The 141,837-nt window shown below is 33.1% G+C and overlaps 15 protein-coding genes and 2 pseudogenes across 24 annotated transcripts; 8 read left to right on the top strand and 9 right to left on the bottom strand.

Moving 5' to 3' along the window:
• The first annotated feature begins 8,829 nt into the window (after positions 1 to 8,829).
• Positions 8,830 to 15,327, top strand: LOC128157883 (collagen alpha-1(VIII) chain-like). The gene is made up of 3 exons (XM_052820545.1): positions 8,830 to 8,914; positions 14,627 to 14,775; positions 14,854 to 15,327. Exons 2-3 carry the CDS (start codon positions 14,631 to 14,633, stop codon positions 15,264 to 15,266), a joined length of 558 nt encoding a protein of 185 aa, XP_052676505.1. The 5' UTR covers positions 8,830 to 8,914; positions 14,627 to 14,630; the 3' UTR covers positions 15,267 to 15,327.
• Positions 15,328 to 23,549: 8,222 nt separating this feature from the next.
• On the top strand, positions 23,550 to 26,487 carry LOC128157882 (complement C1q tumor necrosis factor-related protein 3-like). Of its 4 annotated transcripts, none has more exons than XM_052820543.1 (3): positions 23,550 to 23,639; positions 25,718 to 25,866; positions 25,973 to 26,487. In XM_052820543.1, the coding sequence occupies exons 2-3, from the start codon at positions 25,722 to 25,724 to the stop codon at positions 26,383 to 26,385; spliced, it is 558 nt and encodes a 185-aa protein (XP_052676503.1). In that variant the 5' UTR covers positions 23,550 to 23,639; positions 25,718 to 25,721; the 3' UTR covers positions 26,386 to 26,487. The 4 variants fall into 4 exon arrangements, with proteins under 4 accessions (XP_052676503.1, XP_052676501.1, XP_052676502.1 ...); XM_052820541.1 differs by lacking the exon at positions 23,550 to 23,639 and adding an exon at positions 24,865 to 25,139; XM_052820542.1 differs by lacking the exon at positions 23,550 to 23,639 and adding an exon at positions 25,128 to 25,263.
• An 8,077-nt stretch (positions 26,488 to 34,564) lies between these two features.
• LOC128161779 (complement C1q tumor necrosis factor-related protein 3-like) lies at positions 34,565 to 36,313 on the top strand. Its single transcript, XM_052825169.1, has 3 exons — positions 34,565 to 34,708; positions 35,227 to 35,360; positions 35,469 to 36,313. Exons 1-3 carry the CDS (start codon positions 34,698 to 34,700, stop codon positions 35,879 to 35,881), a joined length of 558 nt encoding a protein of 185 aa, XP_052681129.1. The 5' UTR covers positions 34,565 to 34,697; the 3' UTR covers positions 35,882 to 36,313.
• A 3,087-nt stretch (positions 36,314 to 39,400) lies between these two features.
• Positions 39,401 to 41,269, top strand: LOC128161780 (complement C1q tumor necrosis factor-related protein 3-like). Of its 2 annotated transcripts, XM_052825170.1 has the most exons (4): positions 39,401 to 39,556; positions 39,890 to 39,967; positions 40,406 to 40,554; positions 40,655 to 41,264. In XM_052825170.1, exons 3-4 carry the CDS (start codon positions 40,410 to 40,412, stop codon positions 41,065 to 41,067), a joined length of 558 nt encoding a protein of 185 aa, XP_052681130.1. In that variant the 5' UTR covers positions 39,401 to 39,556; positions 39,890 to 39,967; positions 40,406 to 40,409; the 3' UTR covers positions 41,068 to 41,264. The 2 variants fall into 2 exon arrangements, with proteins under 2 accessions (XP_052681130.1, XP_052681131.1); XM_052825171.1 differs by lacking the exons at positions 39,401 to 39,556; positions 39,890 to 39,967 and having other exon boundaries at positions 40,655 to 41,269.
• Positions 41,270 to 43,811: 2,542 nt separating this feature from the next.
• LOC128161805 (short transient receptor potential channel 7-like) lies at positions 43,812 to 51,345 on the bottom strand. 2 transcript variants are annotated; one of them, XM_052825209.1, is made up of 12 exons: positions 50,181 to 51,343; positions 49,355 to 49,525; positions 48,888 to 49,055; positions 47,497 to 47,680; positions 47,122 to 47,409; positions 46,663 to 46,924; positions 46,319 to 46,550; positions 45,736 to 45,918; positions 45,452 to 45,499; positions 45,257 to 45,326; positions 44,999 to 45,174; positions 43,814 to 44,662 (listed from the first exon to the last, which is right to left on the bottom strand). In XM_052825209.1, exons 1-12 carry the CDS (start codon positions 50,952 to 50,954, stop codon positions 44,444 to 44,446), a joined length of 2,775 nt encoding a protein of 924 aa, XP_052681169.1. In that variant the 5' UTR covers positions 50,955 to 51,343; the 3' UTR covers positions 43,814 to 44,443. The 2 variants fall into 2 exon arrangements, with proteins under 2 accessions (XP_052681171.1, XP_052681169.1); XM_052825211.1 differs by lacking the exon at positions 45,452 to 45,499 and having other exon boundaries at positions 43,812 to 44,662; positions 50,181 to 51,345.
• Positions 51,346 to 51,477: 132 nt separating this feature from the next.
• On the bottom strand, positions 51,478 to 54,146 carry LOC128161801 (histone H3.v1-like). Its single transcript, XM_052825204.1, has 8 exons — positions 54,132 to 54,146; positions 53,950 to 54,027; positions 53,795 to 53,836; positions 53,506 to 53,553; positions 53,362 to 53,391; positions 53,191 to 53,256; positions 53,072 to 53,098; positions 51,478 to 52,977 (listed from the first exon to the last, which is right to left on the bottom strand). The coding sequence occupies exons 1-8, from the start codon at positions 54,137 to 54,139 to the stop codon at positions 52,875 to 52,877; spliced, it is 402 nt and encodes a 133-aa protein (XP_052681164.1). The 5' UTR covers positions 54,140 to 54,146; the 3' UTR covers positions 51,478 to 52,874.
• Positions 54,147 to 54,665: 519 nt separating this feature from the next.
• LOC128161800 (uncharacterized) lies at positions 54,666 to 57,798 on the top strand. 4 transcript variants are annotated; one of them, XM_052825200.1, is made up of 5 exons: positions 54,666 to 55,113; positions 55,442 to 55,474; positions 56,098 to 56,361; positions 57,342 to 57,603; positions 57,750 to 57,798. In XM_052825200.1, coding segments are annotated over exons 1-5 (969 nt in total). In that variant the 5' UTR covers positions 54,666 to 54,704; the 3' UTR covers positions 57,751 to 57,798. The 4 variants fall into 4 exon arrangements, 3 of the variants coding, with proteins under 3 accessions (XP_052681160.1, XP_052681161.1, XP_052681163.1); XR_008240414.1 differs by lacking the exon at positions 57,750 to 57,798 and having other exon boundaries at positions 56,098 to 57,215; positions 57,342 to 57,476; XM_052825201.1 differs by lacking the exon at positions 57,750 to 57,798 and having other exon boundaries at positions 57,342 to 57,604.
• Positions 57,799 to 66,580: 8,782 nt separating this feature from the next.
• LOC128160804 (uncharacterized protein F54H12.2-like) lies at positions 66,581 to 67,894 on the bottom strand. The gene has a single exon (XM_052824130.1). The coding sequence runs from the start codon at positions 67,892 to 67,894 to the stop codon at positions 66,581 to 66,583; it is 1,314 nt and encodes a 437-aa protein (XP_052680090.1).
• A 905-nt stretch (positions 67,895 to 68,799) lies between these two features.
• LOC128160803 (uncharacterized) lies at positions 68,800 to 69,933 on the bottom strand. The gene has a single exon (XM_052824129.1). The coding sequence runs from the start codon at positions 69,931 to 69,933 to the stop codon at positions 68,800 to 68,802; it is 1,134 nt and encodes a 377-aa protein (XP_052680089.1).
• Positions 69,934 to 70,128: 195 nt separating this feature from the next.
• Positions 70,129 to 70,771, bottom strand: LOC128158342 (death-associated inhibitor of apoptosis 1-like). Its single transcript, XM_052821131.1, has one exon. The coding sequence runs from the start codon at positions 70,764 to 70,766 to the stop codon at positions 70,293 to 70,295; it is 474 nt and encodes a 157-aa protein (XP_052677091.1). The 5' UTR covers positions 70,767 to 70,771; the 3' UTR covers positions 70,129 to 70,292.
• Positions 70,772 to 75,759: 4,988 nt separating this feature from the next.
• Positions 75,760 to 78,166, top strand: LOC128161225 (perlucin-like protein). The gene is made up of 4 exons (XM_052824450.1): positions 75,760 to 75,992; positions 76,759 to 76,883; positions 77,176 to 77,272; positions 77,769 to 78,166. The coding sequence occupies exons 1-4, from the start codon at positions 75,947 to 75,949 to the stop codon at positions 78,056 to 78,058; spliced, it is 558 nt and encodes a 185-aa protein (XP_052680410.1). The 5' UTR covers positions 75,760 to 75,946; the 3' UTR covers positions 78,059 to 78,166.
• A 4-nt stretch (positions 78,167 to 78,170) lies between these two features.
• Positions 78,171 to 85,927, bottom strand: LOC128160802 (heat shock 70 kDa protein 12A-like). The gene is made up of 5 exons (XM_052824127.1): positions 85,826 to 85,927; positions 80,971 to 81,342; positions 80,417 to 80,638; positions 79,949 to 80,108; positions 78,171 to 79,456 (listed from the first exon to the last, which is right to left on the bottom strand). The coding sequence occupies exons 1-5, from the start codon at positions 85,925 to 85,927 to the stop codon at positions 78,327 to 78,329; spliced, it is 1,986 nt and encodes a 661-aa protein (XP_052680087.1). The 3' UTR covers positions 78,171 to 78,326.
• A 7,581-nt stretch (positions 85,928 to 93,508) lies between these two features.
• On the bottom strand, positions 93,509 to 97,122 carry LOC128160801 (heat shock 70 kDa protein 12B-like; annotated as a pseudogene).
• Positions 97,123 to 104,443: 7,321 nt separating this feature from the next.
• On the top strand, positions 104,444 to 105,571 carry LOC128160150 (uncharacterized). Its single transcript, XM_052823424.1, has 2 exons — positions 104,444 to 104,952; positions 105,462 to 105,571. Exons 1-2 carry the CDS (start codon positions 104,547 to 104,549, stop codon positions 105,479 to 105,481), a joined length of 426 nt encoding a protein of 141 aa, XP_052679384.1. The 5' UTR covers positions 104,444 to 104,546; the 3' UTR covers positions 105,482 to 105,571.
• A 1,353-nt stretch (positions 105,572 to 106,924) lies between these two features.
• On the top strand, positions 106,925 to 115,163 carry LOC128160779 (uncharacterized). 2 transcript variants are annotated; one of them, XM_052824111.1, is made up of 3 exons: positions 106,925 to 107,375; positions 108,918 to 108,974; positions 115,051 to 115,163. In XM_052824111.1, the coding sequence occupies exons 1-2, from the start codon at positions 106,976 to 106,978 to the stop codon at positions 108,935 to 108,937; spliced, it is 420 nt and encodes a 139-aa protein (XP_052680071.1). In that variant the 5' UTR covers positions 106,925 to 106,975; the 3' UTR covers positions 108,938 to 108,974; positions 115,051 to 115,163. The 2 variants fall into 2 exon arrangements, with proteins under 2 accessions (XP_052680071.1, XP_052680070.1); XM_052824110.1 differs by lacking the exon at positions 115,051 to 115,163 and having other exon boundaries at positions 108,918 to 109,003.
• On the bottom strand, positions 114,435 to 119,248 carry LOC128160778 (uncharacterized). The gene is made up of 9 exons (XM_052824108.1): positions 119,110 to 119,248; positions 118,879 to 118,945; positions 118,693 to 118,790; positions 117,161 to 117,379; positions 117,018 to 117,068; positions 116,767 to 116,925; positions 116,258 to 116,393; positions 115,923 to 116,043; positions 114,435 to 115,595 (listed from the first exon to the last, which is right to left on the bottom strand). Exons 1-9 carry the CDS (start codon positions 119,138 to 119,140, stop codon positions 115,053 to 115,055), a joined length of 1,425 nt encoding a protein of 474 aa, XP_052680068.1. The 5' UTR covers positions 119,141 to 119,248; the 3' UTR covers positions 114,435 to 115,052.
• A 13,620-nt stretch (positions 119,249 to 132,868) lies between these two features.
• LOC128160443 (uncharacterized) lies at positions 132,869 to 138,357 on the bottom strand (annotated as a pseudogene).
• Between the last annotated feature and the right edge of the window lie 3,480 nt (positions 138,358 to 141,837).

Below are 141,837 nucleotides of genomic sequence, written 5' to 3'. Positions count from 1 at the left end.
GCATATGAACGTGTTTGAGTTAATATAGCCGTAAAAACGGGAACTCCATCTTGTATTTATTCAATTGAACATTTGAGTGTAAATGAATATTAATGAGCGATATTACTCCAAATCGTACACATCGTAAGACATAAATTAATGGTTAGTTAAATTTGTTTATGTAAAATATTTTAAAAACTGTTCAAATAATGTTTTAAATCACCCCCCCCCCCCCCCCACACACACACAAATAAAGCTTTAAATGGTGATCATCCCTCGCACATGGCTGAGGAGAACCGGCGCGAGTGGACAAGTAATCCGCGGTCGGTTCGTGTTCTTCTACATGTACCTTATCACGCGTTCATGTTTCATATTTTGCACGGACACAACTATATTTTATTATGTTTTCAACTAGTATATTCGTTTAAGATGAAAAGATAAATTCATTAAACTTGTACAGTTGATTAAGCATTGATTTATAGATAGCGTACAAGGTAGTTTAAAATCAAATTATAATCAAAGTTCCATGTAACATGTTTGCGGTAGGTGCTAGCACGATATAAAAAATGTCCTGAATTGAGGCATTCGATGATTTTTTTAAAAAAATTTCACATGAATTTTAAACAACTTTAGATTAGATTTTATCGGTCACATATTAATCACTTCTGTAGTTTTTCTACATGGTCGTTCGTTTCTTTGTAGAAGCGAACTCATTGCAAAAAAAACAAAAACTCACTAATGTAATCTATTGTTATTTTTATAGATGTTACAAAAATGGATCTTTTATACATCCATGGATACAATGTATACATAATATACTCAACTCGTGCGGATTGTCATATATATGGGAAAATCAAACAATATGTAGTTATAACTGGCTTAAGTCAATAGTTAAAGAAATATTACAAATTTAAATCAATTTGTACAAGATTGGAGAAGTATTGTAGATAACTCACCAAAATGTATTAATTATAGAATTTTTAAAACAAATCTCAATTTAGAAAAGTACTTGTTGATTTTACCGACAGATCTACGGATCACGTTTACAAAATTACGAACATGTAATCATCGATTCCCCATTGAAACAGGTAGATGGCATAATATTGAAAAACATTTAAGAAAATGTACAATGTGTGATTCTAATAGTATTGGGGATGAATTTCATTATATTTTAGAATGTACATATTTGATAAACGACAGAAAAATGTTTTTACCCAAGAGATATTATGAAAACCCAAATATTATAAAATTTAACGAGCTCATGAATACTTTTAATGTAGAAAAACTAAAAAACTTGTCAATATTTATTAAGAAAATTTTCAAAGTCTGTTCTTCCAGAAACCAACTTTAACAACTTATTGTATTGTGATTTTAACCTTTTTTTGGTCATTATTACTTCTACTGTACATGTGATCCTTGACTGTATTCGTGTACATTTGTATATACTGATTTTGAACCTCAAATACCAGTGAACTGGTCTTGAGCGAATACAGAATTGAATTGAATGGCGTACAGTGTATAGATTATTATAATCTGTTCGAATTAAATACCATGCGTAAAGATTCCCATAATAATTACTAGTAATTGCATGACTGTGTACATTGTAGGCAAATCCCTGTGTGTTAATTACTTCTAAGACTCTTTGTTTTCCGTTAACAGTGGTTTAAATAATTTTCAGATAATTAATAAAAATTTTGGAATTTAAATTGTATGCTTCATCAAATACTGATTCCGATTACCTTGAAGTCATTTATTTTCCATTGGCTATTGACAAAAAAAAAGAGACGCTTGACCATCCAATGAAAACAAATACACAGAGTTTGATTGACAGGTTCAGCCAGGTGCAGGAGACACCCGATGTCCGAGGTTATGTGTGCTGCTTGTACAAAGTCGAATGGTCTCAGTAAGAGTTATCGATGTAAATAAATAAAAAAAAAAATATATGCTTATCAAAACATGATCGTTTAAGTTACAGCGAAGTACATTGAAGCGTTTATAGGGGTTTACTCGAGAAAAGTTTATACCTAATGTTTTGACTGACCTTTGTCCAATCAGATCGTAGCTGGGCGGAGTTAAGACATTGCCGCTCGTGACTTGAATGAGAGAAAGAAAAGAGAGGGAGAGAGTGAATTGAGTAAATTATAAGTGGTGCCGATAAAGGAATAATCATTAGTTATAAACTTGCAAACACATTAATTAAAGTCTGTATATAAAAATTACATGTATATCCTATATTGTATAACTTTAAAGCGTTTTAAAGAACGATTGTGAAAATTTCTTCGGCCGCGCGCCGTCGACAACATGCACATGGATAAGAATGACGTAGCTTATATCCAACTAAATTTCCTAGCATGGAGTCCGAGAATACGGACATTAAATATTTTGAAATGCGAACGCGAGGTATCCCGATTACTTCCGAATGAAGAAAAGATGTAAACATTTCCCATTATAAATATCCGTAAGAAAATTGTTTTCGTTCCTGTGAAATTTTATGAGTGAAAATTGTTCAATAAAGATATCTTGGATATATTCCCTTTCATCAATTTCAGTTGTGTTTCTTTCACAGGTATGTGTATTTTTATTAAAAATCATCAACAATTGATGGAAGCAATAACTTGGGACATACTATAGACCGTGATTTGTCACTTTATACGATAACTATTGTTGATAGATAGTTCACTCATCTGCGTCATCTATAATTTACTCCATTAACCAGTTAACCTATTCTCTCTCTCTCTCTCTCTCTCTCTCTCTCTCTCTCTCTCTCTCTCTCTCTCTCTCTCTCTCTCTCAAATTAAGTCACGACCAGTATTGTCTCAATTGCGCCTTCTACAATCTGATTGGACAAAAGTCAGTCAAAACACTACGTAACAACTTTTCTGGAGGAAATGCCTATTAAAAGCTTCATCATATCTTGTAGATTTTTTTTCATGAAAATACCTACATGTACAAAAGAGTTTTGCCAATCACTAACAGTTTAAAGTAATGTAAAACACGGGCGCCATTTTGAAACAATTAAATTGTCAGAGAGTTCCGAATGAAATCTGATGAATGTTTCACGCGGTTCTCGCACGCTTTGCCCGAAACAGTAAACGGTTTACACGAAACGCTTCACAATCACACGAAACGCTAAACGGTCTACACGAAACGTTTCTCGCACTTAAGTTGCACGTTTTTGGTGTAGTAGTACGTTTCAGGGTCTGTAAATTTTGTCATCACGCAACAATTCTAAACTTGCACATAGTTTTAAAAAATTTAGAAATATTTTTTAATAAAGAAGTTATCTTAGAGAAAAGGTTACGTGTTTTGTAGGCGGGTTCGGTTTTTAAATCAAAGTACTGATGTACTGACGGGAGTTGATTTTATCGAATATTATTTATTTTAAAATCAACGATATGCTAATTTGCTTGGCAAGTAGTTTATAATCTGCATTTGAATTATGCACATTTTTATAATATGATTTCTCTCACTTTTCCGACAAGAATTTCGAGAAAACCTCTAATGAATCATGTTGTGTTATATTTTGAAATAGAATTGATTTCATCAAACTGTGTTTTGGTATTCCAAATATTTCAAAAAGTGTATGGATCCAACCAATAATGAACTCTAGTCTCGTTCAACTAGATGCTCGGCTGTCTCCGTTAATCTCCGACAAGTAAGAGATACCAGGTCACGTGATAGCTTGATGATGCGACCTCTAAATATAGACTGACTCTCTACTTGCCGGAGATGTAAGGAGACAGCCGATGGTTGAACGAAACTATATATTGAACTCTGGCGTAGGAATACACACGACTACAAAAAACTTCTAATTGTTCGTACCATTAAAAATCTGACTATTTCCAAGGTATTTATAAATAAGTTTCCTTTAAAAAAATGCTTCAGCGTATATAACATCGAATTTATCGATTATTTTCAAGAACGAAGTCTTGTCAGCGGCGATGATTTGTGCTTAGGTGCAAACACAGTTTCAGTTTCGGTTTGCTAGAGTAAGTGCATAGGAGAGATGATTAAAATCAACTCCCCAAAAAACACAATTCCTGACATGAATCATGAGTACATGTAACAATGTTTGCTACCCTCTGAAAATTTAACTCGCCATTAAACATCTCATTTTTAAAAAAAATGTTTGAAACGATTACATAAACTGTGTTCGACAGATAGTTTTCCTAAAACATTTTCTTTCTTTTTCAAAACATGTTTTATATACAGGCTTTCAATCACAACACATTTTTATAACAAAAGCAGAACTGAAAGTTTAGTCATTATAATTTATTGACACCATATCACATACATTTTCAACACGCAGCAACAACGGAAGACCTACTCGTGGCTTTGCCACGAGCTCTGCTCTAGTTTTATTTTCTTTTTCCTTTTAAGGTTGCACATACAGTGTTATTGCTTTTCATGCAAGTCTGAAAAATCATCTCAGAAATGTTCCCGTTAAAACAATAATTAAATTCGAAAAAGTGCATTTGAATAAAGGTAATGGGTATGACCCTTCCACAGGAGTATTCATGGCACCTGAGGACGGTGTGTATTCGTTCGCCTGGTCGTTTTTGTCGAGTACAGGAGGGACAGTGTACATAGCTGCTGTTGTTGACAATCAGGTACAGGCTAATACCTGCATCAATGAGCAAAAACGTACTCACATTCATACATCAGGACACCTTATCTACGAACTGAAAAAGATGAATAAAATATGGATTAGAACTTGGTGGCAAGCAGCCACTTACATGCACGCTGATAACTTTTCGTACTTTTCTGGATACAAAATCAGTTTCATTGATTGGATCGTCTGATTTTTCAATGCATATGCAATCGATCTGAAGTAAAAAAAAATGAATTCCATTTTGTGTTGTTTTTTTTACAAACTAGTAAAACGTGATTAGGTTTCAAAGGCCTAAATGCTTCAGGTCACAAATCAAAGTTGAAAAACATTCAAAAACAGTTCTTTCGTTTCGAAAGTTACACAAAGATGTGAAATCATTGGATGCTTTTCACACGTATAAGATAAATCCTTGCATTAATTGTTTGACAATTAACGTTAAAACAACCTCAAATTTTATTATGATCGTAAATTTAGGTACTTATTAAATGAAATCGCAGTTTGAATAAATGATACGCATTATAAAGTGAAAATAATTTTATGTTTCACAATCATAATCTCAAGGGTGAAAAAATCAAAGATTTTACTAAAAGTCTATTTACACTACAACAAATAAAACTTTTGTTCATGAAAGATGCACATGAAGAATCGGATATGGTTCGTGGACTCTTCAGGAATGAAGTAAACGTCTTTGTTGTCAATATGTAAATAATTCAAATGTATCAATTTTAAGACATTTTGAGTGAATACTGATGGATGCTCCGATTTCTGGTTCAATATTCTTATACATGCATGTGAAACTATTATATTTCATTATAATGACATATTACAAAGACGACTTATCCTCACAATTAAGACTTTTTCTAAAAGTCAGTACAAAGAGATAATTTAACTCAAAGCTCGAAATAACCAAATTCAAACACTAAATATCTCAGATAATTGCTTAATTACATATATGTGACATTAAACTATTAGTAATACTTAAACTGTACAAATATGTGTACGTGTCATATTTTCAATTGGATTGATCAAATATACAAACTTACAGATAATTATCATAATGTTAAAAATCTTCCCTTTTGTGAGATAATTTGTCGGTGAATAATTTTCAAACCTCTATGAAAATTTGTTTTGCCCTTTAGGTGAATACGCAATTTGATACCAAGAAAAATGATTTTTATAAAACAAAATAGTTTCTTACAATTAAAATAATGTTACGCGTTGATGATCATTTCAATTAGACATGGCTGATAAGAAACATGACTTTGTCGTTTAGGTATAGCAAGGAACATTTTAATTTCAGATAAAGTAACATTGCATCATCTGAACATAACGATAGATATTTATAAGACATATCAATATTACCATTAAAACATAACAGCTGCAAGCAAAATAATTGGCGCAATTATTTGTGAATTTAAACGTTAGAGACCTACTTAATCTTTAGTTGAAGAGGGATGGTTAATGAGATAAGGTTCAAAAGCAGATCAAATATGTGGTAATATAGAGTCATGATTTTACATTTTTTTCAGTATGCACTGAAATCGTAAAAGTGGAAGCAAAGACTAAAAAGGGAACGTAATACTCTTGTTATGTTTAACTCTTACAAAGATTGAATGAAAACTACCTCATTTTAGACGTTATACATGGAGTATCATGTTTCAATGTCTTTGAATCAATCAAACATGATTGATGATCGATCCTGTTTCTCTTTAGTGCATCATTTTTAATATTAGAAGAAATACTTTCATTATCCTATTAACATACTTTTGTTGTTGATGATGTCTAAAAGATGAATGGCCTCTGTATATGTACTGTAATTATTGCCTTTGTGTTTATATATTGTTACAATGACACATATTGTATAAAACTAATTGTGTGTCTCTAGTACAATTCCGACCAAAGCAAGAACTAACGGTTGAAATGTGAAAGAGTATGAATTAGAAGCAGCGCTTTTGTAAAAAGTATTAATACATGTATATACAAACTTGGATCCTTTTTACAATATTAAGGGTTAACACTTAAACGTTTTATTATAAGTCCATTAATTTTACGTTGCAAAGAATGCGACTTTTTGTGCAAGCTATAAATGTTTTGTACATGCACACTGAAAGAGAAGATGATTAAGTCGTTTAAAAATTGAAGTTGTATTTTGGGTCAAAGTACAGTATCAATAAATGAAACGTTCGATACTATTGACTACTAGATCAATTTCGTGGTAAATTGCTCGTTTATTTGCATGTGCAATTGAACTGTTACCTTAAAATGTATAAAAATGTTTAATAACTGTAATATTCTTAAACGAACTCAATTAGAGGTCTTACAAACATTTTAAACATATATACGTACATGGATTGTGAAATCCTCTATCATGTAAAAGGATATGATTTTTTTAAAAATTCAAATAAACCAATCTTTGTCCTTTGTGTGATTACCAAATATTCCTTAACTATACTTATACATGTCATAAAACTTTACACACTCTTTGATGAATTAAAAAAAAATCTTCATATTTCCCTTACAACCATGTAATAAATTAATTATTTTACCGAACGACATGTGATAATTTAGAATACATCGATGTATAATCGTTTTTCAATTCGATTATAAGCAATAACGTAGTTAATGTTTTCCGGTTTCTTTCTATGACAGTTTTCTGATATTAAAACGATTTAAAAATTCATTATTTAATTACATCGTATGCTCAACCTCGGGATTTTCACATTTTCACAAGCATCGATTAAAATTCGAGGGGGGGGGGGGGGGGGGGGCATGATGAAAAATAAGGCGAAAGGGAAATATGCAGTTTTATTGCCCTGGCACGTGATTGTCTAGAACCAATCAGATGTTGCGTTATATAGAATAATCACATTGATAAATGTGTTTATCAACAGAAATGCCACTGGTTGACTGTTTTTTTTCTTTTTAAACCTTAAAGAACTTAATTTCTGTTTGGAAATCTCAACTTTGTGAGATGTGACCCCTACATTTTAATTTCAGATAAGACATTAAATGTATTTGTATGTCTATTTGTATGCAAAGTTTTGGAAAAAATGACATTCATTTGTATTTGCCTTTGAAGCCACCAGTAAAGCAAGATTCTTTGAACTTTGACTTAGATTTTACTTTTATAGTCACTACATGTGTTCAACTTCATACTGTATTAAAATCACAGCTAAATAAAAGTTCAAACTATAAATATTTTTGTTTAATTTCTTCAAATTCTAAATTTCTATGTCAAATTTTAGCTAAAATTTCATGAAAATTATCATTTCTGTTTGTTTATCATTCCAATAATTTCCAAAAAAATGGCTTGTGACAAAGGTCACAAATAAAAAAAATGTATATTTTAGGTCCCCATCTTTATATCCAAGTGGTTTTCGGATGATTGACATTACTATTATTTCAGGTGCCAACCTCCTAAATCAAAATATTCAGGAGCTCTTCAGGAGCCTCAGTCTATAAACAATTATAAAATATGACTCTTCGGTGGACGATGTTGCTAAAATAAAATCTGTATTCAATGATTAAGATTTGGAGGTAGTTAAATCACTGAAATATGTGTTCGAACACTCGGAATGCAATTACGCGGATATTCATTGTATTTGTTATGTAAATGTGCAATTTGGAGGTGAAATCGATTTATTACATGCAATGATAATTAAGATGGATAGAAAGATGGTCTACCTCGAACATGAAATAACAGATTTACGTTCTCGTTCAATGCATAGCATTTTGATTCATATCTTCGCGCACACCCCCGGCGAGAACTTATCAGAGAGCATTCCTCAGCTTATTCATGAAAGTTTTAGGGGTGGGAGTCTCGTTTGTACGTATTCACAGGAACAGTGTAAAGGGCACGATGAACTCAAGACCAGTGTCAATAACCGCAAAATTTGTTGACAGATGCATAAAAACCGACATTCAGCAACCACAAAAAGCTAAGAAACTGCAAAGGGCAAAATTACCATTCTTCATAACATCGAAAGACCCACCAGTAGTACTTGAAGAGCACAAAAGGTTATATGCCTACAGATTCTCTTCGGGAGCAAAGGTGGAGCGAGGACGGTTGATCTTACCTTATGGTGAACATTACCAAAACCCTGTTCCAAAGATTGAGACGGCGGATGCCTAGCAGTTAACACCGGACGAGATCGATGCCCTACAACTACCAACAAATTCTACGCAGCCTAATAAACTAAAGGGTTCCGATATTTTTGCAACGGGTGCAAAAGTTAGCTCGGTGGGAGAGGCCCAGGACCTATACAGAAAGGTGTGTGTTGGTCCCGATTCGGCGGAGGCAGATCACCGTGTTCTGATCTATAGGTTTGTATATTCCGCGGGGGAAATTCACAAAAGTTTCTTGGATGACAGAGAGAACGGTGCTGGGCGACGCCTTCTCCAATACATGAAAACAACCCAAATAAACAATATGGGCGTGGTCAATACGCGCTGGTGTGCCCCCAGACACCTTGGTCCAGTCCGTATTATTTATTGTGATCGGCTTCGGCCAATCACAGTTGTGGCCATATGACGCATCCCGCAAATTTAACTATTTTCGCACGCATTGCGCCTTGCACTATTTTATGTACTATGCAAGGACAACCTTAATTTATTTAAATCTTTAATTAGACGTAGATTACTAAAAACGTTACTTCTTATCCGTTTACCTTAAAAATAAAACATTTATAGAGTTACATACAGTCATAATAATTCAAATCACGTTTTTTCACATATGCGTAAGAATATTGGTCGGAAGTATAATTCGCCTACTAAAAGTAAAGCTTATTCATGCCTTGCCATTTCGAAAATCAATAAAACGCATTGGCGTCGGAAGCAAATTGAAAGTGGGGGGGGGGGGGGGGCTAGACTAATCCTCAGAAATATTGAGAAAAAACCCTAAATTCCCAAATCATCAAAATCCTAATCCGGGGGAGGGGGCTAGTGTGTCTATGACTCCAACTTCTTAATCTTTCAAGGTAAATTAAGGAACAATTATATTCCCGGCGAAGAGGCACATAGCAGAATAGAGGATTCAGCGAATATCCGATGTAGTGTCGCTGATTTGTCGCGGTATTTCACTGAATGGTCGTTTGTTCTTTTTCTGCTAAATAATACCCAAAACTGTATGAAATATGCACTCACATCCTCAAAAATTAATCAGTCCTTTCTCTTTTTTCTCTTGCTATCGTTTTTCTTTCACCCTCTTACTCGAGTGAGACTTATCAAGGAAAATTTTGCCCAGACTGGTTTAATTTAGTGTCTACATTTCTTAATGGAACGAAATGTACCAATATACCTGTAATTAATAATGGCTGATATTAAAATTATATCGGTTAATTGTCAAGGATTAAATAATATTAAGAAAAAATATTTTTCAATACTATAGACAACTAAATTGTAATATATCTTTATGTTTAGTAGACACACATTTTACTGAGGAGATGGAACAAGATATTAGAAACGAATGGGGCAAGGAAGCGTGTTTGAATTCGTTTTCCTCAAAGTCAAGAGAGTTGCCATTTTCTTTAATAACAAATTTGATTTCAAAATACATGAGCAAATCAAAGTACATGCAGAGAAAACATGGAATTTATTAACACTGAGTATTTCAATAGAGAATAGAAAGTTAAGCTTAATATTATGTTTGTATGGACCTTATGAGGATACACCAGAATTTTATCAGAATTTGAGCAATATTGACAACTTTCAAAATGATGAGATGATTATTGTTGGAGATTTAAACTTGGTCAAGTCAAGATTATTCTGATTATTTACATGTTAATAATCCAAAAGTGAGGGAAATAGTCTTAGAGCATTTGATTTCTTACAATTTAGTTGATATAATCTATAGAGAATTTCATCAAAATGACAAGAGGTATACTTAAAGAAAACTAACACCTCTGAAACAAGCACACTTAAACTTTTTTCTTATTTCAGCTTCACTTTTAAAAAAGGTTAAAAATAGTGATATCATGATAAGCTTATCTACTTGTCAGATCTTTATGTTGACTTGTCAGAAAATAACCATATTGACTAGAAACTCAATATATTTTGTTGTTAAAGCGTGTTAGTGCCACTAACTGCCATTAAGTTGTCATCATAATATCTGACAAGTCGACATAATGATCTGAAAAGTTAACATAATTATCTGACTTAAGAAAATTATCATTCATATTATAAGTCGACTGGTCAAATAATGATGTTGAATTGTTAGATGTTATGTCGTCTAGTCAAATATTTATGTCGACTTGTCCAATAATTATGTCGACTTAAAAGATGCTAATGTCGACTTGTCAGATCCTTATGTCGACTTGTCAGAAAATATTATTTCAACTTGATGGCACAAATTGGGCGTGGAAGGGTTATAGTGTAAAATTTTTTAACACGTGGATAAGTGACAAGTCGACATAATTATCTGACAAGTCGACATAATTATCTGACAAGTCGACATCAAGATCTGACAAGTCGACATAATTATCTGACAAGTGGTGGCAGATCTATGCCACCATACTTATCAGATCACCCTCCTGTACTTATCTCTTTCAAGTTAAATGATTATAACAATGGCAGTGGCCTTCACGCTTTGGAAAAGTAACAACTTTACTCCCTTTTAAAAGAAATAGAATATGTGCAAAATATTTTTTGAAATATTAGTAGAATTAAAATGCAATATGCAGTTCCAGTCAGTGTACAAAAAAGAGTCTATTCTGGATATTAAAGATTCTGAAATCCAATTTACAATTAATGACCAGTATTTTCTAGAGACATTGTTAATGGAAATTAGATCTAAACTATCTCATATGCAAGTTATTTAAAAAAAGCAAAGGACAAAAAAAAAGGAAAAGGGGTTACTAGGACAGCTTTTAGAATTACAAAAGGAGTTTGAAAAACATAAAGATAAAATAAATGAAAAGAAAAAGGAATTAGAAAATATAAGAAATGATATGGTCATGGGTAGTTTGGTGCGTTCATGTTTTAAATGGATAAACGATGGAGAAAAACCAACTAATTATTTTCTTAATTTAAAAATCATCACTACACTAGTAAAATCATTACAAAGATAATACTATCAGAAAAAAATGAACAGATAGAAAAAAGTTCAGCAAGAGGGTGATTCAAATGAACTGGAGAACTTTTATGTAAAATTATATGCAAATAATTTGATGACAGCAGAAAGTACCAATACAGATATTTCACTTAGTGATATTCCTAAAAAGTATTCTGTCCCTAAATGAACTTTTAAAAAATCAGTTGAAGGATATATAACACATAAGGAAGCTTCTTTAGTTTTAAATAGTATGTCAAACAAAAGTCCAGGCAGTGATGGGTTTACAGTTGAATTTATAAAAATATTCTGGAATAAAATAGGCTACTTTGATTTGTTGTTAGATCTTTAAATCATGAATACAAGGTAGGAGAATTATCATCTACTCAGAAACAAGGAATTATAACTTGTATACATGTACCCAAGGAGCGGAAAGAGCAAATTCTCCCTTGATATTGGTAACTAGAGACTTATCTCATTGCTCAATGTTATATACAAAATTGGGTCAGGATGTATAGCCAGCAGGATAAAAACTGTTCTAAATAAAATTATTAGTAATGATCAAACAGGTTTAATCTCTTGAAGATATATATTCTGGAAAATAATTAGACTGATCTATGATCTGATGACAAAGGTCAGTCAAAACATTACGTAAAATCTTTTCTGGAGTTAATGCCTATTAAACGCTTCTATGTACTTCGCTGTATTTGAACAAGAAATTGAAACGAAATAGTGAAATTAAAGAAAAATTGGAATATCTTAAAATCGAACCGAGCCCGATTGGAAATAAACTGATCCCGGACGAAATCATATTAAGTTAGAATGCATCACAATTTTGCAAAATGTCAGGTTGATTAGCTGTAAAACGGTTTGGTCTTTTACTGACTTTATAATTCATATCAATTACTCAGAATAAACTGCTGTATTTTTGTAAAATTTCTATTTTAAAGTAATTCTGACCGGGATTAGTTTTTTATCGATCGGGATTGGTTCAAATTTGATAAATAGCAATATTTCTAAAATTTTGCATTTTCGTTTCAATTTCTTTGTAAAATATCATTGTTTAGTAAGCACTTTATGTGAATATATGTTATTATTTCAATTTTATCTATAGATGAAAAAGAGATTATTAGAATCATTCATTTTGCCGAGTGTTGGATAGTGAAATTCCACCGAGGGGACAAGATTCGTGCATCTTGGCCCCGAGGTGGAATTTCACTATCTCACAGGAGTATGTAATGAACGATTATTTTTCTCGCATTATTTTGCATGAAAAAGGATGTTCGACAACTTTCTCAATTGACGTTTAAAAGTGTATAATCGGTTTATCCCGCCGCGTACTACAAATAGTGCAAGTGAAGAAGAGATCATACGACACTATTTTCAATGAATTGAAATTGTGTAGTCAACTAAGCAAAATAATTTCATCACTTATTATTTTCTTGGAGCACATGATGTTCGTTTACATTTTACAGCGGCATAGGAATACAGTGTAAGACAGAAATTTTTTACACTGCTCTCTCACTTGACCAACCGATCTCACACCGGTGGTTATGCGAATAAAAAACAATTTTGATTTCAGATATATCTTTTAATTAAAAAAATTAAATACTTGACCAAACGATCTTTGGCATTTGTTTGTTCATAATTATGTTACACTTTAATTGGCACCAAAATAATTTTGATAAGTCGGAAACCAGACACAGCTCCTCCCTTAATCGCGACGAATACTTGGTTACATTTCTTCCGTGTTACGTTGGAAGCTTGTTGCGTTCATATCTGTTCAAACTGAATACGTGTACAAGACGGCAGGAATGACTCGGGCCTCGATAACGGTGGGATTTTTATTATATTAAATGATGCATGCGCTATTTAAGTCATGCGCATAACAGTGGTGAGGATACAAACATATTAATCTCGATAACTTATCAACTATCAGGCCGTAATGACATATAACAAAGTAGAAAGGTTCTACTAATGTTTGCCCTTATTGCTTGGTGCAATTTTGTGTAACATGTTTCACAAAAAATATATAAGATTAATGGTTAATTCAGATGATTGTTAAAATGAAAAATTGTCGGTCATATATTTGGGTTATATCTACAGTTACTGTATATTGCTAGCATTTGCGCCTTATTCAACAACAAGCGAAACATACAACAGAGAGGTTTGTACTGAATGCACGTTTTCTATTCAAGTAAAAAATTATTATTCGAAAAGAATTAATTTTGAGTTTTGTTTTAATTTTATTAAGACGCCACTTAAACAGGTTTACTTTTTATTTATCAACAAACATGTCTTCAAACAACGGAATTATTTTATCACAACGTAAATATTAGACATTTTGTTTTACCTGTAATGATGTCTTCACGAGTAATTAGAATGCTTTACATAATGATAAGCCTTTTTAGACATTTAATTTTTCGTATAATTCATATTTACCTCAGGACAACCTATTTCAAACTCTCTTTTGCAATTTACTCAGACGAACTGCTAATTTTATACATTCTGCATTTAAATTAAGACAAAGTAAATTCTCGTGCATGTATTAAAAATTATTATTTAGTGTTTACAGTGACTTAGAGGTTCAATGGGCCGGGTGTTTGATATATGTAATTGTATAGTACTCGGTTGTAAAAGGTTGTAACACATGTCACTATAATAAATGATTTACTTACTTTAATTACTTATACATATACGTTATAAAACAGACCTAGATGGAAATAGCTTAATAACTTTAAAGAAAAGCGGACTACTTTTAATGGTTTTAATATTTTAATGAAGAATTTGTTTATGTATTTATTTAACTGTCTTCACACGTCATTTACATGTGTTTGTATGTTTTAGGAGGGTTTTTAACTGTGAAAGAAATCCACAATCACAATTCAGACAAAATAATGAAAACCATGATAATCATGTTACATCGGTTTTTTTCTTCTATAAACCCTCTATTTAAAAATCATCAGACTGAATTTTGTTTTTGGTTTCAGAAGAATGTCAGACCTAACGCATTTCATGTTTGGTTTGTGTATTTATGCACTAATGCAAAACATTCAAGCAACATCTCCATCCCAATTTATAGAGGATATTAATGGTTACAGAAGGGCATGCAAATCAATAGGATGGGAACCAAAACAAGGTATGGATACATAAAACTTGATGATATTGATATTTATTCGATTATCTGATTTTATGTGAGTATAATTTTTCATTTTAGACTGTGTTGCTTACAACGTTATTGCGTTCCACGCAAATCTGAAGTCCCATCTGAACAACGTTCCTGTTAACTCAACAATAAAGTTTGAAAATGTCCAGCTGAACAAAGGCAACGGTTACGACCCTATAACAGGGATATTTACTGCACCAGAGGACGGAGTGTACTCATTCGCCTGGTCATTCCTGTCTCAAGCTGGGGGTACGGTGTACATTGCTGGTGTTGTCGACAATGTTGATCACGCGCATACTTGCATAGAAACTCAACAAAGCAAATTCATCAATACCTCAGGTCATCTTCTTTACGAACTAAGAAAGGGAAATAAAGTATGGATAAAAACTTGGCACACTCCTGCCACATTTATTCACGCTGGATTCTACACCTACTTCTCGGGGAGCAAAATAAATTCAATTTAACCTTTATATATTATTTATTAGACTGAAACATGAAATGTCTTTTGTAAATAAAACTAGTGAATGCACATTTTGACTTGAATTTAGAATATTGATTTATATACTTGTTAAAACTCTTTCCGAAAAATGCAATGGTGTTACCTACAAACTAAGACAAGTTATAACCAATTAAAATGTTATATGTTTTAAAATCAGAATTTGGTTTCGTTTTCAAAGCGTAAACTTTTGCTACCTAGCTGTGACAATACCCATTCTTCAAACAGGTGAAGAAAAATGACAATTATGAAAAACTTATATGGTAGAGTGTTAAAATATAACTAGCATGCAATAATGTGAATCGTCTTTGGCACCTGCTGAAAATTGGGTTACTGTAATTAAGAATAAACTTTTTGAAATAGGTCTAGGACATCTATGGTATGAACAGGAGTATATACATTGTGAAACCTATTTTCCTTTAATTAAGCAAAGAATCATTGATCACTTCAGGCACGTAGCATCGTTTTTGAAAGTGGGGGGGGGGGGGGGGCAGACCCATCCAAAAAATCTTGACAAGCAAAACAAAAACAAAACAAAACAAAATCTTCAAAATCCTGATCCGTGTGGGGGGGGGGGGGGGGGGGGGGGTAGACTCAACTATACTTCCAAAAAAAAATTCTTCCCTACCAAAATTTTTTCCCCTCCAAACCATGAAATTCCTAATCCGTGGGGGTGGGGGGGGGGGGGGGTTAACTTCAATATGACTACTCATTTCCTTATTTTCATATCAATTTTTTACTAACTTCCAAAAAAGTGGGGGGGGGGGCCAACTCCATTATAATTCCTTTTTGTATATGTAAATTTTAAAAAATTGGTTGCTGTGAGAAAAAGTGGGGGGGCCAGGCCCCCCCTGACCCCCCCTGATGCTACGTGCCTGCACTTTACTCAACAACTTGTAGAACAGATTAATTCCTCATCTCGGGATATATTTTTACAAGCATATTATTGACCAGTTTTCATTACAATATTATTTAACAAAATCAATACCTTCTAAATATAAGAAACAAATTACAAGAATTAGATTGTCATCTCATAGACTTGCTATTCAAAGTGGACGACACACTAATGTACCAAAAGAAAGACGCTTATGTAAATTTTGTTCAGATATTGAAGATGAATTCCATTTTGTTTTGAAATGTCAGCAGTATAGAGAAATCCGAGTAAAATATATTCAGAAATATTATTGGAAAAAACCTTCTGTATACAAATTTATACAATTATTAAGTGTTCAAAATTTTAAAGAACTGTGTAATTTGGGGAAGTATCTCCATCTAGCTTTCAATATTCATGATAATTAAGAAAAATTTCTCTGGTTTCTTCGCCTGTTAGTAAAATTTTATTTTATATACATTATCAATGAACATCACATGTTCATGTACCATACCATTATTTCAATATTGCTATATTTATATGTAATAACCTATGCCATAAGATGTATGTCTTGTGCAAATAAAGAGTATACTGTAGAATAGCTCAAATGACTATAATTTACTCTTACAAAGACTTTAGGTGCTAGTATTTCCATCCGGTTAAAATTAATATTCAAAATGTTTTTGTCCTTGGTTATACATCATGAAAATCTGACTGAAATCACCTGTCTCTTAAGGCATGTATTTTTCCGTTTATGATTTAGGAAATTTGTCCATTGTCGGAAAGGTGATGTTAACTCCAGGAACGTGTTCAGAACTTCAAACACATTTTAATGGACGTTCTTTCAATGTACATGAAAGATCTGTTTATTAATGCTTTCTTCTTTTGATTGGAGTGAAATGTACATAGTAAAGGATCTGAGCATATATTTTATCGTTGCACATTCGATTTTTTTATCGTTAATTGACCGCTGATTTATAGTTCAAAAGATTATAAAATGTTCCATCAACATATTTTCAATGATTGCGATATTTTGCCTTTTTATTTTGCCAGCAGATGTATAACAGGTGCATGCTAGCCTGAAGACAAACACACATACACAATTTAACGAAACCGAGCACGAGTGAGTGCGCATGCCTTTACGCAGCTTTTTTTTTATTTTAATGCAGTCGGTGGTGCAAAAGGTACACACCTTTTATCTATGGAGTTTTATTCTAAACCAACATGATCTGTCAGGTTTATGAGTTGTGAAATTGTGATTTTTTTAACACAATCGGGTAACATGCTAAATTGGTGTATACAACAGTATCGTTTTCCATATTCAATATTTTGTTAACTATGTATAAGCCCAAGGAAAATACATTGCTTCCATAGGCGTCGGAGCCGGGGGGGGGGGGCTATCGATTTTTTGCAAAGTTAGACCTAACCATTAGACACATAGTAGAATAGAGGTTTCACCCCCCCCCCCCCCCCCCCCCCACACTTTAATTGTTCCGTAATGTACGTTTGAAAGATTGAGAAGTTGGAGTCAACGGATTAGGAATTTCATTATTTTTGAAGAAAATTTGGCAGGTAAGATTTTATTTCCATTATAACTGAAGGTATTAGGATTTTCATGATTTTGGGAATTAGGTTTTTTTCTCTCAATATTTCTGAGGATCAGTCTAGCCCCCCCCCCCCCTCCTTTCAATTTGCTTCCGACGCCAGTGGCTTGCTCATTTATTCGCAGCGCCATGGTTTTGTTAACAGTAAGAATTCAGTTTTATTTTTTTAAAAATCAATCTTTAAAGCCAAAATACCCCAACATGCCAAAATAAGAGATATGAAACATTGAAAAAGTTATCTTTGATATGATTCGTCGACTGAACCTGGTCAATTTTTTTTTTACTTTCACGTTTTAATAACTTTTAACAGTAGTCACTTTCATATATTTAAAATAAAAATCACTCTTAGTGCAGAAATACCAAAATTATGAAAACAAAAACCAAGAACATTTGGACAATTTTCATTAAACTTCCATAGGGTCCAATTGTAATTATTTATAAATTTGACATGACCCCTAAATAAACATGTTTACAATATACAACAAATTTTATACAAGGTGATATTACATATTTGTCCATATTAATATGGATCAAAGTACATTACATAATTAAATTACTTATTATAGCGGTTTAGAATTTTCAAATTTTACAAAATTTAAGAGAAAGTATACAGCTGAAAAAAGTGTGTGTAACTTAAGCTTTACACATTGTATCGTTGAGAAATAAGAAATAACGTTGACAGTGCATAAAAATCCCTTTCTCATACCCAATAAATGTAATTATGAGCTTCTAGAAATTTTAGGAGGGTCGTACAAACCGAACCGGATTAATCTTAAATTGTTTTTTTTGTAACGCATGGATTTTGATCGACAGTAATTTACACGTGCTGAAAACTACAAGATCTTCGCCCGCTGCGGTCATCATGGAAAACGAGTTAAAAGGGACTCATAAACCGAAGACGTCGTCAATTTCTCTATAATTTATTTATAAATGGTTTACCAATTTTAGTTCATTTTACATGAACAGACATAAATATGCCAAATAACCCCTCAAGGGGCCCCATGCCTCATGCACTTACCAGCTGAATATAATTGATAGCAACGCGGTGATAAAACTGCAAAAATATACATGCTTACAAAATAAAAACTCTGGTTAATTTAGAAACTTTGAACAGTTATCATCTGGAGAAGTAGAAAAGACATATTTCTATTTAAAAAAAACCTGTCCAGGAGAATCTTCGCGAGCCCATATCTTTTGTTTATAGTAAATGGAATAAGAGTACCAATGCACCGGATGTTGACATCAGAGAAAAAGTTATAGAACATTGTAACACGCAATAAATGGATAGGCGTCAGGCGATTGGCTGAATTCAGGTATGTAATTATTTTCATTTTAAAGCCAAAATATAAATGTTTGAAAGAAATGATGGGATGAGGGAATATTGCAGAAAATACAGAAATGCCAGAGGAGATTGTAGGAGTGGGGGTTAATTTTTTATGCAGGGTGCCATTTACTGCTGATCGCTGTAAGTTGTAAACAAGTGCGAATTTAACCTATAAACGCCACGGGACCATGTATTTTTTTTGGAAATTTCTGAAAGTGCTTAAAATGAAGTTTCAAATGATACCAAAGATTTGGCTGCTATTGTCATAGTAAAGTACTGAGAGGTCCTAAGGTTTGTATAGAGTTCTATGGGAAAATAATTGGTAGGCTTTTCCCTTTATACGCGTGCGCAAGAATATAGAAGACGGAAACTCGTAACACGTTGCGATGTATATATTCATTTGTTACACGTAATTAATAATTTGAAATGGAATAATTAGATTTATTTCATGGAAAAAATTCTAATTTGTTGAAAGTTCATACATTTATAAGTAGAACAAAAGTACCAAACCCGATAAAGATTTCCAGGTCGGTTTTTTAATAAGATGCGTCGTACTGTCTTTTTATTAAAACATCTATACTTACATGTATAAATTAAGGCATTTTGCAAATAATTTCAAATGGTATTTCAACACATGTTGGATGATGTCCGTAAGGTATAATTGAATTTTAGCTGATAAGTTATAATTATTGTGAAATTAATCAAAAACCTACTTTCATTTTCGATCAACAAGCCCGAAATAGCAAAAATGAGACTAAGGTGGATGACACGCTTTGGCGGATCCAAGTCAGGGAAAGTCTCGATCAAAATATATAATTGCAATGAAATAATATTGAATGATTACGTAAAGAGTGAATATATTTACTGTGAGCCTATTTAGAGAATGCATAGAAGTTAAGATTTGACAAATGTTGAATAAATAAAATGAGTCAATTCGTTTCCTTAGTGGGCGATTTTAGTTTTGATACTCATTTGTTTGCGAAGCACAACCTCTGGTGAGAGAATGGTTCTCATAGAACTTTCCAGAACAGGGGTAACCAAGAACGCAAGTTGACCAATTAACGAAAAGTGTAGGGCGAGTTAATCATGTATCGCGGGCAGATACCTTGAATTGGATATCGATTAATACAAAAAAGTTGATAAATAAAATGGAACAATTAATGCAATTTTAGTATTACTGAAAAAAACCTTTCCAGAACGGTGTGCCTAGATTAACATCATGGCGGAAAGTGCAGGGCGATTTAACTATCGGGCAGATAATTTAAATTTGACACATTAATGAAAAATATGCATGCAAATGGATAATAATTCATAACCTAGCGTCATGCATTTTCATACCACGACAGATTGGTTGTGAACCTTAGACATCAATTTGTAAACATTAATGAACAAATTATTGTATTCTACGTCTACAAGGATAACTAATTTTTGCATAAAAGTTTAATGGGGTAGTTCCTCCCCCCCCCCTGATTGTTTTTCAAAACAGTCTTTTATTTGAAATTCTTATTTGGGACAGGACCAGTAATAGAAATTATATTTAAAATTGACATAAAGGACCAAATTTAGAGAGATATACACTCAATACATGTACCTGTTCACTGGTTTGAAATAAATACAACAAACAAGTTTATTTTTTCTCGGTAAGCTGCAACAAACAGGCCACATACATGTATATATTATCCATTTCAGTTTAGATTTTTCATCCCTGTCCGCTCCTCTAAATATCTAACAATGCAGTTACAAATATGGTTCAACATATCAAGCATTATATCATAACAATGTGTAAAGTGTTAATTCCCGCGCTTGCGCGGGTAATCATCTAGTACGTTTTAAAAAAATTAGGGAAAGTTAAAAAAGATTTAAATCCCCAGCGGAATTCGACCTCATGACTCGCGGATTTATAATGAACCCTCTGACAGCAATACGCTGTTAGGAGAAAATGATGGGAAAGAAACCATTTATAAATTTAAACTTGATTGTATTGTTTATGTCCATAATTAGTAGTTAACAGCATGGAGGTGTCCCACACAACCTTATACACCAAAGGTAGAAATAATTGGATTCGGCCTTGAACATAGTCTTGGTTTTAAAATATCAGCATGTTGATTTAAAAAAAGTACATGTATATTCAATGCAAAGAAATTTGTAAAACATATCAAAAGGTAGTTTACACGCAATTTCGCGAAGATACATCTAAGTTATCTTTTAAGAATAGTTTGTACTTTTACATACGTATATACAATATAAACATTAAAAGTAGAATGCGAATGTGATTTAAAAATACAAACACTTATTAATAACTAACGTATTTGTTTATAGTTTATTTTTATAAATGAGAATGAACAGAACTAAAATGGATGTAAGCTTAACGACAGTAAATGTATCATTTTGTAATCTATTGTGCTTTGATAAAATAAACGTTTTTTCATGTCAAATGCATGACAGATAAGAACTTTTTTGAGAACTGCATGTGTCTATATTTCATCGAGAAAAACGAAGGGTTATAGAGGGGATTTAAATAAAAGTATTAGATATTTTTTTTTGTAAAAAAAAAAATACGTTAGCTTATTTCTGTTCTCAACATTTTTTAAAATAACCCTGGGTTTTGTTGTTCATTTAGGTTTTTGTTAAGGTATGCGGGGGAGTTATGATTATAGTTCTGGGTAATCACTTGATAATATACAGGTATGGTTGTAATATGCATCCGATTTTCTTGACTGAATATATAAAAATACATTAACATCCGAGTTCCTGGTATAACTGAATGCTCATTGCACCATCCGAACATAACATTGAATACTTAATATACAATATACAAACATAATCAGAAACCAAATGATTATGATTTCTGGTATGCATATGTAAGTGTTTTAACATGCGGAGCCATCTCTTAAACTAATAAGAGATAGAAAATTACCTCAATGTAGACCTTGTATCGTCATATTTTAATGTTTCAGTCAACGCGGAATCAAGTAAACATTATTTGGTGTTGTTCATGCATGTAGATAAAGTCTAGTATTTTTTCTGAAATGAACTTTAGACCATTTTTGATATTTGAATATTTACCTTCACTATCGAGGAATATTGGATGTTGTTCAACGAGTATAAGAAATTGTTGCTTCTGTACTTTTTTGTATTGCCCTTAGTCACTGTTGGTTCAGTGACATAAATTGTATAAAACTGAAAGATTGTTTCTGGTAGCATTTAAATATCTTTATCTTTTCTATGTAAAATTACGACAAATGTAAATGTAATTTCATAAAAAAATATCGTTTATCGTGAAATATTCTTAATGTTTTTGCATATTGCAACTAGTCATCGAAAGTACGTTAAATTTCCTTCGTGTTAGGTATTGGAATCCTCGTGTTATCAGAGACACTATATTCAATTTAAGGTCCAGTAACTCTAATCGGTTTATCAGCAACAGATTCTGCATCAGGAATAAATAAAGTTTCCTCCGGTATAATGAAATGCGTATTCATTAACTATTTGGATAAAAGCAATTTTTTGTTCTTCTCGAGAGCAATATTTCCTCTAGCTATTAATTTCTGTTTGACCTGCTCAATAAACTTCCAGTTTCCTATATATTGTAGTTTAGAAAACAAAATTCTAAGAAAATCAAACACATACCTTATTAATTTTACATTTTATATCATTTCAATGTTAGTATTCTGTTATTCTAGATTTCAACTTTGGAGAAATATTGCAATATTGACTTTTGAATTTATAAAAAAAAACCTTGACATCCTGAACTGCATTCTCGTCAACGATTCAACTTAGAGATTTAGATGAAATTGTATATTTCAGCATTAAGTATATTTTTAATAACTTTCGACCTTCAGAATTTTAACTCTGGATATTGAAATGACTAAAATACTGTTATTTGGAAGTCATCTTTCTATCATTTATTTTACTTTGTCTAGCTAAAGTCTTATTCTTATGGTTTATGTTTACGTTTGATAACCATTATGTGACATCATCTAACAGACATTATTTCACCCGTTGATATACATTTAAGAAATAATATAAGGGTAGGTTTTCAAAAATGATTTTTGAGGTTCATCTATAAAACTGCTACATGAATACCTGACATAAGAGAAATACGTGTTACTTGCCCCCTTCCAACATCCATTTAAATGGGGAGAATTTAATTAATTTGAAACGTAAAAGGAACACATTTGCATTAAATATGTTATTTCTAGGTTTGCTTGTCTAATATAATTAAAAAATAACTCAAATTCATTATCAACACTCCCCAGCCTATAATTACAACATTTTTGTGGAAAGGAAACACTCTACATTGACTTCTTAGTAGAGCTCAGATGCTTAAAATGATTGTGGTTTTTATACATGCATAAAGTGTAAGCATTTTAAGTGCAATCGGAAAGTTTTGTAAAATAACATTTCCTTTTACAATGTGCAAGTTTTAGAAGTATTCAGAGAAAGGTTGAATTTGGTTTTAAAAGTACAAGGTTTCTTTTATTAGTGCCTTACTATAGTAAAAAAGACACACGACAATTCACAGTAAAACATCTTTATTCAGTAAGTTATATAAATCAGTTATACTTAAAAAAAATATTTTGCAAGGTGGCACAAATCGTTTTCATTACATTTTATTTGGTTGTAAGGATGATTTCCAAGAACATTTTCATAAAAAAAAAAAAAAAAATTTTAGAACGTTTTAAAAACATTTTATTTTTATTGTAAGGAAGTTTTAAGAAAATCTTTCTAAAATATGTTATAAAAATGGTTTATTTGTAATTAAAGCGCTAAGCATAGCTGCAGCGCTTTTTTGTCGCCAGATTTCTTATCCTACTTCCACTTTCGTTTTCGCATTTCCGAAATACCGCCACCTACTGGCGGATGCTAAAGAAGTCGTACCCTGGAGAAGTCGTACTCGGGAGAACTCAAAATCATGCAGTAGGGAAAACTTAATATCTTCAAGTTATCCTGCATGCAGATACATTTGTTCTAAAATTTTAAAATCAATCATGATCTTTGTAAACATGCTTTAAGGCAGATTATTATAATTTGTAAATTGGAAACTTTGATTTACAGTCAAATTGATAAAACATTTTATGCTTCAAAAATAGAGAAACACTTACATTAATTGCTTACATTAAATGCTGTGGTTATGATTTTTTTTTTAAAGTCATCAGCATTCTGTTTTCACTGTAACACGACAGCATGCATTAATCATTAAAAAGATTTGTGTATTCTATAACTATGGCATATCCAAATTCTATATCATTTTAATCCTGAGTACGTGAAAATTTTGCAATAACGAACAAACCCCGATTCAAATATGATTCTTAACATGTATTTTCATAACATTCGGTATGATTTAACAGCTTCGCTTAGCACTTTCCAGTACTTTCAGTACTTTGATTTTTATAATACTGTCAATTAGAAATGCCTGGCCAAAATTGCTTTCATTTAATTGGTATTTCAAATGTATATTTCTTTATCGTCAGAAAACTGCTTAACATACAGAATGAAAATGTTATAAGACAGCATTATAAAAAACATCACCCTGCATTGTTTGTAGAACGTTTTTTAAAACATCTAAATAATCTTTTTTTTTCTCTTTATAATGCTAAAGATTGGCATACCTCGGTTATTCATGCTACAGACAAAATAAAAGTAAAGCAATGATTACATTTTAAAACATTGTATATTAAATATATTTTATTAAAAAACACCAGATTATTTAATTTTCATATTTGTACTGTTTGTTGTATTTTTTTCAAATTTAAATATTAAAAAGTCAGAGCATGATAAACATGCAGTTTGATAAAACATGCATCTAACTGTGAAAAATATATGAAAATACTTAAGAGTGCAGGGAATTTGGGTCTTTCCCTTTCAATGTGTTTATTGTGAGTTAAATGAATGTCACAGCGGGTTGCCATGGCCAGGTTAAAAGCAGCCGATCCCAGTCATGCAATTTCCGCGCTATTTGTTATCTAATTGGGTCAGACTTTTTGAAAAACCCACGCCAGTATACAAAGAGCAAGGATTTAGAATGGGGGGATATTTCCGGTAAAAAAAATTTTTGTCTTTCTATGCAGAATAACAACTTGGGTATTGTGCACAGTTACATTTAACTGCTTTGCGCTAAGCCATATCATATTAATTTAGAAATACAGAAAATCGATTGAGTGAGGTAAGTGTTTCTGTTTGATAATCAGTTACCTGTGATTTTGTAGAAGTAGCGGTCAACATTCAGGTAAAATAGATAGCTTATTTGATAAGTAATATTAACTAGACATTTATATCGTAGATTTTCAACGTTATTTTGGCTGTCATTGTAGCGGGTAATTTAAGTGAGAAATAAACGATGGAGAATTTCACTTTAGTAAAAACGAAGAAAACACATTGGAAAAAAAATGTGAAATACATCACTTACATGTATTCCTACAAGTATTTTTTTCATTTATGCGATTTTTAAAAATACTTTTTATAACAATTTTGAGTAAAATCAAATATCGATAATTTTATATAAAAAAGGAATAGAACAAATGAATATATTCTAATTCGTCTAAGGGATCGTTTAAATTGCTTTACGGTTAACTTTGTTTTAAATGAAACTGAATTTAAATAAATAAACTAAATTTTAGAATTATGCTTGCCTTTGTTCGACTGTCGTTCCTCTTATGGCTGTATGCCTCCATTTGCTGTGTACAAACAACATCTCCCGCCCAGTTCATGGACGACATCAGTGGGTACAGAAGTGCATGCAAAACAATAGGATGGGAGCCAAAGAAAGGTAGATGACAGTCTCTGGTTGCTTAGATTGAAGTAAACTATATTTTTTTTTGATAATAGAATTAATACATCTGACACAATAAGCATTTTGATTTTAATTTTTGCAGATTGTACTGTTTACAATGTCATTGCCTTCCATGCAAATCTGAATTCTAACCTTAACAACCTTTCCCCAAATACAACGATGAAATTCGAAAATGTCCAGTTGAACAAAGGCAATGGCTATGACCCCGCAACAGGTATGTTCACTGCACCAGAGGATGGAGTATACTCGTTCACGTGGTCATTTTTGACAAATAAACGAGGTACAGTGTACATTGCTGCTGTCGTGGACAATGTTGATCACGTGCATACTTGCATTAACAATCAACAAAGTACCTACATCAATACGTCAGGTCACCTCATTTACGAGCTGAAAAGGGGCAATAAAGTATGGATTAGAACTTGGTACCTTACCGCCACATTTATTCACGGTGGTTACTATACTTACTTTTCTGGAAGCAAGATAAATTCGAGTTGATGTAAAAGCGCTTATACTGACTTCTTGTCATAGAATGATTGAATTTCTTCGGAAATAAAAATTGCACGACAAAGATGAATAAATTGATACATGAACGTTTTCTCTCAAGTGTTATTTGTAGAAACCACAAGTACATATATGAATAATTTGTTTCTGAATGAAACAATAACTTTGAAATTCTGCATATCTTGTATTTTACATTGATTATACACTGAATATGCGGGGTTTTTATTTATGAGGAACGATCAATTCTATGTGTAAAATATCAATAAGATACATGTGTAAATCAAATTAACACTTAATTTACATTTCGAAACAATTTATAAATAGACAAAAGAAAAGAAAATAGTGACCGACTCAAAATATAAAGTGGAAAAACGAATGCTAATATAAAAAGATATTGTGTAATTGATATGAAAATTTGTGTGAAAAAGTGTTTATGTCTTATACCCTTTTTCCTGCATTAAGCAGCACATTGCAGCTCGCTGTGTGAATTAAACGTATTGAAATGAATGCTGATATAAAAACAAAAGTATGTAATTGATATTGAAAATTTGTGTGGAAAAAGAGTTTATGGCTTATACTGTTTTTTTCTGAATTAAGCAACACACCGCAGCTTGCTGTGCGAACAAAAGCGTCAATAAATAAAACGTTTCTAAATAGAGGGGTAAATTAGCAAATTATCAAACAATTTGCGCATCCAACTTTGAGGTACACAGATATGAACACATGGGTTCCGATTTCACCAAAACATAATAAGTCAGAAAAACAATCTTTCGTACCGAGTAGATTAAGTTCAATTAACTTTTATAAAATTTCGCCGTTTTTTAACGAAAGATATAAAATACAGTCCTATTGAAATTGATATATTCTGCTAGGGGAGGCCGCCCAATGTCTGGTCTATATTATAACTCTTCGAACACCGACTAATATCATGCAAATTACCGGCGGCCGACTTCGACAAAAGCGGGGTATTCAAGATATCCCATGTTCGAGATACCGATATTTACCTGTACTTGCAAGCGATTTGGTTGCGGCTGTAAAGTCATATTTATCTTTTTGGTTAAAAAAACCCAATAGATATCTGGCAATTTTTAGCTCAACGTTTGCATCATGCTTTAAATACCATCCATCACCTATTCCTGGTATTTCCAAATAGAACGCACGTAAAAATGTCCACCTACAACTGCTAAACGTATTAGACCCGATGCAACGATTATCCTTGATTATCCTGCAATACATTTTAAACATTGTACTTTCATATTAAATAACCATAAAAAAAAACCGCAATTACGTACAGTTAATTCAGTCTAAAGTAAACGTCCATTCTTTTTTTAACATATGCCTCAAAGTTAAACAAAATTTTTCTCTTAATTATCCTAATCATTTAGTAATATGTGTTACATTTTTTTTTTCATCGAAATGTTCAATTTCAACAGTTACCCTCCCAAACATGCACTATTTTTTTTATTATACTGAATGTCTTAGTTTAAAGACAATTTTACTGCTTTTATATAGAAATGAAGTGAATTCTACGGCGAACCGTACGCGCAAAATTTCCGTGCATGTAACAATTCGTTGTGTTACATGCGTTGCCAAGTGTGTTGCTAACGCTGAGGGTAATAGAACGGATTACCAACTGCGTCTCAACCAATAAGATTTCAGTATTTAACATGAAAATATAATAAAGTAAAATGTTATATAAACATTGTGTGCGTAAAAGTACAGAATATATATATATATATATATATATATATATATATATATATATATAGAGAGAGAGAGAGAGAGAGAGAGAGAGAGAGAGAGAGAGAGAGAGAGAGAGAACAATTGATTTGTGCTTCTCAAAAACCCAATTTATTAACTTTTTAAATACAGTGTAATAGGCTGACGTATTCTAATTAAACAGTTCATGATTTAGGGTATTTAACATTTTTAATTATAGCAAATGTTCACATTTACTATTTTTATTATGTTTATGTTAATAAATGAAACAAAAACAAATGTAACACCTTTTTTGTTTCAAAACAAAAATTGAAATTGTAACAAGAGGCCATAGTTCCAGAAAAAAAGAGATAGGGGTTATTTCTTTTGAAGAATCTCAATTAAATGTCATTAATATGGCCAATAATTTTTTTTGACTGTTATTTAGCACATGCTAATATGTTTATTTAAAATTTGATAGGAAAATGTCATTGAGAAATTTTTATGTGCTATTACATTATTTTAAACTCAGAATAAAAAAAAATGTTTATTTTATCAATATTTTTTGTAAAATAATGATATTGCTATGAATAAAGGATAATATTTTTATTAATTTTAAATTTTTTATTAAGTATCGAATAAAATTTGCAAATTAATTCAGAAAGCCGAAATTGTCAAAAATCATACTGAGAAAGTGGCCATAAAATAACCGATTTCATCTCATTAATCTGATGGAGAGCGTTATTGAAATACAATAAATACGAAATGTAAACATACACGTAGCTGTGTTAAGAATTAGCCTGTCCTGTCCAACGAAATGATAAACTCGGAATACGAAAAACCGCGAATCAAGTCAACATGATTGTTTTATGAAATTGATACTTTACAGTAATTGGATTTATTATGGAGTTTAAAGGCCGGTTCTGGGGTATAAATAGCAGTCAATCGGGGAAATGGAGGAAATTTCAATTTTCTTGCCACTCTTCACTTCAGGGGATATTTTTTCAAATTTATACAAATATCACCAATTACCACTTTAAGATAGTTGTTGTGTATATAAAGTTATGTGTTCTGCATTTGAAAATACATATAATTTACTTAAAATGTATGCAATAAGTGAGAATTAATCAATTAAAATTCTGAAGTGACACTGATTTTCAAATTTGCCCATTTTGATTGACAGCAGAGGTTTGTTTAAATTACACCGGAAGCTCTAATCTCCACAGACGCATTCAAAATGGTTGCTAATAAGATAATGTCTTAATCATCCTACCTCAGTAAAGAGAAAGAGTTAAGTCCAATAAATCCATTTATTTGATAAATAAAGAACACATATACTGCATGTAAGCGTGAATGCCGAGTCGAGTCCGAGCCGAGTCCGGCTGTTATCTCCTGACCACTGCTCTTAGCACAGTTTACACGAACCTTTCAGTGACCAGATAAGAGTCCAGAACAGATGTAATTCTCACAAAAACAAATTCCGATAAAAAGAAATTTTGAACAAAATTTTCTGATTTAAATAAAAATAATGTGTATAATTATATTGTTTTTAATTTAAAAAAAAATAACTGCCAACGGTGTCGCATGTATGGGATATTTTTGGGGTTGGGAAACCAAACTCGCACTAAGTTGACAACACATTCTCAGACTGGTAGAATGTCCCTACGATGGCTTGTAACATTGGTAAACCGAGGGTCTAACTGAAGAACATTTAGTTTTCTCTCTCTTTATCTATCATCAAGAAAAACTCCTTTATGGAAAAGCATTGTCAAGAAAAACTTATACTTTTCCTTACGGAACGAGGTATTTCTTCTGTCAGGTATTGCTGCTTCAGAAGGCCACCACATTTGTCTATTTCTCCCGTCTGTTATGCAGGGTTTGCAAAAACAATGTTTACATTCATTACAGTTTTGACTTTGCGGGATATCGAATGTCCTCTCAAAGTCGTCAGCACTGATTTCCTCATTCCCAGTTGTATTTTCATCACATATCATTTCTTCTAACTCCCATTCATTAAAATTGATGAATTGAATTATTAATTCCCTTTGATCAGAGTTCACCCTCAAAGTAATTATACTTGTGTCCTCATTTTCATCCATTTTGTTACAAGAATGATGGTCTGAATTGGAGGGAAAGTTTTAGGGCATGGGGTACATGTACCAAAGGAGATTTCTCTACCATGGCATCATGTACACTGTATGTGCCCATTTTTATAAGAATTAAATTCTTATTTTCTGTCCATCAAAGTTGTTATTAGATATTTACATGGAAATTTATTACAACATAATAACTATCACCATATTTCCCTGCATCCACAAATATTTTGATCCCCACTGAAGACCCACCCCGGGAGATGGGCTGATTAATAGATTTATTGACATTTGGCGGGATGCAGGGAGTGCCTCCCTACTGTGAAAATATTTCAACTTCACATGTTTCATTGTAACTGGTCCATTCCATTTTATTTCTACAAAAGGGTAAATTGAGATTTTTGATGATTGTTTTATTAAAAAAAAATATATAAACCCTTCGGTCTATACACTTAGCTCTGTAATAATGAAATAACTTGATCATAAAGAGTAAACTTTGAATCATATTTGACTCATAGATATACCTATGGAAATAAAAATATGTATCCTGGTACATCACATGAAAAAAATGATCCAGTCCGTATTATGAAACGTAAAAGTGCAAGCAATATTAAATTTTACAACATAGCAAGTAACCATTGTAAAGATATTAGAAGACTTAAAAAAATGTCAGAAACTAAGAGAAAACTGCCAGGTAATTTCAAGTTTGAGATGCCGATTACCGAGGGAAAAAAGTAGGATATTATGCAAAATCTTCAATATTTGAGGGAAGTTTTGGTCAGCAAGTGAGGGAGACCAGTTAATAACACGGACATCATGGAATCATTGCTGGATACCTGGAGACAATCTCTAAAAACGAATGATGATGATTTTAAATCACCTGCAACTTACTTTAAAGTAAATAAGAGTCAAGTGAAGCAGGATTTTTTGGTGACATCATTGCAATCTGTAAGAAAACTGATCGATGTTTCAGCATCCCACGGGAAGTACTGTATAGGGACTCTTGAAGTTAAAAAGTCACAAAGAGAAGTCATGTGAGTTCATTTCAATTAGTTTGTACCCGGGGCAATAAAGGAAAACATTTCTACATTTTGGCATCATCTCCATACCTACCAAATGGGAAGTATCTTGTTAATGAAAGAATCAACAATGCATTTCTATGCAGTGGAATGTTACAATGTACCTTCTCATTATTGAAGATTCTGTAATGCAGCAGGACTTGGTGTTCTCTCCGTTGAAAAAAGGGACGCATTTTTTAAAAATGTATAAACCAATTGTACAAGAAGAATATGAAGATTCGTGCAACACTGCAATTCTTGAAGAAGTTGGATTATATGAAAACTTGGATGGACTAGACATAAGTACGATGCACGGCATGGATGGCGAAAAAATGCTCCACAAAAAAAAAAACACCAGTGTCGTGTCAATTGGGGAGCGATCACATACAGTTCTTAATTGTGCTCATGTAACAAAGGCAGAGGATCATGTTTCTCAAAGGCATGAAACAACTGGAACACGAAAAATTTATGAAGATTTTGACAACAGGGACATTTCTGTGAATGTGCATACCCACGACAGGAACATGGCCATTAATAAATATGTAAGAAAACGGGAATATAGCTTTACATATAATCAAAATGACCTTTGGCATGGTATCAACAGTATCAAAAAGGCCTTGACTAATATTTCAAGTGGACCAAGATACAAAGAAGGAAAAACTTAGGTCGAAGAACTTGTCGATAAAGTTGAATCTATCGCGACACATTTTAACTGGGCAGTCAAGCATTGTGAGGGAATTCTACTACTTTGAGAACTTTGTTGGACAACATAGTTGACCATTACCAAAATGACCACAAGCGATGCCACCCTAGCTCAAGATGTAAACAAGATCCAAATTATGAACCATCAAAAGTTGTACTTGAAAATCCTGTGGCAATTAAATTACTCAAAAGTGTTATTGTAAATTCCGCAATTTATAAGTATCCAGATCATTTCAATTTAGGAAGAGATACATACCTTGTGGAACGTTCTAGTAACACTTTGAATGTCTATCAAGACAAAAGAATAGCATTTGGAAATGAACAGTATAAAGTGCGTGCTTTCCTTGGAACTCTGCATTGGAATGAAAATGTGAATAGAGAACATACTTCAGTATCAAGGCTGATCCGAAAGCCCCTAGACGCTTAAAGGGCAAAAAAAAAAACTATAAAAAGAAAACATTTAATTTTAGAAATAATATATGGATGCGCTATATAAAACAAGTATACCCAAAAGCAAGAAAAATAAATAGTGAAACCATGTGCTGCTGTCTTTTGTTTCAACACGTGTCTGTGCTATGCATGTATCTATTTATAGCTTCACTCTGTAGTCTTATCAGTTGGGGGTGTGGCCTTCTCCCTAATATGCTTAAAGGGTACCTGCAGTGCTGGTCAATTTTTGATATAATGAAGATCTATGTGTAAAAACATCATCCTGAAAATTTTACAGCGATCACATAAGTAGTTTTCGAAATATTTTGGGAAAACCCGATTTCACACCTGAACGAGTTTTGAATCAAGCCGATTTGGCGCGAGATGAACTGTGACGTCACGGGGTCAACGTGACTGGATTAGAAACAGCAATATCGTATGAAAAATGTTCGTTTTCTTGCATTGTTTTATCGTTTTATGAACATGTTTTTCTGTTGTTTTATTTCCTTATCAACCCTGGATGACTAAATATACTGTTGTTTGAGTTTAAACCCGTTTTTTATCGAACAAAAATGCCGAACTCGGAAAATTGTTTGCTTCATGAATTTAGTCAAATGTATAACACATTTTGCGTATAAATGCACAGCGTATGTATCAAAATGGCAATTAATCAAACTTTTGTTTTAAGAAAGTTAACATATTTTGTTAATATTTCCATTCTTTCGAATGATTTTTCCGTGACATTATTAACTGATTAATAATATTGATAATACATATTTCGTAAAGGCAACGCGGGGTCTATTCCTCGTATAAGGCATAAAATTACAAATGATTTCAATTGATTATTCAATAATAATGATATAGGACTAATAACAATCAAAATAGTATGCATTCTTTAACAAACGAACACGGGATTATAAACGGATCAAGGCGAAAGTCCATGATGGCTGCATGATTAAGTCTTATATTCTTTTAAAAATACGATAATGGAATTTCATTTAACATTTATTTACATCCTTTGTCAAAATGTTCAAGTTTATTCAAATTTCATAATGATTCGCTGTCAGTATAACAATTTAAGTAATGTGGAGTTAAAGCGTTAATTAAATTGCTGACCATAGCGCTCTAAAGAAAGTTGCACTTGATTTAACAAGAAATTAAGACCAACGTAAATGTAATTACTTCTGAAATAATTACTTGATCACATAAAAAGGTTTAAAATTGTTGAAATGTAAAGTTGGTCATGATTTCAGTGATTATATAAGTAACAATAAAGGCATTTACTTTGAACATTAGTTTTACTATTTGATAGCCTTTAATCACTGATTGACGGACTATATACAGGTATTAGCTTACGAATGCTTGATTCACACAGTCTGATTTATTTTTCTTTTTTATTGTTTAACAATTGAGTAGCTAATTATACACAATTCAATTTACCAGTCCAGAGGTGTGAAACCCTATCGTTGTTCACCAGACTCGTGTACCATGTATATACATACCCCAGATACACGTGTGTCTGGAGCAGTGGCTTCGTTAGTTTATCTGTTTACCTAAGTCATTGTCTCGAATCACTCGTGTGTGAAAGGATATTATGTAATCAAAGAATGAATAATTAACATAAATCTGCCCATGCAAGCGTTAAGATATCGTATTCATCGGTAAAAGGGCGACGAGAATAGCAAATATTTTAAAATCCTTTAAAAATAAATCTGACTGTAATAAAATAATTACGGATACACATTTCTAAATCTACAATACTTAAAATAACTAGATACATCAAAACATCAGACCTATATCAATCATTTTGGCTGAAAAATCGAATTGAATTTGTGAAGCTTTGTAAAGAAATGCCCCTCCTGTTGACCTCGTGACGTCACTTCCGCTGAAGCCTTGTTATCGCCTAATTCTGTTTTCTCTTTATTAGATTTCCCAAAGCAAGTAAAAATAGCCACTTTGAAGCGGCGTAACTCCGTTATTTTTGCATCGATTTTGATGCGTTTTTTTGCATTAAATTTTGGTAATTAAACTCTTTGACATATGTTTCACATCGTCTTGACTGCAGGTACCCTTTCATTGCCGTCCGTGTGGATATTCAACTAGGTCAGATCCGGCCTTTAAGTGGATTTAAGTGCAGGCGGACATCGTTTTGATGTTACAAGGATAGTCACATGATAAAAGCTTTATAAACACTAAGGGTCTTTCTTGATTTGTTTAATTCTGCAAGATAGGCATAAAATAACAACGACGAAATCAAAAGGGGACAACATTGTTAATTTTTTCTCCGAATATCGAACGTTGTCTTCGAAGATCTTAGTCAATCATTATCATGCTTTTGAGGTAAGTAGTTACAAGTTTACAGTAATGGCAAGCAAATGAAATAAGTTTTCTTCATAGCTAAGTTTTATTTTATTTCTAATTTATACCTCATGATTTTTATTGCAGTAAATTTTATAATTTAAACTGAAGTGTTCTAAAGGGTCAATGGCCCAAAAGGTCAATAGTTGTACTCACAATTATCATTGCATAAAATTATTGTCTACCCCGATCAATTGAATATATGCTAATATGTTCATAAAATACAAATTGGTTCAAATAGTGCATCGTTTTTGAACGATGTTAATCAATTTGACCTTGAACATGGTTCGTGATCAAATCTTTCTTTTGGCTTCACAGAATTTGTTAATGAGACAACATAATTGTGAGTCACAAAAAACTTTTGCACACTTTTAAAACATTTATTTTTCAGTGACTAAAATTATATATATATATATATATATATATATATATATATATATATATATATATATATATATATATATATATATATATATATATATATATATAATTTAACACAGGGTCATATTGACGTTCACCGTGCTCGTACACCTGCACATAGAAACTGTAGAAACGACTTCTCCCTCTCAGTTTATAGACGACATCAAGGGTTATAGGAGTGCTTGCAAATCGATAGGTTGGGAACCAAAAAAAGGTAGTTGGAGCAATTTCTTTGTAACAATTTTAAAAGTAGATGTTTATCTAAATAAAATAAATCATGTTTACTTTTTATTTTAACGAAGACATGTTATTATATTTTCAGATTGCACCGCATACGATGTTGTTGCTTTTCATGCAAATCTAAAATCCCATCTCACCAATACACCAATAAATACAACAATTAAGTTTGAAAATGTTCGGTTGAACAACGGTGAAGGTTATGACCAAGCCACAGGAATGTTTACTGCGCCAGAAGATGGAGTATATTCATTTGCATGGTCATTTCTGTCGAAGAAAGGGGGTACAGTGTACATTGCTGCTGTTGTGGACAATGTTGATCACGTATATACTTGCATTCACAATCAACAAAGTCAGTATATTAGTACTTCGGGTAATCTTCTTTACGAACTAAACAAGGGCACAAGAGTATGGATTAGGACTTGGTACTCCCCTGCTACCTTTATACATGGCGGATTTTACACGTACTTTTCAGGAAGCAAAATAAGTTCTATTTAAAGGAATTGTACATGAACAAATATTTGTTGCTAAATAAATTTTAAGAGCCCCTTGAAACTTAGGAATGAGGTCTGTAACCTTTTTGTTTATTTCGATCATGATATTTTATCAATTTAACACTCTCAGTGAAAGATTTATGGAGGTAATCCATGCATCTGTTCCCTGACGTAGATACGCCACATTGCTGCTGATGACTAGGTCAGGTTTATACTGAGTTCATAGAACTGTTTATACCTGGTTGATAAAACTTATTCAGAAAAATAATGCAATAAAGCAAAATGTGTACTGTCATGAGAAGACAAGAATTCAGTATATTTATATTACAGAACCCTAGGTAACTATATACAATTTGTGCAAAAAAATGAATTCATAATTTGTTACAAATGAGACTATCAGCAGATGATTGTATGGTGAATAAATTGATACATGAACGTTTTCTTTCAAGTGTTATTTGTAGAAACCACAAGTAAATATATGTATAATTTTTTACAGAATGAAAGAATAACTTTGAAATTTTGTATTTTACATTGATTATACGCTGAATATGCGGGGTTTTTATTTGTGAGGAACGATCAATTCTTTATGTAAAATATCAATAAGATACATGTATAAATCAAATTAACACTTAATTTACATTTCGAAACAATTTATAGATAGACAAAAGAAAAGAAAATAGTGACCGACTCAAAATATAAAGTGGAAAAACGAATGCTAATATAACAAGAGGCCCATGGGCCACATTGCTCACATGAACAACAGTTTCTTGTAACATTCTATTTCATAGCATATGTTATTTCTATTTTAAACTTTGAACCCCTTTCTGGGGCCCGAGTATTGGTCTGGGGTTTATGGTTGGCTTTAACAACTACCCTATTTGAGGATCCTTGCATTGTAATCTCACAAACTGTACCATTGTAGTTCTCAAGAAGAAATTTTTAAACATTTTCCATATATATTATATGTTAAATTTTGAACCCCACTTGGGGCTCAGTATTGATCTGGGGTCTTGTGGCCCAAGAATTAGTCCGGGGGTCACGGTTTTACCAATTTAGAATCTACAATAGCCAATAATGCTTGCAGAGTAATCTCACAAACTGTTGCACTGTAGTTCTTGAGAAGATGATTTTTAAAGATGTTCCCTATATATTTCTATGTTAATTTTGAACCCCTTTTTGGGCCCAAATATTAGTCTGGGGGTCACAGCTTCCACAATTTAGAAACTTTACAATTTGAGAATGCTTGCAATGTAATCTCACAAATTAAAGCATTGTAGTTCTCCTCCATAAGATTTTTTAACATGTTTCCTCCTATCTTTCTATGTGAAACATTGAACACCTTCTCCTGGAGCCCCATTATTAGATCGCTTCTATAATTTAAAGTTTTCACTATTTGAGGATCCAAGTAAAGTAATCTCACAAAGTATGACATTGTAGTTCTCGAAAATAGTTTTTTAAACATGTTTCCTATATATTTCTATGTTCAACTTTGAACCCCTCTTGATGCCCCAGTATTAGTCCGAGGGTCATGATTTTAACACTTTAGAATCTACAATTGCCAAGGATGTATGCGTAGTGATATCCCAAACTGTTGCATTGTAGTTCTTGAGAAGAAGATTTTAAAACATTTTTCTTATATATGTTAACTTTGAGCCCCGCCTGGGGGCCCAGTTTTTGCCCGGGGGTCGCAATTTTAACAATTTAGAATTTTCACTATACATACAAGCTTTTGTATAAATATTGGAATTTCTGGTGCAGTGGTTCTTGATTTGAAGATATTTAAATTTTTCCTACATATTTCTATGTTTAAGTTGTAGCCCGGAATGCCTGGGGCCCCAGTCTTGGTCCGGGGTCACGATTTTTACAATTTAGAATCTTCACTATATATACAAGCTTTTGTGAAAATGTTGGCATTTCTGGTGCAATGGTTCTTAAGAAGAAGATTTAAAGAGACATGCACCCTATTTTCACTGTTTCGTAATTATCTCCCCTTTAAAAGGGGTTGTACCCTTTATTTTAACAATTTAAAATCCTCTTTTCATAAGGATGCTTTGGACCAAGTTTGGTTAAATTTGGCCCAAAGGTTTTTGAGAAGAAGTCTAAAATGTGAAAAGTTTACAGACGGACGGACAGACGGACGGACGGACGACGGACAATGGGTGATCAGAAAAGCTCACTTGAACCTTCGGTTCAGGTGAGCTAAAAAGATATTGTGTAATTGATATGAAAATTTGTGTGAAAAAGTGTTTAATATGTCTTATAATCTTTTTCCTGAATTAGGCAGCACATCGCAGCTCGCTCTGTGAATCAAACGTATTGAAATGAATGCTGATATAAAAACAAAATAATGTAATTGATATTGAAAATTTGTGTGGAAAAAGTGTTTATGGCTTGTACTGTTTTTTCTGAATTAAGCAGCACACCACAGCTTGCTGTTTGAAATAAAGCGTCAATTATCCATAACAGTAAATAAAACATTTCTAAATAGAGGGGGAAATTAGCAAAATATCAAACAATTTGCGCATCCAACTTTGAGGTACACTGATATGAACACATGGGTTCCGATGTCACCAAAACATAATAAGTCAGAAAAACAATCTTTCGTACCAGGTAGATAAAGCACAAACTTTAATGAAATTTCGCCGTTTTTTAAAGAAAGATCTCAAACACAGTCCTATTGAAATTGATATAGTCTGCTAGGGGAGGCCGCCCAATGTCTGGTCTATATTATAACTCTTCGAACACCGACTAATATCATGCAAATTACCGGCGGCCGACTTCCACATAAGCGGGGTATTCGAGATATCCAATGTTCGAGATACCGATATTTACCTGTACTTGCAAGCGAAACAATATCCTTTGCGATTTTTAAAGCGTTGGTTCCGGCTGTAATGTCATATTTATCTTTTTTGGTTTAAAAAACCCAATAGTATCTGGCACTCTTTAGCATCAACATTTGCATCATTCTTTTAATACAACCCATCCCCTTTTTCTCGCATATCCAAATAGAACTCACGTAAAAATGTCCACCTACAACTGCTAAACGTTTATGACCCGATGCAACGATTATCCTTGATTATCCTGCAATACATTTTAAACATTGTACTTTCACATTAAATAATCATCAAAAAGACCACAATTACGTACAGTTTATTAAGTCTGAAGTAAACGTCTATTATTTTTTTAACATATGCCTCAAAATTAAACAAAAATTTTCTCTTAATTATCCTAATCATTTAGTAAAATATGTTACATTTTTTTCATCCAAATGTTGATTCTAAAGTAAAGTAGTCATCCTAAGTGATTTTTTTTCATTACAACAGCCAAAATTATATGTATATAGAACGCAATACCTATAGAAAAATAGGAAAAACCGAAAACGAAAAACTGCAAGTCAAGTCAACATGATTGGTTTGTGAAAATGATACTTTACAGTAATTGGATTTATTATGCAGTTTAAGTGGATTTAAGTGCAGGCGGATATCGTTTTGATGTTAAAAGGATAGTCGCGTGATAAAAGCTTTATAAACACTAGGGTTCTTTCTTGATTTGTTTAGTTCTGCAAGATAAATTTAAAATAACAGCGACGAAATCAAAAGAGGACAAAATTGTTGATTGTTTCTACGAATATCGAACGTTGTCCTCGAAGATCTTAGTCAATCATAATCATGCTTTTGAGGTGAGTAGTTACAAGTTTACATCAATGGCAAGCAAATGAAATAAGTTTTTTTTTCATAGCTAAGTTTTTTTTTCTAATTTATCTATCATGATTTTTTTTCAATTAATTTTAAAATTTAAGCTGAAGTGTTCTAAAGGGTCAATGGCCCAAGAGGTCAATAGTTTTACTCACAATTATCATTGCATAAAATTATTGTCTACCCCGATCAATTTTATATATGCTAATATGTTCATAAAATACAAATTGGTTCAAATAGTGCATCGTTTTTGAACGATGTAAACCAATTTGACCTTGAACATGGTTCGTGATCAAATATTTCTTTTGGGTTCACAGAATGTTCAAATGAGACAAAATAATTGTGAGTCACAATAAACAGAAAAATCGAGAAATACAGAAAATCGATTGAGTGAGGTAAGTGTTTTTGTTTGATAATCAGTTACCTGTGATTTTGTAGAAGTAATGGTCAACATTCAGGTAAAATAAATAGCTTATTTGGTAAGTAATATTAACTATGCATTTATATCGTAGATTTTCAACGTTATTTTGGCTGTCATTGTAGCGGGTAATTTAAGTGAGAAATAAACGATGGAGAATTTCACTTTAGTAAAAACAAAAACAGCACACTGGAAAAAATGTGAAATACATCACTTATTCCTACAAGTAATTTTCTCATTTTATGCGAAATTTAAAAATACTTTTCATAACAATTTTGAGTAAAATCAAATATCGATATATAAAAAGGAATAGAATAAATGAATATTTTCTAATCCGTCTAAGGGATCGTTTAAATTGTTTTAGTAAACTTTGTTTTAAATCTAACTGAATTTAAATAAATAAACTGAATTTTAGAATTATGCTTGCCTGTGTTCGACTGTTGTTCCTCTTATGGCTGTATGCCTCCATTTGCTGTGTACAAACAACATCTCCCGCCCAGTTCATGGACGACATCAGTGGGTACAGAAGTGCATGCAAAACAATAGGATGGGAGCCAAAGAAAGGTAGATGACAGTCTCTGGTTGCTTAGATTGAAGTAAACTATATAGTTTTTAAATAAGAATTAATTCATCACAATAAGCATTTTGATTTTAATTTTTGCAGATTGTACTGCTTATAATGTTATTGCTTTCCATGCAAATCTGAAATCTCACCTCTACAACATTTCCCCAAATACAACGATGAAATTTGAAAATGTTCAGTTAAATAAAGGCAATGGCTATGACCCCGCAACAGGTATGTTCACAGCACCAGAGGACGGAGTATACTCGTTCACCTGGTCTTTTTTGACAAAAAAAGGAGGTACAGTGTACATTGCTGCTGTCGTGGACAATGTTGATCACGTGCATACTTGCATTAACACTCAACAAAGTGCCCACATCAATACGTCAGGTCACCTCATTTACGAGCTGAAAAGGGGCAGTAACGTATGGATACGGACCTGGCATATGCCGGCAGCATTTATTCACGGTGGTTACTATACGTATTTTTCTGGGAGCAAAATAAATTCGATTTGATGTTAAAACGCTTATTCTAGCTTCTTGTCATAGATTAATTTAATAACTTTGGAAATAAAAATTGCACGACAAAGATGAATAAATCGATACATGAACGTCTGTTAAGTGTTGCTTGTAGAAACCAAAAGTACATGTTTGTATAATTTGTTACACAGAATGAAACAATAACTGTGAAACTGTGTTTCTTGTGTTATTTACATTGATTATATACTGAATATGCAGGGCTTTCGTTTTTGAAGAACGATCACTACTACTTGTAAAATATCAAAAGATACATTTATAAATGAAATTAACACACAATTCACATTTGGAAACAATTAATAAATGGACAAAAGAGGGGAAAAGAGTGAAGATAGTGACCGACTCAAACATATAAAGTGAAAAGGTATTGAAATGAGTACTTATATAAAGACATATTATGTAATTGACATTGACAATTTGTATGAAAAAGTGTTCATGTCTTTTTCTGTTCTTCCTGAATTTAGCAGCACATCACATCTCGCTGCCAATTATCCGTAAAGGTAAATAAAACGTTTCTAAATAGAGGGGGACATTAGCAAATCATTTTAGAATTTGCGGATCCAACTTTGAGGTATTTAGATATAAACACATGGGTTCCTATTTCACCTATACATAATAAGGCAGAAAAATAATCTTTCGTCCTGAGTAGATAAAGTACACACTTTATAAAATTTCGGCGTTTTTAACAAAAGATCTCAAACACAGTCCTATTGAAATTGATATGTTCCGCTAGGGGAGGTTGCCCGATGTCTTGTGTATATTATAACTCTTCGAACACCTTCGAGCGAAACAATATCCTTTGCGATTTTTTAAAGGGTGGCTTCCAGCTGTAATATGATGTTTAACTTTTTGTTTAATCAAAAAAACAATAGATATTTGGCTCTTTCTAGCATCAATATTTGCATCATGCTTTAAATACAACCCATCCCCTTTTCTCGGATTTCCACACAGAACGCACGTAAAAATGTCCAACTACAACTATTAAACGTCATAGATCCAATGCAATGATTATCCTTGATTTTCCCGAAATTCATTTTTAACATTGTACTTTCACATTAAATAACCATCAAAAAGACTGCAACTACGTACAGTTAATTAAGTCTAAAATAAACGTCCATTCTTTTTTTAATATATGCTTCAAAGTTAAACAAATTTTTTCTCTCAATCATCCTTATCATTTAGTGTTATGTGTTAGGATTTTTTTATCCAGATGTTGATTCGAAAATAAAGTAGCCAAACTTGGTTGGTTTTTTTCATTACAACAGCCAAAAATATATATATTTATAGAACGCCATACCTATAAAAAAAATCAAGAACTTTAAGTTTATTTAAGGATTCATAATCACAAGACTTTTGTTGATCACATGACACTTACTATGTAGTAAAATGTTATAACATTATGGGCCTAAAATTACATGAGATATATACAGAAAACATCTCCATTTTGATTTGTTCTTCTCTAAAACTCAATTAATCGACTCTTTTTATAATAGGCTGACGTATTCTAAAAAGGACAATGCTATAATTAATTTTAAAATTTTTATTAAGTATAAATTAAGATTTGCAAATTATTTCAGAAAACCGAAATTCTCAAAAATCAAAATGAGAAAGTGGCCGTAAATAACCGACATCATCTCAGTAATCTGATGGAGAGTGCTATTGAAATACAATAAAAACCAAATGTAAACATACACGTATCTGTGTTAAGAATTAGCCGTTCCCGTCCAACGAAATGATAAACTCGGAATACGCAATATCGAAAGTCAAGTCAGCATGATTGTTTTATGAAAATGATACTTTACAGTAATTTGATTTATTATGGAGTTTAAGTGGATTTAAGTGCAGGCGGACATCGTTTTGATGTTACAAGGATAAAAACTTTATAAATACTAGGGGTCTCTCTTGATTTGTTTAATTCTGCAAGATGAATTTAAACTAACAACGACGAAGTCAATAGAGGACAAAATTGTTGATTTTTCCTACGAATATCGAACGTTGTCTTCGAAGATCTTAGTCAATCATAATCATGCTTTTTCAGTTTTCCAAGTTTACAGTAATCGCAAGTAAATGAAATTAGTTTTTTTTATAGCTAAGTTTTATTTTTTTCTAATTTATACCTGATGATTTTATTGCAGTAAATTTCATAATCTAAGCTGAAGTGTTCGAAAGGGTCAATGGCCCAAGAGGTCAATAGTTGTACTCACAATTATTATTGTATAAAATTATTGTCTACCTCGATCAATTTTATATATGCCAATATGTTCATAAAATACAAATTGGTTCAAAAAGTGTATCGTTTTTGAACGATGCTAACAATTTGACCTTTAACATGGTTCGTGATCAAATCTTCACAGAATTTTCTAATGAAACAAAATAAATGTGAGTCACAATAAACTTTTGCACACTTTCAAGATATTTTTTCAGTGAATGAAATTATATATATATATATATATATATATATATATATATATATATATATATATATATATATATATATATATATATAAAGGTGAATTTCTCTGTGCTTTATGTATATCTTAATTATTCACTATGGGCAGGTATATGTCAATTTGAGAGTTATTGCAATGTTTGTGCTTATTATATATATATATATATATATATATATATATATATATATATATATATATATATATATATATATATATAAAATTTTATTTACTGAAAAAATATGTTGAAAGTGTGCAAAAGTTTAAACTTTCATGTACCAAAACAAAAAAAATTGTTCGTTTATAAATATATTTTTAGAAACGGTGTAATTTTACACAGCTGTTTTTTCTTCAGTATTGCAGGTTCCGAAAATTGATTAATCCATCGTTGTAAACTAGTTTGTTCCATCGTCATTCTAATACTCAAGTTGAAAAGCTGGTTTCTTTTTTCTTTTATTTCATTACTTTAAATTATCGCTCCATAACACGACAACGTGTATCCTGACAGCATTTTAAATTGTCATATCTATGATGTTTATTATAAATTATTATAACGATTGTTTTGTACATTTTAAAAAGGAATAATTTAGTATATTATTTGCATGTATAAAAGACAACGTCCACATGTATGTAATAAAATAGTCTTTTTCATGTATTTTTTTTATTAATTCTAAAAAAATAATTAAAGGAAGTGTTATATTTGTGTAATTGGAATATTCTTTGTAATAATTGGGAATTCATTGCTTCTTACATAAAGTATATAAAGTTACATATTCAAAAGAAAAAAAAAGGTTTTTTTACATTATGAAGTGTTGTACATGTATACAATAACTGAAAAAAGTTTTTTTTTTTTTTTTTAAAAAAAAGCTTGTAGAAGAAATAGCTACATATAAGGCTGTTCTCAGCCTTTATGTTAAAGTTGTTCTTGGAATATAATCCGCCTCCTCTAGAGTGTCCGTGATCACCTCTTCTAGTCGATGTGCTTCTTCAAACATATGCTGTTGGAGAAGTCGCTCTCTTTGCGCGCGCATTGACATAACCTCCTGTAATCGCTGTTCTCTGAACCTTTCCCCCTCCTTCCATTTTGACTTCAATAGTTCTATATATTCTTCCTGTGCTTTTATGAGCTTAAAAAATCAACAGCAACCGAAATGATAAAATTTTAAAACAATTTTTTTTCTAAATCAAAATAAATATATCCAAAAATTTGATAGGACAGATCATTTGAAGCAAAACAATCAATATTTTCTTTAAAAGAAATTGATAGAACGATAAATTACAAAATTTTAACCTGATTACGCATTAATGCAATAAACCAGGACATACCTATCCCAATTGTTATATACTTTAAAAGGTATAACAAGTATATATGCAATTGATATTTCCATATCTGCATATCAACATTTACTGTGATGTGAATGCTTTTGATAATTCAAAGTGTTACTTTAAGAAGATCGACGTACAGTGTTAGTTCTTTGCATTTCCTCCTTTTGAAGTTGTTGGATATCCCGTTCACCTTTGTCAACATGAGACACGTGATCATCTACATGTTGCACGTGACCTGTAATTTCATCCAATCGCTTTTCTAGTCGTGACGCTGTTCTTTCTATCAGTCTTCGTAGTCTGTCTTCAGTGACATCTAAAAGCAGACAAATAATCAAATACGTACGAAAGAATACACAAACACAGTCAGCCTAAAGTTGAGTAAGCTATTGTATTACCTTCGTCGTCTTCCTGTTTTGCACGGGATGCATGAACTATATACCTTTGTATTAAGGCGCATATAACACTCTGTGGAATGTAAAACATTTCATGTTTTAATTAAACATTTCCTTTATCAAACGAAACGAAAAACAATATGACTAAAAGTTAAATAAAAAAAAATATGAACAACAACAATGAACTGTAAAACAAACCTGCCGAGGAGTTCTGGCATCTGGTGAGCATCTCATTTCTAAATCGTACTAAAATGTATTTGCAACTTTTCAGTATGAGGTGGTTGTTATGCGGTTGAAAGTTTTTGTATATTTTAAGACAGAAAATACACTTCTTTAAATTTGTTACTTTTTACAGGTTCATTTTCACATCAATTCAAATAATTGTAATACCATTGGACTTTGATATTGTATTATTGTATTGTATTATTTGTAATATTTAGCACAGACATCACCACATTCGGTATGCTTGTACATGTATGTACCTGTTGTTTTTTAACAGTACGACATCTGCTTTTGCTACATAGGCAACACAGTTTTTTCCAGGCTTCACAAATATTCCGAATTGAAGGAATGATGTTGAAGGGCGGGGCTACCGGGCAGCCAGGTTCAATAAAAGTCATCCATAATTCTGTACGTGAAAACTTCCACTCCGTGTCTCTCTCATCCTAACAGAAAGTTAACCGATTTTACATCTATATTGCGATCACTTATATTTGAGGAGTCTGGATGTTCACCAAAATAACGAACCCACATGACCAACATTAAGCTTTGAGATATAATTTTAGCTATAAACTTTCATTTAGTATAAGAAAAAAAATAATTTGCATTTTATTACAGTATATACATATATATTTATGCATAATTCTTCTTCTGTATGAGATCAGTATAGTCTTAAATGACCAATAACTATCTTAACCTTTAATTCAAGCTCTTGTTGTTATTGATCGAAAAAATATATCTACCTTCATTTTTTATTTATGTGAGACTATCTGAAAGATTGCATGTCCCCGAAAAAGGAAATAATTAGTTTTTTTTTGTATTTTAAAGGTTTGTTTTTAAATATACCTGGACCTCTTGGAAAGTATTGCTCATTACAGCTATCAACAAGTTCATCAAAACAACAATAGCAGCAAACACATATAGACCATATATTGCGTATCCAAACCATTCCGTTAATGTGATGCGTGATGAGTTGTTTGTAATGGAACTTAGAGGGGCAGTGCGATTTAAATTAGGGGTATTTCCTTCGCCAAAACCCAGCAGTGACCAAATCAAAACAAAGATCACAGCACTAAATCTGTAAAATATTCAATGTTATCAATGACATGTATTAGATTGATGATAAAGTCAATGTGCAATTCACAATACAAGTTAGTTGACATAAGAAAGAGATGATTTCACTTAATTACCCTTGAAAGTGTGCTGTCTGGCACGCATGCGCAGCATAGAGAGCGGCGAGTCCACACGAAAAACTAAGCAAGATTAGAACAAACATGGCTAACAGTTTCACCAAGTCACCAAAAGTCCTTCTAAATGAAACGAGCATGGTTCCAAATGTTTCGTTGGCAGGCATAATGAAAGATATTCTGGCAATGCTTAGAATTATCCCAGCAGAAAACATGATGTCAGAGATAAGTTCAGGGTCTGGGACCCAACTTGTAGCCCAGTCAACTAAAATAGATATCTAAGATTATCATAACAAATATTGCTTATTCAAACATGTTTACTCCTAAGAAATAGGAAAGAGTAACACTTAAACGAGAAACTTCAATATAGATGGTAATTAAAATATTTTTTTTCAGGAAAACTATTTTGGATATCACTTTTAGAAATTATTCATTATGAACAGTTTTAATTTGAATGTTTACCACCAATCGTAGCCGTAGGGCATTGCCTCTCCGTCGAAAAATAATTATTTTTGTTGTCAACATCATAGCAGAAGAGAAGTTGATTGATGTTGATTTCTTCACCAGATACATTGAAATTAATCTGGTGTTGAGCTAGCGAACTTTGCAACCTAATGGGGACAACGACGTCCAAAGTGAAAGAGGTCAACAAAAACGTAAGCATGAGAGAGTCGATGATATTCCACACAGAGCGGAAGTAATTGCCTGCTCCTTGCTCAAACAACTGTTTCATTTCTTCCCAAATCCACCCTGAAAATCGATTCAAATAATGTGTTTGGTGCCAGCAAAATTTAAATGTGTGTAGATTTTAAACAATACTTTAATGTACAGACATACCTATGATCCACATAAAAATCAGTGTAATAAAAACGTATGTAAATGGGTCGGAATGTTCGCAACCAAGTGACACCCACATGTTACTAAACTGGATTTTCCCCAACACAACCAGACACAGGAAAGTTATGTAGGAACATGTATAGCTCAGGAAACGGGTGGAAGGTGGGTTCAGCAAAAGCGTAACCTAGAAAAATGTTATTTTGTTTAATTACGTTAAATTCAAAATTATTTGTTTTGTTTAATTTTTACATAAAGGGTTTCAATAAAGAATTCTTTTTAGAACCGTATCAAAGAGGGTTTCATGCATAATTAAACATATTGATCCAATACCCTTCCATGAAACTTAGTAATCTTAATGTTTTGGTGTACTAATGCTTAAAACAATGTATTTCTCTGATCCTGATTAAAAAGTTACTTTTTAAAAAATAAATTTAATTTTGTGATCTTGTTAAATTTGAAAGAGAATAAGTCATATATAATTTCGAATTAAGGACGAAACGAAACGTTGATATAAACAAACAAAAACTTAAAAACCCATCAATATACATGTTGTATATGTAACTGAATTTTAAGGAGTACATAATTGGTGCAGTTGTATCATACTACTGAGTATTTGTTGGGTTTTTATGCGTTTTTTGTCTATGTACTGTGTCTCTACATAGCAAAAATGTTTTACGTTAAAAAATCACTGTATTTTCAGTTTGTAGACTAAATTAATGGCAAAAAAATATTCTATAAAAAAATTTAAATGACAAAACATAAATTAACTCCATGATCTAAGCTATGTACAGCTATATGCGGTATTTATTGATGTCTACTTGGGTTAATCAATGTAAAGTTGCACATCTGTGACTTTTAAACTGAGCGTTTTCATGAACACATGTGCAAAGATAATGATTTTCGTAACTATGCAGCTGTGACAATGACTCCTTTTAATAACAGTCTTATGGATCAGAAAAAATTAATATTTCAGGTAAAAAAAATAATGCAATAAACCTATTGTATCTGCCCTGATGAAATATTTATGGTTAGATTTAGTTTTCTACCATCCGGAAAAATAAGTATGAAACTTAATGCTATGTACATTCCTAAAGAAGGAGGGGGGAGGGGGGGGGGGGTGGTCATGCCTATTTTTAGACTCTATCAATCTTCTTTAGAAGAGAGTTGTATATAAGATAAAGTAGACGAGTCAATTTTTTTATTTTAAATATTTGCCCCCCCCCCCCCCCCCCTGAAAATTACTACAAAGCTAAAAATATCATATCAAAAGATTTGAATGTTAGTTTGATTATCACCGAGCCTCCTTATTCAAGGCTGAACAGAATTGTCTGAGAACAGAGTGTAATAATTTATTTATTAAATATATATTACATTTTAAAAGCATCACTTACTTTGCTCCAAGGTACAAATATAAAAACCAGGGATAAAATGGGTAAAAATATCATTCCAAGTGGAATAGACAGCAGCAGGAATTCAAAACGATTCAGGTGACGCATCCCTGTAAGTCCACTAAACCAAAGAGCTGATACCTGAGCCTGGCATTTTGGGTGAGAGACAAACTGAAAACGCATATTATCATAAAAAAGTTACACTTCTTCGAAAGTTAAAATTAAGAGATTTAATATGGTAAGCTTGTTTAAAAAAATGAAAAAAGTATAAGAACCAGTAATTACCATGTAAGATTTTGTTGACACTTTAAGGTATTTGATGACATTAAATATATATTTTAAGCTCAGAATGCATAATTCTATAAATGTCTCTTTAGAAGCAAAACGATTTGTTAAATAAATACACCTTTAACTTTTAGAATAATTAAAACATATTTAAACTGAGACATCTTTGTAAAAAAATTCAATACCTTTTTTTGCTCCATTTGCAATGCAACCTGCAGTAGAGGAAAAGAATTGGTGTTTGCATCGGTCATTTCTGTCGAGTTTAAAAGCGACCTCACCTCATCCGAAGTACGACACTGATTCAACAAGTCAAGAGTGAAGTTTTGTACCTGCAAGTCAAGCTCTTCATACGTGCTCTGTTCAAAATAATAAAGGGTAATTGTACTTTCATTTATATTCATCAAACGTATTCACATGCAAAATGAACAATTCGCTACAGATTTATACATATTCTCTCAAAGTACATGTAACATAGTTAAACACAATCAATTAAGGTCAAGATCTAGTAAATGATTCAAGAATGTTTCTTCGGTGTTAGAACCATTATGACATCATAATTGATTTGAAAAATATTTTTCCCATACTTTACGGCTTTTAAGGAATTATGTAAAATTTTAACAATTTCTTGGCATTTTATGTTAAATCATGGAAAAATTAATCCCGGTACCTATATTCAATTTAACATCGTTTTAAAGAGGAGGTCAAGAGCTTGTTCAATGTCGTTTTGAGAGACTGTAGGCTTTCTATGTATATTTTATTAGTCAAAAATGGACAAAACTCCGAGATTTGTTACTTTTATCCTTCATATTTCATAGAAAATGGTTGTTTATAACATGATTATAAATTTAAGCCCCGGTACTACCACCCTATGGAACAAAGCTATCATAATGAAGCATCATTGAAAAAATTTTATATCTTGAATTTCATAAACCTGTAGGCACCTTTCATTTACTAGATCTTGACCTTAAGTAAGATATTTCAATGTAAATCCGAATCATGTTGTGCACTTGCCTTGTACTCAGTTTCCATGACTTGAAGTTGTTTGAACTTTTTGCTGAGGAAGAAGGAAGACATGACAGGATCTTCATCTGTTAGAGAAATATATGCTGGACTTGCCAGAGCTCGAAAGGTATCAAGTCTTCTGTTACAAAAGACCATGTAATCCCTGTTCTGCTCTTCAATGCATGATGTACAAGAACAGAAATAGTCGTGAGGAATATCTACCAATGCTCCTTTCATCATGATCATTTGAACAATCTGAAAATCATTCCGTATGGCTGCTTTAATCAGCGCCTCTTTGAGCATATTAAAAACTGGCAATTCGGAGAATTTGGAAATATCCGACCTCATTGATAAATCATCATCATCGGGTGCTGTAACCCCATTTGGAGATGTGATGCCTTGTATGGTAGAATATTCGTTGCTTTTCACCCCGTCTTTATCTTTATGTGTGGTTTGGTAAATCGGGTGATTCAACAGAATCTCGCATATCTCTTCCCGATCGTATTCTATAGCACATAGAAGTCCCTGGTGGATAATTTTTGGACTGACTTTGGACAAAAGGTAATCTACCAAGGAAACATGTCCATTTTCTATTGATATATCAAGTCCAGTTCTTCCCTGTGTGTCTTCAATATCTGCAGAGACTCTTCCTGAATTCAACACATTTTTGACAAAATTCTCGTCTCCCAGCTCACATGATTCTAAATACTTTCTTTCGACGTCCTGCAAGCCTGGCCTCAATCTTTCAGACAAAATATGGACAAATTTCTGTTTCTTGGTCATTATTCTTTAGAGATGTAACCAGCGAGCTCAAATGAACATCTTGCATCGTAGCGAGCGGCTAATATACAAATGCACTTTTTGTTGGTTAGTCACACTAGCGTAAAAAATGGTGTATCATTTGCTCTGAAATAACGACTTTATTCAATATGTGATGTCTGGTTGACAGTGATAATTGGATACTTTATTGTCCTAATGTTGACACAGCAGCGGAAAATTGATTTCTACACAATTAGGTGCAATTTTCAGTAACAACGTTTATTTAATATAAAAAACATAACATATGGACATTTAATGATTCGATGCAAACGAGCACTTATAACATTAATAGTATACACTTGATACACATGCTTGCTTTCCGCTAAGTAAATCCCTAAATTGTCCGATATTTGTTAATAAAAACAAATTTGACACTTTTTCTCCAGTTTTGATTCTAGCATAAAGAAAACCACGTTTTATATCTAATATTGTTATATTCAATAGTATATTCTCACTTTATATCTCTATATAGAAGTAGTATATCTGACATATAGGGGGGGTAGACAATGGGCCTCCCTGGGGTCTATTGTATGAGAACAATGGTGAGAACAATAGAGGGATTATCCGGATAATCCCCTTAAGAGCCCTAATTAAGGGGGATTATCCGGATAATCCCCTCTTAAGGGATGGGGTCTATTGTGTAAGATAGATAAGAGGATTATCCGGATAATCCCTCCTTAAGAGTCCTATTGGGGTGAGAACAATGGGAGATTTTCTGGATAATCCCCTCCCTAGGGTGTGTGAACAATACAGTGGGGTCCATAACGGTTGGAGGGTTCATTATGAGAGGGGGCATAGAGGGGTGTAATCCGTATAATCCCCTAAATACGACTTAGTCCTGTAAACAAGGGGAGGATGAGGGAAAATAATGGAGAATAAACATTGTTTTATTATGGAGATAATAAATGAGTTGAACGTGTCTTGATGGAAGGATGTATGATAGGAATTGAGTTTATTGTACAAGTAAACAATAAAAGTCCTTAGGGGGAATAAGATGAAGACAAAGAAAATATCTTATCGAGTGCGGCCCCTTTAACAGTATCAGAGAGAGCAGTGAATCGATATTGGTATGATAGAGGACTATTTGGCCATTGACATAATCGGTGATATGGGATAATCGTTAACTAACAATGAAATGAAAATGATAAACTTCATTTATTTACAGTTGTAATAATAGGAGATAAAATGTTGAAGTAGAATTGATGACACTCTAGTCTAAATCCCGGGATTAGTCATACAATAGTACCTCTTCATAAAAAAAACCCCATGTTCCAAGTAGATGGTATTACCGAATATAATCTCCGTCCGGACACTCATGTCAAAGTTCGGATGTTAAATGACAGATAACGACACCTTATGCATTTTTTAATTTAAGAAAAAATACACACGGTTTATATCAATCACATAACCTCTAAGCATTGACATGATTTTGTTGAGGGAAAAAAATGCATTAGATCCATGCAAAATGTGAATAAACATCACAGTAACTTTTGGTAAATGGTCACATACCGAAGTTCGGACATTAAATGACTGATAATGACATCTTATGTATTTTAATTTTTAAAATACACATGATTTCTATCAATCACATAGCATCCAACCATTGGCATGTTTTAACCTCACGCTTGGAATTACCTTTAAAAATCACAACATTTAAGTTTTTTCTTCATTTTATTTTTACATTGGTTTGTTGTTTTCTTTAATTTTCTTAATTCTCCAATGCTGTAAAAGAGGGTGAAAACAAGTGCATTAATATCAAATGTAATAAACGCATGATATTAATCAATCTGGTAAATCTGAACAAGTCGAATTGTTTTAAATCAGCCAAATATTTTTCATAAGGAAATTAAAAAAAAAAAACAAATACTAACCATTTTCCTCATTCTATTCTTTCTTTTCCTCCTCTTCCTCCTCTTCCTTCTCTTCCTCCGTTTTCTCCTTTTCCTCCTTTTCCTCGTTTTCTTCTTTTTCTTCGTCCTCTTTCGCACTGGAAAAAACGAAACACCTTTATTAGTTGATATTTAATTCTTAAGATTGTTGTCTTTTTGTATTTGAAATATTTCTGCTAGATATATGCTTACATTGTAATAGACGAATCTATTTCGGTACTGAAAAGAGAACCATGTATGATTTTAAAAGATGACACAAGTATAGTACATCTTTAATAGTATTGTGATAAATATATTGAGTTAAAAAATACCTGGTTTCAAACCAGCTCTCGTGAAGGCTGGGAAGGGTGTCGTCACTAATGACGATAACTTGGGGACTGAAATCATACGATAACAATGTAGTTGTATTGAAATAAAATAGTCTAAAAAAAAAAAAAAAATATCTTTTAAGTTATGGTATGCTTTTAAAGAATTATACTAACTTTTTAGCTGGGGCGTTTGGTGGTGCCGCCCTGCAGATAGAGAGAGAGAAATGAAAAATGTGTTTTTCGTTATAAAAGATGTGAATGACTTGTAGGCTAATTTTGATTTGTTTAAAATTTCATCTCACTGAATGATGTACTAACCCAGCACCCCAGACGAAATCTGGGTTTCTTAATGGGGTTGATGTAATTCTAAAGAAAAAAGACACAAAACTATAACAATGCCTACCTAAAAAAAAATATTGACGATATGAATAATGCTTATTCTGATGTTTAAAATAAATATGCATGAAACTTTTATAACATGTATAAAATCTCGAGATAAAATTAGAGATAAAAATGTACGCGTTTATATATATATATTAACCGAGTGTGAGAGCCTTTAAAATAAAAATAAATAAATGCGATTAAAGTCATTATACGAAGTATTTACCTGTCAGGGGACCCCGTTCTTTTCCCATGTATGATGGGAAAACTAAAAAATAGTAAATTAGCATGTTGATAATAACAATTTTTTTAAAAAAAATGTTACTTACTCAAATATGAACTAAGTTCCCGGTAAATCACACAATATCACTTAATACTCACGGGCACGGGAAATTGTCAATGATGAATATACATCGTCTGAGGTCGTTGATGACCTCCCTGATTTCCTCACAAATGCATCTGATAAGGTGAAAAAAAAATTACGAGATTTAAAAAAAAAATTAAGAACAATTAAAAAAAAATAACAAGTTTGAAATTTTTTTTAAATATTTATATTCACCCACCTATCCATGTCTAATATTGTATTTGGGAGTAGAAATGGGAAGATTTATGGCACATTTTCTCTTTTTATATCTGTAAATCATGTGATATCAATTCTTCATTTGAATAATAAAAAATAAGACAGGTTTCCAACTGTACCAATTTAACTAATAATACAGAAATTCAGGGCGTTTTCCCCCTGTTCATATATGGTATAAGTACTTCATTTAAATAATAAAAAATAAAACAGGTTCTGTATTGGGGGGGGGGGGGGGGTGTAAATGTAACTTAAAATTAGAAAACTTGAAAAACAAATGTTACAACACATCGTTTTTGCAAGATAGAGGAGAAAAATACATGATTAATTTTCTGTCAGTTACAATTATTGATAAACCTGTTCGGTGCACGCGACTTAGACAATAGTAAAAATTCCACAGAAATTACCTGAATGACATTTTAATGTTCACCATCTGTTTGGGGGTAATGACAGAATGCAGAAAATTTTACAGAAAATTTTATTATGTCCAGAAAGAGACTGGGGGGGCGAGGGGGGATTTTCCATTAAACTATGCATCTCTGGGTAAATATAAGATAAAATGTGGACAGGGTCAACTTTCACTAATCTCAATTCAATGCACGGTGACTCTGGTCAACTTTCACTAATCTTAATTCAATACACTGTGACTCTAGTCAGCGGAAGTTTATTAATTATTGAAAAAATGAAAGTGTTGATTATTTTTGTTACCCTTGTATATTTTGCATTTAGCTGTGAGGAGTGTGACTATCCTTTCAGTAACTATGCAACCTGCACAGGAGAAACGGTCTGCGTTTATGGGGCCGAAAATGTGCAGGTTGAATGTTGGATGCGAGACATTACAACAGATACAGTTATTAAACAATTATTTGTGAGAGGGGATTGCAATATATTACATTTCAAACAATTTTGCAGTCGAGGAGTTGAAATCATTGAAATGGTGAATTCCAACGACAATCTATCGTGTTCAGGTAACCCCCCCCCCCCCTTTTTTCCGCTTATTTTCTTGTTTCTCGCAAAAGGTTACGTAATTCACTCCGATGTCGAGTTCATCGTTAGGTCTCACCTGCAGTCCCACGGATGCTGATCGTGAGAAAGTTAGACCAAGGTTTGATCTATTTTTATAGTCTGAGTTCCAAAAATGTGTGAAGAGGTCTTCACTAACGGACGGGCCGTACTAGAGTGTGGTATATTTACTTTTCTACTATAAAATAATACACTGGATAAATCCGATGATGCTATGTGTTTTATATTCATGGATTTATGTGATTTATAAAATAATGCGGTTTTTTTTTGCAGAAACGTCCACAGCTAGGAGCATGGAAAACACTAGTAAGTAAAATTCCCATTCCGATTTTGTCAGATCTGTAGATGTTTTACTTTTAAAATAAAAAAAACTAGACATGTTTCTATTTTACCAAAAAAAAAAAATAAAATCTACAGGTCTGATTTTCTTTCTTTCTTATTTTGTTTTCATGTTTTGTGGTTCGTTGTTTAAACTAAAACTTTTTATTGGTCAATTAAGGAAGCTCTAAACACTGCACAGTGATTTAAGGGTATTTTGGGGTAGTTAGCATAATCTTTACTGAAGAGTCAAAATGGATAAATGTTGGATTTGCAGTTTATTTTTCAATTGTTAACGAATTTTAAACTCATGATCGGTTTATTGGACTAAAATTAAATTATCTAGGTCTTGATTTGCAGTCATTCTTTCCAAAGAAATAAATAAATGGGAATTGAACAATTTTATACGCTTTTAATTCAAAAAATTTTCCTGGACTTAAAAGGGTGGATTGCTATGTTGAAAATGTTTAAGACACGTTTGAAAAGAACACTTTTATATAGTACAATTGAAATCAAAATTTAAAAAATCAGTTTAGCCGGTGTTTAGAGCTTCCTTAACACCTTGTTATTTGTTTTTGTGTTTTCTCTTTTATTATTAAATTGTTCTGCAGATGAAATAGCAGATATCACTACGCCGACTAATCATATCCCCCATGGCATCTCAACACAGGGAGGCAAGATTACCTCTGTCACGACCCCGGTATCTTTTAGTAAAACTACATCTAAAAATGCAGAATCATCCACCCTTATTAGTGCGACCTCTACTTTGACCTCCGATGGACCCACGATTTCACACATCACGTCCTCCACAACGCATCTTGCGTCCACGACAATTTTATCCTCGACGAAACCTACTGACGAAAATGATAACAAGGGTATGGGGAGTGAACTTGATTTTTTATTTATCTTAATTGTATTGCCTATACTCTTCATCGCATGTGTGATAGGTTTAAGATTAAGACGTATACGTAAAAGACGTATTAATAACCAATCGCCTGAGATGGAAGAGATGGACGAAATTGAAGAGACGGTATTTGATCGAAATCACTAAGAAATAAAATACAATTGCATGTCAAATTAAGTGTGAAGACTTGTAATGTGTACACGAAGCAATGCGTGAAACCATGCACGGGTTTTGTTTGTCTACTAATATATCAATTTACTACCTTGCATGAAATGAAAATTTGCTAGAATGTATTAGACCAAATCAAAATACTTCTTAATTTTTTTTCAAACTCGCCATTTCACAACCGTACAATACACAGGCTCCGAAAGGATTCACCCGTTATCAACACCCCGGCCGAGCGCTTTGATGCGGACAATGGCGTATAAAACCACGGTGGTCTCTAATAGGGGTGTTTAAAAATGAAATAGATTATTTATTTACCTATATTCTTTTACATGTCTTATTTATAGTGTGTGTATGGGTTTTAAGGTTCACACGGAGAAAAAAATAAAATCGGATTCAACTGATATGAATATTGTAATTACTAAGAAAGAAATATGCAAACCAAAATTGTAAAAATAATGTAAAATCTGTGATCATTATAAGTATCAAAATTTATTTTGAGTGTGTAGTAGCTCCGACTTGAGATAACATTAGATAAGGCCATACAAGTTGCATGTTACTTAATCAACTAATCTCTTTTTTTTATGTATTTGTTGACTAAATCTGTTCTTGCATGAATTGACGAATCCAGGGGGTATGTACTAGTTTCGATAAAGTAAGGTATGTATGCTTTTTAATATATACAAGTGAATTTTTTTTTTCTTTATATAATTTTAAAAAATTCTTGATTATAAGTGTTCATAATACCAATACCATATTTATTTTAATTATTATTATTTTAAATAGTTGACGAAGCGTACGGATTAGCCGTAACCGCTTTTGCGGTTATTGTGACTGCGGCGGTGGTATGGGGAGTGAGGATCCTCTGGCAGAGATTTAAATGCGCCTGGAAACCACCACTCGCCAGGCGAGGAGCCGACCATGCTGGGATAGAGCTAGAGCGTATGGAGAGGGGGCGTCCTCGTCGCCCGCCGGTCGGTGCTATGGAGGAAGACGAGGAAGACGAAGAAGACGTGGAGGAGCCTCGGCGCTACAACCTCCGCAAATAGTGAGTGTTTACTTCTCTTGTATGAAAAATAAAAGTGAATAGTTTAACATTTATATTTCTAAAACTCAATTGCATTTGTAAAGAAATACGTTTTCTTTACACTATTATTATGTATATATCTATATATGTATATCTTTTTTTTTCAGAACGCCAGAAGAAGTCTGTAAATTAATAAATACCCGATCTCAAAATCTTTATTTTGTCTTTTGTTATATATATATATATTTTTTTTTTTTCATTTCCTATCTAAAGATAATAAATTAACAAAAGCATACTCATGTTTGGATGTTCATTGTTTGTTAGGAAACAAGTACGTTTATTTATTTATTTTTTTTTTGGCGTAAAATAAATGTACTTGTTGTCGAAAACAGACATTGAATGACCGAACTTTAGTATGTCAAGTATGGTACATATATAAATCTTATGATTCGTATACACATGCTTAATCCGAGAATCCTCTGACTCTAACCCCCGCTTTTATATTATGACATGTGCGCACATGTCATAATATAAAAGCGGGGGTTAGAGTCAGAGGATTCTCGGATTAACACATGCTTTGAACGTAAAGTATTTAAATCTATGAGCTGTACAACTTTGATTACATAAAAAGGTTGTCGGTATCTGTCATTAATCAATCGACCTTTGGCATGTGTATCCAGCAAAAGGAAAGTGTGATCATGTAATTTCTAAAATGCATAGATACTTGTTAAATCACGTCGATGTCTGGAGAATATTTGACATACTAACTGGATGATAGTAAATGTAATTTTAATACATGAAAGACAGAATCAGAACAGTTAGTTCATTATGTACTCTTTTTTAAATGTTAAAAGTGCATATCTCGTTATCTGTAATGTCCATATCGATATTGTTAAAGGGACCGCTCTCTTGGATACCGTTTGTAAATCGAGGCGATGGTAGCGGTCCCATAGTAAAACTAATTTGTAAATAACATTGTAGAGTTAAACTAAATCAATAGTGTTGAAATAAAATAATACGAGAATGCTTATGAACAACATTTAAGTTTACGGTGATGAATTAAATTACATCAACAGAGTTTTCATTACAGCGAACAAATAAAAATAATAATAATAAAAAAATAACATGAATAAATATACATAAAAACAATTATTAAATGTAACTATGTAAAATAACAATATTTAGAAACGATTTATAATTTTGTAGTGACGGTATATTTGTTTAAGCTTATGTTTAATAGGGGTATTTAAAGGGGCGAAAATAGGTGGTTGTATTTCAGAGGATTTCCTGCATTCGGATTTTCCGTATGGTCACGATGCGTGTAATTTTATATACGCTTGAATTAACGTATCCAACGGGAATCCAAGATTGAATTCAATCACTAAGATAAGGCTCACATTGCTTTAATTCCTCATTCTATCTTCAGTCCGCAAAAGGAGAATGAAGTGTGTTACTACATTTTGAAAATAATAAAGAAAAATGTATCAATGTGGTTATTGTGATTTAATATTTGACAAATATGATAACATGTCCGAACATGAAAAACTTCACGAACGGATAATTAATGATGATATTTCAAACGTTTCAAGGTAAGATGATTTTGTTTTCGTGTCGTTAGGCGTACGTATGTGTAATATACTTGAACATTGAGATCTAGCGATTAGAGGGAGGTAATTCAAACATAATGATGAACTCTAAGATTACGCTATTATCTTTTCCTAAAAAACAAAAAAAAAATTATTACTTTTCATCGAATTGACAGTATGTGTAATATACTTGAACATTGAGATCTAGCGATTAGAGGGAGATAATTCAAACATAATGATGAACTCTAAGACTACGCGATTATCTTTTCCTAAAAACAAAAATGAATTACTTTTCATCCGGAAAGATACTATGGTATCTCATGTCAGACAAAATTCGTTGAAATGAAATAGCGAGTGATTTTGATGGTTTTTCCCAAATCGAAATCATATTTTGAAATGATCGAAATCTTAAATGAAAATTCGATAATCTTAACATTTGTTAGCGAAACATTATATTTAAATTGCAAAACGATTGATCAAATAAAAAAAAAATATTGAAATTAAAATATTGCTCAAAAACGAATGTACGGTAGGTCATAGGTGAGATATTTAATGAAAATTAAAGATATTTTTAAAACCGAATTTCATTTGTTTTAAATATAATTGGATCATTACAGTTCGGGTGTATGTGAGCAGGATCTGTTTCGAGACATTCAATCCATGGAATGGTCACAGGTTATCCCTGATACGGACGACGCGTTACTGAACGAAGTGCTATCTACACTAAGGACACAGAGTGGGGACTTTGATGACATTTCCGATTCTTCCTTCCACGGCGAGGATTCCCTGTTGCTGGAGGAAAACGCACTGTCTGCCACTCACTTTTTTGATGTATTAGACGTCTCAGATGTCTCCTTTCACGAAGGAGATTCTCTCATCCGTAACCTTCCAGTAGATTCGTTGGATGGATCGTCCAGTGGACAAAGTGGCGCCGGACGAAAAAACGAATTTGATATTCGTATCTTGGGTGAAAAACAACTCAAGACAATGGGAGCCGTGCAAGTTCAGTACGAGCTGGAGTTTCGTGACGACTTTTTTAAAGAAAATAAGAAAATGGTTGAAGTCAAAAACATATTGAAGGACGCATTTGAGGAGATGTTGAAAAGAGTCAAGAAAGACCTTCGTCCCGGAGATATCATTAAAGCAGGCATTCAAAATGATCATTTAGATATACCAGTGTTCATTCCTTGTCGCCCCATGGAAGAGATGAATGCCGAGGTTATGCTGGAGAGTCTGATGACCGTCCTCAACAGCAACGAGGACATACCTTTCGATTCCTCCTGTCGAATCGACGTCGGGGCCATCAAATATCCTCGCGGTGGTACGGGGGTTAAGATGTCCACCGTTGCTAAGACAATTGCGGACAAGAGGTCCATCATAAAGATCCGCAATTTTGATAACATGTGTCTCATCCGGGCTGTGCTTGTTAGTTTAGCAAATGCCTGTAAAACCCATAAAACAGAGTTTGACAGAGTTAAAACTCGCCATCCTACTCTGACGTGTGGGGAAATACTTGTACTCTACCAACAATGCCCGCTCTGGTATTACCACGACTTGATTAAAAATCACAAAGGAGCCCAAGACAGTTTGACCAAACAGGTCTGCGAACGGATGAACATCGTGGAAGACGAACCTCTTACCTATGCCTACATTCCTCAAATAGAAGATGATCTTCAAATAAGCATTTACGTCATCAGTATTCGAATGGGAAATGCGTTTTCTTACATAAGTCCACACCACGACGAGGAACAAAAGAAGATATTTCTACTCCACGACGACAGGGAGGGTGATGGTCACTTTCATTCCATTGCATCGCTGGCAGGTTTCTTCTGTCGATCAAGATTCTGTAAGTCATGTTTGAAACCTTACGAAAAACCATACGGACACAAATGCAAAAACCACTGCAATGTCTGTTTTTCGGATAATTGTCCTATTCAACAGAAGAAGATATGTCCAGACTGTCATCAGACCTGTCGCTCTGGATCCTGTTATGAAAGACACAAGAGCCGGAAAGACGGAAAAGACGGAGGATACGTACCATGTGATCTTCTCTACAAATGTCCGTCCTGTAAGAAGACCATATTACGATGCGAGAAGAAACCCGAAGATCACCAGTGCGGATACTACACCTGTAAGTCTTGCAGACAGTATGTAGATACGGATCATTTATGTTTTGCTAGAAAACATACAGTCGATAAGAACCCGAGCGGACGCCGATTCATCTTTGCCGACATCGAGGCATCGCAGAGGGACGAAATGGTCCAATGTGACTGGGGATATGTTCCTCGGCGTCATGCAGACTGCGACCTGTGCACATCAGAGGGAGACCCTTGTATATCTTGTCGTCTCTGTCAAAACTGTCGAAAGTCCCACTGTGGTAAAATGAAACACACGATGATTTTAGCTGTGTGTCAGACAGCCTGTCCAAAATGCGAGAATGACGATCTTACTCCAGACAGTACTTGTAACGATTGCGGAGACAGATGTTCGAGCTGCAAACAAAAGGACAAGAAGACCAAAAAATACATAACACCTCCATGTGCCGATCGTTGTGGTCATCGAGAGCGTGTTTTTCATTCCCTATACGATCTCGGAAGTTGGATCTTTAGCGAACATCACAAAGGATTTACCGTATTGTTTCATAACCTGTCCTACGACGGTCAGTTCCTCATGCAGTATCTACTGTCACAAGCCATTCGTCCTTCCAGCATCATCTACAGAGGAAGTAAAATTCAAATGTTTGGCCTCCAGATTCGTGTCATCGATTCTTTCAATTTCCTACCCATGGCCTTGGCTAAACTCCCCGAAGCTTTTCAGCTAGAATCTCTGGCGAAAGGTTTCTTCCCGCACTTTTTCACGTGTGAGGCAAATCGGAAGTATGTGGGACCTTATCCACCCGCCGAGGCATACGGTCCCAACGCCATGTCGTTGAAGGGTAGGGAGGCGTTTTACCGGTGGTACAAGACCAAAGTAGGAGAGATCTTTGATTTTGAGAAAGAAATTCTCAAGTACTGTCGGAGTGACGTCGACATCCTCAGACGTGCATGTCTGAAATTTAAAAATCTCTTACTGGGGGCTACTGGTGAAGACGGAGGTCACGCAATTGATGCCTTTGATTCCTGCACCATTGCGTCTCTATGCATGGACGTATTTAAGACCAAATTTCTACCCGAAAAGTGGAACTTTCTCATTAATGAGGGCGATCAGGAACGCTGGGTCGAAGGTCAGATACGTGATAATGTGACTTTCGTAAAAGAAGCAGACCGGTGGATTCCGTGGAACGAATACGGCGGAGAAAATGTCATTGTCGTGAAGGAAGAATTTGTCAACTCTCCAATTGCTCGAGCGCCACCCAGGGGGTATCCGTCTCGCCTTAAATACAGTCGCAAGTCCATCTGCTGGTTGGAGTTGCTAAAACATCGCGCGCGAGTCTCTGGAGTCGAGTTGGATATTTGGCATGCGCTAACTGGACGCGGGGAATACCGAGTACCCGGTACCCGATATTTCGTGGATGGATATCAACCCCCTAATGATCTTCAGCCTCGCGGAGTGGCGTACGAGTTTCACGGCTGTTTGTATCACGGATGTAAGGTCTGTTTTAAGAATCGAGATGCCGTTCTGATACCCAACTCTGATCAGACGGCTTCCGAATTGTTTGCTCTGACCAAGCAGAAGGAAAAACGACTCAGAGAGCTAGGACTGAAAGTCGTGAGCATCTGGGAGCACGAGTTTGACGCCTTGCTAGTTACAGATATAGAGGCCAGAGCGTTTATAGAGAATTTAGAAGTAGTGGATCGTCTCGACCCCCGGGAGAGTTTAATGGGTGGACGTACCAACGGGTGTGTATTATACAAACGAACCAGAAGAGACGAAAAAATCAAATACGTGGACTTTACGTCACTGTACCCTTTTGTGAACAAGACCTGTCGATATCCTGTTGGGCACCCAGAGATCATCACATGCGATTTCGACGACATTGACTCGTATTTCGGATTGGCTAAAGTCAAAATCCTTCCTCCTAGACGTCTATTTCATCCTGTTTTAGGATACAGAGAGGGAGGCAAGCTTACGTTTCCCCTCTGTCGCACTTGCGTCGAGCGTCAACAGCAAGAACCCTGTACTTGTTCGGACGCACAGAGGGCCTTGACTGGAACCTACTGCACGCCGGAGCTGATCAAAGCTGTTGAAAAAGGGTACAAGATTCTTAAGATGTACGAGGTATACCACTGGAGAGAGACAACGCAGTACGATCCAGTCACAAAGACTGGAGGTCTCTTTTCCTCCTACATCAACATGTTCCTCAAGATCAAACAAGAGGCCAGTGGACGACCGAAGTGGGTCAAGACAGAATCCGATCTCGAACGGTATATCACGATGTACGAGAAAAAGGAAGGACTCCGGCTCGACCCTGAAAAAATCGAAGTAAATCCCGGACTCAGGAGTTTGGCAAAGCTGTTACTAAACAGCTTTTGGGGGAAATTTGGACAGAACATGAATCTGACTCAGACCCATTTCGTACACGACAGTCAAGCTCACAAGCTCTTTGGTTACATGACCGACCCTACCGTAGACGTCGTCGACTTTAACATCGTGGACGACGAAAACCTCATGTTGTCCACTAGGCGCACCTCAGAAGAGATGTGTTCACCGGGTCACACTAACGTGTTTCTAGCTTCCTTTACCACCTGTTGGGCCCGTCTTCAACTGTATGAGTTGCTCGAGCGTTTACAGACCCGAGTCCTTTATTGGGACACGGATTCCGTGATTTACGTGACGAAGGAAGGAGAGTGGGAACCCCCCATCGGAGACTATCTCGGAGAGCTCACCAACGAACTGGAGGAGGGGGACTGGATCACAGAATTTGTCTGTAACGGTCCAAAGAACTACGCTTACCAGACCCAGAATGGAAAAAGTGTCTGTAAAGTAAAGGGATTTTCTCTCAATTACAACAACTCTAAGATTATTAACCTAGAAAGTATGAGAGATGCCATGTTTAATCGCGAGGACCCGCGAACTGGAAACTACTACACAACGAATCCGAGTAGAATCTGTCGAGAAAAAGTTCACTCGGAACTCTACTGTCAGGATGAACTGAAACAATACTCTGCCGTTTACACCAAAAGAGTCGTTCAGAGTGATCTCTCCACTCTGCCTTACGGATATTAACAAAGAAAAGACATTGACAATAGAATTACAATTTTTTTTTTTATTATTATCATTATTACATGTATTATTATTATTATTATTATTATACAAATTGTACATTTATACATGTTCTTTGTAATACACTACAGAAAAAAATGAATTCGCTCCACATTAAAAAAAAAAAAATTAAAATTTAATCCAAGTCTTTTTGTTCTTTTTGATCGGTTTGCGCATGCCTGGTGGTAACTTCCGTTTCTTGGGTCTGTCGTAAATTAGACCAGATCCGGTCTGGTGATCTTCTGCTGGGTCATCGGGTAGGATTTCGATCTGAGATTGTTGGATCGGTTCGGTGTTTGTTTCTTGGTCTTTAACTTCTTTGCGTTCACTCTGAGACTGTTTCGTCAACCTGTCGTACGTCGTCTTCTTCACCAGAAGGTACTCCTCTGCCATCTTTGAAATGAGGTTTGAGAATAAGGGGTATGACCTCGGTGTTCTTCCTCAACAATTTCTTGATAGCGGTGTTTTTCACAGCCCGGTCGCTTAAAGACTGAAGGATACCCTTGTAAACTTTTAGTTTTGATACGTAATAGCCGGAAATAGTCGGATGACCCACGTACAGATTGAGAGCAATTTCCCTCAAAGCATTGATTTGTTCGTTTGAAGCCATTCCGATCAATTATTTTCTTTGTGTGGGATCCGACACGTAGAGGAACTGGAGAAAAGCCCCGTGACGTCTTGTTCTCGGGGACATGATGAAAAAAAATGACGCTCGAGAATGAAATGCATTTCTTTTTATTGAGGAAGATAAACAACCGTTTCCCCTTCTTTTGGTAAAACGTTAGTGCGTAGGCGTCGATCTTCGGGGCAGTGATTGGTCAAATCAACCAGAATGTAACCGTAAGGACGACGGACGGCCCTGGCATAGGCGTCCATCCAAAATTTAGAGCGACCCGTAAACACCTGACTTCCGAACGTGATGATTTGGCGATTATCTCTCACATTCTTAAACAGAACAACATGTTGGCAATTTAACAGAATACTCTTGGCATAGACTCCGGGAGGGTACAGATTCTGTGACAAAAGAAATGCCGTTATGTTGGCGTGAGACACCATGGTCTGAAACAAGTGCAGGGCGTCGGGACTCTTGGTCACCAGATGAATCATGTCGTCCAAGATCAACACTGTGTGGGTCGAATCCTGAGACCATTCTCGAATCTCTTCGCGGGTAGGTAGACCTCGATAGGTTGTAAATTCAGACAGAGTTGCCTGCATGTCGTTCACCACGGGTTGATCTTCCAGATAACAGTAAACGATCTTATCAGGCGGCACTTCGAAACACTCGGAAGATGCTTTTAACAGATTCCACACCCAGTGGGTCTTACCAGACATGGTACCACCAATAACGGCAAAAGAAGTCGGAGTCTTGAATTTCATTGTGACACTCTCGTTCGGGGGTCAGCCAGCTACTGATTAAGCTTGACAAAATGAACCTCATTAAATAACAGCAACTAATATCGACGTCTTTTTTTTTATTATTTTAAATATGATTATATATACAATGATACAAAAAATAAACACAATTCCCGGTCCCGCCGCCGCCGCCGCCGCCGCCGCGGATCTTTGGGATCCGGAACTCAAGAATCCGGAAACCAGATTCCGGTAAATTTCGGGGATCCGAACGCCGGATTCCGGTGACCTGACACTTACATAGAATGCAATACATGGATACATTTACAAATGAGTAAACAAATATAAAACAAAAGTCATAAACATGAACATAGAATGTACAAATAGAAATGTTTTGAAATCTAAACAAAATCAAAGGATGCGATTTCCTTTTAAAATGACATCTCTTATAAGAGTCTCTGACGTCACACGGATGACACTGGCCATGGAAATGCCTTTCGCTCGACAATACAAATAAAACAAAACGTGAAGACCACAACTAGTGTCCGAGTCTGACTGTACTTGTATGTTGTTGTAGAGACATAGTAGAGCGTTACGATCGATAAACTCTTGCAGGTGGATATCATACTCCCCCGGTTTTCGTCCGAAACTGTCGAAGAATTCACATTCGTTGTCATTGTCAAACCAATAAGCGATCCAATGCGTCCCCTTCTTATGTATGGGATCTGTGTTGCAGATGACGGCTGATGGAAACTGGCGAACACGATCGGGAAGTGTGTCGGAGGCAAATACCCCTCGAAAGTAAAGTTTCAATTCTGGTAAGGTTTCCACGAGAGTAAGTAATTGAGTCGTATTCATGACTACAGTTGCCGTATTTCTCTGGCTTGATCGACGAGGAGCAGTCCTGGAAATTCGCAGAAGGCAAGAGCGCTCACGGTTGCAGTAGTGGGCGAAGCGAATCGAGCGTACACACCGACGTTTGCCTGGTGCGTCAGATTTATATACCCTTCACCCAGATCGTTGGGGTCAAGGTCGAATGCGTAAATGGCGTATCCCTTAGAAAAATGGTCTCGGTCGATGATCAGCCCGTCGTCCTTGTACCATTTGTCGGAGGCCTGGTACAGATTACACAGGGCAGTGACGTAATTGCGATTGTCGTCAAAATCTAGTTTTAGGGGCCGTACAGGTGTGGGCTCCCCGTTGACAGTCACTACGATTTCGGACAGGTTAAAGTGTTGAAAGTTGAACGGGTTCGCGTCGTTGCTTCCGTTGACGGCCGCCTGTTTCACGAAGGCAACGTACATCTTTGAAGGTCGCCTGCCATTCCAAACGTCGTCCCAGTAAACTTCACTAGTGTTGTCCGAAATGGTCATCATCTTCACGTCGGTCTTTAGATAATTGTACCGAGCGGGCGACTTGGTGATGGCGTCTGCATGATTCATCAAAACTCCGCTGTCCAGTCTAATTTTGCATGCTTTAAATACGGCATCGAGAATGGTGACTTTGTAATTCGGGGACGATTCCTTACTCATCAGGACGAATTCGTTTCTCGAACGAAACAACCTCAATTGCAAGTCGACGCCGTTGATGAGGTATTTGTCTAAATAGAAGCAGTCGACGTACAAGGGACCTTCCAGATCAAAGGTTCTAGACTTCTGAGTGAACACGTAGCGCCCTCTAAGACCCTGGTTGCGTCCTGTGGCGGCATCTGCATCGTCCAGGGCTTCCTTGTCCGGGTAATACAACTGAGTCTGTAGTTGCGATTGGCTGGCACTGGGGCCGTTGGATAAGAGGACTTTCAAGTAGGCTTTCCATGGATAGTTGTTGGCATTCTGCGAAACGCACTTTCCATTCATGTAGACGTCGATCTGCGAGAACAACGACTGTAAAGGCAAATTGACGATTCCCGTCTTTTCGGTGGGGGTCAGAGCGGTGCCATCGGCTTTGGTGATTTTGGCTTTCAAGTAGAGTCGACTCCTTCTCAGGTCGATGTATTCGTTTCCCCCTCCCGGAACGGCAAACTCGAGAGGAGCGGTTTCGCCATCAAAGGAGGAAATGGGTCGAATCTCGGAGAAATATATTTTCTGGACGGCCACCTGATTAGGGGGATCGCTAAAGAGAGACAGTTCTGAAGGCTCGGCCACCGATGTGTTGATCTCACTTAAGAACGCCATTGCTCAAAGATGTTTTTCCTGGGAAGACGAGATTTTCTCTGGGTAGCTTTTTTTTTAGTCAGTCTTGAAGGTTTCTTTATGCCTTTGCTCTGTGCACGGGCTTTATTCTTCTTGCGCTGGGCACGTCCTCTCCCTCTGGATGCTGTCACACGACTGTTAGATTTCTTGGTTTTCCTTTTTTTTATAGACTTCTGTACAGGCATGTGAGGCTCGTCGTTACGGATGGTTTCTTTCAGATCGGACAGAGCTCTCTCCCGATCAGCGGCCACAGGCGTCACTAGTTGTATGCTCTGTTGGGGAGTGTGAGATTTTAGGGGAATCATGTACGCTTTTCGTCGGTTTAGGATCCCTCCTCCTTTCTGAGTGTTTCTCCGAATGACAGGGATGAAATTTTCCCCTTCACCCGTGTGACGAAATTGTTCCCATAACGAAGGGTTCGAAATGTAAGTAGGCCCAGACATGATCAATTAGAGACGCCGAAACACGAGTGTTACAGTCGACTCGCCAATTAGTAATGAAACATTGTTGTCGTTTTTATCCCTTATATACACGTGGATGTCTCGCAGATCATTGATGCGTAACGGTACGCGATAAGGTCGAAGAAAAATGACATTTTGATTGTTCTCCAGAACAAGGCGTCTTAAAAGAGGTTTTTGACGCTCTCCTACGAAGCTGTCGTCGCAGGCGGAACAGTACACAAAAATTTCCTTGTCGGGTGTCGATTTAATGTTCGTATTGCAGAATTCCGTCAGTTCAACAGTCCAGTCTCCCGTCAGAGGTAAAGGGCGGGGTAGGCGTACTCTAAAGTCATCCGGTCTATTGTTGTGGTAGACAGAGAGGCTGTCCGTCGACTTGAGTACCATTCGCATTGACATCTTTTCGAATAATGAGGAAATCGGCTCGCTTCATGTCTCTTTTATGTCGGCCTTCGGGATCCAACTGTCAAATTTCTTGGGCCATCCCAGCCATCGTACTAAAACCTCTTCCTTACCACGAACTTTACGTTTTCTAAGAATCTTATCAATCCTCCAGATAGTATTTTCGTCTTTGGACACTTTTTGGAGCTCACTGGCGTAAAAAGTACCTTGAATGGGATCACCTAGCATGTCTTTCAGCTTGTAGATGGGAATGTCTTGAGAAACAAAGCGTTCGCGGATGGTGAATATTTCTTCTGTGTAGGTCTGGTCGTAATCGCGTTGAAATGTTCGTTTTAGATGCGTGATTCGTACTTGATCACCAATTTTAAATGTAAAAGGTTTTCTGCGTCTTCTAGGTTTACTGGATTTTTTTTTTACTCTTGGCACTCGCACATTGTTCTTTTGACGCACTAAATAAGCGTCCAATCGCACTTCTTCTTCGTTTTCTCGGGTGACAGAGGAGGGTGTGCGACCGTTTAATGATCGGTTAGGTGTATCATTGATAGATCGAACCACGTCTTGTAAAATATCCAAGTACTTGTATTTCTGAAGGTGGGTAAAGTAACGATACAGTCTCTTTTTCAAGGTCTGGATGTATCTCTCGGCAAAATTGGCTTTGGTCTCGTTCAAGGCGTAAAATATCTTGATGTCCTGCTCTCTCAAATACTGTTGAAGGTACCTGTTGTAAAATTCTGATCCCTTGTCAGTACGGATGGCTTTGGGTCGTCTCGGGTCTCTCAGTATGTCTTGGAATGCCTCGATGACAGATTTAGCCTTTCTGTCTTTTAAGGGTCGAACCCACATGAAACGAGAGAACACGTCTACGATCACTAACAGGAATTTAATTCCGTTGTTGTACTCGGACAAGTTCTGAACATCAGCGAGATCTGCTTCCCATTGGTAGTCGATACCTTGAACTACCACGCGTCTCCGTTTAAACCCTCGACGCTTCACTTTCTTTTGCAATGAGAAAGCGTCTTGGTTTTGTAAAAACTTTTTAATTTTTCCAAGACCAATGTCATACTTTCCCTCGCGTTTCACCACCTGATATAACTTAGAGGGTCCGGCAAAGGAACCTGGATGTCGAGGATCATACCATATTTTCTTCAGGTACTCCTCCATGATCTGATCACTCGGACAGTTTAATTTGAAATAACTCTTTTTTTTATTCTCCTAAACTATTATACCTCTGTGTTTTACTAATTTCAATACAAAAAAAAAAATCAACAAAAATCAAGGTTTTTTTTCTAAACAGATTTATTGTATTCAAACATGCATGACTGATATTAAAAGTAAAAAAAAAACAACCCACAATTCTAAACATTGTCCCTGTCTCACTACTGCGGTCGATCTTGTCCATACAACTCGGAGCACATTCCCAGTGTCCTAGATCGGTGGGTTCGGATTCTCAACAGGAACAAAACACAAATGTAGGAGTTTTGCTCGAAAGTTTGTAAGAATAATGTTACAAAATACTGAACTCAGTAGTCTTTTCCGTCTGTCACCATGTTAGCATAAACACAATTCTTTGACCAACGGATATGTTCTTTGTAGGAATCATCAAAGGGTTCCCAGTCCTTGACAGACACTCCACACGAAAAACAGGTGACTCTGTCTCCAATTTCGGTGTAGATGAAACCAGCTCTAGCCAAGTCCTTCTTGTTGGGACCTTTGAGGAACTTTGGCCAATCTCTAAAGCTGGCATAACGTTCGGCAAAATTGGCATACTTTGGGTGTTTCCATTCGTTCCAGTTTAGTAAAAAAGGTGAAGAGATGTTCTGGACTGGTCTCCCTGCATTCCTGAATTCGCCCGAGGTTCCTCGTGTGCCAGTTGACAAGACAAAATTTGCTGCTGGAGCCATTCTAGAAGACGCAGGTTCCGACGCAGTAGGCTTGGAAAACACTGCAGAATCTGTCTCCAAGCAATGGGGTATGCAATCTAATTTGGAAGTCATGCTTTCGCGAGGACAGTGTCGGAAATGAATCAGAAATAGGGTTCATCGTATTTTATATAGCTCTCATCACGTGATCGTATTGTTTGATGACCTAGTCTAGGAAATACCTGTGTTGTCACGTGATTTTCCATGACATCACAGGTATTTTTATTGTCATTCTTGTGACGTCATGGAAATTTTTCATAATTTTTCCATGACATATCAAGGATGCGTATTTATATATAAGTGTATGATCTCTCTCGCCATTCGAGAACCAGACGTGATACAGACAACATGTCAAATCCACGTTTATCAGTAGCATTGGAAAACGGTCGATACGCTAAGGTACAGACTTGGCAAAAAGAACCCAGACTGGATTTGAGAGAATGGGAAATAAGTGAAGTGACGGGGAAACATGACATGAAACCTACCAAAAAGGGAATCAGTCTGAAATTGCATCAAATTAAATCCTTGTCGGACAAAATGGATTTTATCGATGAATCCCTAGACAAACATGAAGAAGGAACCTGGCATCTGGGTCACAATGTTTATGTTTCCTTACAAGAAAATAATCCATGTGTGGACATCCGCCAGTATTGGAGACCACCTAACCAAAATGAGATCGTTCCGACAAAGAAAGGACTTTGTTTGCGACCCACAGAATACGGTAATCTCAAGAAATTCTGGAAAGATATTGAGCAGAGTCTACCGGAGTTGGAGACCTTCGTTTTCTGCATTGATCAAGACGATCATCTGAATCAAGAAGGAATGCTCAGATGTCCTGCCTGTAACCCAAACGATTATTTAAATTGGTAGCAGTCCATCTAGGAAAAAGAACATAACAATTTAAAAAAAAACTGACAGTGAAAATATATGTATAAATTCTGTTCAAAACGTGTGAATTATTCACAATGATTGCAAGTATAACAATTTTATATGTGAACCAATTCTTGGTTTTTTTTTTTGGTGATTCCTAAACTAAAAATTTAGCAAATAAAACATATTTCATTTACATCAATGTGTTGTTCGTTTTTTTTTTATTACTGTATCATGTGTTCACAGCAAAAATTACTTCTGAAAAGAAATATCAATTATAAAGATTTGGTCTCTCTCTCTCTCGGATCAACATTATGATAAATCCAAATATCCATACTTACTGTTATTCCCGCGTTCGTATTCAAAAAATCTTTTCGTTTTCTCTTTTATTTTATCAAGGGAGTTTGTTGATTTCCTCAAGGCCAAACCAAGGTCATAGCTGTGTGTATTTTAAATTATACATATGTTATCCTAAGCAAGGAAATATTCGGATAATCCCCGCATTGTCCTCTCCTACTATAGCACCCAATACTTACTCCTCATCCGTATCCCTCAAGGACTTATGGTGATCATCCCTGATGTCCTCTCCAGGTCAAGAGAAGGTCATCAGACCCCATTTTAAGGGATTATAATTCCCTCTTTGTCCTCTCACACAATAGGCCCCACTTCAGGAGGATTATCCGGATAATCCCCTCTTTGACCCCTCACACAATAGGCCCCACTTCAGGAGGATCATCCGGATAATCCCCTCTTTGACCCCACACACAATAATCCCCACTTCAGGAGGATTATCCGGATAATCTCCAATTATCCGGATAATCCCCCCATTGTTCTCTCACACAATAGACCCATTGTTTACCCCCCCTATATGTTGGTTATACTACTTATAGACGAATAGTCAATATTTGTAAAATATGCTCGTCCGAAAGATATGGACCGGTCAATATTTTTTTGATATTGACCGGCTAGGAATAAAATCTAGTTAGCATTCCCTCTATTTCAAATAATCGCCTTTGATTTGTTGATTCGTTAACGATGACGTATATAACTCTTCGCGACTCCAAAACAAGGTGACGTCATATTAGACAGCCAGTCAAGGCAAGTAAACAACGGACGCGCAATGCGACGGTTTGCTATCATAACGGATGTATAAGGATAAGCGAATTACTGTGAAGTAAAATCAGGTAGAACATCTTTATGTTAATTCTTACGGTCGGCGGAATATCACCAGTGACCGTTTGATGCTGAGGATAATTTGGTAATGAACTTTACGCAAAATTGAATTCGTGAATTCTTTGTTGAGCTGAGAAAATAACGGCGATCTACTTTCTTAAATTTTGGTTTGTTTCTTCATATAACAAAACAAATGTTGACTGTGTTTTCGGGCAACATTGATTACATTAGCCCCCTTGGGACAAAAATATTGCCCTCTGCTTCGCGTCGGGCAATATTTCGTCCCTCGGGGGCTAATATAATCAATGTTGCCCTCAACCCCAGTCAATATTTGTATAATATGATTTATCTCACTCCAAAATCCAAAACTTGTGAAGTAACCCCAAAGCCTTTTTTAAGGGTAAAAAGCAGCGTTTAAAGGTGAAATATCATCATCTGCAACGGCACTTTACCTACAAAATTATCAGTCGCATGCTTGCCTTTATTTCTTCATATATATGCGTAAGCAACATTTTTACAGAAGTCGCCGAACAGATATGTCCTTTCACACCAGTCTTTATCATAGCCTTATGTTTAGGACATGTAGCAATTATGTTTATTTTTTAAAAAAAATATCGATCGCATCGAATTGCAGCAACGAAGCTTTCAATAGGGTAAATGTCAGATATAAATATCAATACCAAATATGAATGGCATATCTATTTATAATCTGTTCTGTACATTCTGATATAGCGAATTTTTCTATTTTATTTTTTGTTTTTTAAAATTAACGATTATTCAATCAACCATTTTGCCAGTTGATGTCAAACATAATTATTGAGTTAACAGTCTTCTTTAAATAAGCCCTTCATCTTTACATCCCCTGTTTCGTGTGTATTCGATCCGCGCTATACCAACCAACATCCCTTGCATAAATTAATCTGAGCGGTCAATTAAATGTAATATGGCAGTTTAGTATAGTTATGCTCGCAGGTTGTTTGAAAAGTTTAAAGCTTTCAGAGTCGTTCTCTAATTGCTTTTAGAGGAAAATTGCAAACCTGTTGTTTTATTAGAATATATTCCATTTATTCTCCATTATTTATTTCAAATACTTAGTAAGAAATTGTAGAATACCCTTAGCTAATTTCACGAGTATTTTTAGAACCAACTCTTTTTAGAAATTTTCTAATAGTTTGTTATTTACGACCCCCCCTTTTTTTTTTAAAAAACATTGCCTCAAATACATTTATTTCTACTATAGGTTAATAATTATTCTAAGCAAGTATTTTCTGCCTTTGTGTAATTAAAATGAACGGATGGGAAGTTAATGCATTTAAGAACACGATGCAAGAAATGTGTACCATGAAAATGTGCAAAAAATCAACAAATTTCCATGCTTCTACATGTAAAGAGACATTTATAGAATTGACGTTTTTTGTATTCTAAGCATAAAATATATTTAATGCCATGCATGCAGAGCGAGTTTTGTTAATTCTTGTAAAATTCTATTGAATACTAAAAAATATAGCATATTAGAAAAAACGTGTTTGAGGAAGAGGTAACTTGGTTTGAAATGTTCAGAGATATGATATGGAGGTCAGGATGATGAGCTTTCCTCACTTTTCTGTTTCTCTATTCAAAGCTATAGAAACCGTAGATTATTAAGTACGATTCACTACAAAATACTTAGGAAATGTCAATCTCAAGTAGGTAAAGTGGGTCACTTAATTATTTGTTTTATTTAGAACACATTCTTAAGACACACTTAATCTCACCAAGTTTGTGAATTTTGTTAGTCATCAATATACAGGCATGAGTTTCATAAAGGTCAATGCGTGAATAAAATCGAAAAAAAAATAGCAATACATATCATATATCATATTTTTGGTTTTTTCTCTTTTATTTGAATATTTTATTATGTAGATATATTACAGAAAATGGATCAGGCAGAAAGGAATGCCTATATATAAGCCTTGAACAAGGAACACTTTGATTACACTAAGTCTGTATCTAATAAATGGAAGTAAGATGGCATAATACTACGTATTATGATTGTATAATAGATGAAAAGTATGAATAATGGGTACATATAATAAAGAGGTATATGTATGAGAACAAACCCCCCAAAAAACCAAAACAATGGTAAATGGAAAAAAACCCAATTGTAAATAGGTAAATAGGAAAAAGGAGGTACAAACAGGTTAAATTAAATACTCTTTTCATGCACCACTTTTTTCATTGTAATTCGGTTTGTAGTGTTTAAGTATGCTAGCTTTTTTCCGACTTAATTGTTGTTTTTCTATTGTATTGGAATGATGTGGTTTGGAGACATACTATGTTTTCTTCTTTGTTTTTCTACTCAACTGTTATCATGGGTCTTCTAGCCGCTTCTGATTTTGTTGAATGTTTTGCGTCATTTTTGATAAACACCAATGTTGTAATGTTTTTACAGCTATGAATTACTGACAACCAAGCATCATGGAAACGAACAAGCTTACATGTTGTCTTAAGAGTTTAGGGGTGCTAAAAGGGGGTTTCCGCTAAGCATTGCCTGTGTTACTCTCGCGGTATACGGATTACTGTGGTTTCATCAATATTCGTTGAATACCAATTTTCGTGGATTTCGTTGTTAAGTTTATCCATGAAATTAAGTGTTCATTGAAATGCAATTTCTACTAATAATTTGTATTGAAAGGATCATTGGCCACGAAATTAAGTCTCCTTGAAACCAAGATTTTCACTTTATCCACGAAAATTGAAACCCTTGAATATTAATGAAACCACAGTATGAATAAAGATATTGGGGGTTGAATAGGTGACCTACATTTTTTACCTAAAAAAAGATGGAGACCTTGTGTTATTGTGTTTAGTTAATAGACCTTCTGTATGAAACAAGCGCCTGTGGTCTAACTACGGTGTATATGAATGGAATCAAGTACCTTTCTCAATTGTACGAAGTTTCACTTCTTTTTCTTCGAACAAATTAAACAGCAAGGACGTTTTCTAAAATTAAGTTCAACTTCTTCTACTTGGAGTTTGTATCTTAAAATATTGATGTCAGTGCATATAAATCAACGTAAAATTAAACTAAATCATATGACATACTTATTTAAATTCTAGAAAACTATTTTTAAGAGGAAAATTAACAGCAAACACTTTTCCTGACATAGTTTTTCAATCGTCAAGAGGGTATAAATTCGGTTGGTGGTGGGAAAGCATTGTATGTCTCAACAATGAAGCTTTTCATGGTTGTCGTTTTCTGTCTTGCATATGTTTCCGGTAAGTTGAAATTAAATTAAATTTTGAGTTGAATCGAATATTTTAACTTGTTTTTGTTTTTTAACAATTTGACTTATTTTTGCTTTGCTTGTTTGATAGCTATTTTTCTTTTTTCTTAAAGAAAAAGCCACATTAACGAATGCCTTAAAGACTAATACAACTAATACAACTGTATATAATTTTAAAAATGTAAATATTTATCTCAATTGTTTTAACTAAAAAAAAGACCTTCACCTGTACATGTACATAAATCCTTTTGGAGTATTCTGGTTCAAGGCATTGCGTTAACACTGTAGAATTTCTCCGTATTATTCAACGAATAATATCAAGATGTTCACCAATCAAGATGTAAATACCAACGAATAGAAAGTTCACCAATCAAGATGTAAATACCACTTTTAATCATTAGAAAAAAAATAAATGTACACGTCAACAAATTATACAAATATTCAACTTATCTTTAAACATCTATTTCTCAAACCAGCAATTTATTGTGTGGAATATCATTTTAAAAAACCATCAGCTATCGACATTTTTTTAAAATCTTTACTTTCAAAAAAATATTTTTTTATGTAGATCACTTATAAGTTTTCGGTAGTTTGTAATTTGTTGACAGAGATATGTCAACATAAGTAATTTTTTGGTTTCTTTTAATATATCATCAAAAGTGGTTTAATTTATTGTCATGATATTTGGGGAAACACGATAATAACAACTTTTATATTAGTAAGCATTACGAATAGTTTCTTTTCATTCTTCATTTTAGTTTCACGGGCTTCACCAACGACCTCTCCCGACAAGGGCACTACTAAATGTCCCGACGGATACACGAGATTTAAGGAATCGTGCTACCTCCTCAACAATGAAGTGACGTCATGGATCGAAGCCTACGTACGTGAGTTTTTACATATTTCCCCATATGCAGGTGAAAATCTGGGTTAAGTACATGCACACTTCACTGTAAAAATACAACTATACATATATTGCATGGTTAAACAATATTAACATATAATTATATGTAACGGGGGAAGCCCTTTTTTTTACACGGGAAAGGGTTTGGTTTTTTTTAGTTTGAATATTTTTTAGTGTTTCAGACCGTAAATACTTTCCCCTTTCTTGAACTGAGCATGCGTTTACAAACGATTATAACATATGATGAACCAAACTTAATTTCTATTTATAGCAAATGTGTCTTTTGTTTGGGGGATACTTGATAGAAGTTGATGACACGAACGAATACTCCTTTATACAGGGTTATCTCAACGAACACGGACAAGAAGGTAGTTGTTTTTTTCAAAAGAACATCATTTATACCGTAAATTTAATTGCCGGTTTTAGGCTCTTTATGACATTGTTTAGAAACTGAAGGTAATTTTTAAACGACATCCTCTGATGATAGATTTCATTGCAACACAAAGTTTGTTAACGTTCTGCTGCATCTCATGATAAATATCGATCAAGTATATAAAATACATATAATGGACCATGCACTATACACACCAGAACGAGCGCTCGTGACATTTGCGTTACGAACATAGAGAATATGTTCTACTTAAGAGCTAGATTGCTGAAGTCATTGTTGAACAATACGACAAAATATCCATTATAATAGCATTTAGTTATACATTTGTACAACACTTCATTAAATAAAAACCCACATAGAAATAAACAATTTTAATCACTGTGATTGTCAATCAAATTCATACCTATATATCATTAAAACATTCCCAACCTCCTTTTAACCTTTAGTTAGCATTATTGTTCTCCCTATTCCAGGAATATCACTGGGTACATATCGTTACCGAAGCGGCAGCTACGGCGGGTATGAAACAGAAAATCGACGAAGCTACGCAGGTTATTGGATGGGTGCCAACTCCATTGAACTACCAGGGCACTGGTTTTGGATGAAATCGAGAAAAATTGTGGATTTCGATATTTTCGGTAAAGCGGATATCAATGTTACAGACAGTAGTTGTCTTTGCTTCGATCGTTCCAATATGTCCCAGTCCAGGAATAAGAAATGTCACACTCAAATGTATTCAATCTGCGAGAGGAACACGCAATAAGTGATAGATGCTCAAATTTTCGAAAAAGAAACTAAAGTTTATTCCGTCATTTACAATAGCAATGAACAAATTTGTTCGAAAAGAATATCACAATAAATAAACAAAATAATTGTTTTCAATTTTTTGTTATATTTGTTCTTTCATGAATAGCAAATCTAGGCAGATTTTAACATATAATATGTGAGCTTTATGTAAATACAAAGAAGGTATTAGCATTGGATGCAATAATCAATAGCACAATTGCAAGTCTGAAATTTCAAAAGTGTTGTCACAAGTCATCTTTTCTGAAAGATCGATTTAAAGGGTTTTCTCCAGCTTGTGGTTTCGGTTCAGAAAATCTGATTTCTCCCCCACTTGTAGATTTTGTATTTCTGTCCATGAAGGATACATTGATTCCTGTAACAGTGACCTCAAAAGTTATCTTTCCTTTCATTTTGTCAGGCCATCTTCCGCCAGGTGGCGACACCACTATAATGCCCTGCAGCGTACATCCGGGATCTGATATGAATGTTGGATCTTTTGCCGCCGAAGCGTACATTTCAATTTCTTTGTTTTGAGTTCGCATTTTCTCCGGTTGTCCGGTAAAATCTTCAGCAACGCGCACGATCTTCTGCTGTCCTACTTCTACGATTTCATCTTTTTCAAAAATTTTCTCAAAACAACCTACAGCAAACTGAGTATTCCCAACTTTGCAACTCTTTGATAAATCGTGTTTTTTGGGGTTGAAATACTCGTGCATTGCCATTCCGTAACTTTGTGGACAAACCCGAAAGCGCACCGTATCTGGGTCGTGACCAAATAACACACCTCCTTTCAGAACAGACAGTGATGCATCCTCGGGATTAATAACTCGAATTTCTGGAAACGCCATTTTTATGCTTTCGCGCACAATTTCTGATTCAGAAAATCCGCCAACCATTAGGATATATTCAACTTCACTACACCTTTTACTTTTTAAAACTCTTTTTACTTCGTCTACAATTGACTGAACAGAGGACGAAAAAAACTTTTTGAAATACTCTGAAGCATAATTCAACTTTCCTTCACTATAGTAAACCTTTTCGTGGGTCTCCAGCTCATTAAAAATGTCTCCAATTTTTTTCCCATTGACCTCCTTTGTGATCTTCTTAAGTGACGAAGGTATATGCAAATACACAATCTCCTGATCATTTTTAAAATTCCGTTTTGCCACTTCAAATTGGTTTTTCAAATAAAAATAATCTCCGGAGTTTGTGGTTACGAATTTCTGAAAAACTTTCTGTCCAAGACTTTTGGTTAAATCATCAAAGAAGGAGTTATTAACACAATTTTCACCCCAATTTCCACCGGAAGCTGTGCGTAACTGACTTAGTTTTCCGTCTCTTTCTACCTTCTGGACAGTAATGTCGGTAGTACCACCTACATCAATGAAAAAAACCTCATAATACAAATATTACCGACTAATCAAAAAACTTATAAATCGCCCTTCAGCTCTAGTCACAGTGCCTGTTAAAAATTTACGAGGTGACATGTAGTTGTCTGCTTGTAAAATACAAATGTACGTTTTATAACGTGTATGATAAGTTTATGCAATGTTTGGAATTTATTATATGCAGGTAATAAACATTTATATACAGGTAATAAATTTTAAAGTTAAAATATCGACAAAACTACAACGCATTGTACAATTCAAATATACGTTGTACATGTACAAGTAATGTACATTTATATACAGGTAATAAATTTTAAAGTTAAAATATCGACAAAACTATGACGGATTGTAAAATACGAATGTACGTTGTAACGAGTACGAGGAGTTAATGCAATGTCTGTAATTCATATAAGGTATTATACATTTATACACAGGTAATTCATATCGACAAAAATATAACCCAGTTCTTATATGATTACCACCAAGATCCAAAACAAGGAAAGAACAACCAGGTTTAAACATCAAAGCAATATTGTCTCTAGTCCTCACTGTAACCTGGCTTGCCGGCATGGACACACAATGCAGTGCGGCTACTTCCGGTTCGTAAGCTATCATCAGATTTTCCTTCTGGATTCCTGCCTGCAAAACAATGATTCTAATGAATATAAAGTCTGATAAAAACCAAACTTTCTTTTACATTTTTAGTTGTTGAAATCATTAATGATTCCAACAAAGACTGCTATAAGTCGATAAAAATCCTGCATGTCTGTTTCACGTTAGGAAAAAAATCTGATTGAAAAATAATATTACATTTAAAAAAAGGAAACTTTTACTATTGATGACTTATAAATTGATGCGTACTTTTTCAATGATACTATATACATGTAATTACTGATAGATTTGGAAAATATTCAAAAACACTTGTTGTCAATGCAACCCTTACTGACCATCACGGAGAAGTCTGTCATCGCTTGCTTAGCAGCTTCGCTCCATATCGCGGGAACAGTAACGACAAACTGGATATTGCTCTCGTCCAGGTGATATCCCCTTCTCGTTAATTGTTCCATTAAGTCAGTTTTCAAGTATCTGATAACCCCTGTAAATACAGCACTAGCTGGGACATAGTGGTTTTGGATATCTAGGACATTCAAAACATTCGCATCAAATTTCTGAAATTTAAAATGAAACAGAAATAATATGACTTGCGATAAGGGCTGTAACAAAAATATTTGAAGACTAACATATACAAAATCATTAAGGATTTTAAAATATACCATTGATGTATTTAGTAATCTGTTTGGGTATGCCATGGTGATTAAGCTGATGTTATTACTTTAATTTTGGAGCAGGGGAGGTGGTATATGTATTTTTAAATATTTTAATGTGAAAGTAAAGATTTCAAAGTCTGTATCATTCTTTGATATCAGCACTATTCTATATTTATTCAAGTTCAAATGAATATTATAATTATTGAGTTGGTCATGTTAAAGTAAACAAATACCTTTTTATCATTTAAGACCATTTTGAAACCGTTAACAAAGTTCCACGATTTATGGTCGTTCTTTGCATGCAGATCTGAAAACTTTCTCTCAGCATCGTATCCGAAGGAGTGAAAACTTAGTTCCGGTGTGAGTAGGACGGAAGAGGGCGCTTTTGGCGACAACATGGTTCCTTCTGATGCCCATTTCCGGACCGTTATTTCGTCAGGCTTTTTAATAAAAGAGTACGCGTATCCCGTATATGTTGTGCCTATATCTAAGCAAACGACCAATGGCTTTCTTGAAACACTGTCACTGAAAAAAACAAATATTAGAAAAATTTCGTTTGTGATATATTTCTGTACAATAAGTAATGAAATCGAAGATTGAGTATTCTAGATCAAGTGCTTTCAATAACGTTATATGTTTTTTTGAGGTAATGCATGACACTAGAAGGCCTTGAGAAAGAATTCTAGGAAAAGCATATATATATTTTTTTCAGCTTTTTTCTCATTAAACGACATAACTCACATATACGAAGAAATTGTTACAAAAACGAAGCAAGTTGCTTCCAAGCATTTCGAAGTGATAACTAAACGAAGTAGAATGTCTAATTTGCAGTGTGATATATTAGGTAAACCATCTTTTGATTTATTTAGTTTAGCTGTCATTAAAAAGAGTACTAAGTCATATATTTTACGGTGATATATTAATTTCAATTGTTATAAAACATAGGAGTTGTAAAGTACACCTAGGTAATACGTTTAAGGTTATTTTATTACCCGATTGTGTCGTGTGAAATTGAACTTAAAAGCTGCATTTTAAAGAAGGCTTTATATATGATTAACGGTATATATACATTTGTGATATAAAACAATAAATCAGTGAAGCACCCTCACTCTTTGTCTGTCTCTCTGTCTGTCTGTCTCTCACTCCCTCTCAGTCTGTCTGTTTGTCTCTGCATTTGTCTGTCTGTCTGTCTGTCTATCTCCTCTGTCCTTCCGGCTCTCTCTCTCTCTCTCTCTCTCTCTCTCTCTCTCTCTCTCTCTCTCTCTCTCTCTCTCTCTCTCTCTCTCTCTCTCTCTCTCTCTCTCTCTCACATAATGATTTCGAAACTTCCTTGATAAACACTTCATACTTCATGGACAAAAGAATTTGTTAACAATGACATGTGAAACGGTACTGAATATTGCACCAGTTTACGTGATTGAAATGAACGTTCATGTACATGAATGGTAATAATAAAAAATTGATTAATGATTGCTGACAACACGGGTATTTACATGACACATACAAAATGAATCACCCGGAAGTTTAATTCAGGTCAGCTTCCTGACAACATACGTAAAGGATAGAATTAGGTACACAGAAAAAAATATTGTACATATGTAATTAAATCATTAAGAAATAGGAAGTGCACAAGCTAGTTCATCTTATTGTCTTTTAATTGTGAAAAGTAAACAATATTACTGAAACCGCAGCGTTCTATTTACAATGTTCATAATCATTGTAGCATTTTATTTTATATACTAGACAGTCCTTTAGGCATGTCGAGAATATTGGTCATTTGTCTGTTTGAATACAAACTTTATAAATCAATTTAATTGCAATGAAAAAAAAATTATCCTAGAATGATTAAATTAATTAAAAAGTGCTTTTGTAAAAAGTTTTACACCTGCTTCAAAGCTATTTTGTTTTGCGGTTTTAATAATTAGTACATTGTAGGGATACTTTAGTTTTTACATCTTCACCGATAAGACCTACCTGAAGTCCGTCGCCATTCAGTTGTCTTAAATAAAAATAAATCCGTATTTTTATCAGAATCAGTTGGTATTCGGTTTCTGCAACAATTTTTAACAGCGGCGACTTCCTTGACTTCGTTACTGATAACTATAGTATAAGTCGATTCCAAAAAATCAATACCTTTAAATCTCCATGTTAAGACGTTGTCAATCATTTAAAGATTAACTATTTTGTATGCAAACGATCGATTATCGTTGAATTCATTGAATGACATCGGTATCTCACATCTTTCAATTATATGCCGAATAATGCATGCGTGCCAACATTTAAATTGTTGGAATGAATATAAAAAGTGCTCAGGAACAAACAAACCCCTGGCGTTGGTTCAAACTTTGTTAAAGGAAATTCAAACACATGATACCCTTCAAGAAATATTTTGCCTTGGCATGTTTTTGTTTACATGTGATTTCGTATTTTCTGTCACATTGTTGTTCGGAACCTCACAAATAACATACGCAGAATGATATCCTCGGGGGGGGGGAGGGGGGGGGGTCACTCTGTTTGCTGGGTGAGGGGTAAGGTTCCGTTGTTCATTTTTAATACATATTCTATTTGAATTTTATAAAGAAGATGGGTGAATAAGGCGAGTAGAATGCCCATACAGCGACGGTTGATGTGGTGTTATGAAAATGTCTTCAAATATTAAAAAAAATTCCAATTTTCATTTAGAGAGCTTCCATATTTATCATATTAGCCATCAATTTCTTTTGAATATTAAAAACGTTTTCTACACTTTGACTTGAAATGTCCATGTACCAACAAAACAGATAAAATATATGTAAAAGAAATTTTTAAAAACCCTATTTTTTGGGAAATGAGAGGGCCAACTCTCCATTTTTTCATAACTGAATTAAAATGGTTAATCAAAAAACTTTCATTTTCAAAAGTAAAAACAATGGCGACAAGACCCACTCTATGTGAAAAGTGAATTTTTGTATACAAATTCTAATTCTTTCTCTAAAAATTTCCAAGTCTATTTAAAGTAATAGTAACTATTAATACTGACACTGTATATAACATGACCTGATGTAGCGTAGTGGTGGATAAAGCGATTGGAAATTACTCTGAGGTTATATCGTAGGCGGTTCGAAACTGAAACATAGTCTGGCTGAAATTGTTTTTGGTTAACTTTATTTAATCATTCGACAATGCTTTCTCATAGATTAATGTAGTTCCGTTAACAACTTGAAGATTAATTTTATTTAAAATTGATATTTACAATTAATAAAAGTAAAGAGAAAACACGTCTGTTGTAAAAAGTATATGCAACAAGAATATGTTTCGAATGGGCGGCTTATATGTATACATGTAGTACATGTAAACGTGAGTAAACAATGGGTTCACCGACTCGATACGGCTGCTGTGTGTGTAAAAAGCAAGAAATAGGGAAGATAAAGCGTCTGGTAAGTAAAGGCCTTGTTAAGATTCTACAAGACAGAGGTGAAAATATCGACAAAAACAGTTAAATTTGCAATCCGTGATGACTTAAAGTGTCACACAGAACTGCTAAAGAGGTACAGAACTACTAATTCAGTGTCAATTCCTTTTTGCTCTGCGGGAAAATCACCTAATAAGTGTGCATTTTGTAGCTCTAAGACAAACCTTAAAATGAATCCAACGGAAGCCAGAATTGATTCATTTGTTTTGTTTGGTTTGCTTGTGCCGGTAGGATGTAAATGTTGTCCAAAACATATATTAGGAAAAAGACTGAATCCCAATCAAGAAATTGATATGTCCTCTTTCAGGAATAAGACGTCTCTCCTCACATCAAATGAGGTATCCGACTAACTTTCAAAAATCAAAACAAGAGCATCACAAAACTCGACCAATTTTAAGCTTGATTTTGAACATTTGCATGATGAAAACTATAAAAATTTGATAGGAATTTCTAAGAAAAACTTTTTTGATTTGACATCAAATATAACCTCGCTTCGAAACACAAAATGTAGATCAGTAAAAAATGCGATCGGCATACTTCTGTCCAAACTGAAATCAGGTCTGTCAAATGGTGTTCTTGCTACACTCTGTGGCATGCGTAACAGACGTCAGGTAACTGAAATTGTAAGAACCGCGCGTGTTGCAATGATGGAAGATTTTGTTCCTATGAATCTTGGTTTCAATCACACTTCTCGGGAAAGCATCGTTGACCATCACTACACAGACATTTCTAAACAACTCTTTACCGATCCGATTTCCGACACCGTTACTCTGGTGTTAGATGGGTATTTACAAACAAAAAAGTTCGTCTTACATGTTCCAACTCCTTACATACTCAATGCATAAAAACCGACCCTTAGTCAAGCCTTTCTCGTAGATGTGGTCAAACGGTCGCAATAATGACACCTCCATTCTATTTCATATTGTGAAAACAAACGCCGTCAATTTCATCGTTTTTTTAAAAGAACAAGACGTTTTGATCGTTGACAGAGGTTTAAGGGACTCGGTGCAATTTCTTCAAGAAAGCGGCTTTCAAATAGAAATGCCGCCATTTCTACCTAAAACTAGAAAACAACTTTCAACGAAAGAAGCCAATTCGTTACGGTTGGTGACCAAAATTCGGTGGTTTGTTAAGGCAGCTAACGGAAGGATAAAGAAGTGGCTATATCTTAACAATGTAACAATGTGGTCCATAACAGTCAAATTCCGTACATAGGAGATTTTGTGCGTATAGTGTGCAGTATGGTTAATAAATACAGACCGCCACTTAAAACCAGCGACAATGGTGATCTTGGTCTTGGTTATAAAATGTTAATAAAATCTCGAGAAAACGCAAATGCTCTGAAACAATTGAGTACAACAGACACACATGCATTTAGAGCTAATTCCAAGTCATGGAAAAGAATTGATGCTAATGATGTTGTTGATTTTCCTGTTCTTAGTGAGGATGAAGTGAGAGAGTTAACAGTTGGTGTATATCAAGTCCGGCAAGCAAATTCCTACGTCATAGAGCACTCTGAAAACGGCCAGCACCACATAGACGTGTCTGAAATCGAATCTGGATTAATTCATACAATAATTCAATCTAGACATCGAAACAGTACCCTTTACAACCTGTCGGTAAAATACACTACCAACAGTGTGTGTGGTTGGTACTGTCAGTGTAAATCTGGCGCCCGCGATGTCGGATGTTGCGTCCACATCTGTAGTGTCATTTGGTATCTTGGGTACTCTCGCCATCAGTGCAAATACGCCGTTGGCGCTAATAAACAATTCATTTCAAACATTATTGATGCATACGAATGTCAAACAGATTCTGATGATTTTTCTGACTAATCATAATATTAAAAATAAACCGACTTCTTGTACATTGAAAATTGTGTTTAGTTTTCTATATTCTTGAGCGAGACATGACATAACTTTTGTACCAATCTTTACGAAATCTAAAGCACAGGTAAGTCGGAGTGGAATTGAAATACCCGTTTAATTAAACAAGTTAGAGATAGTTTTGTATTGCCTTTACAAACAAGTAAAAAACAACAACAAAAACATTGAGTTCGAAAAAAGGCTACTTGCAGGAAATCTGAGTGCGATTAAAAACGATTGATCCTGATGCGAAATCTACAAAAGCCGAGAAGGATCATTCGAGATTCAAAATACGAGATTCGAAATACGAGATTCAAGATTCGAAATTCGAGATTCAATATCTAAATTAACCAATCAAATCATGGATCTGAAACCTGTATCCTAGCAACATCAAACTGTTCTAAATAAAGATCATTCGTACATGCTCTTTCCTACAAATAAATGTCTTAATAGCTCTTATGTAATGGTTATAAAATGGTTAAATTAACATTGATGAATTAACCCCACACAATATAAACAATTAGCTTAGTGATAACACTGTTGTCTTTGCGAATATCTGTGATTTTGCACTCTGCTTGATAGTATTGAAGAATGGCAAGAGCTGAAATCAAAATGTCTGCAACAAAGGTGCAGAAATTAAAAAAAAGAGATAATCCTATCATGATATATGTAATAAAAACATGAGCAAGTCTAGTTTCTTAATAAAAAACACTCCGAACCTCTTCGGCATTTATTGGATGACTTCTTGCAAATACCTTTAAATATATCAGCGTATTGATCAATGCATATCTAAATTCTTTTAACTGGAATGTTAACAACTCTACCAGAGCGGCGGGAACGATCTTATCTTACTCTATTTGTAAAAAAACACACCGAAAAACTGTCTTGTACGATAGTTACTCCTTTTTCGAGATATAAAATAACATCCTGTTTGGTGTACCAAAATGGGCAATAGTGAATCTATAGTGTACATGTATCCGTCTGAAATCCGATTTACGCATAACAGCATTGGATCCTATTTCAGCGATGGATATCTTATCACAGAAACTTTTCGTCAACTTCTATGGAATAAAATAACAGCTGAGGATTTGCCATTGATTGAAGTTATGAAATATGAAGGGAGTTGGTTTGTTGTACGTGGAAATAGAAGGCTGTTTCTGTTTCAAGAGTTAGAAAAAAGAGGTAAATTGTCAAATGTCAAAGTGCAAAAAAGAAATTTCGATCAGTATCTCTTTCAAAAACAGTTCACATCTTCGAATAAAGGGAAAACTACACTGATGCGAGATTTTCGCAACCACCCAATTAAGAAAGAACTAGATGCGATATGGTCTGAATACCAACAGGAGACCGGTAAGTTTTTACGTTATACTACACGTCTATTCGAAAAAATATTATACGGCGGCGAGGAATCGCCTACGAAAATTGTTGTAACGAATTAAATATTTGTTCCGACAAATTAGACACTAATTTGTCCGGACGATCTGGCTTATTCATTGGACTAATTATTTAGTTGGAAGGACAAATTAGTTTGTTTGGACAAATTTGATATAATTATGTCTCAGTCTTTTCTCTCTCTCTCTCTCTCTCTCTCTCTCTCTCTCTCTCTCTCTCTCCCTCTCTCTCTCTCTCTCTCTCTCTCTCTCTCTCTCTCTCTCTCTCTCTCTCTCTCTCTCTCTCAACAATTATCTTATTCGTCCGAACAATTTGTCCGAAAAAATTACTTGATCTTTGAATAAATTGCCTATTCGTCCGAAAAAATACATAATTATAAAAATTAATATTAATCTATTATTCATATTTATATATGGCCATGAATACAATCATTAGCTATACACATCTTCATACATCAATACTTAACAATTCAAAACACAGTGTCACAAGATTGCGATTTAATTTTTTTAAGTTTTATTTCAGGTTTTGGTAAAATATCATCATATCTTTACATGAGTTTGAACCAGTTTGGTCCTAATTTTTTGAAAGCCACAATTTTTATCCAAAATTGCGCATTTCGCATATTTCATTTTTCTAATGCATCATGTTATTTATCAAAAACATTCAAGTAGTTTTCTGCTGATAGAAACAAATATTACATGTACAGTAGTAATGAGCCCCTCTAAGATGTGTCTTACAGAGATGAAATGTAGACAATCATTTTTTTTTAATTGATTCAGAATCAATATGGCGAAATTTAAGAAACATTGCTAATAAATGCATTTATGTGACGTGTTACAGGAGTATGTTTGTATTTTGGTGAATTTTGTTTTCAGTTAAATCAATCCTTATCAACACCATTGAAGCGCTGGCTATTCTAGCGTTGGTAGGCCTACTTTATAAATACTGGACTTAAGCTTGAAAGAAAATGCCAGGTAAAAGGTCATACAAGCATATAAAAGATTACATGATAGTGTAGATTCCTAATTTTATGTGATTACTTATATCCGACTGAACCATTAAAGAAATAAGGTATCATTTTTTGATGTCTATCGGGATATAAATTCGGGTTGGTCACGTGATCAGATCCCAAAAAGCCCGAAGGGCTTTATGGTAGATTTGATCACGTACCGGGATTTGATCACGTGATTAACCCGTATTTATATCCCGATAGACATCCAAAAATGAAACCTTATATCTTTTATTTACATTTGTTGCAAATTATGACAATAACAATGCTCCATACTTTCTTTTTTGTGATGACCTAGAAAGCCGCTTCGATTATGATTACGTAATAAAAAATAGTACAACAATGTTGCAAGTATTTAATTATCTTGATTAATAAATATGACTCTTCTTTTGACAAGAAAACCCTTTTTTAATATGATAAAGTGAAACAGAAAAGAAAATTCACTAGTAAATTGTAAAAAACAATTTAAGCTTGGCGGAATAGTACCACTTCTGTCGAAGTCGCAGAGCGGTTGGAAATTTGAAAACAAAGCGATCGAAAGTTGAGTTAGAGTCTACTTAATAGGCATTTTCAGGGGAAATTCTATCGCAGAATCAGATTCAAAAGCAGTATGATTTTCCTCCGACATTAGGCCCTATATAGGAAAGCTATTTTAACTTCTAAGTTCTTTTCACGGAACAAAACAGACAGAGAAGCACAAGGAGTTAGATTTGACCGTGATCCGTGAATGGACTAAACACGAAAGGTCTGTGATATTACGTTTGCGATTTTGGTCAAGGCTTAGAAAAAAGTCAGAAATAGATTTAACTGAATTAACTCCTTTGACAAATTGCGATTGTAATTATCAAGAACATCTCGTTTCGATGTCGATCCATAAACATTATTCTGTTTAACGTTACAGGCCTATCTCACCTGAACCATTTATCCCCCGCAATTAATGTTATATTTTTTAGAAACTGAATGAATAAAACTTCGAACAACAAAATACAGATACGTTTATTTCTTTATGACTAAATTATGTTTCCATTACTATATCTAATAGGTGTGTTTCAGCACAAGTCGGTTAGTTTAAGCACATAGAAAAAGTAGTGACCTAGTTTATTAATGCGCTACTTTGACCTCTTGACCCATAATGATGTTATGCAGAAATAACAGCGGATTGCGCAAACAGTGTTTTAAGTGTAAATATTTTGCATCAAATTGCAAGAATGTTTTGCTAACGTCAAACATCTATAATATTTTCATTCAGTTTACATCTGACCGAGAAATAAAAGCGAGAATTTAAACAAAAGGCGAGATCCGCTAATCGCGATTTCAAGTGGATATTAGTTCCTTTCATTGGGAATCTACTGTTTACATATGTAACCTATGTGCATTGAAATTTCAAATCAATACAAAGTCTAACATAATTATAAAAAAAATATACATGCTTTCATAATACAGATCTTCATTTAAATATCAGAAGGGGATCGAGAAGCTTAAAAACAATTCCTCATCTTGATTATCACTTAAATATCTAAACTTCAATTTGAAAAGTTTAACACATTACCTATAGCACATATCCCGGATAACTTTTCCAGTGCGAAGGTGGGATTTTGCACCCGCTCAAGATACAGTTTCGAAAAAATCCATGGGGAAATAACAAATTCAATAGGAGAAATAATTTTCCTACAGGAAATATTGAAAATCCTATAGGATTTTGAAATCCTACAGTAATTATATTTAACTGTAGGAGAGAAGTATTTTCTGCGGAAATTTGATTCAGACAGGTTATTTTCCAATTGGAAATAAAGATTTCTTACCGGATTTTAAAATCCAATGACATTTTTGTTCAAATCCTATAGGAATTTAAATTCATACAGGAAATTGTTTTATCCATCGGGAAATGCCAAATATCTTGTTAGAAAATTGTTGTTCCAATGGTATTTTTTTTCTAGTAAGAATTTGATTTTTACAGGTAAATATCTCACCTGACAGGTGAGATTAAATAATACACTCTTTAAGCAACGGTCTAACATACAGCATATTGAAAGTTTACGATATTAAGCGGGTGCAAAAATGCCAACTTAACAGTGGCATTCTTTAACCGGCACAGTATTATTATAAGAACACATCTTTATATTATTTACCAAAAAAGACATATGGTTGATTTGAGTGTAAAAAATAATTAGATATTGAATCCGTTAATGATGTTCATTAAATTTTTTTGATACAAGATTTTCAACATCGTTTTTACAATAGAATACGTGGCTGGTATGGGATGGGTCAAATTAACAGCTGGGATATGGTGTTTTTTAACACATAAACTGAATGCCCTGACTTACATGTATTTTATAATACATGTAGAATTGATCTCCATTTACATTTCTAAATCTATAACTTTCAAGTTGGTGTATACTAACTAATGTGACTGGTAATAAAGAATATTACGATTTCAAATTTTGTTGATTATGTTCTGTCGAAACACAAGTTTAAATACACATGTACCAGTGCATTTAATGCTTAACACCGTCAGGTGAACATATAATTTCTTCGCAATCACCATACAACCCTAAATAAAACCCACCACAGATGTATTTATGCAGTTGCTATTTATCATAAACATTATGCTCACATGAGGAACATATTACGACACATATCTCTTCAAATAATTTTTTCAATGACAAGTTTATGGTTGGGACCCACTTGTGCTAATAATCAGTAGTTTGTTGCATAAAATAGAGTAGTTCTATAAGGACTGTTTAGAACCTCCCCAAATATGATATAACAGATGCCATAATTCATGTACTTAGACCATGTCTACAATTATTTTTCCATTGTCTATATTGATATGAATAATACAAAACGATTTAAATGCTATATCATTAATTAATTTGCTATATATCTAATACATTGTAGATCAATTAGTTTGGGCCTTGTAAAATTTGATTTTTTTAATCAGCTTCAGGTGACCTTAACTTAGATTAAAAAACGTTTCCCAAATACCAAAATTATGTGGTTATGTCTCTTGCAAAGGTTTTCCTAGCGCTGTATCAAAGTAATGGAAATGGCAAGGGCATGGGTTATTAGGGACGTATTTTGGTGCATTTCACAAAGGGATGGAACATTCATGTGAAACACAATTTCAAGAGGAACTTGTATTGTTATTCCATGCAAGTATATGCATTTGTCTATCCTGCAATGACCTGGTCTTAAACAATCTGTAAGCGAAATTGAGCGTTAAATTGCTCCAAAGTGGCCTATTTTATGGGTCAAAAGTAGGTTTTCAGTTCTGACATTTGGGTGAACTTTTGTGTTGCCGTTCTTTCGCTGTCTCCATGTCGTTTCGTTCAGTCATCCTTTGCCAATTTTGTGGCCTTTGCTAGCGACGTACATGTATATCGTTGCACCTCAACGCAAATGAGAGATCAAGTGCCCTGAATTCTTTGCTCGCACAACATTCATCTTGTACGATAATTCCGCATATATGAGCGATATCTTGGATATGCTAGCTTATATCTAGTCGTTATATTCATTATTTATTTAATTCCGGAAAAAATTGGTTCATTCACTTTATCCCAAGATTAGTAAAATCCTACAAGTTGGTATCAGAAATAAAATCGTCCGCATCATTCTTTTTAAAGTTTTTCTTTGGATGCTTAGGTCGTAAAATATATATAAATATATATATATATATATATATATATATATATATATATATATATATATATATATATATATATATATATATATATATATATATATTTATATATATAATAAAAGAAAAAAAGCAACACTAACTGCAAAACATAAGCGCTTTCATTGTTAAAAATCTTCAGACGTTTTACAGTCGTTAAAACTATGACGTAATTACGTTACCTAGTGATAACGTCAACAATAATACTATGACGTCATAATGCTTATTGAAGGAAACAACCATAGAATAAAGTTATATAGCGTTATATACAGTAAGACAAAATCAGAGACGATGAAACAGTCTATATCAAACTATTTAACGAAGGTTTTAGTGACTTTATAAAATGTTTTTCTTTTTCCCTTCGTTCAATTGCATTGTCAGTTTGTCAGTATATATATATATATATATATATATATATATATATATATATATATATATATATATATATATATATATATATATATATAATACCTAAAATTTAAATTCAAAAGACTTCCCACCCATATTTGATATTTAAACACTATATTTCTGGTGGCTTTAATTTTATTTTGCAGCCTTCCTCTCCCAATTCAGCCTCTTTGCAGTGATGTCGGTGTTCTGAGTTGGACTTATATCGTCGCACTTTAACACAAACAGATCAGGAGTTCCCTAATTACTTGTTTGTACAACTTACTTGTACATGTGCATATTTAACTAAATATTGATATTACTGGTTTTAAATTACATGCACTTTACAAATTTCTAACAATATGTATAATTACCTCAGTTTCTATTTATGATGTGTACGCATTTGCGTTTAACCAGTGCGTTGTTTGCCGTATTTGGGACGTCATTCATTTGCTATCTGTTATTTTAAATTTGGGGGCAGTTCATCGATAGTCCCCCGTAATTATTATAGCAGCCAAAAGCGCCAAGAAATAAATAATGTGATCAATACTCCATACTTTTTTGCAACAATCTGTAATAAACAAAATTGTGATATTTTTCTTTGTTTTATTTGTTATTTTATGAATACCAAATTTTAGGCAAAATTCAAAATGCAAATGTGAACTAATAAAAAGAAGTTATTGCTATCTAAAACAAAATCTGTTGCACAATTGCAAAACTAGTCCAAAGAACAAGTGTACTTCAGCTATAGAGAATGGACCCTTTTCAGTGCCGATTGTATGTAGAAAATACCAACAAATCGCTTTTCCCAGTAATATTTAAGCACTGATGGTTACATCTAATTAGTATGCATGCTTAACTTCACCAAAATAAGCATACAATTTAAATGATTGAGGATATTTTAATGCTTATTAATAATCTAATTCAGGAAAAATTGTGCCGAACCTATTTGAATTGTATTTTAAATCATAGAGATACATTTTAATTGACATTATTCTGTAAATGGATCAATTATTTGCGTCTGGAAAAAATTGTATAGAGTGATTTGAAAAGTTATCTTTCCTTTCATTTTCTCAGATCCTCCGCCATGTGGCAAAACCACTATAATGCCTATTCGGGATATTGAATGATTTTTGGATCTTTTGCCTCTGAAGCGTACATTTCAATTTCTTCTGTTTTGGGTTTTCATTTCTTCAGGTTGCCCAGTAAACTCTTCAGAAACACGCGCTTTTTCTAGCCTACTTCTACAACGTCACCTTTTCAAATATTTTCTCTAGACAACCAAAACAAATTGATTATTTCCGACTTTGCAACTCTTTGACAAATCATGTATTTAGGGGTTGAGATATTTATATATGGCCATTCCGTATCTTTGTGGACAAACCTGAAAGCGCACCGTATCTGGGTCATGGCCAAATAACACACCTCCTTTCAAAACAGGCAGTGATGCGGGAGTAATAACTCGAATTTTTGGAGACGCCAATTTTATGCTTTCGTGCACAATTTCTGATTCAGAAAATCCGCCAACCTAAAGATAGTAAAACTTCACTACATCTTTTACTTTTTAAAACTTTTTTAACTTTATCTAAACTGAATACAAAAAGACCATTTTGATATAATCTGAAGCATACTTCAACTTTTCATAACTATAGTAAACGTTTTTGCGGGTCTCCAACTCATTAAGAAAGTCTCTCAATTTTTTACCATTGGCATTTTTGTGATCTACTTAATTGACGGAGGTACATGTATATGCAAATACACAATCTCTTGATTATTCTTAAAATTCCGTTTTGCCACTTCAAATTGATCTTACAAATGAAAATAGTCTCAAAGGTTTGTGGTTATGATTTTCTGGAAGACTTTCTGTCCAAGACATTTGGTTAAATCCTGAGAGAACCAGTTATTGACACAATTTCCACCCCAACTTCCTCCTGAAGCTGCGCGTAGCTGACATAGTTTTCCGCCTCCTTCTACCTTCGGACAGTAATCTCAGCAAAACCACCTACGTCAGAGAAAAAAAAGCAACTCAACAAACAAATGATTACGTACTTACTTATCAAAAAGCTTATTAATTAAATAATACTCGTAATTACCACCAAGATCCAAAACAGGGAAATGACAATCGAAGCAATACTCTCTCTTGTCCTCAGTGAAGCCTTGCTGGCCTGTGTTATATAGCAGTGATGGGGTAATTGAAAAAAGTATAAATTTTGTAATTGAGTGTAATTAATTACAATTTTCAAAGTAATTGGAGGTATTTTGTAATTGAGTCTGTCTTTAATTACAAGTAATGGAATGTATTTAATTACATTCCAAAAATATTGTGTATTTTCAATAACTTTTCAATTACATTTCAATTACTTTTTTCCAAGTTAAAAATATTAAAGAAAATTTCTTATAATGATAAATAGTTTGTATGTTTGATTGGCATGGGCTTTTGTTTATACAATAATTAAATGTCTCATAATGTTTAATATGTTTAGACCGCATGACACACTGCCCAGGGCAATAGGTAAAGGTCTGATTTTGTTGAGGTGTGAACTCCTCTAATACCCAAGAACTCCCCTTATTAAGACTCAAAGGTTTCTAAATATCACATTCTTGTGAATTATAGCCATTACTATTTATATACTGATATGATGTACTGCCAAAAGTTCTACTTTCCGAGTAAACATAGTTGTGAATAAAAATTGATTCACTATAGAGAAAATATTGTTCATAACCAAGCATGAACTCAATGGTAATTGTTGAAGTTAATGTTAAAGAAAATGTTTCAGTGAATCAAGAAATTTATAACTGATTATTAAACTGAACTTCAACCTTTAAAAACATTACCGTACATAAAGCTCTGTATATCTTTATGCTGTTTATATATGTATATGGTTTCAAGACTTTACAAAATAAAACTATTAGAATGGAATTAATTACATTTATCAAAATAATTGAGTGTAATTAATTACATCTTAAAAAAGAAATGTAATTGTATTTTCAAGTAATTGATAAAATTGTCAATGTATTTGAAAGTATTTAATTACTTTTCAAAGTAACTGACCCAAACCCTGTTATATGGGGCCTTTTCCCCGTCGACATCTGTCCCCCGGAAACATGGCTATATAGCAGCCCCCCCCCTCCCCGGAAAAATGACTATATAGCTGTCTTCCCCCTACGGAAAGCTGATATAGTGGGTTTTCCCCCTTTTTATAGATAGATTACCCCCACGGGAAACCTGGTATATAGTGGACCCCCCCTCCATTCCGGTCACGTGGCAATGCTTTGCAAAAACTTATATGATATTAATTTTATATTATAAAGGATAATTATGGCATTTATTAATACATAGAAGAAAATATTGTTTTTTTTTAACCCCTTACTTACTTAGCCTGTACTGATGAATGCAGATATATGCAACCTGGTCTATTCAAGGGAGTGTGAACCGTTATTAGGCTGACAAGAAGTTGAACATAAACATCATTACGGATAAGGAGTTCAAACATTCTTGCGATGTCCTTTTGTCAAAACGAAAGTTGCTTAGACAGCTGGGAAAGGGAAATTGTGAAAAACGAGCAGACCCACTAACGTCAGAGGAAACCTTTGTTATGAAAAAGAATCGTCTTGGAACTGGTAATTTATGATTTAGTTCTGACCAACTATAACTTATATATTTGTGATGTAAATTGTCAACAAGAACAAATTACAAACGCATTAATTTGTTAAGAAAAAACTTACAATGTCTTTTTATTAAATAGGCCAACGACTAAAATTGTCTTTGAAATTGTTTTCAGGAGATCCCAAGTCATTGATAAATGTTTTGTACTAGCATCTTGGCAATACAATGCATTTTGGAATGGGAAGCAGAGCTGAACATGTCAGTCTCAGATGGGGTGATATGCAGCAAAAGGTCACCTGGACTGGATAGGAATATTTAGAATATAGAGAGAATAACAAAGACAAGAACTGGGGTCACAAGTGATAGTCGGAGTCTTGCACCAAAGATGTTTTAAAATAGAGGTAAAGATTGCCAAGATTTATGAAAATATTTTCCTGAAACCTGAATAGTTTGAATGTTGAATGAAATAGTATATGGCTCTCTCTACATATACTTTTGTCATTTAAGGTAAATCCGCGGTGCCCTGTTTTAGCGTATAATGAGGTTGCCAGGAGAGGACCAGAACAGATGAACAACCTCAGTCGCCATTTTACATTGGAGTTTCAAGGCACCCTGAGAAAAGCTTGGTACGTCAACCAACCAATGGGAAAGAATGCGATTGGCAACATTGTAAAGGTCATGTGTGAGGCAGGGGGAATCCAAGGAAGAAAAGTTAACCACAGCGCAAGAAAAACAGCAATTAGTTCTCCAGTCAATGATGGTGTCCCTCCAACCATAATTCAGCAGCTGTCCAGCAATAAGAATGTTAACTCTATTCATAATTACAGCACTGCCTCTAATGAACAGCAGAGGCACATGTCTTCTATTCTTACAAACTATTCATCTAGTAGCTCGCAACCACTAGTCACAGAATTAGACAGTTCTTGTTTATCCTTTGATAAATGTAGCTCAGCTCTGCTGTCTGCCAGTGTGGTGCCTTCATCAAACACCGACGACATTATTCATCAAACACTGACTGAAATAAGTTCTTATGAAAATCAACCCATAATGAAAGAGCATGTCATTGGCAATTTTAGATTGTCAAATATTTAAGGCAACGGTATATATTTAACTTCTCTTCCAAACAACCGAAATCCCTCAAGAGATGTAGAGTCATCTACAGTGATTCAGAGTCAGATTAGGGGAAAAGTAACTCGATCTGTGATATCTTGAAAATATTAAAAGTGAAGTTTTGTTAAGGCTATAAATGTGATATTTTCTTTGTTATTTAATTTTGTTACTGTTAAAAAAAACATGAAAAATTATTTGTGTTTAAATTAAGTGTTAAGTTAAATAATGTGTTAAATATTGTCCTTATACGTGTATCATATTGCTAAAAATGAAATATGAGTCATTTATGTCCATAGGAAAAAGGAACTAGTTCTGTCATATATTGTAAATATGTTCAAATATTAAAAGTGATGTTGTGTTATAGAAATAAATTTGTTATTTTCTTTGTTATTAAATTTTGTTATTGTTAAAAAATATGAATGATTATTTGTGTTCAAATTATATTTTAAGTTGTTGTTTGTTATAATTGTGTTAAATTTTGTCTTTATATATTATCATATTGTTAAAAATAAAATATCATTCATGTTCATATTCTCGGTTTAAGTTGTTGTTATTAAACAAAATAAATTGATAAATTGTTTCTGTTTTCTGTATGTAATAAATATAATAACACATACCCTTTCCATATCACACCCTGTATCAGACCTTCATCAATATCAGCTCTAGGGCCGAAGGCCCGAGGGCTGATATTGGAATCTCGGGCTGATACAAGTTGTGATATGGAAAAGGATATATGATATTCTCTATGTATCACATATGCAAAAAACATGTAATTTTACTAAGTATGTAAAAAATAATGAATTATTCTCTCTCACTCTCTCTCTCCAATTGATTTTGTTTAAAACTGTAAATTTTATATACAAAAGAATTCTTGCATGTAGTAATGGCATTTGATGCAGTATTGTATATTTCAGCAGTGTCTCTGTTTAGGTGCATAAATAGTGAACATTAAAAACCCTGATTTATCGATTGCTTACAAGACAGGTACATTTAACACAAGCAAAATAAATCAACCGGAAGTTTATCCCAGGTCAGTTTCATGACAAAACACTTACAATAAAATCAACAAGAAACATTGAAAGTAGAATACGAATGAAGTGTCAAAAATCGAATAGTTCCGGTCGTGATCAGCAAAGTTCTCGAAAAATTAAAAAAAAACACCCAAAACCCCCCAAAAATCAAAACACAAAAAACAACAAAAAAACCCAACAAAAACGCGAGTATGCAGTGGAATTGTGCCGGGTTCTGGTTTGCAAAAAATTTATCTAAAAAATTCAGAGTAACTGATGTTCATGACCTGTCAACCCTCTCCGGGAAAGCCCTGAAGTAAGTTAAAAATAGGTTGCAAACGATATTCAAAATGGCAGACAGTTGAAGGCCTTGTTAATTTTATAGTTTAGAGGGTAAACATATATAAAGAGGTATCGTTCGTCATTTACAACATTAGTTGGGTAGCGCCTATGTTTGTTTCCACGAATTAATACCTTTAAATCTTCAGGTAGGGAAGTTGTCAATCATTTAAAGGTTAACTACATGTGCGTATACGAACGACTGATTGTAGTTACGGTCAATGAATGCCACTGGTATCTCACATTTTAAAAGTTATATGTGAAATAATGCATGCGGGCCAACATTAAATTTTAAAAAAGCCACTGACAAAAGATAACGAGAGCTATGTCACCTAATGATAAAGAATTAAACACAGGCATGATACTATGCACTCCCCAAGCTTAAGGGATTTTTTAAATACTAGGATTAATTGTCAAATTGCTAATAGAGGCACACAATTAAATTGTCATTCTCAATACCGATGGCTCTTATATTCACTTGAAGAGTAATTATTTATAACAACCTTACATAGACAATTAATGCTTAAATACCTGCATGCCAAATTAGAAATAAAAACCATTAAGAACTCTGGCATAAGTTATTCCAAAATGGCATACATTTAATCCTATTGATGGTGTAATCAACGAGAGAGAGAAAGATAGAGATATAGAAAAAAAAAAGAGAGAGAGAGAGAGAGAGAGAGAGAGAGAGAGAGAGAGAGAGAGAGAGAGAGCTATTTTCAGAAACGTTACTCACTTAATGTAAAATTTGACAGATTATAGTGTATTTATTTTACAGATTAAAGTTTAAATGGTACAGATTTAAGTGTGAAGTGTAACTTTTACACCACAAAGTGCAGATTGTGCATATTAAAGTGTAGAAAATAAAATTAAAGATGAAGTGCAGATGTGACACTCATTTGTAAATCGGATGTTACAATTAAAATTACAATATGAACTGCAATTTGAACCTAGTGTGGATAAACCTTTTAAAAATAAATTTTAGCTAGTTCGGAATCAAGCGGCTCTTAGCGTATTGTTATTAGACTTGCTCAAGCATTTCTGGGTACTAATCAGTGCTCTTTGTAATACTTTAAATGATGCAAAACATATGTCACTGTGTTTGATAGTACTCAAAAATGGGAGAGAACAGGAAAATGTTTGCAACATTACAGAAACTTAAGGAGGTTTCGCCTCTTGCTTAATTTCTAATCAATTTTAGTCATATACGCTTTTAAGATAGTACGTGCAGATCAATGCATACAAGTGTTTTGTAACAACTCTAGCGTCAGATAATGAAGCGTTATCTTATCATACTCTATTTTTAAAAAACGACACACTTCCTTATACGCTTATTCCTTATTACTCCCTTTTCCCGACGAACCAAATAACATCCTATTTGAACATTTGAAGTGGAAAAATGGGTAATACTAAATCTATGGAGTACATGTATCCGTTCGAAATCAGATTTACGCATGACAGTATCCAATCCAATTTTAGCGATGGATATTCTATCCCAGAAACTTTTCGTCAAATTCTGTGGAAAAAAATAACTGCTGAGGATTTACCATTAATTGAAGTTATGAAATATGAAGGGAGTTGGTTTGTTGTACAGGGAAATAGAAGGCTATTTCTGTTTCAAGAGTTACAAAGAAGATGTATATTGTCGAAGGTCAAAGTGCAACCGAGAAAATTTGATCTGCTTACCTTTAAAGAACAGTACAAATCTTCGAATGAAGGAAAAAATACTTTGATCCGAGATTTTCGCCATCATTCAATGAAGCAAGAACTAGATGAGATATGGTTTGAATACGAAAAGGACAAGGGTAGGTTTATATATATATATAAAAGATATTAAAAAAAGATATTAAACGGTGCCATGGAAGGGCCAAGAAATAGCATGTGTTCAAAGAATTAAGATATTTGTTCTGGCAATTAGATACTGATTTTGTTCGGACGACATAGTTTGCTCTGACTAATTAGTTATTTGTTAGGAAATTGTTATTTGCTCGGACAAATTTTAAATGATAATTAACGATATATGGCTCATCAGTCTCTCTCTCTCTCTCTCGTAAACCGCAGGTGATAAGTTTGAATCCACATGGGGTTTATTAAATTTTTGAAAATCAGAATATTAATCCAGAATTGCATTTTTCGATATTTTGATACTTATTTTTTTAAATTCCTATGCATCATGTTATTCATTATAAGCAAGCAGTTAATGATAAATGACATGATGCACAAGAAGTAAAATATTCAAACTGTATTAATGAGCCACTTTAAAGTGTTATGTCTTACACAGTTGAAATATAAGACAGTCATTAAAAATATTGAATCGAAATATCAAGTTTTTATAATATATCTAATAAGTGCATGTGCCTGGCATATGTAAAAATAGTATGTTTTGTATTTTGTTTAATTTTTTTTTTTCAGAAGCAGAAATCAATCGCAAAACAGTGGTTGTGACGGCTATTCTAACTTTGGTAGGCCTACTTGTACTCCTTAAAACGCAGACTCAATACTGAATGAAAGTGCAAGGATAATAACCATACAAATATACTAAAGTTGGTATTTACTAACTACCGTAACTAATATTAAAACATATGAAGAATTTGAACATATTTGGTGATGCACTGTTAAATTACAAATTATAATTTACCTGTACGTTGAATGTATAAACCTGTCGGGTGAAAAGACAATTTCACTGCAATCAGCTAGCATGAAATACGGAAAAAGAAACGCAACATTATTGACGTAGTTGCTAATTATCAACAACTAAATGTACATGTACATATATCTTTTCAAACAATACTGTACATGAAAAATATTTAGATAGGACACATTTGTACTAATGATCAGTAGTCTAATCAGAAAAAGAGAGGGTATTAATTTTTTTTTTATAAAACTTAAAACCCAAAATATAAAACAAAGGGTTTAGATGACATAATACACTGACTACATGCATATCTAAAACTTTTTTTTATTGTTTATAGTTGTTTGAATAGTACAAAATGATTTAAATGATGAAACATTCATATGCTATGTATCTTCATTCCGAACTTGCCTAAAGGTAAAATAATTCATCTCGGGTTAAATATAACTGTCATATTACTTTGTGCCTCATCCTTTGCCTATGCATTAATGTTTTACATTATTAATCATAATTTTCTTAAAAGGAATCGATTGATGTAATTTTAACTGTCAAATGTGTACTTAAAGATTTGTTAAGTACCTAATATATACACTTATCATTATGATTTCATTGTATTTGTCATTTTAAGATATTTTTATCATTTAAATATTTAAGGAATGTTTGTCTTAATAGAAACATATGATATATGCATAGATTTGATTTTCATTATAATAGTTTTCCTGTTGGGAACAAATTTATCTGATGTATATTTATGGTTATATTACCAATACCTGTACTTTTGATCATGACTCTCAATGTTATTTTAAAGCTTTTCTTAATAATATCACACATGCATGTAATGATTATTTGGTGATTTTTTTTTTAGTAGAAAACATTCTGTATTACAGTCACTCATGTATTTTATATGCATCTACATTGAAATTATTTAAAGTTTTAAACTGGTATGCACATATTATGATATTTGATAAAATTAAAGTGTGTTATTTGTTAAACAAGACTTGTAATTACATGATTACTAATCCATATGTCTTTCCCACTAAAGAAGCTGTAAAACACCAGGAGGAATTGATATTGAAAACAGTTTAACTAGACAACATTGAGAAGGTGATCGTTTCAAAGGGTCCCGCTTAATTAGTGGAAACAAGGATAAAAAAAAAATTTTGCTTTGACCTTGACCTATAACTTTGAAATTTTCCAGCTGACATAGATCTTCTAATTTAATCTCATTACCTCTTACATATAGTCAAATTGTCTCAATCTGAACAAATTAAAGAAGTGGAAAATAATCTATGGTCTAAAACTGATTATAAAGAGATCTGCTATGACCTCCACATTGACTTGGTTCAAGGTCACTGTACGCCATTTACCACAAAGCGCTGTATAAGTGAAGTATACGCCAAAAGGGTTTTCACGGAGAGTACAGTACCGATCAGACCCAACCTAACAGAAAAGTAAAGCAAGACTAAACCCTAAGTTTACTTTTGGGGTTCACTCTGATTTTACTGGAATGGACCCAGAGTAAACCCCAAGTAAACCCAAATCTAATCCAGAGAGTAAACCCCGATCAAAAGTAGACCCATTAGGCAGACGTTACATGAGCGTTTGGAATATACAAGGAATGGGAATAGAAGACAGTAAGAAAATTAGAAAAAAAGGTAGGTCTACTTCACATTTCAATGTTTAATGAGGACCCCAAAAGCAAACCGCAATTAAACTCAAAGTAAACCCTGAATGGACCCAAAGAAACCCCAACTGTTTATGAGAAGTATGAGCCAAATTGTGCTAAGTGGAAAGTATATATGCTCTAGTAAAAGAATTTTTGCATGATCCGATTTAATATTGACCCTTTACCTACAATCTCCATCCAAGATCACTGAACACCTATTGACTATAGACACTCTGTGAGTGAAGTATGAGCTTGATTGGACTCATGGTATAGAAGATAATTAAAACTAGCGAACATTTCTGTGCGCCGTAAATTGCCGATTTTTAGTATGGGAGGCACTCTAGCTCTCAGGTCGTCCATCCAAATTTTTTCAGACCGGGAGCTACAGACCTGCAGCTAAGCAAAAATATGACACGAGCCTTGTTAACAACGAAATGTATTTTGAGATCTGTATCTTGCCTATGACTCTTCAACGGAAACTCAAATTTCGGTTATACGTTAGAAATACATTAATAAAGCATTGTAAACAATACAGACAGAAAAATGAAATTTGAAAAGATTCGTGTCCATGCCCCTCGAAAGGGGTCAGTACTGTTTAAAATGGCCGCAGCCAAATCTTTTTAGCATGTAAAGTGTGTGTAAAGATACTGCACTATAATAGTTTTAATATGGCGTCACACACGTTGAGCACTGTAAAATGCAAAGTCACAAGCGAGAATCAAAGTTCACGCGTGTGGCTGTTACAGTGATTCTTCCATTAATTGGAACTTGTCCTTGGGATAAAACAGAAATTATGACGTATAAATCATATCTGCAGACAAGGCAATGGAGCGGTGTGTGCATACACATTTTCATAGAGCGTGAACGCGCGTTACTCAATTGATATGCACATACCGCTTTAGTTATGATATTATTATTATATCTTTCATAAAATAATGATCCAATGCTTAAATATTTATAAAAAAAACAACAACAAAAAACTCCTAAAACCGAAACACCCCCCCCCCCAAAAAAAAATTAATTAAAAAAAACCCTCTCATGAAAAAAAACAAAAACAACTTCACCAAATGTTAATCTTTTTTCTAGAAAGAATATATGTGATGACCCCTACGTTCTCTCTTATGCCAATACATTTTTATAAATGTTATGGAGGTACATTGTATATTGATAAGATTACAGTATTTGAATTGACAAAGGAAATATTACATGAGACATGTACATACTGTTTATGGCAATGCATTTATTTACATTGTATATTGTGACTTACATTGCTATTACGCACACGAACACGAATGATTTGAAAAAAATAATTGATTAAATTTGATGTCTTTATTAGCATCAATTTATGTACCCATCTCTCTAACAGCCAATGCCATATTATGTATGTTATGGCCTTCTGTCTGTTTTTAGTTTCATTTTTTCAAATAAATGTTTGGAGGGTTTGGGTGTTATTGAATGACTTCTCGCAAATACCTTCTTTCTGAGTCACTCCATATCACGTATCAGCACGTCTTACGTATTCCGTAAACTGGGATTTTATCCACTCAAGCGTCAAATAGGGCGGCGATATCTAATCTTTTTCTGTTTTCAGAAAACGATAAACTGTCTTAAATGATAGCTACCTATTCCCGACATACTAAAGTACAACCTTTGTGAGGTGGAAAAATGGGTAACGGTGAGTCTGTGGTGAACATGTATCCGTCTAATATTCGATTCACTCACGACAGCATTCAATCCAATTTCAGCGATGGACACTCCATCCCAGAAACATTTCGTCAAATTCTGTGGAAAAAGCTAACTGTTGAGGATTTGCCATTGATTGAAGTTATGAAATATGGAGGAGAGTGGTTCGTTGTACGGGGGAATAGAAGGTTGTTTTTATTTAAAGAGTTAGAGAAAAGAGGTCTGTTATCTCAGGTCAAAGTTCAAACAAGAAATTTTGATCAGTATCTCTTTCAAACACAACACACATCTTCGAATAAAGGAAAAACCGTTTTGATCCGTGGTTATCGCCATCATGCAGTGAAGCAAGAACTAGATGAGATATGGTCTGAATACCAGCGAGAGACCTGTAAGTTTAACTGTTTTACTAATATACAAATAGATACATGTAGTATATGTACGTTGTGCTATGAAATAAATGTGGGATTATATTGATGAATTCGACTTAATCGCACATCCTAAAATTTACAAAATCAGTAAATAGTCAATATACATGAAAATAAAAAAAAGCATACGTACCAAATAAAAAACGTTTAATATAAATCCACTTTGATAAATGAGCAGCATCTTGTATAGATGATTTTTTGTAAACTTCGAGTCTGCATTTTGGTAATGTACACTCAACAGAACTTCTAAGTGTTTACGCAGTATAGTGTACACTCAACAAAGTTCTAAGTTTTCACCCAGTATAATGTATTCACCGCAGACCTCGATTTTTGCTGAATATCACAAAGAGGGGAAACTTTGCTCCGGGGGAAGTTTTTATTGGGATAAATCTCAAACTTAAATGCCGATGATATATGGATGATATTTTTAAATATTTGCGTTCAAAGTCTTTATTTTTTTTAATATTTTCAGCTCGTTGTGCAATCATGTGATAGAAACGACAGCAGAAGTGTTTCAGGAGTACATGCGTACATGTTAAGTGATATAAATTGCATGAAATAAAGATTAGAAGAAATCCACAATTGTCATTAATTTATTATTTTTTATTGTTTATAGGGTGGAGAAACTATATATAAAAAACAAGTATTCCTTGCTCCCAAAAATGTTTTTATTTACAATAAAATTAGTTTGATCAGCTCTGTTAATGTATTTTAAAAGCATGCACCGTTTTGCTGATTTCCGGAATAGCAAGGCATAAATAATCTTTACAGTTATACTCTGTCCCAAGATACATGTCTTCTCGATTCACATTTTGTTAATTATTCGATATTTAATAAATTATTTATAAATACATGCACCTCTTATATCAAGATAAAAATTTTCCAAGATTTCTATCTTGAAACGCGATCTTTAGCTTTTCAGATTTCAATACACGGCTAAAAAAATTGAAATCTACGAAAATTTTGTATTGCAGCAGACCCGGATGATAACGTTGAAAAAATTGCGCGAGGTATTCCGAGTGAATTCCAAATGGGGAAAAGATGTAATAATTCCTCATTATATATCTCCGTAAGACATTTGTTTTCGCTCCTGTGAATTTTTCTGAGTGGAGAATGACAACGTGTCAATGAAGATATCTTGGAAATTTTCCCTTTCATTGATTTCAATTGCACTTATTTCATATAGGTTATGTATATTTTTTTTTATAAATTAAAAATCGGCAAAATGTGCTGGATAAATATCTTGGGACAGACTATAGCTGGCGAATTATACTTCCAATTAACATTCTTACGCATATGAGAAGAAAAACATGATTTGAATCATTATGTATGTAAATGTGTAAATGTTTTACTTTCAAGTCAAACAGATAAAAGAAACGTTTTTAAACTAAAATACTAAATACATGATAATAATTCATTTCTATATTTAAATTAAAGAAAACGTCTGCTGCAAAAAAAAAAAGAAAGAAAAAAGTGTGTAATGGGGGGGGGGGGGGGGGGGGTATTCCTTCCTCTTGATGCTGCATGTACGTACAAGAGGTAAAATTAAAACTGATCTGTGTGCAAATGCTTTTGATCAAAGCTCAAATGAATATTGTAAGATTTTTTCAACATTGATTAAAGCGTATGCAAAGAGGAAAAGGAAATGCATTAGAAGATCCAGAAAATTTTTCCACGGGGGGGGGGGGGGGTCCGAAGGATAATTGTGTTTGGCGGGGGGGGGGGGGGGTCCGGTTCATTTTTGTGATAATTTTACTATGAAAATTTAAATAAATTTTCATTTTCAAGGGGGTCCCCCTGACCCCACCACCTCTAGATCCGCGCATGTGTCACCAGTCAAGCTGGAAAAATAGGGCAACATGATAATTTGCATGTCTTCGTTTTCAAAAATTGGCACACGATCTAAAAAGAAAACGAAAGTAAATTTTTTTCTCCGAATTAAAAAAAAATTAAACGCGCGCGCGCCAGCTGTACACAAACATTAACATGGGTAACGGTGAGTCTGTGGTATACAAGTATCCGTCCGAAATCCGATTCACCCACGACAGCATCCAATCCAATTTCCGCGATGGACACTCCATCCCAGAAACATTTCGACAAATTCTGATGAAAAAGATTGCTGTGGAAAGTTTGCCTTTAATGGAAGTCATGAAACACGAGGGCGAATGGTTCGTTGTACGGGGAAATAGGAGGCTGTTCTTGTTTCAAGAGTTAGAGAGAAAAGGTTATTTGAAACAAGTGAGCGTGCAGACAAGAAATTTTAATTCTGACCTGTTTTACAAGCAATACACCTCTCCAAATAGGGGGAAAAGTGTCAGAATCAGGGGGTACGGTCAGGATTCAGTGAGAACAGAATTGGACAAAATATGGGCGGAGTATCAGAGTTGTAAGTTTTTCTTTATGACGTATTCATCAAAACAATGTGCGCAGATGATTTGCATATGTATAGATATTAGCTGTAAATAAATAAATAAACATTAGCTACAAATATTAAGCGATTTCATGTTAAATACATGTACATGTAGCTAGTAAATAACATGCGCGGATCTATAGTAGAAAATCTATTCATTTTTAAAAACCGAAAACATGCCTAGAACCCCCTCACCGGCAAACTTAGATATCCGTCGTCTAAGTATTTTATAATTTACAGTATGTAATGGGGATTGGTTTAATATATAACTAACCATTTTGTTTTAACATATTTGTAATTTAAAAAAACACCAAAAAAACAACCATTCTGACAGCTTAGTGTACCATACAGACAACGCATAATCTAAGTGGCATGACAATTTTACACTAAGATCATCTGTATCCGTAAGAAACACAAGATCTAGAGCATCTTTGAATGAAGATATTTTTACACCTCGAGTTGAGGCATGTCGAGCCGACATATTTTACTATTATGATATTAAAGACTAACATTGTAAGGTAGAGTTTTAAAAATATATAATTTAATTTTGGTTGTAACGCGCTTTCTGGTTGGCTAAAAAATTATTTTATATCGTATAAAGAATGTTGCCTACGTCATAGTAAGACTAACGTCTAAAACATATCAATACGCCTGACGTTTTTACGTCATTTTAAAGGTCAAATGACCGTTTTTATCTACAATGAAGAGTAAAAAAATTAAATTATAAACAATGAATTCAATATTTTTTTGTTTTATACGATATAAAATGGTTTGGGGCAATTTACGCTTTATAAACCGCGAAGCGGTTTATAAAAAAACGTAAACTGTAAAATATATAAATATTGAATTCATTCCTTAAATAATTATAATCCAAAATTGCACATTTTCCCTATATTTCCCATCTATCGTGCTATTCGTCATGGTGAAGTAATTCTGTGCTGATTTGTTTGAGAAACTTTTTCAAGGTGGAATAATGCATCATCGCAGAATGGCTGGCCTTTGATCGAAACGATTTTTTTTCTTCATTTTATTAAAAGGGTTTTTAATGACAACAACAATTTAGGTAACTTACTTCATAGCCGAGTGAATATAGTGTCGGGCTTGTGATCCGTAAATTATGCATCCCGAGTTCGCATCGCGCAGGGGATTTTTGTTGGTACTTACTGAGATGATTTTAACTATTAGATATTCATTTTTCATCACCAAACTGCACAATTTTTGTTTATTTGGGAAATGTACAGTTTATTCATCATTATATCTTTCATGATCTTATTATATTATATTATAATAGAAATCAAATAATTTACTGTTAATTTGAGTGTACTTTTCCAGGTGTTTTATTCCACCTTAATTAATAAGACAACATGACTCAGCCGTAATTCTAGTATACATTGTGATCTCTCTGTCTTATTTCAATTGATCGTCATATACGTGTACCCCTGACATTTCATCATTAATTTATCACCCATTATCATGTTGATCTTCTAAAGTTAACTTAATTTTCTTTCTTTGTTTCAGCTTATTGTACAATTCTGTGAGAGGAGGAGGAGGAGGAAGCAGAAGCATTGTCTCAAAGTATTTAATAAAGCTGATGATATTCTACAGATGTCGTCCTGTTGTTTGATGTTAATTGTAGTACAGTGCTTATAATAGCCTAGTGAATGTAGTTCATAGCTGAATGCCAAAAGTTTAAACTATTAGAACTCTGATTTACTACATGTATAACTAGTAACTTGATGATTAATTAATAGCTTGGTACATTAATGATATGATATCAGTTGTCAATGAATAGAAATTATATTAAAATCAAGTTTTGCTGAAATTAATCTATCACAATCGAACTTTTGGAAAATAGTTCCCAACTTATTTATATAACCATAAAATAAATTCCTTTATCGACTAATGCGTAGTTATGCATTGCCGCTTATATCTGCAAGGGCATCAAAGAGTTGTCATTATTTAGATACTGCTTGCAAGTACAAAATTGATAATTTTAGTAACTAATGGTCTAGCCTTAAAGGGGTATGGTCACGATTTTGTTCAAAAAATATTTTTCCGATCTAAATGTTTACAATGCTTCAGTAAGACATCTTTAATACCAGGCACATAGCATCGGGACCGCCCCCCCCCACCCCCCCCCCCCCCCACACACACTCTTTTGCGGAGCAAAGATTTTTCTTAAATGTACAAACAAAAAATTGAATTAACATGGAGTTGAGCCCCCATTTTTATGGGACCATGTAAAATATTGAATTGAAAATAATTAAGAAGATAATCAGTGAAATTGAATGAAGTTAAAGGTATACTACCCCCACCCCCACCCCCCCCCCCTCCATAAAAAAAAACAAAAAAAAAAAACAAACGATGCTACGTGCATGAATAGGCAACCAAAATCCTGAGTGTCATTCGTTGAGTTATAAGCAAGTTACAGAGCTTACAATTCTTTGCTATGTAAACAAAGCTTTTGTTTACATTTTGAACGTTGAAGTCAAAACTCCAGTTTAGACCTCAAATGAATGTAGTAAACGTCAGGATCTGTTAATTTATGCTTAAAACGAATAAAAAGATGGAAACATCAGTTTGGAAAAGAACTTGAGTCTTTAGCCGGTAAATTGAACTAATGTAAACAAAAACAGGGCACGAGCCTTGTTTACATAACAAAAATTGTGAGCCCTTATCAGCTTGTGTTTTGCACAATTTGATTTACACAATACTGCAATTGTTTTTATTGATCAAAAGTCGTGAAAGGAGAAAAAACTACAAGACAAAATCGTTTATTAAATCAGCTTTATTTCTAATAAAAGAAAAAAAATAGCAGCCATCTAAACTATATTTCATTTTCAATGCCTGCTCATACACGTACATGTAAATTGCCCGTAAATTAATGTTTAGTTCAGCTGAGAAATAAAACAAAAATTCATAACTCCGTAATGAAGGAGCAGATTTAGTTCCAGTAACTGCCAAGTATGGACAAATCGGGGTACAAGGGCATCTTTATGACATACATATATACGAATACATTATATTATTTATGTACATGTATATGCCATAGAGCAGGCACGTAGCATCTGGGGAGGGAGGGGGGCGGGTTTTTTTTTATGAGTCCCCCCCTCCCCCACTTTCAAAAACGATGCTACGTGTCTGTAGAGAGCAGAGCGGATAAGATGCCCCTGGATAAATTTTTTTTAAAATTTCTAACAGAAATTCAAGTAAAAAATATTGGATATTTACTGTTTACATATGTACGAGGGTTGTCCCAAAATAGCGTAGACAAGTGGCGTTATTCAGTTAATCGATGACAAAGGAAGATAGAATTTGTTCCACGTAGGGTTCAAGATATTTGCATTCAAATAATGTTTTAAAATCAAATACTGTATGAGATTAAATAAGTGAAATGAAAGCATGTTAGATCAGAAATTCGACATGCGGCGCAGTGTAAAAAAAAAGTTAAAATCAACATAATGAAATGAAAATTGCGAAGAAAAGTACTTTTTGAATGAAAAAATTCAAATAAAACATACATTGATATTTGATAATAATTCTATTTGTCACTCAGAAAATGATTTGGCAAAACAAAATTTAAATATTATATAGCGCGTTTTGTGACAAGTTGAAAATTAACTTGTAATAAAATGACGATGTCAGCGTTTAAGGCGGCGCAGCAGTAACTGATACAATTTTGTAAAAACCATGAAATAAATCTAAGCGGCTTTGGAAGTAAATGAAATTAACAAAATCGATTAGAAATGCGTTTTGTGTATAAGTAGTTAAACAACATTGAACATAATTGAACAAGTATGATGAATAAGTGAAAAAAAGAAACCCCGAACGATATCAATGGACATTAAAATGCAGAACGACACATTTCGGTAAGACGAACGTTAGAACACAAGTAATACAGGACAAGTTTGAAGCCGATAGATCGTTTGTACTTAGAAAATATATTAAAAAACAAAACAAAATTAGAAATATATATTGAATGTGCACTCAGGATACATGTTCGAAGATGATATTTTTAAAGACATTTTCGGAAATAAAACGGACATGTTATCGTAAAACGATGTGGAGGGTTTAGCAACAACGTAAAACTGGAGATTTTCGACGTTGCACATTGCGCCGCCTGACAAAACTTGTTGTAAATAATTATTTATTTTCTCGAGAAATAAATAAAGTACAGATTTGAATTTTTCAGTATTGTTTGCCAAAGGGTCATTGAAGAAAACATAGAAGTCTAATGAAATTGCAGTGAACAAATTATAAATTATGTGTCCAGTCTACATTATTTTGGGACAACCCTCGTACATGTATTTTGTCCAAATAAATTTGCCAAGGCCGATTTTATCACAAAAGCTCTTAACCATCCCAATTTAGGCCCCACCCATGAATTGTTTACTCTCGTTAATTTACGTTTTGATTCTTATGTTTACATCGTTGATGCATCTTATTGCCCTACCAAAACACGATTGGAGCTCCTAACACAATTCCTAGTTCGTGTTATGTCAAATAGTGATTCCCTTCCTCATCCCATTACAGTGTATATACAGCCTCCGGTTTGTTTTTCTTTCGGATTTTCTCATTCTCAGAGAATATTCAAGAATAAAAATACAATGTTATGTTTGTGCCTTCTTTATTTTTACGGAAGGCTTAAGTTGATGTAATAATTAAAGATCACGTATTGAGAAAGTGGTGAAGGTCAATTTTCAACAATCCCTATATATATTTTAGGATACTGTTTATATCAATTCTAAAAGACATAGTCACAATATGGCAAGAAAAGATCAATATATTGTGAGATCTACAATGCAGATATGTGTCTCGCTCGTAACTCTAAATAAAATTGATCGACTCCTGTTCGTTTGGATTTGTACCGTATTTATCATCATTTATGTTAAAAACTTTTGTATTTTTATGAGTATCAGCGACAAAAATTGCCCAGGTGATTTTAATAAGAAAGGAATACTAGCCATGTCTACGGAACCTCGTGAGTTTGATAAAATATAAAAAAAAATGTACATAGGAAGTGATACTACATGTAAAGAAAAGTCGCTTCATACATGTATATTTTGACGACTAGTCCTTGTTAACGTCAACCAAGAAATTTATTTCTTTACAAATAAACACAAAAAACATTTTTTTTACTGACAAGTATACAGGTATTTATAACCTTATATGTATATGTACAACAATTTGATTTGATTTGAACATATTTTTATTTTACAAAAATACTATTGGGATTGGGCAAACGTTTCGGGAAGATAAACTCTATCTCGTTTTAAATATTTCCTCGTTTACATTTTATCTTTTTCCTGGTGATCCAAGTATGGTATAATTTTGTGATATGTTAGACCGGTGCCTTAAAGTCGGAAAATCTGTTTATTACTATTTTGATTATTATTTATGTAAACTTAACGGATGCAATTTTATACATGCTCGTTTTAATTGCATTTCCATCCCAGATGTTGGTAATATATACATAGTCGCGATTGGTTTTGTTCATATTAAAAGAGGCGTAAATTCCAATTAAAACTTTTGTTCGTCAATTGGTGTCATATATACTGACATGCATGAAGAGGTGTGGAGTTCTTAAATTTCTTCCGCAAACGCTAAATACGGTGCAATATCCATTATGTTACAAGTGTTTACATGTTTTGGGTGGTCTATTTATTAACTTTGTAAAAATAAACGCGATAGGTTTTGAAAAAAACCCACTCACATTATCATGATAATACAATTTTACTTGGTGTCAAAATTTAGTAGGTTGCATGTCACTGTAAAAATGTACCACAACAGATCAATTAATTTACGTTTAAACAAATAAACAAAACGCGTAAACTTTTTTTGCCTATAAGACTGCCGATTTATTATGCCATTGTATGAGTTAAACAGAAAACAAAACAAATTACGAATCTTGCTCTTCTTTAGCAAGGTTATTATTTGACATCTACCATATGACAGTTAAAGACAAGTTTCAATATTATGTGGTCCTTTTGTGTGGCATTTGGTTTAAGACTATCTGTATCTTTCGTTAATTATAACTATTCGATCTAATTTTTTTATGTTTTAATACTTATTATAGCCCGATTCACCTTTAAATTAAGGTTAACTAGGAACATGTTTTAAGTTAATGAAATTTTGTACTTCACAATCATTGCGTGTGATTTTAAATAATTCTTAGGATTTTTTACACTGGAAGATAAATCTGTCATATATCATGCATAAAACGCCCAGACTTTTGTTGTTAATGCTCCATATTAATACTTTGAAGACGATATTTACATCTGACATTTGTTTATTCACAAATGCATTTAATTTTATTACATGTACAAATAACCATCAAGTAAGAATAAATTATAGAATGACCGAATAAGATTAGTTATGTTGTCTGCTACTCAACAGCAAGTAGTATACTTTTGGTGTAATTAAGTACTAGATAGATCACGGCATGTCTTTAGATATGTCATCATGCATTTTTGAACTTACATAGTCAATGGTACATGCGCAATGTCGCAGTAATTTCTTATATTTACATTTTCAACTGTCTTTGTCTGTGGTAACATTGCGAATCAATTTTGAAGCCTAAAACCCAATAATTTCATAAAAGATGAGCGACACAAAATGGGCGTGTCTAATACATGTAGCATAACCGTAAAACGGTATTGGTTGCACACCATAGTAATGCATGAAAAATTAGTGGTTTTAATTTATGTTGTTTTAAAGTGTACAATTGGTTAAAATATAAATATAAGTAATAAGGAATCATTCTTTTAATATCATGAGGCGATCATTTCGGTCGGAGCGTGGAAAATCTATCACAAAGCCATTCAGGCTTTAATGGTTTGACTATGGCCCGACCACAATTATCATCTCATAATACTCAAAGAATGAATCCTTACATGTATTCCTTAGATATTTATACATTGGAATTGTGATGTAAAACTGTTTCAACAATTCTATAGTAATGATCCGGTTAATTTCATGTAATGATCGTGGCCAGACGACCTTTTACACATTGATCAACTGACAAGTAATAGTCTCCTCGATATGCAGCAACATATTTATTTGAAAGCCATATAAAGAATTTTATTCAAATTGTACATATTAAATTCCATACTCGTAGAATATGATTCAACTATAAAAACTATGCCATTAAAGCATTCATTTGATAAATGCAATCCTCTCATTTATTACAAAATATGTTTCTCTTGAGCAAGAGATAAGTTTGGTTTATTCGTTAAAAAATCTATACGCAAAAATTTCACGAAACCAAAAGAAATTAAATCATATGATTCAATAAAATATGGAAAAAGACAATGTGCATTAAAATAAAAATGCAATGAATGTACCCATATTTCCATTTTCAAAACAAATACATGTAACTATGGTAAACAAAAACAAATACATAATGCACGTTAATCTTGATACCTGGTAATACGTTAACAACCGTTTCTTCATACTTTAAAAACATTATAATTATGCTAAGTAATGTTGTCATTAAATTTGATTTAAAGATGTCCACATGTATATGTTATGAGAAATTTATTAAAAATTCAATTATTTTACTACACGTATAATCTTGTGTTTTTCATGCAATGCCATTACATGTAACTATTATAATAATAATGCCAGATTAGTCTTCTTTTCTTTTATTTAGATTTACATGGTTGATTCTTCAAGTAAAGCCACTGGACTTATACCTTCGCTCCCTTGTAAGACATGATAAACATTAGAGGTAGTTGCTTCCTCACCAGTTAAGGTTTCTCTACTCAACGCTGGATTGTTATCCAACTTTATGCTTTGTGATTCTTTTGATTTTTTGGAACTCGACAGGCTAATAGGCTGTTCATATGAAACACACTGCCCGCCATGTTTCATCGGATTCGTTTCACGTGGTGAATAATTTGCCACATCATAGTCGCTCTTCAACGTTTCTTTCGTGAGAATGTTCTCGTTTTCAGTGTTTGTTGAAGCCGTATTGTAGTCTTTCGACAACGTATGGTACACCTGCGGTCGTTCGTCACATGCTTTTGACCCTTTTGATGAATCGACAACTTTCTTCGATGATAGCTTTGATGATATGCTTTCGTTTTCGTATGTACTGGTGCTGCTTTTGGGGCTTGGGCTGTATCGCTGCTCTGGGGAGTCATCGTGAAGGAAAACATTACTCACACCCTTTATTTTATCGTTCTTGGATGGACCCTTTAATATTACATGTATGTAGAAAAAAGAAAATTAATATGAATAATTTTTCTTTAAGACTACCAGTTATGAGTCATGTATTAAGGTTTTCTATAATATAGTATTACTTTATATTATGGTATCGAATAGCCATATTGACGCATACTGACTGCACTGTAACTTTCTTTAAATAATAAATTTCATTCGTTTAGACAATATAGAAACAAAAATTAATTTCAGCAAAAAGTAAAGGAATGGAAATTTGTTCACATTGAAGAAAACTCCAAATTTCAAGCATTTTTTGAATGATATACATTCATTTACAGAAAATATGATTCTATGACAAACCGGGATGTCGGCGATGTCATGGTACACAGTCTCTCCTCCCTTTGAATGAATGGAGAATTTCCGGTTCGTCTGAGTCATGCGATGTATATTTGAATCGGAAATAAGATCATCATTCATGATTCTGTAAAACAAGGACGTATAAGATAAATCTAAAAAAGTCAATTTTTTAAACAAACAAGAGAGAGAGAGAGAGAGAGAGAGAGAGAGAGAGAGAGAGAGAGAGAGAGAGAGAGAGAGAGTGGGGGGGGCTTAAGGAGATTGTATTACGATTATAAATTATGCTTATTTAATATTTTTCTTTCTTTGATGTATGATAATGATGTTCTTTGACAAACCTGCTTTCTCGATGTCTGTTGATACAAACAAAAACTATTGCTGTAGACAGGATTCCGACGAAAAGTCCTCCGAAACCTACCCCCAAAATCAAATTTTTTTTCATGGGTTTTTCTTCCTCGGGAACTCTCGTGCTGTCTATAACATATTACCAACGTAAAGAAAACAAACAGCAACTGAAACGTCACCCTTTTTGGCAAGTTTAAGAACACCAATCGGTGTGATAACAGCTAAACGCCCCGATTTTGTTATTAATGGGCAAAAGAGACAAGTGTATTTTTGTATATTGTTAAAGCAACAAAATCACTTTGTAAAATGGTAAAAAATGAAACATCTAATGTTACATGCATCTATCATTACTTTCACTGTCATTATTATTGTTGCAGTTTAATTTTATTTACAGTTTTAAACTCTGGATAACAATTAGAAAACAAAGTTTTTAATTTGTTTTTGACTTGGGATTCTTACATATAAGTGCAAGTTTAATTATTGCCCTCTGATGTGTCAATACCTTTAAAAAATGTTTTCGTAGTTTGTCCGTATCCATTTGTTGAACACTCCTTTGGCTTACATTCCTTCATGTTGCAATGAGCCCTTGGAAATTTATAATCTTTTCCTTGTTTACCCCTTATTGGTGTTGGAAATGTTGACATTGTAATAGCTCCCGTTTCTGTAATTAAATAAAAAATGGATGTTTATTGACACCATTTGTAAACATGAGATTGTATCATAATCACTTTTGATATTGAAAAGCTGTTTTACCAGTTGTGTTAGGATCATCGTTGCTCTGCGACGTATTCTTTACCATACACTCTGTAAAATCGTTTTAGGTCGTTAATGTTTTAAGTTAGGCTCTCGAATATAATTATTACAAGAAAATATGTTTCACCATTGCAATATCATACCTTGAAAGTAAATAGAGTCATATTCCTTTGGATGTTGGCAATAGTATTCCAAGTTCAAAATGGTTTTTTCACACTGTTCTCTACTCATTGATACGGTTAATTTAGTTCTACATCGTGGCCTCTGATGATCGTTGTTTATTATGTATTTTCGTATTTCTGTTAATTCAGTATACTCAGAATTGCAAGGCGAGCCTAGGTTGTCGATAAATAATGATATACCTGTCAAGAACATGTACGTTAACATGATATATAAATTATATATATATATATATATATATATTCAGTAGTATATTCGCACTATATAACTCTATTTTGGTAATATTAGCTCGTTCAAAAAAATTGACCCGTCAATTTTTTTTTAATATTGACCGGCTAGAAATAATATCTACAAAGTATTTCCTTCTTTTCAATTAATCGCTTCTGATTTTTAGATTCGTAAACGATGACTTTAATAACTCTTCGCGACTCCAAAGCAAGGTTACGTCATAATAGACGGTCAGTCAATGCAAGTTAACAACAGACGCGCAGTACAACGGTTTGCTATCTATCGGATATAAGGATTTGCGAATTACACTGACGTAAAATCAGATAAGACATTTGTTTGTTAATTCTTACAGAAGGCGGAATAACACAAGTGACCATTTGATGCTGAGGATATTTTGGGTATGAACTTTGCACAAAATATAATTCGTGAATTCTTTTTGTTGACTGGAACAAAACTACGGCGATATGTTTCCAATTACTCAATTCTTAAATTTTCGCGTCAGGCAATATTTTGTCCCCTAGGGGCTAATATAATCAATGTTGTCCTCAATCCAGGTCAATATATATATATATATATATATATATATATATATATATATATATATATATATATATATATATACATGTATGTATATAAATAAATAAATAAATAAAATATATATATATATATATATATATATATATATATATATATATATATATATATATATATATATATATATATATATATATATATATAAATCTATTTCCCTATATCCTTTAAAAGTTGCAGGACGTCAAAATGTATTAGATTTTAAGAGTCTGTTTAGTCTTATCTTTATTGAGACATCTTCAGTTCTAGCAAAACTTTTGTTTTAAACAAAATTCACTTTTTTCAAATATTTTTAACAATAAAGCTTACTGCTCTTGACTGACACTAAGGTTAATTACTGTAGAAGTAGAAATATTCGTTAAGGATTTAATTTCGTTATTTTCGTTGGAAACTACCAATTTTGTTGATTTATACTTATAAATCAACATAATTAAATCCATGACGAATTTTTAACCAAAGTATTAATGAAAACAAAGGGATTACGATTTGACTAAATTAAATGCCAACAGAATTTTATTTGGTTAAAAAACAACGAAATGTTGACCCAACGAAAATATGTGCTTGTACAGTATATCAAAAGATTTTACAAAAATTTTGTTTTTCAATGAGCCAGCTGAAAAATATATATTGATATTCAAATAGACGCAAAGGGTAGGAACATATTTCAAATATTTACCGAAATGCATGATGCTCACAGATTTGTTATCTATGTCGAAACAGGTACCTTCCAAATTTTTCGGACTTTCTTTGTCCGTAAATATGAATGAGATAAAACTGCAAAACAAAACAAAACGAAAGTACAATGTTTATTTATTGACTGAACATGAGTTTTCATTTGTCTCTAAAAGCATAACTTTATTACCTGAGGGTCTTCGCCGCGTGAGTATTTTCTGGTTTATAAAGGAATATAACTGTAAGGCAATACAAACCTAAAACAGAGATATAAATGAATAAAATCGATTACGTCTATTGCAGCAGACGTCAAGGTATCAAAAAATAATATACATCCGCGTTTACAATAATGAAATAGAATAAAAAAAGTTTAAAACCCAAAACTCTTTAAGTTGACAATTATAAAAATACTTAAACGTACTCCGCATGTTAGCTCTCTGCGAAAAAAGCATTGTTCTCTGAAGAATGAATGGTTGTCTTTGTTTAGATTGCTCCACTCAACACACTTCTGAGTGAATTCCACATTTTATAAATAAGGATAAGTACTCTGACTCAGTCTAAGTGAATGATGCATTTCCTGATGAAAATAAAATTCATTCCATAAAAATTAACTAATATGGTTCCAATTATTGTTAATTTCCTTGAAACAATGTTTATTGTTCCAATAAAATCTCATCATTCCATTTTTTTGGGATAATTTTCCATTTAAAATGTTTTTAAGCACTGAAATCAGTTATTTCGAAAGTTTTTTTTTTTTTAGATAAATAAGAATAAAGGAAGTGTTCCAAAACATTACAAGATACGCGTATATCCTATCCTTTTAAATGCATGCATATTAATACATGTATATTAGATAAATACATATAAAAGATGCCAACGACCATTTTATCAAATATTCGACTTTATTATCATATACCGAATTGAAATCTTGGATGATTCTTAACAAATGCACATTATTTATCTTTCACAATCAAATTAATATGCTATCTTTTTTATCTCTTTACAATGTTTTATTTTGGTAAAAAAAATATTGCGAATAGAATATAAACGTCATTCAGACAGAATTCATACGAATACGAATAAACACAGTGAAAAATATTGTACGTGACGAAATTAATGTACAAAGCGTATTGTTTTACTGTGTACATAAAATGCATAAAAAAATGAATATAAAAAATTTAATTAAAGTTTTATTGAAGAATTAATTAAACTGAGGAGTTAATTACATTTTCTACGATAAAGGTTTTGCAGTCTTTAATTAATGGTGCTATAGGAAAAGAACTATTCTGTCAAAAACTTACTTTACCCTACATATAGTCTGTTATGTAAATGAGGCGTAGGCATTTGAAATTTTATGAACGATTACAAGAAAACAAAAAGGGTATTTTTCTTTCAAGATATATACATGTTTCTAGAAATAGCTCTGTTCATGAGCGTTAAATAAAAAGAGCACCTCGTATGCGTAAAACTACAAAACCAATTTTTTTAACAAAATATTTCTGTTTTATCTCACAATCCCTCCCAATTTAAGTTGTCCTACGACGCAAAATATACACAAAAACGGTGTACCTCCTTCAAAGCAGCTTAGATAAAGTAAATCACAAATAAAACATGAGTGATCTTTATAAATACGGTAGAGTTACGAAACGAAATATTAGAGGGTAATCGTTTTGGGCGTAGGAAAAGTAAAAAAATATATAGCATAATAACATTCTGGGCTGCATTTTACAAAAGAACTTACGACAAAGTCGTAAATATTATCCGTATCATGGATTAATCTTAAACGGAAAAAGAAAATGTAAACTTATTTATTTACAACTATCTTGACTGCTATAATCATATTTCACAGCCATTAGAATAAAAAATTGGTTAGTTCGTGATTAAACATCATTCATTAATTTGGTCGTAAGTCGTAAGTTCTTTTGTAAAACGCAGCCCTGGTGCTACATATTATGATTAGTTAAACCACTTCCTTCCTTCCTTGCATTTTATCTTATAAAAGATTGCATGTCTCTTAACCATCATTTGTTTCAGATTGAAAAAAAATTCAATTGCATTGTACATGTATTTATATAAAATTTGTTGATATAAGTACCACACATACTTCTAAAATATTTCACTTTTTTATTAACATTTTGATTGATTGAAAGAACACCAATAATGACGAGTTTATTTAAACGCGTTTTGCAGTTTCTTTTACTCAACAATATTTCATGGTTTCCACTAAAATCCCCATTTATATTAGTACAGGAATTTCGTTTAATCACGGGAAACAAATATCGAATCAGTTACACGGGTAAAACAGGGACTTTATCTGAAAATAGAATAAAAATAGTCCCATTATATTTTATTCACAGCATCAGATGTCGTTCTAATTATCAATATGTGCATGTGCAACTGTTATAGCATCTGTTATGCATTTTAAGTCGTCCGAGTTTTAAATCTTTCATAAACAATTGACATACTTTTGACTATGCTGTACAAACCGATGGTGTAGAGACCTTTAAACCTTTAAAAAAAACATTTTTCATCTATACAAAGTCCTATAAATTATCGGAGTAATACTATCTTTTTAAACAATCTATTTATACACTTGACTGTATTTTTTGCGTGAATAATATAACATGCAACCCTCCACCTCAACTATTTGCTTTATCCAACATCATCTTTATATTATATTTAGGATAATATTTTTACTTTCATATAAACATAAGAATACTTAATGGTGTGTTGGGGTATTTACTATATATGTTTTGTAACGTATCTATATAAATAATAATGTTTTAAAACTTTCATACTGCTATGTATTTTTTTTGCTTCTATTTTTTAGAGAAAGATTGAGAGGCGAATGAAATAAATATAACCTATTATCTAAAGCAAATCTGAATATTTTATCAATAACCTTAATATAAGGACTGGTGTCATACTTTATAATCGTACTCACTCGACATTTAGAGCTTTAACATTTTTGATCCATATGTAAACAAAAATACCGGAATAAAGGAACGTCCACTCGTGTCAAAATTTCAATCATCTAATAATCCGTTTCCATTTTCAACAAAATATTATCCTAACTAAGTTACTCCACTGTTGTGTAAAAGGCTCCGTGTGCTACTTGTTTATCTATATTATAAAAATGTCTCAAATGACATTATTTTGTGCTTATGTTAATTTGAATTTCTTTCATCTTCTTTGATCGGGTCACATACTTCCGTTCGTTAAATAAAGAGTTATTAATATACGTATTGTAAAGTTTGTCGTTATGCAATCAATGTTTCTTTTATTTATTTGATGAATTTCGAATTCATAAGTGCAATTAAAACGTGTACTAAAATCAAATTAATAAATTGCATCCATCATGAACAGAGGTAGGTGTTTGAATACTTGTCAGAGATCATGAAAATAGCAATTTATTAATTTTATAAAATCAAACTTTTTATATAAATCCGTTTGTATTCTAAATTGTACAATATGATTTTCTTTTTTATTCTACTTATAACGGCGTTCTGGTCTACAACCCCCCCCCCCCCCCAAAAAAAAAAAACCAAAAAAACAAAAACAAAGTATACATGTACTGAATAAAGCCAACGCTATAGGTAAATCAACAAAATTAATTACATATCAAATTATATAATTCGTTTACGTTAATATCCGTGTTTAAGATTATTATACACATATATATATTCCATCTCATATTATGACGTATATGGAAGTTGATTATGTAGGCTCTCTGCGAAAACCAACGTTGTATTGGGGGGAGGGGGTTCTAGCACGAAATTCCCCAATATGCAACCATTTCCGATATTTCAATATAAACATTTAAAAAACATTGCAATTAATTTCGTGCTAAGAATAACCTTCGATATGGTTTTAAAGCTATAAATGGCACCATAGCTACTTCGCGGGTATGATAAGGCAACTCTTAGCGTTCGATTGAGTAAAAATTCCTCTGATCGACATGACGTCACAATAGGCACAGCATGATGTCATATTTTACTCAGGAAACCTGTCAATTCTTACTATATCTCTGGTTTAAATTATAAAAACTACAAGCATAAAATGTTACTAGAAACTTTTCAAACTGAGTATATCTTTGATTCCTCTGCATTACGTATCATTAACATTGATGACGTCACAAGCATGTTTAATAGAGATGTTCAATGTTGGGACAAATCTTCGGAATGCAGTGTAAAAAATACCGAAAAAAGACTTATTTAATACAGATACCCAAGATTTTGATGATTGTTAGTCAGGTTATTATCAGGATAATACAGGTATATATATTTTGTTTTACCAGCGAGTGTTATAAGTTAAGCAGATACACATTTATATGGCTTGGCCGGCCTTTCCTCTGTCAATGTGTACAAAAAAGGCAAAAGTGTAACACTACCCTGAATATTTTGAAAGATGAATTTGGCAAATATTAAAACGATATGACCTAAAATTCTTGAAAAGTTCTGCTAGAATAGTTTGCTTCGTTGTTGTAATGAAAAAAAGAACCGTATTATTTTCAATGAAATTGAAGAAGTTGAGTGGGTTTCCGATAAATATTGACAATATTACTTTTATGCGATTAAAGCTGACATTAATTCATAAATACGCATTATTTCCCTGCTATCTCCTTCTACCGCCATATTAGTTGTAGTTTTCTATTGTTCTGCTCATCGCTACACACCCCATATATAAGGCTGATAGTACTATTCATGCTTCACCGCATTCAGGTATTTTATTCACCCGAACACGTTACATTGGACGAAAAAACTTGTAGAAAAGCGTTTTGAACAAAAATAATACAACCACTACACTGGCAAGGAATATCCAATGAACAACGAAACAAGACAGACTGAAATCCAGGCACACATCTTTCGAAAATCTTCGTTAATTGCAGAACATTTTCCTGTGTGTGTGACAACATCGCACCTGCGCAATCCACACACTGTGACAGATCGAGTAATGACAATGACCGCATGGATTCAAGAAACGGAGTGTTTTTTGTAAACACTGATGGAAACGATGTTACGTTGTTATTTGTTTGGATTTATTATCATTTATTTACTGTGTTGGATGTAGTGCCGCGGGGTTTAAAAAAAAGCAGACCTTATGCATTCTGTATGAACGACACACGTGTTCGATGTGCATGCGAAGTAAATAGCCCTATTTGTGCAAAATCATCCGTATACCTTGAACATTCTTTCAAAGAATAAATATAGATATGTTTTATTGATTGTAGTTTCCTTTATTCTTTTTTTTACAAACATTTTACTATGATGTGTAGTTCATGTATTTAGAAGTCCGTTCAACCTGAATGGCCCGATCGGAAAGCAACGGACCGGAACTTTCGCTACCGGTATATATACCCCAGTGGCAGTTGAGGAATGATCAAAACTAATATGGCGACCGAATGCTTTTATGAATTCATGTCAGCTTTAACAATAGGATTCTAGCAGTAATACTAATACTGCAGTAATACTAATAAACATGAACTAATTGCCGATTGAATTATCAATTCATACATACAAATAAACTTGAGGGTAGTGTTTCACTTTTAGATTTATTGTTAAGGTTAAAAAAATAGATGATCTATTTTTAACTGTCACGTGATAACATGGGACGACAGCTGCAAAGATCGACTCGATTCCGAAGTAGAAATATAATATCTTGGTGAACACATTTACTTGATATTAAGGATGACGTTTACTCAGAATAAAAAACAAAATTCCACTGATGATAATGAATAACCAACTATTGTGTGTTATAGACCTTTTATTGTAGTGTTATTTTTCGCTTTTAAAAAAGTAGGTCAAATACCTACTTTTTGAGTTAATGGCCATTGAATATTTTTGGAAAATTAAAGGAAAATCACTTAAAATTTTACACTATGATTGATATTTTCTTAATTGTGAAAATAATACAAATTGGTCATTACAACACTTTTAAAAATGAAAGACAGTTTTTGAATTGCAATGACACTAAATAGATACAAAGCATTAATTTTTCGTTCACAAGTTTTATAAATATTCCAGTCCGAATTTCCCTTATCACTTTTAAAATTCCTACCCATTTTTAATGCAATATTGCAAAAACTTAAATGATGATAATACAAAAACATTTATGTTATTCAACTTCTTATATTGGTTTTCTTCTGTTGGCATATAATTTATATGAGGTCAATGATAAACATTTTGAGATATGGTGTCGTTTATCGTTTTTAAGCATTTTTCAATATTTTTGAAATTCGTGCCATACGATTAATTTAATGAATAAGTGAGGTAAAATTAACAGAAAATATGCAAAATTATGTAGACTAAAATATAAAATCTTAACTTTTATTTGAGAGTACTGCCAAAAATGTTTTTGCGGAAAACAAAATCTGCAAAATTTAGTCCGAATTTTTTCTGTTTGGCTAAAGTCTATTTTTGTTTGAACCTAATTCCATAATATAATAGAAAAATCAAATTTTATATCAATAATAATTCATTTCACAAATACTTTTAATGTTTAGAACAATTTTTTCTTAAGATATTGAACTTTATAACAATCCGAATTCGAGAAGTAAACCCTGAGTAAACAACACCTATAATATTTAGCACTATTTTCATAAACAATATCTAAAATGACCATAATATCGACGATCATTACACCCAAAGTTACCTTAAATTACTTGCGTTCAAAGTCTTGAAAACAAATCACGGAAAAACATTCATTTACATAGGCTAATGCTAAAAATATTACTAATAGATTTACTGAAATCTTCAAATTTAAAAGCAAAAAATTCGTAGACTTAAGCTTAATATTTTTTTCAGAATTGATATGTTTCGTTGTTTTTAAACAAAATGTTATACTATGGTTTAATAAATAATGTCATTATCAATATTTTTTTTCCAAAATAGAATGAAAATTGACGTTCTTTGCTTACATTAAAGAGTAAACAAAGCACATAAAAAAATAATTGTGATCTTGCAAAGCCGAGGTATGTGTTTTAGATATGTTGCGGAATCAGTATTTTGTCTTTATTTATGAGGACAAATTAACATCACTTCAAAATCGATCGCAGTGAAGCTTAATCATGCACTTTTTAGTGTTATTGTTATGAAACAATAATGGATTAATAATCCTCTGAAAAATAACCCCATATTCTGCCAAAATGCAGTGATAATAAGTAATGTATAAAAGTGAGAGACACATCTAGTTTTCTTAAAATTGTTGTCACCTCTTTCAACGTCCTTTTTCAAATGCCTCTGAAGCAAAGGCACTGGTTCCCATAACCATAGATAGATTTTGAAGTTGTTTTGTTTTCAAATGCTATGAATGAACATCTTATCAGTATTTATATTCCTTCGAATTATTACATGTATAGAAGATGAACCTTTATGTTAAACATTTAAATTGCTTTTTCAAGATGTTCAAACGATAAAGCATATGATTAAGGCAATGTAGTGTACGTACGATTAAAAAAAAACAAACCAAAATGCGTTTATGAACTATTTTATTAAACCTCCTTATATATTTTTGATGAAAACTTGAAACGAAAAAAGATCGTGCTTTTGTATCTAACCTTTAAATTTATCACGTGCTACATCCCATGGTAAATAGTCTCGAAACTATTTACCAAAAACAATCCATTTCCTTCATTTTTAAATTCCGAAGCACCTCTCTAACTGTGTTAAGTTCAAAGTCCGATAACTCTAATTTGATAACTATCAATCGACAAAAAGGTTTCTTCTTTATAATGAAATACTAGTACCTTATCATTTACTATTCGGACAATAGCAATGTTAGTGTCCCCATCTACTGCAACTTTTTCCATCGGCTTCGTTTTGGGAAATAGTTACTGTCTCAGGAGACAATTAACTTGCTAAATATATAATTCAATAGTAATTATTTGTTAGTTTTCCATCATTTGTTTAGGTATCCGATCCATACTAGACTATGTTCAATGAATTGGGATGCATGAAATATATTTATGGACTAAATGATCAGTATATTTTCCTTTTAAGCCTTAAAATTCATTTCTAAAAAATTCTCTAATGTATAAAATTTGTTTTAAATAGTTTTCCTAATATTACTAATCATTAAGGGCATTTTTCCATAAGAGCATTTATTGATGCTCTCATTTTTTACTTTTTTATTTCTAAAAATGTGCCTGTACACAAAGACCTTAATGCAGTCTTCATTAATCAATTACTGCTTAATAGTTGATTATATTTTTGAAATTTCTCTCAGTTAATTTTTACTACTCTAAAATGCTTTGAATTAACATAAGGATATTTAATACATGATTGATATTCAAGGTTAGAATAATATTAGAATAATTAGGTCCTAATATGGATCGGACACGTTAACATTGAGTTTCTTAACAAATAATGATGCTAAATGCTTAAAAGTCATAGTAAGTATAACAGCTTAAACACCATGACTGTCTAGAATATTTTTAAGTAATCCTGAACATATGTAAAAGAGGTTGCTGTGCAAAACAAATATACTTGTCTGATATTAGGATTATACATATTTTTGTCAGTTTTAACGATTTTTATCCTATGTGTAATGTATAAATCAGACAGAATTTATCATATTAATTTGATTCTTATAATTATTGTAGATACTCACTTTAGTACACACAATGCAGTGGGATGTTGACAATGATGTAACAGGTATCTTTTTAATTCAGTGGGTTTGTCCTTTCAGTGTACAAAAACGAGAAAATTAAAATGTCAAAAGAACAAATGCACTAAAGCTATAGAGAATGGGCCCCTTTTTAATGCCGTTTTTATGTAGAAAAAAATCAATTAATTGCTTTTTTCCTGTAATAGTTAAGCACTGATGGATAGGTATGATTTATTTGCTCGCTTAAATTTACCAAAATTAGCATACAGTTAAAAAGATTGAGGATTTTTAAATGCCTATAAATAATCTAAATCCGGAAAAATCGAACTGAACCTACTTGAATTGTGTCTATTTATATCAGTGGGACGAGACATTTCTGTTGGAGGATCGATTGGCGCGTTTGCTGGATTATACTGTATGCATTATTTTACGTCTGAAAAAAAATCGATTACAGCTTTGATGTTGCATATTACCATAGTGATCAAACAAACTTTCCTGACCATATAAAGGTGATGGAAAGCGATTTCAAACGTGTCAATGTTTTACAGTGAGCACATTTAACAAGCGTCTACCTGGATAGAACCCACGTGATTGTTTAAAATGATTCATTCCATACTTGGGTTCAAACATGGGTCACACAGATAATAGCTTTCGCTTGCTATAGGAAAAACCTTGAAATTTTCATACGTTTATCATTTTTTAGGTAACAGCCTATTGTAGTACAAACGTCTTATTTTCACAGGAGTTTTTTAAAAATAATGTATAATGCGTATTTTTTTTCTTTTCCACAAGTTTGTACTCGGTTAGGCTGACAGTAAACAAAGGTTTTGAAATGAATGCCCGTCCTCGATTTATTGTACAAAATCACGAATGACGGCTGACCCTTACTATGTTGTAAAGCTTCGTGCAGTTTATGTACAGTAAATTCAGCGCTAAAACTTGTTGATCATTGTGGATAAGATATCAATAGGTGAAGTTAGGTAAACAATCATGCTTTATTTAAATCTTCATTTTTTTTCACTTTTTACCAAAGCCCATAAGTGCACTCGTCCTTTTACAAAAATGTTTAAAAATCAGTTTGAATAAATTCATTATATTTAAAACTGTAAGTTTCCATAAGACATAGAGGGAATTATACTCGGTAGATGTGAATGTAACCATTATGAACGTTTAATGATTTACATTTGCTCTTTGCTATTTTAGTAAAATAAAACCAAATGTAATCTATAACTATAAAGTATGATCCTTCTGTGTAACGTATGTAACTAAATATAATGAACATGCTTGAAATAAATGTTATTTTTTCAAAGCATTAACTATTCTGCTTAATAAAATGTATAGTAAGTAAGTAACCGAAATTTTCTACTGAATGATGATAACGTAAATCTGCTTTCTATAGTTTCTAAATAACTTTTATCACAAAAACTTTGACAGAAGTTTATTATCTACATTGTATAACTGTTTTTGACATGCAATGTTAAAAGACCAGTAAGGTGCCCGTGCTTCCAATTATAAAAGAAATTGTAATCTTTTTAAAAGAACTATGAATATACAGAAAGTTAGCTGGTGCTTCAAAAATAGCTTGTCTGGCAAGTTTACGTAAAATGATTGTTGTCGAGTAGATTTAATAGAATCTGATGACGACTTGTGAGATAAAATATGACAACTGTCTATCTAGATCTATTATTTTGTTAGGCAAATATCCTGACTTCGCAGATTTAAGCACAAGCAGCTGAAGTTAAACATCTTTTTCAAACTTAAAATATATTCAGTTACAGTTTTTACCCCCTTATTAGGTAAAGGGTATATATTCTCATTATGAAAAAAAAAACAACGTCAGGTGCCTGCGGTACCGGTGGAATTAAGCTATTAAGCTATATGTAAGTAACGTTACTGCCCTGTGTTTGTTGGACATATGTATCAGAAAATTAACAAATCTATATGATTAAGGTACGATCATTTTTTTTTATCAAGGGAAGAGAGGGGGTTGATGTCTGTCTTTAAAAAAAAAACAACAATCATTATAGTTTGTATTCTGTTCAAGTTCACACTATTAGTGCAATTTACAAATTTTCTTTATTAATAAGTTACAAAAAATTTTCTGAAGGAATAAACCAATAATTAACCTGTCCTTGATGACCTTTAAACATTTTATCACATAAGGGAATAAAAAATTAATTCGATGTCCAACAAATTGCAAGCCTGATTCGCCCCGTGAAGCAAAATGTCATCATCTTCTATAGCTTTAATTACGTAGTAACACTTATGGATACCAAGTTTTCATCCTTATTATTGAATGGTTGTAATCGGCAATCAACATAAAACAAATCAGTCATGTCAGAATATGTATCGGACAGTATGAAAGAATTAAAACTTTAAACTGAAACCTTTAAGTATGTACACATACATTTAAACCGGTAGAGGGCGTTCTAGTTAAGTTTAAAGTTGGTTGATGCCATTAGAGGTTAGAAAAATCTTTTTTCATGCAGTTGAAAATATAAACCCACTGCAGGTGTAAATTTCACGATATTTTATCTCAATTTTTTACCCGGCCAATATTTTTTGTTAAACCTGCAAGAACAACAGCAGGGATGACCGCACCCCATCATTCCGCTACAACCACCACCAATATAAGCAGGAGTGAATGCACAATTATATTTATGCGACCCTAAGGAGAGATGACTGCACCCTCAGTATCACAAGTTATCATAAAACGATCAATCCCATAGAATGCGTATTATTGTTTAAAAATTTTATAGGTTGTCCCATGATTTCTGATACCATTTACTCTTTGAATAAGTTCATCTAACAAATTTATGAATGTATATGATGTAAAATGCTACTTAACATATTTTGCAAAAATTTTAATATAAGTTTTTGACAAAATGGGCGTTTCTAATAAAACACAGCAAAATAGAAAGTGCTCCAAATGACGTCTTTTTTTTATCAATGACGACGTGAAGTAGATAAGTAAAATTCTTCATAACAGCCACTGTACGGATCCCATTCAAATCCTCTCACAATTTAAATAGGTTCGCTCCTTAGGTTTTTGGTAGCAATTTTGGTCACCTCTAGTCTGAAAATTCTGCATCAGATATTAATTCTTGCAGTATAATTATATTTCACGATGCCAAATAAACGTTATTGAATACAATTGTTTTTATAAAAAGATAACATTATTTCAGAGTTTAGTAAGGGACTATATTTTGTAGCTGAAGGTTTTCAAAAAAGAAATGTACAATTTTTATAACTCACTATCTATAGTTTAAGAGTACTGTTACTTTTGCTTCCTATTTTAAGCGCACACCAAATTTCCAGATAGTTTGTGTATTACAATAAATTTATAATGTTCTGAAAATAAATATAGTAAAACAAAATTTTGATATTTCTATCGATGTATTTTGGCATATTTAACTCCAAAATTGGCCTAAAATTAGCTTATTTCATGCGATATCTCAAATTTTTGAGGTGTGAACCCTACTTATTTACTTATAAATGAGGCCAATAAATGAGACATTAAATGTATGTCTATTTGTATGCAAAGTTTTGGAAATATGACATTACTATTATTTTTTTTTTTTGCGTCATAATTTGATTACAGTAACTCCAAAATATTGTAACTTCTGTTGTTGTATTCATTATGCGCTGGCCTTTGAAGCTATCAGTAAAGCAATAATTTTTAAACTTTGACTTAGATTTTACTTTTATAGTCACTACGTGTGTTCAATTTTATATTATATCATATTCATAACTAAATATTAGTTCAAACTATAAATATGTGTTTGATTTATTCAAATTATCAATTTCCATGTCAAATTTTAGCAAAGATTTCAGGTAAATTATCACTTTTGTTTGAGGCCCTATATTTCCAAAAAATTGCATGTGACATGGGTCACTAATAAAATAAATGAACATTTGAGGTCCCAGTCTTTATACCCAAGTGGTTTTCGGATGATTGACATTACTATTATTTCAGGTGCCAACTTACTTAAAGAAATTGTTGCTTGCTGAGTCCTTTTTTCCCAGAGTATTCTGTTTTTATAATTTGTAAAACTATATCTGGAGTCTCTTGAACAATCTGGACATCTTGTTTGCTTATATAGTTTATAAACGTAAGATTCCTGCTCTCTTGTCCGATTTAACTTGATAAAAATTCAATAAACCAAAGATATGTGATGCAACTTTGTGACATCATAATTTGAATAAAAGACGTTTTTCTCTCAAACGTTTTTGTGAATCTTTACATGTATTTGAATCACAATTTTCAAGTTCTGACCAATTATTTTTCAATTTATTCGAAACTAGAATGGTATCAGATAATGTGGGACACCCTGTATTATAAAACTCATTTTAGGATAAGTAATCATTAATTAGTCGATTAAATAGGAGGTAACTATAACACACAAACTACCATTATATGCTGTCTGCTTCATGTCAGCTTAATGAAGTATTTGATTTTGCTAAAAATGTTTATGCTCATAAAAAGAGATCACACCATGTTTTTAAAACATTACGAAAAGCACACCTTATTAAAATATATCTCCGTTTGTCAAGGTTCTTAGTCAACACATTAACACAACACATTTGTCAGGAATTAGAACGGTCATTTATTGAGGAAATAAATGACAAAGAATAATTAACACAAAGGAATGTAGCAAACAAACAACACTCCTCTTACAAAATACATGTATACATGCAAAATATATACACAAAAGAAATGTAATTATAAGAAATACTACTTCATCAAGCAAAAACATGTATAAACAATACTACTGTTTAAAATGTACATAGTCCAAATGTTAAAATAACAGTAGAAAAGTATATGATCGGAAAGACACAAATGTAAATTTTTGAAAAAAATGTGTCAAAGATAGGGTCATTGCCGCCACAAGGGTCATTGCCGCCAAATATCAAGATCTGTGACAGATGTTGATAAGCCACATCCATCATCCTAGCAGTATTCGATCCATGGTATTATCAGATACAGATTTAAATAAAAAACAAATCATTATCCATAAACAGTTGATGTTCATAAATGTCTTTTAATGATCGAGGAATATATATCAATAGTAATAACAGTCAACCGAGTTGAATGAATGTTATATGTCGTAGAATAGGTTAACACATTTTTAAAAGTATATTTATTGTCATATTAATTAGTTTAATAGTAATCAAAAGCAATGCCACACAATCATGATGAGTTGATACAAGAAATTAAGTTAGCACTTTTATTCCTACAGTTATGCATCCAAAGTGCATATTGGTCTGAGTACTTTCCCAAAATGTTACATGAATGACTTTTAAAAACGTTTTGTGTTTCTATATGAATATCCTGATGGTTAGATATTTTTGTTTTTTAAATACCAAGTCCAAATTGAGTTTTAAAACTAGTGCAACATTTTTTGTTGCATTTTTAATTTGCACAGAATGAATTATGTCTGGTTCAAAATTGTAATCTTGTCTATGCATAAAAATTTAATTTCTTAAGAAAAAAGTGCATAATTACTGTTGAATCATTTTAATTTGTGAAGGTCAATGTTCGTGGTTGACCAAACTATTCCTGGTTTGTTTGGAGGTAATTTTGTTGGAAGTGTAACCGGGATAATTTTAATGAGTATAAAACAAATGATTGTATATAAGTTCGTGAGAATGGAAATTATTGGGCAAGGGTTACCAACGAAAGCCATGAACATTGGTCCTCAACGAACAATGGCGATTTCACAGTACTTAATGGGTAAACATGTAACATACTGAACATCACACATTCACTACGATACTCTTGTAATATGCATCTATGAATACGGAAAACATGTTTAAGGCTTTCTGATTATTTAGATTGAATGGTGAAGCTATAGGTTGTTTTTTTCATCATGTGCGTATCTTCCAATTTACATAAACTTTGAAAAATGAATTGTATTATAACTAACTAAGCCACGTGTATTGATAATTTCTACCTCGAGTTTTGAAAAATATCAATTTAAAAGGGTTACATATATTCACCAGTTTAACCAAAACATATTCAAATATTGTGCTTAAAGGACACGATGTTAATAGTATCTCCTACATTTCTCACTGTGGATTTTCCCATACCCATTCCCACGTTATATTTAGTTTGGAAACCTGCCAGGAAATAACTGGCGTTTTTATTACATCAACACATAGGGTAAAAATTGTGTCCAGGAAACATTTTTATTGCATTTCATATTTAGAGATCGCTTCATCAGATTAACACAAGTGAAGATCACGTGACCTGGTTCACACATTGTTATAGATGTAATGGCATTTTATCCTAACCCTTTTTTCATACCAAGGCCTAAGATACACTGTAATTTTTTTTATTCTGTATCCATGATTATAAGACAGAATTTATTATATTATAAATTAAGCTTATAGATGTTGTGAACTCGGGATTTGTCTTATTTGGATTGTTTATACGTTCAATATAATGATCAAAATATGTTCTAAACTCAATGCACGAAGTTATGAAATACTTCTAAGTAAATCGGTTTTTTTTTCTCCGTTTTAAAAAAAAATTATGAAAAATAAATCTCATTACCACAAAGCCCGAAAAAATGAGATAACACGTACTAGTATTTTGAAAATTTTAAAAGCTACTTTTCAATGTTGTTCATCTCATTTTGAGCAAATAAGCAATATATCATTACATCATGTGTAGTGTGGGGTTATTTTGTTGTAGAAAATGACAACTGCTTATCACAGCAATGATTTATTAGAACTTACCATTTCAAACAAAAGTAACAAAAAATTGATATCACGTCAGTCTTAAAATAAGTAAATGTACATGTTTCACTTAACTAATTATTCTGTTTATCGAAAACAAATTTGTCATTTCAGTTTAGTGCTGACGTTGAATGCAAATTCAAGTCGCCGGATGATTTTCTTTTTCTAACACATGGTAAACGATGGTTATTATGTCTTCATTCCTACCGTTTAAGGCCGACATAGCGCGAGTTTTCGACCCAATGTTTCGAGAGATTTTGGCATTTGAATGACTTACGGGTACTTCATATGCAGCATATTGCTCATGGTGTTCTGATTTTAAGGAACCAACCACCGTCCTACCTGTTGCAGTATTTTCAATGTCTACATATCTACTTTCAAAAGGATCCTCGTTTTCTGTGTCTGTCAAAGGCGAATTGTTCTCTTTTGACAATTTATAGTACATGCCCGATATTTCTTTTCCTAATGTATGTTCTTTTGATGATTTTGTGGTTTTATGCATTGAACATTGGGATATGCTAACTTCGTTCTCAGATGTACTAGTGCTGCTCTTTGGACTTCCACTATATCGCTGCTCTGGAGGGTCATACTGATAGTAAAAGTCGTTCACATTATGCTGTATATCCTTATTATTGTCCAGGTCCTACAACAATGCACATAAACAATTAAGACTAAACTATTTTAATTATTATTCAATATGTATATGGGTGATGCAGCTTCTAACATATGCATATATTGACAAATAATTCAGTTAAATGTTTACTTAACTATTATCATTAGTATTTGATTAATGTTGGGAGAAAATTTATTGAAATGTTGATAGCTAATGGCAATTATTAGAATATACGAAATGAATGAAGACAAAACTAAACCTTGATGTCCATAATATCGTGATATATAAATTCATCTTCTTTTGAATGGATCGAAAATATCCCTTCGGTGTCAGTCATGCGAGGAATGTTTGTTTTTGAAATTTGGCCGTCATTAGATATTCTGAAAAAAATAAATTGAAATCAAAGAATTAATTTGTTGTACAAAAAAATCAATGATATACAAGTAACTACATCGTAGAAAATGCAGCAAAAGGGGGAAAAAAAGAAAGAGAAATATATTTTTTACAGTAACGATCCTACTTATTTGACTTTATTTTGAATTAAAGAACAATAACAAATACCTGCTTTGATTATGCTTGTAAATACGAATGCATACAAATGATGTTTACACCACTCCGAAGATGAGCCCTACACATCCTACCACTATTGCTTGATTTAAAACTATCTGGGCTGATCCTTTGTCTGTGTCCGGGTAAAAAGTATCTGAAAAAATAATTTTTGACTAAAGAAAAATACTCACTGGTCATTGAAAAACCGAGTTTAGTTATTTTTTCTTCTTAACAAGAAGCCCACGTGCCTTCACGTTCACCTGAATACAATAACAAGTAGATGGACCTGCCAGAGAGTCCATTGATTCACTTCTAGCTTTATATCGGTGTCTATATCAAAATCCGAGGTTCCCGCGACAATTAAAACCGGTGTAATTCTTTTTTAATGTTTCATAAATCAGTTCATTAAAGAGGGAGTCAAGAGTCTGAAGAAACTAGGACCATTCATTTTTAGTTTCAGAGGCCAAATATTGTAAACTTTTGATATAAAGAGACCCTTAGGGCTCAATTTGCAATTAGTAAAATGAATGTTTTCACTCGAAAATGTTGAGATATTACATAGTATCGGCACATTTGTGATTGAAGTTACACTCTCTGATCCTCTTCACATACCAAAGTATTGTTAAGGCAAAGGATTTCAATGCATTAACTATGGATTACTGTGAGCAATAACGTACACAATCTTAATTTAAGATGTGGTCATATTTGTCCCACCAAAGAGTCTAAAGCCTTGATTCAGAGTTAATGAATTTACAATTTAGGTAGAGGGCTTCATGAACATCATAACCATATATCAGTTTATATGTGTTTTGAAAGTAGAGATGTTGATTTTCTAAGATTATATACGTTTTTAATATATGGCGATATTTGCCCCTCCCCAGGGCCTGAAAACCTTACCCAAAGGCTACGATTTACAATATAGATTCCTCTGAACATAGAGGTGATACAAGCAAAACGGTAACAATTGGCTTTGTAATTTCAATAAGAAAGGTAAAAATTTTAACAGACGGCGGACGACGCACAATCTTAAACAATTCATCATGTTTTAAAAGGGCACATTAATGTCTTATTTGTTAATGTATATTATTGACAAGCAAGCCGAATACCTTTAGAGGGTAAAATCCCCAATTCTTTCACTTTGTTTGCGTTCCTCAATTCACACTCTTTCATGTTACAATGAGCTGTTGGAATTTTGTATGTATGTCCTAGTTCAGTCATTTTTGGTTTTGGAAACGCCGAAATAATAATTGCTCCAGATTCTGTGAACATTCAAGAGACTTTTAGCATTTCTTTCGAGAACTAAATATAGGTTTTCATATTTTTATTGATTATCTTATCTAATTACCTGTGATTGTTTCATTATTTTCAAGGAAACTTGCAACCATACAATCTGTAAACACATATCCAAGTCGTTAAGTTGTTTTAATACACAAATTATAAATATTGATTCGAGCTAAGCAATTAATTTATCATCATTAGAGAACCTTACCTTGAAAGAAAATCGCTGACATTTTGTTTAGATTATGGCACATAAACTCCAAGTTCTCGATGGCTTTTTCACAATTCCTGCTGTTGATAGACACAGTTAATTTGGTTCTACAAAGTTGTCGCTGGTGCTTGTCATGAATTATATATTTCTGAACCTCTTTTAACCCAATGTTCTCAGGTTCGCATGACGAATTGTTATTGATGAAAATTGATATAGCTGAAATCCACAATTTTTTCACGCATCAAATATGATATTTTTATATTCTTTGGTAATAGACTCTAAATTGAAGATATATTAATAGTAAAAAGACCATTTAGGGTAACCTAAATACATATTGTTTACTGAAGCTTGATCGATGTCAAAACAGGTATCCTCTATTTTCATCGGGCTAGTTTTTCCAGTGTATACAAACGAGACGATACTGCAACACAAAATTATAGATTCGTATTTTATATAAAAAAAAAAGATTTGTAATCCTGTTGATTTCACCATACAGACTTAACTCTGAACCTTTTAGTTTCTTCTGTTCTGACATTATCTGGTTTATCAAGCACCAAAATAAAAAGGATAATGAATTCTGTAAAAAAAAAAAAAAAGAAAACAAATAATTTAAAAAAGGCAGGAAACAAAAAAGTATAAAGCACAAACATAATCAATTTTCTTAAGCATTGAAATATTCGAAAAAACATAGAATCGGGCTATTCAACTCAGCAAGCAACATCATAAAAGTACGGGTTAAAAGTGACCTGAAACAAGAAAACACAAATTCTAACTCAATATTCTTTAAATTTTAAACAGTGCTAACTTACGGAGACAAGACATTGTCATCCAAAAGATCAGAGGTCCTCAGCGTCACAGGAATTTGGTTTTGCTTGAAGGTATTATTTTAGAAGAAAATCTAGTGACTGGTTAAACCTTAAAAAATAAGTAAAAAATTATTATATCTCATTATATTTCATTTGTCTTTGTAATTGTACATCTTATAGTTAATTAATATGAGTTAATTTATCAATCAATACGTACGATAGTAAGATTTAATTTATAGTTCCTGTAAAAAAAAAATTGTCTGTAATGTTATGTTTAAAACATATCGAGCTTCATATGTTTATTTTGAAGATTTTTGTCAAACCAATTTTCATTAGTGATTTTGAGAGAGTATTTAATCTTAAAGTGTGGTCTGTTAATAAGTAAAAACAGAACATATATCGTGTTTTTCTTTCATAGCATATTTATATTGATAATGACTTTTTGAATATTTTATATTGTTATGAACATTTTTTTACCTTGCGTGTTAGAGAGACGGAGAGAGACGGAGAGAGAGAGACAGAGAGAGACAGAGAGACAGAGAGACAGAGAGACAGACAGACAGACACAGAAAAAAGGACAGACAAACAGACAGAGGGAGAAAAAAGCTCAAGCAAGTATAATTATGTCCTTTTAGTTAATCTTAAAATCTCAGAAATTGTCTTGATATTAGATATCGTTTCAGACTTTATTATGTTTACTCACCCTACATTGCAAACTTCTTTAAAATGTTTCCTCCATACGTAAACATAGAGACTGCAACGTTAAATATGAAGAAAAATCCATTCGTGTGAAAATTTCAGCAATTAGATTGTGTATTCGTATTATTTTTTTTTAATCTAAAAATGGTTTCCCAAAAGTTTATTAAGTTCAACAATAGTGCACTTATAAAGGTTCCATAGGCTACGCAGGTTATTTATATGACATTAAAAAAAGTAATCACGTGTTTTGTGCTTTTGGTTCGATAGGTTTCCGCTCAATTGCTTTGTTCGGGTCAAATAATGTCGTCCGTCAAATCCAATTTTATCAATATTCTCACTGTCAATTTCAACGTTAAACAATCTATATTTGTTTTAATTATCTATAAGTTCAATTTTAACATGCACACAATACCATGCATCACTGAGAGTTGTAATCACTTTATTTCTATAAAACAATTATAGATTTAGCGTTTCATCAGGTTGATATTAGCATGTGCTTCTGTTATTTTGGTTCTAAGCAGTGCAGCTCGGTATCATGTATATTGAATTCAGTAATGGCTTGTAAGGATTGAGTGTTTGCCAAAAATCATAAAAGTAACAAATTATAAACAAAATGATTTCCAAAAAGGCGGACATTTCATGTTCCCTCTGTATACTTGTACTTAATATCAAAACAATTGAAATATTAACCGTTTTGATAAAACACGAGTTAAAAAAGATTGAATCATTAAATCTAGAACTGCATTTTTTCTGCAGTTTTTAAGTCATTATAATTATATCATGAAAGAGTAGTTGAAGTTCATGGACGTAGAAAAAAGACAACATATTGTAGATTGAAATACGATATGGGCCAGAAGTCGAGCAAACTGGTCTGTCTTATGTAAAAGTACCTGCGTACTTGAAAAATAATTGATATTTTTAAAATTTATGTTTGACAAGCTATATCAATATTAGTTTTCTGCATAAGATTATTATTCAAACGTTTCATCAATAATAGAGGTGTTAGCATTAGAACAAATACATTGGTATCATACCGGTTAAATATCATTCCAGAAAAAAAATATTGTATTGATCTTATAAGCATACATAAATTGAAGGTTTAGGTAATTTTTTAGTAGTGTAAAATATAGATTTAAGTATCACGTTATCTGAGAATGTTGATATTAAGAATTATATATATTTAAAAAATGGTTACATTTTACACACAATGTATTTGTTTACTTATTCCCATGGTACAGTTTTATTTTTTTAATTTATTGTCACAAGTGGTTCTTATTGTAATATTCTTGAAACATAATTGAAAAGGCTTGCATCGAGGAAAATCAAAGAAATGTATCAAAAGAATTAATATCTAACATCATATTTCAACATCCGTGTTTTAGGTTTCTATATATAAAGTTTTTTGATTTCATTTTATGACGTATACGGAAGTTAATTTTTTTTTAGGCTTTCTATGTAAACCAAATTTGTTTAATGGTTTATGGTACAAAATTCCCCCAATTCTTCCTGTATACACATTGAATTATACCTATATGTAAACAATTAAAACAAAAACAGTTAAATGTTTAAACAATTTAATGTTTGTTAAAGACATTATTAATCACAAGATTTGAGACAAATTTTGCACAATAGCTATATGAACTTCAGTCATAAAAAAATTAGGCCAGAACAAATAATATATGTAATAGAAAAAAGATACATTCAGTTTTTTAAGTGGATTATTTTGTTTTAAAAATTGACTCTTCGGTCATTTTCTAACAAAATGTATAGGTATAAATTAGTGATATCTTCTTCTTATAATTGCATTTGTATCAATCGACTGTCGTTTCTTAGATTAGAGTGTTAGCAAAGTATAAAAAGAATTGCTATGGCCCTGCAAGGCTGAATGGCGTGTTTTATACATTTTTCAGTAAATGTATCATACTTTTCCAGGATTTTCGTTTTCTAATTTAAATAACCAATCTACGGTTTGTTGTGTTACATGTAAATAGATCCCATAAAAGCACATATGAAATGTATATTTGCCTAATCAAATAATTTGTAAATAAACGTTTACTTTTTTAAAGGAAGACACCCTTTTTCTATTGCCGCTGTAGCAAAGGCAACTATTCCCCAATCAAATAGAAGTTGTTTAAGTTACTATGCATGACCTTTAGATTTCCGCTTGATTTTGAAAGAACTTTTGAAAAGCACGTTCTTATAAAACATTTGAAGTAATATTTTTGCTTCTTTAAGGACTTAATATTTTATACACAACGTTGATAGGTCATTAACAGATTATTTGACCAAATTATACATGCAAATCAGTATTTTATTTGATTTTCAAATCACCTTGAATATCAAGTAATGCATTAATATTTATATAATATATATATTACCTATTCACTAAATATGAGTATTATTAGATAAATGGAAGATTGTATATAAGATATATGCGAAGCAACACGGTATGACAAAAAAAATTCCCATTTAAAGTTGTATATTGTTATGTTGTTGATAAAACTTACGTAAACATTTAGTAGAAATTGCAATAACATGAGACGTAAAGATGAAAGAGAAGCAAGTTATTTTAAAATATTTTCGATGCATGTTTTAATTGAAATCATAGTACATATATATCAACATAAGTCTTAAACTTTACAAAACCAAACTCAGACATCACTCTGCTAGTTACACTGCAAATTTTGTACGTTTAATTTCCAGAAAACTCATAATTACACGTACCTAGCTGTTTGCATTACCTTTCAAATGTAAAACTAGTTGTGCTACTAAGCATAAAGGCAATCTGTGGACAAAGCGCATACCATTTTTACAGAAAATCTCTAATAAATATTTGACTGAACACACATATAGGTATCATAGATAAGAATTGTTTTATCAACACAGACATTAGATCAATGTGACGACAATGTGACTATAATGAACAATTAAAATACGCCATACTTTCCTTATTTCAAACTCTATGTCTAGACACATTTCCAAAATTATTGTAAAATTCTATTAAAGTTATTGTCGTTATCAAACAAAAACGCGGATATGATTATATAATGGTAAACCTCGACCGTCATCAATAAATTACCAGATCTGAAAATCTCGAATATGCACTGAACATGATCCATAATTCTAGAACATAAGACTGCCAGAATCTAATGTCGATTATTATTAATTAGTTCTAGCCAGATGTGTACTGCCTGAAACGTTTCCTCTGAAGAGATCGATGCACTTTTCCGAAAACCTTCCTCATCTTTATACATTTTTTGAGAAACAAGTGAAGTATTTTTACAACTGCACGAAACATCTGTCGTCTGCATGTCATTTTGATCAACAACCTGAGAAAGATACACGTGTATTTCTAAGAAACCACTTCTCAGAAATACAAGTATAACTGTTAACAGACATTCAGATATCTTTTTTTTCTTGCAAGAGACATTATTTAAGAACAAAGTAAATATTCGTACCATTGATTGAATCTAGGTACACTCTAAGCATCGATAACTTCAAAAATGAATGTCAAATGTTATATAACCAGATCAGTTCTAAAAGACTTTACAGTGACCGGGCAGCGGTGGTTGGACGGTTGGTGGTTGGTTATTGTGCGTTGGGGACCTAATATTGTTATATTTTAGGAGGAATTATTTCGTGTTTCTT

The sequence above is a fragment of the Crassostrea angulata genome, chromosome 8, assembly GCF_025612915.1.
Source record: "Crassostrea angulata isolate pt1a10 chromosome 8, ASM2561291v2, whole genome shotgun sequence".
Taxonomy (NCBI): Eukaryota; Metazoa; Mollusca; class Bivalvia; order Ostreida; family Ostreidae; genus Magallana; species Magallana angulata.
This window is presented reverse-complemented; position numbering and strand designations above follow the sequence as displayed.

Coding starts and splice junctions, on each gene's coding strand:
- LOC128157883 (XM_052820545.1), top strand. CDS start 14,631: ATGTCAGACCTAACGCATTTCATGTTTGGTTTGTGTATTTATGCACTA. Junction 14,776..14,853: donor AGGATGGGAACCAAAACAAG/GTATGGATACAT, acceptor TTTTCATTTTAG/ACTGTGTTGCTTACAACGTT.
- LOC128157882 (XM_052820541.1), top strand. CDS start 25,039: ATGCAATTTCCGCGCTATTTGTTATCTAATTGGGTCAGACTTTTTGAA. Junction 25,140..25,717: donor AGAATGGGGGGATATTTCCG/GTAAAAAAAATT, acceptor ACTAAATTTTAG/AATTATGCTTGCCTTTGTTC. Junction 25,867..25,972: donor AGGATGGGAGCCAAAGAAAG/GTAGATGACAGT, acceptor TAATTTTTGCAG/ATTGTACTGTTTACAATGTC.
- LOC128161779 (XM_052825169.1), top strand. Junction 35,361..35,468: donor AGGTTGGGAACCAAAAAAAG/GTAGTTGGAGCA, acceptor TTATATTTTCAG/ATTGCACCGCATACGATGTT.
- LOC128161780 (XM_052825171.1), top strand. CDS start 40,410: ATGCTTGCCTGTGTTCGACTGTTGTTCCTCTTATGGCTGTATGCCTCC. Junction 40,555..40,654: donor AGGATGGGAGCCAAAGAAAG/GTAGATGACAGT, acceptor TAATTTTTGCAG/ATTGTACTGCTTATAATGTT.
- LOC128161805 (XM_052825209.1), bottom strand. CDS start 50,954: ATGACCAAGAAACAGAAATTTGTCCATATTTTGTCTGAAAGATTGAGG. Junction 49,526..50,180: donor TCATGGAAACTGAGTACAAG/GCAAGTGCACAA, acceptor TATTTTGAACAG/AGCACGTATGAAGAGCTTGA. Junction 45,500..45,735: donor GTACTGTTAAAAAACAACAG/GTACATACATGT, acceptor AATACATTTTAG/TACGATTTAGAAATGAGATG.
- LOC128161801 (XM_052825204.1), bottom strand. Junction 53,837..53,949: donor ATTGACAATTTCCCGTGCCC/GTGAGTATTAAG, acceptor ACTATTTTTTAG/TTTTCCCATCATACATGGGA. Junction 53,099..53,190: donor GAGAGCTGGTTTGAAACCAG/GTATTTTTTAAC, acceptor TTCTCTTTTCAG/TACCGAAATAGATTCGTCTA.
- LOC128161800 (XM_052825200.1), top strand. CDS start 54,705: ATGTGGACAGGGTCAACTTTCACTAATCTCAATTCAATGCACGGTGAC. Junction 55,114..55,441: donor CGACAATCTATCGTGTTCAG/GTAACCCCCCCC, acceptor TTTTTTTTGCAG/AAACGTCCACAGCTAGGAGC. Junction 55,475..56,097: donor TAGGAGCATGGAAAACACTA/GTAAGTAAAATT, acceptor ATTGTTCTGCAG/ATGAAATAGCAGATATCACT.
- LOC128160804 (XM_052824130.1), bottom strand. CDS start 67,894: ATGGCGTTCTTAAGTGAGATCAACACATCGGTGGCCGAGCCTTCAGAA.
- LOC128160803 (XM_052824129.1), bottom strand. CDS start 69,933: ATGGAGGAGTACCTGAAGAAAATATGGTATGATCCTCGACATCCAGGT.
- LOC128158342 (XM_052821131.1), bottom strand. CDS start 70,766: ATGACTTCCAAATTAGATTGCATACCCCATTGCTTGGAGACAGATTCT.
- LOC128161225 (XM_052824450.1), top strand. CDS start 75,947: ATGAAGCTTTTCATGGTTGTCGTTTTCTGTCTTGCATATGTTTCCG. Junction 75,993..76,758: donor CTGTCTTGCATATGTTTCCG/GTAAGTTGAAAT, acceptor TCTTCATTTTAG/TTTCACGGGCTTCACCAACG. Junction 77,273..77,768: donor CAACGAACACGGACAAGAAG/GTAGTTGTTTTT, acceptor TCCCTATTCCAG/GAATATCACTGGGTACATAT.
- LOC128160802 (XM_052824127.1), bottom strand. CDS start 85,927: ATGGCGAGAGTACCCAAGATACCAAATGACACTACAGATGTGGACGCA. Junction 81,343..85,825: donor CAGTACCAACCACACACACT/GTTGGTAGTGTA, acceptor CACTTGATCTAG/AATACTCAATCTTCGATTTC. Junction 79,457..79,948: donor CCTTGTTTTGGATCTTGGTG/GTAATCATATAA, acceptor TCATTGATGTAG/GTGGTACTACCGACATTACT.
- LOC128160150 (XM_052823424.1), top strand. CDS start 104,547: ATGGGTAACGGTGAGTCTGTGGTGAACATGTATCCGTCTAATATTCGA. Junction 104,953..105,461: donor TGAATACCAGCGAGAGACCT/GTAAGTTTAACT, acceptor TAATATTTTCAG/CTCGTTGTGCAATCATGTGA.
- LOC128160779 (XM_052824111.1), top strand. CDS start 106,976: ATGGGTAACGGTGAGTCTGTGGTATACAAGTATCCGTCCGAAATCCGA. Junction 107,376..108,917: donor ATGGGCGGAGTATCAGAGTT/GTAAGTTTTTCT, acceptor TCTTTGTTTCAG/CTTATTGTACAATTCTGTGA.
- LOC128160778 (XM_052824108.1), bottom strand. CDS start 119,140: ATGCTTTTTTCGCAGAGAGCTAACATGCGGA. Junction 118,946..119,109: donor GCAGAGAGCTAACATGCGGA/GTACGTTTAAGT, acceptor TCTCTGTTTTAG/GTTTGTATTGCCTTACAGTT. Junction 116,394..116,766: donor TACGAAAACATTTTTTAAAG/GTATTGACACAT, acceptor AATATGTTATAG/ACAGCACGAGAGTTCCCGAG.